The following is a 144,179-nucleotide window of genomic DNA, read 5'->3' as shown; positions in this document are numbered from 1 at the left end:
GCTCATCTTCTCAGTTTCTCTCCCATTCTCCCGTATCTTCAGTGTAAGAAGCAGATCACATACTATAATCCTGCTAAGCATCTACAGCTGTTTAAACTGATGGAAAAACACTGGTTTGCTTCTCATGTTTATCCCATCTTATCCCATCCGCATCTGTAAATAAAAAAACAGAATAATACATTTTATTTATACAGCATTTAATACATATCAACAAGGATTTAGATTTACACTAAGGTAAAAATATATATGTTAATAAGATTTTTACATGTCTCTTATGCTCAGCAAGGCTGCATTTATTTGATAAAAAATACAGTAAAAACAGTAATATTGTGTGTTATTGTTAAAGGACAAGTTCGGTATTTTACACTTAAAGCCCTGTTTACAGATCGTATCTGATGAAATAGAACGGTTAAGATAAAAATTTGGACACATGCTCCTGTCCCGAGAATTTTAGGTTTATTTAGCTTTTGTGGACCTATTTTGCCAAACGCGTCACACCCGTGATTCTTCCGTTGAGAGCTTGAATAATAGAGTCCAGCCCAGTTGGTGGCGATAATGCACCTTTGCCAATTGCAAGCAAACCACGGGCATATACACAGAAGAAGCAGAAGATCGCTGCCTTCATTGAAAGCATTACAAACATACAGCTAATAATGTGGCGAATTTGTGCAGTTCCGAATTGCGGGAAGATTCGTGGCAAAAGGAACACCACCAAGTGCCTGTAAGCCTTGAGACAGCAGCAGCTTCGGCAACAGGCGTAACACTGGACTCCGTTGTCAACTGCAGTTCAAACTCTGCCTTTCTTTGCAGAAATTCCTCCTCTGAATATTCAGGCTCAAACCTATAACCCTGTCCATCAAAATCGATCTCAAAACCGTCATCCTCCCATATAAATGTCTCGGAATCCATTTCTAAGTTGACACAGATAGCTTCGATCTTTTAAAAATGTTTAGATAGCTTAGCCTACGATACCACGTCCGCGACTGCATAAGACTACAAAAAGCATACAAACAACCCCATTTCCGTTTCCCGCGGCGGAGTAATACCGTAACGTTACCTCACACAGCGAATCCAATACAACTTAATGGAGTTGGACAAAAACTACGATAAAACCTGTTGGAATGCATCTTTTTCAGCGATTTTTGAGTGCACATACCAGTGAACACCCCTGACCACTCGGTGAGTTTCACGTCTTTGTAAACGAAAGTTTAATGTGTTTTAGGAAGGAATCTTCCAGTGCACATAGACAACCATTGTGGGGGTGTGGGGGGAGGCGAACTAAACCTAAAATTCTCGGGACAGGAGCATCTGTCCAAATTTTTATCTTAACCGTTCTATTTCATCAGATACGATCTGTAAACAGGGCTTTAAGTGTAAAATACCGAACTTACCCTTTAAAGGCTATGTTGCAGGTTAGAGTACCCAGTGAGCCAATGTATAGAAAAATAATGTAGGAACTATATTTAAATATGAACATATACTTAAAAAACGCTATTTAGGCTTCTGGAGTCGTTTTTGTGAGAAAATTTTACTTCCGCGTTTGAAAACCGCCAAACCGGAAGTGACGTAACATGAGGCAGAGCGGTCAAAGTAAACAATAGGAAAGCAATGGATCGCAATGACAGATCGGACGCTGAGGAAATTGTAGCTTAAATGTTTAATCGTATGATGGACCTCAGCCATATAATTATGTGCCTATATGAAGCCAAGAGAGTAGACAGGTCAGGATTAGACAAAACAACGGTCAGAGGAGACACATTGAGCTGTGGTGTGAGGAGAACAGGGCAGGGGTCTCGATGAGAGAACAGTGTTACTAGCTTATAGATTTATTCACGTTAGCCGACGATATGTATAACACTATGCTCAGATCACAATATTGTACAGATTATCATCATGTATCAGGCAAAAGTAAAGCTATTATTTAGACCCTTACTGCATGTGTTGTGTATGTCAGCCATTAGGAGACTTTATAAACTTTGAATAGCCCCATTTGGTGACAATGAATACAAAAATAATCACAATCACAACTGTCTTACTGTATAAAAACTTTATATGTATAGAAGCAGCCAACACAAACATTAAAATTCGGAGTAGGCTACAGATTGGAAATGAACTTAATATATTATATTTATAATAAGTGTCGGCTGCAGACTAATAACAAACACATAAATGCATTAGGCTACATTACAAGTTTATGTAGGATATGTTAATTAAATTAAGACAAGGCACATTAAGACAGGTAGGCTACATGTAGCCTATGCATTTTGTAAAACAGAAGTACAATAAGTGATCTCTGACGGATCCGTGACCGTCATGTTTCCCGCCCGCGGCCGAAACACAATCTGACGGCGGACCGGGCGACCCGATGAAGGAGCCGGGACAGTGTGCACATATCGCCGTCATCAAATAACTCCATGTCGCCGAGATTAAATAAACACAAGATTTTGACGCGTATCCGAGAGTGGAGCGGAGTGTGAGCGCGCACTGCATGGCACGGGCGCGCGGGCGCGAACACTTATCAACAGTGAAACCATTTAAAATACTCTATAATTTCTGGTCATACAGAAAATAATAATACATTATTCGCAACTACTTTTATTTGTGTAAACTCGCAATAACAAGAAAGCGTTGTGCTTTTGTCAAATAAAATAAAACAATCAGGCGCGCTTTCATGATCTCCGTGAACTGGAGCGCGAGAACTGAAACTAAATATATATGTAGGCTAAAGCTTGAAATGTCCACTTTAAAACGAACAAATTCGAATCGAAAGCTAATACCTTCTGATTATGTAATCCGTATGAAAGGTGCATTTCTCTCTTAACAGCGGAGATGGAGATATGTTTATAACCGACACTGATTTAGAAAACAATAGTTTATTAATAAACAATTAAAATGCCTCGTTATTTTTTCAGACACATTTATTATCATTAGCCTATAAATCACCTTTCTGTAGGCTGTGGTTCCAGAGACATATGTGGCTCTTCTCATTCAGCACTGCGGGAATAATATCATTTCCAGGTTCTAATTTTGTCTCAGAAAAATAAATCAACAACAACAAAATCCATATTAATTTGTGAATATTTTAAATGTTTAATTAAGGGGCAACAAGTAGCCTAATAAACAAAAATTCGTCAATATTAATTTTTTTGCGCAGCATTTGGTGTAGCCTAGCCTACAGTTCAAATTAAAATTTTGCCTTTTAAAAATACAACCGTTTTTGTTTTGTAATTAGAAAAAATATTTTTTTCTCTCCGTTTTGTAAATTAGTAAACTTTATAGATTTCAACCATATTATTCCTTCTTGAGTCTTTTTAACAAGAATTTAGATTAATGTATGAATTGAATAGTGATTGTGTGACCTATGATGAGGGAACAACCAGTGATACCCTTGGTAGTACCATCAAATGATAGCCTATAGCGATGTCATCAGGATACACATACAGCGGTAGGCAGTGGCCCACCTTACCGGGTGACCACGTCGTGGTTCACCAGAATTTAAAGTTTACCCACCTCTTTTTTTTACCACTACACCTCTGACCACGACGATGATTAATTGAAATACAATAACCACCGAAAACACACTGAATCACGACCGCTCCAACTAAATACCAACCTACTCTGCACTGAGCGAACGCACAACGCAGAGCCCGGCGGCAAACGACTACCTCATGTGACGTAATATGACGCGATGGTGAAAAAAAGCGGTTTTTCAACACGGTCAAGGAAACGGTCACGTTTTCTACTAAATTTGTGCCCTTATGTCTTGCAAAACGATTTTAAATCCTGCATTTACTTTTCATATGGTATTTTCATACAAGGTTATATATTAATTTTGAAGAGAAAAAAACCCTGCAAGATGGCCTTTAAGGGATAGTTCACCTAAAAATTTAAATTCTGTCATAATTTTCTTACCCTCAAGTTGTTCCAAACCTGTATAAATGTGTTTCTTCAGTTGAACACAAAAGAATATATTTGTCTCTTTAAGAACAATTATCCTGCACTTTAGACAGTTGACGGTAGCCATTGACTACCATAGTATTTTTTTCTTCTTCTTCTAATACAGAAATCAATTGCTAAAACTGTATGGTTACCAAGATTCTTCAAAATATCTTCTTTTGTGTTCAGCAGAAGAAACTCATGGAGGTTTGGAACAACTTCACACAATGTTCATTGGGTGAACTATCCCTTTAAATTATTATTTTTTTTAATTAAATGCACCGATTACAATTTTTTCTTGGCCGATTCCGATTGTTTTGAAAGTGTGACCCGCCAATACCGATTTTTGCCATTCCGATTTTCTTTCTGAGAATTGACAACATATACACATTAAACTAAAATCTACATTTCTTCAATACAAAATTTTATTTTCATTAAAAAAAAACAAGTAAAAAGTCAGTAATAAAATAAGAACAAATAAATAAATTAAGAGCACAAATTAATGCAGCAGAATAAAGAGAGATATTAAATAAACATGGCTTTTGAGGTGGGTACAGTATATTCTACTGTATACTTAACAGAAATTAAAGTAATCAAATGTAAAATAACTCTGGATAGTCGTCTTTGTAGAAATTAAAGACTTTGCTTACAATTAAAGTTATTCAGTCAAGCAGAGAGTCATTTTCTTTGTCTGTTGTTCTTTGATTAACATGACAGACCGCAGCAGGAATATTAGACTGCTGTCACTTTAAGAGGTTATGTACATCCAATATGTAAGGGTTAATGCCCGACGAGGTGTCCATTGTCAGGTTTTAATGGACGACGGCGAGGTGTGAACCGGCCGACGCGCAGCGGAGGACGGTTGCCTCCGCCGAAGTCCATTAAAACCTGACAATGGACACCTCGAAGGGCATTAACCCGCTTATACCATGCACTTGCCAAATAAAACATTTTTAAAACATTAGTTTATATTTTAATTAGTTTTACAATCGAAATCTAAAGTTACAAGTTACAAACAATAACTTGGTTTCCTTGGTTACGCCTGACGGTTTATTTAGGTGTCCTCTATCACTTTTTAACGGACACCCTGCAGCCAATCAGAATCGAGTATTCACCCAGACTATGGTATAAACTATTATACAATATACGATATATTTCTTACCTATTTATGTTCCAAAACTGATTGTGTTAAACTGAATACTTACCAAGCATTTTACATAATTCTGTGTATTTGAACTAATTTTGTGTATTTGCGATTTACAAGCTGTTTGAGAGGCGGCTATATGTGTGCACGCTTTTAGTGTGAGCGTGAAACCTGCTGAAATTAGTCAAATTATGTGCAATACAAGCACTATTTAACCGTAGCGAATGAGACGAGTGAGTGAGAGGAGGCGGATGTGTGTCTTCGCCGTCAGAGAGAAGAAAGAGAGAGAACTTGCGGCTGATATCAGTGTATACAGTGCTATGCATAAGTTTAGACACCCATGCTAAAGTTGGCATCTTTCGGAAATTGATCTTAATGCCTTAATTAAAAAAATTAGGAAAACTCCAGCCTTTAAGGACACCAGTTTTCTTTGTGAATGAATAATGTATCGTAAATAAATAACTGTTCTTCAATAAAATACAGGGTGCATAAGTCAGGACACCCCTATGTTAAATTCCCATAGAGGCAGGCAGATTTGTATTTTTAAAGGCCAGTTATTTCATGGATCCAGGATACTATGCATCCCGATAAAGTTCCCTTGGCCTTTGGGATTAAAATAGCCCCACATCATCACATACCCTTCACCATACCTAGAGATCGGCATGGGGTACTTTCCATAAGATCATCTCTCAATGCAAATCAAACCAGCTATTAGGCAAACTGAAATAAAACCATGCCAATCTCCAGGTATGGTGAAGGTGTATGTGGTGATGTCTGGCTATTTTAGTTCCAAAGGCCAAGGGATTCCTCTTTTTAGGCATCTTTAGCATGGGTGTCTAAACGTATGCATAGCACTGAAGATACAGCAGAAAAGGTGTATTGGAACCGTTTCAGATATTTCAGCATCGATATCAAAATATCTATATTTTTAACAACACTAGTAGTCTCTAATTAGGTTTGTTGTTCCGAACGACTTGTTTGTGGTGTCGTCCCCTGGTTTACTTTGGCCTTACAAATATTACAAATTTGTTTCTTCACTCACAGTGAATTTCCATTGGTAAAAGGTTCCAGCTTTTGCAGTAATAAAGAGAAACATTAGACATAAAGCTGCACTTTAACACATTAACCTAGAGCAGAACCTGCATCCCATGAACCTACGAGTCTCTCCAGCTCTTGAGTTTAGTGATTGAAACAAACAGGTCATTTCCCCAGTCCCGTGTGAGAACACACTTCATCCATCATGTTCGCATGAACTCAAAGCTGATTTGATGTCTGACAAAGAAAGGCATTGCCTAGTAAACATTGTTCAGATAAATTAGCCCACTGATGGGTTTCTGGCAGCTCGGTCTGGGTGCGGTAGGACGTTTGAGCCATGGGGTGAAGGGTCACATTGAACAACTGGCATGTCTGGGTTCCTGTCCAGGGTGTACCATACATTACTCAGATGTTGGCATCACCGTTCATCTATTCCTGGGACAGTGACAAAACTGACCTCATAACCCTGACCCCGCAATCAGGACCAAATCTGGACAGTCATAGTCTAACACAAGAAGGTCATTGGATATGACATTCATGACGGGCAGATCCAAGAAACAGCTCTGAAACAAGACTGTGATGTTGATCACCGGAGACACGTGAGAGGCTGTGGAGCATTCTGTAGGTTTGTTGTTGTTTGTTGTTGTCGCTTCTATGGTTTTTCGTGATGTTTGAGATTCAGATGTCAGAACTGTTATTATTTATTCCACATGAGTGTGCAACAACTTGTTCTGACAGAATTATTTGAGCTGACACAATGCAAATTAGAAATATCCATCTCTGTCTCGACATGTACAGTAATATGGCTAATGCGCTGATTTATGATGGAGGATATTGAATATGCAGTGAGCTCATAGGTCTTCAGGAGACGCTGGAGAAACACTCTCATGCTGAGGGTGACGTTCATGCTTAACCTACTGCTGAAAAGCGAGGGGTTTCGAAGGATGAGAGCGCTTTCTGCGGGATTACTGTGAGGGTTTTGTTCTCCTGGGACTGAGGAGAACCAGACTGGACCAGCTTTAAGCCAGTGGAAGAGTGACACGTTAAAGCTCAGAGGAAACGGGCTAATGCAGGACACATCACTGCCCGCTCACAGCACGACAGACATGTAATCCTGCCCGTTTTGAGCCCATTACATGAATAGGTGTTTTTCATCAAATAATCAGCGAACCTTTGGAAAATGTTGATAATCAAACATTTATTTTTTCTATAAAATTTTTATGAGGTTTGCCATTTTTACAACCTTGTTATGAACCTTTTGAGCATAAAAATACTAGGGCTACACCCAAAAAACTAATATTTTGACTCAACAATAAATTAACGTTTAGTTTGCATCAATCTTTTTGATGACTTAAATGAGTCACTGGGTTACAAAAGTTGTGTTTCAAAAAGGTATGCTAAATGTAATTGTACTATGCAGTCTTGGTTGGATCATCTTAGATATTAAATGTGTTTAGACTAGCGACCTGTCTTGCTACGTTACACACACACACACACACACACACACACACACATTACAGATCTATATGCACTTGTCTCCGACAGCTGGAGAACGGATCTGTCCTGCCCGTGTTTTCAGTAACTCGTTGGTGATGATGGACGCACTGCTCTACTGTCAGCGAAAGTATCGAACAACATATCAGCAAGTGTTGATGGCTTTTAGAGACAGACCTCGCTCTCAGACAGCTTCTCCTATTTATGAAATCATTGACAAAGGATGAAAAGTGCAAGCTCCAGTTGGCAACCACCCTAAAATCTTCATAGCAATGCTCCAAAAAAACACTCTAAAAACCTTAGCAACTGGCAACACCCATAATACCCTGTGGCAGGGGCAATCAACAGCCAGCCTGTCGCCATTCATTTTGTGGCCAGCGTCATGCTAAATATGAATGTATTTTTATTATTATTTTCACTTAAGTATTTAGAGTGACTTTATGTTTGCATCATTTTAATGCAGTTGACACTTTGAGGCAGAGTCTTGCACCTGGGCGAACCGTTAATATTGAATCAATTGACATGAGTTGACTGCTGGGACAATAGCTAAGACTATTTCGACTCAATTCGGTACACACTGATTGGCAGCGGCTTACAACGATCCTGTGCATATTTTTCTTAATGCTCTAAAGATGTCAAAGATTTATATTTACAACATTTTGCAGCATTGAGAAATATATATAGTCACGCTGAATTGAAGTAATTGAAAGCTTCAGTGATTACTGATATTTTTTTATAGGGATTGCTATTTGCTCAGTTTCTGTATATAATCTATTCACAATTTGAATAAAAGTTGTATTTTTTGCACTGTTAAGAGGACCAACAGTCACATATAGACAGCAGAGTTTCAGGAGACAGATATCTGCATTTTAATGCGGGTCTAGTTCGGGTCGCATTCTTGTCAAATGGGTCGCAAACAGAAATAATTTAGTTTTAATGTTGGATAATGGGTTGAATGTTCTGTTAAGTACTGCGGGTGAGGGTTTTGGGTACTTTCCAGTGTTTAAGTGGTCCATGGTCCCCTTAGCAGCATGAAAAACAAAACATTTATTCAAATTGTGAAGAGATATATTCAATAGCATAGCCGGAGGGACTAGGGAGCCCAGTGGAGCCGTAAGGACGATAGTCCCAGGTGGAGCCAAAGGGAGGGATGAGCCAAGGTGGAGCTGACAGGTCAACAAGCCGAGGTGGAGTGATGTGCTCGGATGCTGGAGGCAGAGTCAGCGGATCCTCTTGACTAGTTGGACTGTGTGGACTTGACTGGTAACCGGAAGACCCGAGGCGCCTCCACGCAGCATAGTGGAGTAAACCAGGGAGGAGCTGAGGACCTGACGGGAACCAGCCGAGGCAGAGCCGATGGACTGGCTGGCTTTGGAAGACTATGTGGAGAGGGTGGCTAGGTGGGATTTCTGGAAAGATAGCAGGGACGGGAGAACCAAGGAAACATCCTCTTCCATATCCTCATAAATATTTGCAGAGGCCAGCTGCAGCTCACCCTCAATGACGGGAATGTGGACAGGGAATGTGTGACGTCCTTCTCGATACACATGGTGAATGCAGACCCGCAGTTCACCAGCACCCACTCCACAAACTCGGCAAATGTCTCTCAAGGACCAACACCGGGTAGGCGTGCCTTGGATTGCTCGTTGAGGCTGGTGTAAAGTCCGTAAGGCATGCCAAATGTAAGTCTCTCGTGTGGTCCTTTAGTGTGCCCTGATTTTGTTCTTAATAGACCAGCTGGATGGCCGGTTAGTCCATTTGTGTCACATTTATGCTGGTCATGCACAATGTAGGAGAAATACTCAAATAGTATTTATTAGACGATCAAAATTCATTCCGAATACAGGAATACATAGGAGATAACACAAACCAGACCAACACGTTTAACTAGAACTGACAACAGGAACCAGGCAACTAGATGAACACAGGTGAACAGAATCTAATAATCAATGATTAACCATAGCAACAAACTAGAGAGTGAATGAGTAACCAAGTTAACTAATTATGATCACAGGCAAACTGGAACAGAGCAAAGAGAGTGAAAACAAAAACAGAACAGAACATAACAGAATATATGTTACATCAAGTTGAAGGCCTCTGAACTTGAGTACCGCTGCCCTATAGCATCCTGGCAGTGCATGATAAAGCATCTTTCACATTTCTTCAGTTGTCGTTCATCAGAGAGCTACGGAAGGCCTAAGGGGCCATGTTTTCTTTTTTTTTCTTTTTTCTTTTTTTTGTGATATCAGCTTATTTTCTCGTGATCTTGACACTAGTGTTTATTTTCTCGTGATCTCAACATAACAAAATAGTTTTCTCATGATCAATTATATTTTTATATAATAATAAAATAATGAATAATAATACAACTAATTATTTTTCATTTTGTTTTGTACAACTTTATATTTCTGTTCTGTTTTCAGAGTTAATCTTTTATTTACCCGTTGTGTTATTTTCGACATGATTTGATGACATCAATTACTGCTTTATTTATTCTCTGTTTGTGTATTTTACTTTTAGTATTTCTTCAGTTCATGCCTTCCTTTGTTTGATTTCCCACCACTCTTTAGTTGCTATGGTCACGTCATTATTAGTTAATTTGTCGTCAGTTTTTGTCTGGTCATGTTCACATTTAGTGGTGTTTGTTGACATCTGTTGCTGAGTATACGTGCTATTAAACTTCGTTGAGAACTTTATTAATCTGTCAACGGGGTTAGGTGTTTATGTCGATACTCAAGATCATGATAAAACAGCTATTTATTAAGTCGAGATCACAAGAAAAAAAAATGTGTTATGTCAAGATCACAAGAAAACGAGAAAGAAAAAACATTATAATGCTTGGCTTTCTTAGTGCTTCCATAGAAAGCAGTGTTGGGTGTTTGTAAGATAGTGCTTGAGCCAATTAAGTCGACTGGTCTATCTCTGGGTGCATCTGATAAAACCGGTTGTCAGAGCTCTAGTGTCCTCTTATGTCAGTCTTCCCAGAAAGTGCTGACTTGGTCCTGTAAACCAATCCGTCCAAACATTGAGTCTTCCTGGGCGTTTTGCCCTGAGTGAGAGAACATGAAGTGAAGACATCCAAAACCAGTATGAATGTCTAATACATTTGAATTGAAACCTGCAATTATCTCCTTAAAGAGCCATTTCTACCTGATTTAACCAATAAAAATGAATGTTGTTGGTATATATTAATGTATTTAGGTTTGTACAGTGATGGTAAATAATTTTTACTTGAATAAAACTAGTTAATTTAGATGTTATCATTTTTAGGTTACTATTTCGGTGTATAGTGACTGGCTGATGTTGTATGTAAACATCCTTTCTGTTGAAACTTGTATGTATAAAAAGAAGAAGAAAAAGAAAAAAGAAAATATATGTATATATATATATATATGTTAGTCTACACATCAAAATAAGTGTACTTTTTTAAAGCACGACGAAAAAATTATTACACAATGATTTAAAATGTATTTTAAAGTAAACCTTTTAATTTGACATTATTACAAAAGTGTTATTTTTAAAGGTGCACTTAAGTGTGTTATGAAACAGTCATGAAATTGTTCTCTTTTTAAGTACACTTAAGTGACCTTTTATAATTTGCTAATACAGTTTTTAAAATATATATATACTTGTAAGAAGTACACAACTAGTACACATTCAATACAATTAAGCGCACTTCATTTTCACAGGAGACCCCTTGAGGCAACACTGAAAATGCAGCATGTACTTTGAGCATGAGTGCATATTTGTAACACAACTGTGTGTTTGTGTGTGTGTGCGTGCGTGCGTGCGTGCGTGCGTGCGTGCGTGCGTGCGTGCGTGCGTGTGTGTGTGTGTGGCTAAACACATTTGCGCTCACATACTCTCATAGAGTAGGTTCTGGGGGTTGGGAGACGCTTGGCTGTCCATGAACACAGCGCTGCCAATATTTGCTGTCTATTCCATCATGATGTCACTTCTCCAACAGGTGTTTCAGGCAAGATTGAGCAGTACTGTTAAAATTATGTTTTACTGGGGGTCTTCTCTGTGTGTCCGTGTTTTTCTACCTCATTAACTGGCCTCTGTAAACACCATTTATTGCCTCACGTTTATCTGATCTCCTGTTTGTTTGGCTTGAACTCTTTGGGTTTACGAGAGGCCAAGGTTAAAAACCTTGCAGACTCGGCACACAATCGCACTGTTGACATGAAGGACACGCATATACGCTATACATTAAACACAACCTGGGGCTAGAACTGAGGCTGTTGGTTTAGCCAGAGATGTAGATTAGCTACTATGCATTTAATTTATGGTGTAAAGAACAAAACACGAGGAACAGGTCAAATGCTCAAAACAGGGAAACCTATAAACCCGGAACAGAACTGAAACACACCAAGAAACTGACGGGATGACACTAGACCCTGAACAAGGGAAACACATGGTCTTAAAAACAGACAGGGATAAAAGGGCAAACAAGCATGACAAGATACACCTGGGATACACAGAGAAAACTACAAACTTACACGCTAAACAGGAACAAAACAGAAACATGAAACAGTCTCAAGCAGGGGTTGTGACAACTTGTAAGTTTAAAACTTGATGTAAACTCATTTAGTACTGTTTTCTATTGTTAAACCTCTTTTTTGTACAGTAGTATACTTTTATAAACAAAAAATATGCCAAATTTAGTCCCAATAATATTTAAAAAGTATGCATACAAGTATAGGTAGAACTTTGATTTTAGTATATATAACACAAAGTATACTTGGAAAATTAATTTGAACTTCACTTAAAGGGGTGGTATAATGCCCCTTTCACAATTATGTAAAATAAGTATTTGATGTCCCCAGAGTGTGTATGTCAAGTTTTAGCACAAAATACTCCACAGATATTTGTATATAGCATGTTAAAGTTCTCACTTTTTGAGAGTTAGCAAAAACGCATAGTTTTTGTGTCTGTCCCTTTAAATGCAAATGAGCTGCTGCTCCCGGCACAGGGGGCGGAGCTACAACAGCTTGTGTCCTTTTACCTCACACACACATGCATTGAAAATTTCAAAATCTTTTAGCCTTTTATGTTCAAACCGGAGTCAGACAATGATGGAGAAACTCAAGAAGTAGAAAGTTGAAAATGTAGAAGCAACAGGACATTTCTGAATGGTTAGGTGAACAATTTATGCGGCTGATGTGGAGTTAACTATCTTCTAGTCATTGATTATAATATTCTGTCTTGATAATCTTTAAATCGCGTTCCAGGGGGCGGGGTTTATGTAAATTCTAGGGTTAGTGATGTCACTAACCCGGGAGAAATGTTGTGTAGTCCCTACCTGCCGTTTGTTGTAGTCCTCTTAAAAAACGATTTCTTTAAAATAAAATATCTCCCTTTGCTTTGAACTTTGTAACTTTGCCGATGTTGTTTATGCTCAAACAGCAACATTACACACTAACTAAAGTTAGGAACCTTCCCTTTAAGTTTAATGAACTTTTGTATCTAATGAATGACATTCCCTGATTTAAAGTCCGAGTGAACCGGAAGTTGCAAACGACTTTTCTCAAGTGTTGTGTGACGCATTTCCGAGTGAAACGGAATATTGAACAGAAGGCAGGGTTTTACTTCAGCGCTCCTCCTCTCCATCTCTCGCCCATAGCAGAGTAACGGTTTGAGGGGAGTGGTTAAGCGTTTAAGCAACCCAAGCGGTCAAACCTATGTCATCAGAAAAAGAACCATTCCAGACCCGGAAGTAACTTTTCAAACTTTGATTAAAGATAACTTCGGCAAACAATTTTTTCCGTGTATTAACTTGCACGGATTAATTGTTCACCACAAGACTAGTAATATCCGTTAACAAAGTAAATAGGGTCAATTTTGATTTCATGCCGACTTTAAAATTCTGTCATCATCCAAAAATCGATATGGTCACGTTGTCACAATCAAGTTAACCAAAAATTTGAGAATATTGTGATATAAATGTTTGTCTCACTGACTTCAGATACATACACTGCTATTACATAAGTAGTCAGTTGTATGTCATCACCTTTATGTAGACAGCATGCACAGACACACTTATGAAGTATTTTAGGGTGCTACATTATTTGATCTTATGTCCTCAGTGCCAGAAGTGTCATGGAGAAGCCATTACATCATGGAAATAGGTGGAGGTTCACATTTAGAGCCTGACATCACTGTGGCTCGAGGTAGAAGCTTAATGTCGTCTTCCTCCACACAGAGCATCTGTCCTTCTGTGATGTTTTGAAATAACGTTGTTCATAACGTAGAATAAAACTGATAGATATTCTAGGACCCCATCGAAAATGAGATGGTTCATCTCAAGGGGTTTATCCTATTCAAACTTATATGATGATATAAGGCAATAATGTAATATAATGTCCCTGTTCGGTCATATTTATGGGACAAATAATTAAAGTCTCCTTTGCCAGACGACTTTCCCCAAAGAGTGCCAACTGTACCGTATGCATTACGGCTGAAGTGGTCGCAAACGGTGAAAGCTGAACCCTGGTGAAATCATAGCTGTGTGAATGTTTAATCCAGCTCATAATTAATAAATTCACACAAGCAGGTTTATGGCAACAGAGGCACAATATTCCCTATGATATATTATTAAGTTCCTTTAATTACTAGAACCGTCCGGCCAAGGCATTGCCAAATTTACCTTTTAAAGTAGGTCAAATGTCTGATTCCACCATATAAATATCATATGTATTTTAAAGAGCAGAAACTGAGGATGTCATACCGTGTTGAACATCTCCAGTGCTCTTTTAAGATGAAAGCAGATCGGGTCACTGGAGCAATTACGTTCATCAGAGCTGTTGCAGCATTCCAGTCAGATGACGCGCTCTGCTATGAGAAATAACGTTTAGGACGGGGGATTTGAGGTTGTTTGGGGAATTCGGGGACAACTGATGAGCTGATGTTTTGACTGGTTGGTTTTGCTGAAAGTCAACAAACCATCCGCTCTTGATAATCAAGGTGTCTCAGTGTTACAACTCGCCTAACCAGAGCTGAGGCTTGTGGGAAAGGACACTGTAGCCACATTCAATGGGTATACGTTCAGAATAGCATACTACCACTCTATATTTCTCTACGTACATAATACCGTATCCCACAACGCAATGCACTCAACCTTTTATTTTTAATGTGATGGAATGAACCGCAGTTTTTATCATCTTCTTTTTGGCCAGTTCTGTTATTGTGAATTAAACTATAATTAACTATAATATAACTAGGGATAAAAACTATAATTTGGGATGTGCTGGAGTAGACTTTACAGAGTGCTTGACTCTTGCATTATCACCATTTGATGGAAATAAATGTTGTGATGTTATTTCCATTAAGAGGTGCTTTAATTTTTGGGATCTTGAGATCTTGTATTGGTAATGCAAGAGTCCAGCACTCTGTGAAGTCTCCTCCAGCACATCCCAAAGACTTTCAGTGAATGTAAGGTCTGGACTTCATAGGTGCCAATTCATGTGTGAAAATGATTCTTTATGCTCCTCACAACCTTTCTTTCACAATCTGAGCCTGATGAATCTGGACTTTGTCATCCTGGAATATGGCCATGGTTGTTTGAGAAATGAAAAGCTACACACTCCATCAATTAGGGTTAGAAGAACTGTTGCCTATTTAAATCCACACTACTTTTTTCATAATGTGTATGATTTGGCATGTTATTTTTTAATCGTAAGTGAGCCATATACAATATTCAGTATAACTGAGCAGCATGTATTATGCAGTACACTAGTACTTAATTGCCTTTGCCTCAGTGGGAAAGGAATGCTCTGGGAAAGCTTGGGTTGAACTCCGCACATGTGATAAATATTAGTGATTCTTTGTATCGACCAAGAACTCTTTCTAGATGTAAAGACCTTATAAAAAGATCTTGTGTGTGCTGTTGTGTACCACAGCTGGAGTGTGGAGGACTGGGGTGTGTGCAGTCGCAGCTGTGGGTCTGGAGAGCAGATCAGACAGGTGCGCTGTCTTCAGAAAACAGGCCCTGATCAGGTGGACACAGTGACTGATGACCGGTGTGCACAACCACCGCTGGCTCGCAGACAGAACTGCAACACACACACATGCCCACCGGTCTGGAGCACTGGACCCTGGTCTCAGGTTAGTGATCACTCACACAACTCTGTGGCAATCAACATTGCATCATGCATCATATAGGCAAAAATCTTCTTATTTAAAGTGACAAATGCTCTACATAACAAAAAAATAGCTAAGCTAATGGTAAATATTGTGTGAAATATTAAAACATTTTCTTCAAATAAAACCTATTATTTTCAGGGTCATTTTGACCCGAAGATATTTTTGAGTTGTCAGAAATACTGGTTAACCTAGGATTTTTTCTTGTAGTTGTGTGACTATTTCTACGGTGTATTTATTACAGTCTCGTATTATCGTTCTCAATAATCTCGATCTGCGTCACGCGTCATATTTGGATTTTACCATACACGCAACCCCTGACAGAACACAAGACCCAAAAGACAATATTTATCGGCGAATATTAACATGGAAATCCCCGCTGTCCACCTCCTCCTGCTGGGACAGAGGGATCACTCCCTTGAGGATTAAAGAGGACTGAGTATGTTGAGTGGATGCTGGTGCAGTGTGACACCTTTTCCCATCAGCCTCGCTGACAAGGAAAACGCCAGACCCATTTGCAACGGAGCCAGAGCCCACCGCTGAATTGAAGCTGAGCCCACCACGAAGACAAGCCAGCCGTTTTCGTCCCAGAACCCGAGCCCAACACGAAGTCTGTACAGGTGTGCAAGCCGTCAACAACGTGCATCACAGAGGGCATTTTAGTGGAGTTTGAGGGAATGAATTGGAGCCCCGCCCACACTCCCAAGCCTTAGGTGCGTACACAATGCTGGGTCTCAGCGGAACTGTTATTTTATAAGCTAGATGAGGTAATCTCTGGTCTTCAGTCACAACTGTTCCCATCCAGTTCCAAGTCGTCTTACTCATCGCTGGATATGGCCAGTTCCAAGTTGTCTTCTTTGTCCAACACCAAGTCTTCGTCTTCCGGGGCTTCTCGGTCATCAGCTCCACCTTGGCCTGTGGATCCCTCATCTCCACCTCTGGCCTCTGGGCCCCAGACTCCACCTCGGCCCTCCGGCCTGTCGGCTCCGCCTTGGTTTCGACGCTCCCTTGTGGACTGCCTTCCCTTGGCTCCCAGGCTCCCTCGTCCCTCTGGCTCCACCTTGGTCCATTGTCACTCTGGCTCCGCCTCAGACTTCCAAGTCAGTAGTTGCACCTCGACCCTCCACCCCTCTGGCTCCGGCGGGCTCTTCCTTGCCTTTCCACCATTGTCATCACTCCCACTGTTTCTGCCCTGGTCTGCCAATCCCATGCCTCCACATTGGTCATGCCCGCCTGCAGCTCCACCGTGGCCCTGTGTCACCCTAGGTCTTCGGCTCTGCCTGGGTCTCCACCTTCACAGTCTCCACCTCAGTCAGTCATCTCCCTGGTTCTGCCCAGCCTGTCTATCAAGGCTCGACTATGGCTCCTCCCTCCATCGGCTCCTCCATGGACCTTCATCCTGTCATGGCTCTGGGTCATCCTCCTGCTCCTCCTGTCTCCGCCCTGGCTCCTCCCACCACCGTCTCCTCTGGCCATCGTCTCCTTGGTGTCTTCCACTGCCTGCTACTCATCCTCCTACAGAGCCCCCTCTCTCCCTCTTAGGCTGGATTATGGTTACAGTGCAAGGGTGCGCCTTCTTGGGGGGGTCTCTTCTTGGTTTTTATTAGTCTCTTAATAAAGTCTTATATTATCATTTATTCTTTGGATTTTTCTATACACACTACCCCTGCCCTGCCACTCTGAAGGTATACACATTTATGCATTTTGCAGATGCTTTTATTAGAAGAATTTTTTTTTTTTTTAAGATCATGCATGTGAATTTTGCTAAGAATCGGACCCATGATTTTGGCATTGCTATCCCCATGCTCTACTATTTCAGCTTCAATAAGTTGTTGGTTTTCCCTCATTTAAAAGTTTTACAAATTAATAAATTAACACCTTTTCAGAGTTTCCAACGCTATCTCACGACCAATTCGTACGAATTTGTACGAGTGATTAAAAGGTGGCTAATTCGTACGAATTTGTACGACCTCACTCATACGAATTTGTACGATTTGTCTAAACCCACGTGATGGGTAGGTTTAGGGGCGGGGTCAGGGGTAGGTCATTCGTGTGAATTCATACGATTTTGGCAAATCGTAAAATATGTACGATTTAGCAAAAAACTTACAAATTCGTACGAGTGAGGTCGTATGAATTGGTACGAATTAGCCACCTCATAAAATTCGTACGAATTGCCGTGAGATCGGGTTGGAGTTTCAGAGTTTTAAATGAAAGACTCATATCAGTAGACTAATTGAAAACATAAAAGTGGGTTACCTCATAAGGGTCAACATGGCTTGCTGTGAATTTTGACAATTGCATCCGTAACTGAACACTTTAACTTTGTGCAATGCTGCATCACAGGCCAGCAGAACATAAAAAAACACCTTTAATTCTACAGTTAAATCTTCACTGAGGAACATTGTCTTACATTACGGGTGAATCTATTTCCCAGTGTTCTCGTAAATGTGGCAAGGGAGTGATGAAGAGAGCGGTGGCGTGTGTGAGCAGTGACTCCAGTTCTTACACCCGCGTGCTGCCGGACGCTTTGTGTGCCGCTCTGCCCAAACCCAGCAGCCAAGAGACCTGCATGATCAAGCGCTGCCACAAACAACGCAAGGCCCAGTGGTTCGTCTCCACCTGGCAAACGGTAAAACCCTCAGCAGGAGACTTGCACTGCATTGTGATGGAGTGGGGTGATGTGGAGTAGTGAAAAAGCCTATAGTTAAAGTAGCAACCAAATGGTTTTGAGTTCAAACCCCAGGGGTGATGCATTATTTTTTACCAGTATGAGGCAGACATTTAAAGGAATAATTCACTCAGTGACATTTTCATTATTTACTCACCCTCATGTCTGGTTTTCTGATATATTGATTAATTATGACATAACATTTTGGGGTGAACTTTTCCTTTAACCCTGCTCTGCTCCAAATATATTGTCTTTGTAATATGAGTACTTTAAGTCCCTTTGGGTAAAAGCATCTGATAACCCTTGTGGAAAAAATACACTTTATCAAACTTTATCAAAAAAGAAAGGTACTTAAACGAAACAATATACTTAAAGGATTACTTAGTGTTAACTGAACGTAATGTTTTCGGAAACTTAAGTGAATATTTATTGCAATCAAATTAATGTTTATTGTTGAAAATGTATATAAAATGTATATTTATTAAAGGGTAAACCTATTTTACAGTGTCTTTGTTACACATCACATGTACTTATAGTGATATAGTAATTTTATTGACCTTAAATCTAACCTTATAATCAGTAAAAAAATATTTTTTTTTATTTTAGTAAACTAAAATATCTTTACTGTGTTTATCAAATTGATTTGTCCAATGTATGTGAAATGACAAAACATAAAACTCAAAAAGCCCGTGAAAAAAATAAACTAAATATTGACAGTGTACATGTTAATTGATAATCATAATTGTATAATCACACTGTAACTTGTTACACTTCATTTTAATGTGTTTCTGCTATAGTGTAATTATACATTTAAGTACTGAGTAATATTAATCAACTACATGTACTTACTATAGGGATAGGGTAGGATTAGGGTTTGGTTTAGGTTTAGTTGCATGTAATTATTCCTAATTTAAAGTTTTTACTATAGTAAATAAATGTAACATGTAACAAGGACACATTACAATAAAGTGTTAACAAAAATGATTTAAGGATGATTTAAAATGTACTTTAAAGTAAAACTTTAAATTTTAAATACTTTTTAATGTACTTAGGCTAAGTGTGTTAAGAAAAAAATGTCATAAAAGTATACACTCTTTAAGTTCATTTAAGTGGCCTTTTATTTTTCATTAATATTATATTATAGTTAAAATTTTTATATATATATATCTAATATTATATAATATTTATGAAAAAATGCCTATATATATTTGTAAGATTTGAAATACACTACAAGTGCACATTCAGTACAATTAAGCACACTTCTTTTACACAAGGAAAAGGACCGGTTTCTGCTTCCGTCTCTTTTATAATGCACAGACGTGTGTTTGGGTTGAATGAGGCCTGTGATATTCTCTCTTTCTCTCTGCAGTGTTCGGTGTCATGTGGAAAGGGGCTTCAGCTGCGTGTCGTGAAGTGCGCAGAGAAGGATGTGGCAGGAAAATATAGAGAACTGTCACCCAAAAAGTGTCAGAATGTGCCCAAACCCTCCATGGAGCTCCAGAGAACCTGCGTCCTGCCAGACTGTCCCGTCCTCTCTCCTCACAGCAGGCCAGACTGGTACTCCTCACCGTGGTCTCAGGCAGGTCTTCAGCCACACGTCATGAGCTCAGCAGGAAGAGTGGGATGCTTGATTTTGATCTTGGCATGCCGTGTTTTGTGTTTGTCTGCAGTGTACGGTGTCGTGTGGTGGAGGGGTTCAGGTGCGCTCAGTGCAGTGTCTCGTTCATGGGCGTCCCTCCTCTGGGTGTGTCCTGCAGATGAAGCCAGTGATGTCCCAGGCCTGTAACACTGCATTCTGCACCCAGCCAGAGAAGAAAGGTCTGTCATGAGCTGTGATATTATCTGAGTTATGCAATAAAAAAATATTTTGAGGAAAAAGTTGTTTAAAAAAATAAAACATTTGTATTATTATGCATAATATTATTATGCAAGTCAGTAATAAATTATAATAATAATTTATTAATATCAGGATATTTTTTGTAGTTAATGTGATTAAAAAATGTTAATTTACTGATATTATACTATATATATATATATATATATATATATATATATATATATATAATATATATATATATATATATATATATATATATATATATATATATATATATATATATATAGTGCTATTTAAGTACTAAAATGACTAAAACTAACATATTAAAAAAATGTAATAAAAAAAAAAAAGACAAACATACTCTCTAAAAAGTGCTGGGTTGTTTTAACCCAAATTTGGGTCAAATATGGACAAACCCAACCGTCTTTTTTAACCATAGACTGTAAAAATATATTTTTAATTTAAAAATGTAACCCAACGGCTGGGTTTGTCCATATTTGACCCAAATTTGGGTTGAAACAACCCAGCATTTTTTAGAGTGGGCTACATAAAATTACTTAAAACTGAAAATTTACAAATGAAAGCTGATTTACAATATTAATAAATAGTATATATAATAGTATATAAATAACACGTTTGCACATATTTGTTGTCTTATTTGTTGAAAAATGTATTATATTAATTAAGGAATATAATAGTATCCAAAACCCTTTATGCTGGGTTTGTGAACGTTTTGACCATTGCATTTCTTATTTGGAAAGAAAGAACGTGAAAAAAAAGACAACTTGTAGTAACTTTATTTTAAGGTGACGTAGTTATAAATCACTACATGTATTTACTATAGCAATAACAGTAAGGTATGCATAATTACAAGCAACTAACCATAACCCTAACCACAACTACTGTACTAGTACTGTACGTATACAGTATGTAGTTAATAAATATTACTCGGTTCTTATTTGATTACCGTAAGTACAATGTAACTACGTCACCTTAAAATAAAGTGTAACCCAACTTTTGTTTTCTGTCGCTTTGTTTAGTTTACCCAAATATTTCAGTTCTGTCATCATTTACTCCTCATGTCGTTATAAGACTTTCGTCACTTTTCATCTTTGAAACACTTATGAAGATCTTTTTGATGAAATCTAAGAACTATCTGTCCCTCCATTGACAGCTACACAACTACCAATTTGATGCAAAAAAAAAGTTCATAAAGAGATTGTAAATCTAATCCATATGAATTGAGCGGTTTAGACCAAATTTTCTGAAGAGACATGATCACTTTATGTGATGAACAGATTAAATTTAGGCTTTTATTCACATAAAAACATTCATCAATGCACAGATCAGATATGATAAACTAAGGCTCAAGCATGTCCAACCTCATAAACCAATGAGGTTTATTCTCACGTGTTAATCACGTTTGAGCTTCCGCAACAATGTTTATGTTCACATATTAATGTTTGTATGTGAATAAAAGCCTAAATTAAATATTTTCATTTAAAGCGATCGAGTCTCTTCAGAAAATGTGGACTAAACTGCTCTGGACTAAAGTCTTAAGGGTTTGAAACAACGAGGGTGGGTAATTGATGATCATTTTTGGGTGAACTAACCCTTTAACAAAGTTTGGCTCGATATCTCCTTTTTACACATTTGGGCGGCCCCTTTCATCTGATTGGTCGGAAAATCTTTTCCTTTGTCGTTCAAATAGAAAATGAAATAGTCAAAATGTACACAAACCTATGGAATTGGCTATTCTGTTTATATATATATATATGTGTGTGTGTGTGTGTGTGTGTGTGTATATATAATTCATTATTAGGCTGAATAAGACATTTATCTTTATCTTTAGCTACATTGTAACATCTATGTCTCCCTGTGCAGATGTGATCTGTAAAGATCATTTCAACTGGTGTTATCTGGTGCCTCAGCACGGCGTTTGCAACCACAAGTTCTATGGGAAGCAATGCTGCAAGTCCTGCTCACACACAAACCCGTGAGAACTTCTGCTCTAGATGTTTGACCGTGACCTTCTGAGCCCTCGCAGGAGCAGAGTGATGCCCGCTCTAGTGCTGTGTTCAACATGTACTGAACAAAGACATTATTAAGGACTCAAAGTGGTTTGTTTGTCTGGGACTTCAGTGGAGAATGACTCGGCCTGCTGATGACGGCGAGACTGCAAGTGTGTCTGCAGGAAATGACATCATCGACAAAGCCCTATGGAGGGGATACCGTGTCAGTGAGGGTGTGAGGACTCCTTTCATTGTGTTTCACACAACTTCAAATGATCAGGAACAAAAAAATATCAGAATGCTTTGCGTCCGGATATAGACTAGACTGATTCCGTGTGGCAAAATACATGGACATGTGTTATGTTTTTTCATGAACATGCTTCATAATCTCATGTGAAACACATAAACTGGCTTAATGCGTTTTATGGTGGCAGCAGAAAGAATATGGCGGCATGTAGTAGAGCTACATTCATTTTTGGTGCTATATGTTGATATTAATGGCAGCCGAGCAGCTGATACATAACAGAGGTTTTAAATTAACATGACAATGAATTAGTGCTTTTGTATGATTGATATTAATTTTCTTATTTATTAACAATACTGAAATATACCAGAATGATATTCTGCTGTAATATTGTCTTATATTGCTTTTATTTGTTTAACTTCTTTGGGTATAGTTGCACAATTGGTATTTTTGTATGTTTTATGGTGCTTTCACAGTACTGTTTCGTATTTGGGGTTTATTATTTTCGAGGGAAACAAAATGCAAATGAAAGTAATGGGCATGAATTTAATGAACTGTAAGAAGTGTCGCATTTAACGAAGTCAGCTCTCTTCGTGGGATGTTTTTAGCATCCACACGACTGCCAAGAACTCTAAATCTGTCTTTGGTCTGATGAAGAGAAATGCACATGAAAGGCTCCGGCATTTCACATATGGGTTTTTGCATCGCACAAATTACTTCCATCATTTACAATATTTGCATTTGTTGTACAACAGCAGTAGATGAATGTAATCGCTCATCCACAATGAATGTTGTTCTGAAGAGTGGACGGAGGATATGTTATAAATGGCAGTCCTTATTAAACGTGGCACGTGTCATATTGCCATCACATTAGAGGCTGTGTTGTCTTTCTCTCTTGGCCGTAGGAAGCAGATATGTAGATCGCTCGTGATCCGGCTTCGCTAACGCTGAGTCAGAGCTTTTTCTTGTTCTTCATATGCACTATTGTTTCCAGATGGAGTCAGACGAGGCCACTGGAGCGCGTTCAGGAACTAATATGACTTGTGAGCTTTTCACCGACTTTTAACGCACAGCTCTGTGAAGACTTTAGCAGAAAACACATACATCACTTCATGTTATTAATGTCTCAAGACATTCGGTAAGACTTAAACCATGTTTTAGTCTTTTGAAAGTTTAGATGAATGTTCAGAACATGGAGCTGCTGAGGGAAGAGCAACTGCTGCTATCGCTCAAGAGCAGGGTTAGTGATCGGCACAAACCATTAACACTGCCTATTGGACATATAAAAGCACACCGTGTGTGCTACAGACACGAGGTGTGCTGTAACTTTTTAAAGCATTCTGAGTTATTAAAGTGATGATGGAAAATTATGGAAAGTCTTTGCAAAAAAACATCTCAGTTTACTTAAAGTGTTGTTAAATAAGTACAATTTAACCACAAGGAACAACTTTCATGATTCCTGATCAGAAAACTTTCACTGCTTTTTGCATACTGTGTAGCAGGGAAGCATGCTCATTTCCAGAAATCAAGCACTCAAAACCCGTTATCTCAGTGGTTAGGTGGTCTTGATTCTTGACAGGATCACTGAAATTAACTTTCAGTTCTTAAAACTTGTGGAATCTTTGATTATAATTGTTTTTCATTTACAGAAACTGGGAATGTCATACCACATAGCAACATGTTAAACACACTGTAGCAACAGCATAGCAACACCCTGGCAGGTTCTGCATGCGCAATCATGTTCACAGTTTCTTCTGTGAATTTAAAATGTAGTTATTGTTTATTATTATTATTATCCCAAAGAAGAAAAGAACACATCAAAACAAATTTCAATAGAGTATGGTATGGGGTCACCCGGTGGCTATTTTTGGTACAGTACTTATCTGACCGTCATCAATTTGTAGCAGTAAATGAAGAGGTATCATATCGATAACAAGTTCAGTATGGTGTTCCACAAGGCTCAGAACTAGGACCGTTGCTTTTCCTCCTGTACATGCTACCCTTGGGGAATATCATTAGGAAACATGGTGTTAGTTTTCACTGTTATGCTGATGATACTCAGCTCTATATTTCTTTGCAGTCTGATGAAACATACCAATTCACAAAACTAACGGAATGCATAGTTGATATAAAAATTTTATGACTAGTAATTTCCTACTACAAAATTCTGACAAACAAGGCTTTCATTATTGGAACAAAAACCTCTGCATGTAATAACCTAGTACTATCCTTAACTCTTGATGGCTGCTCTTCCAAGTCTTCGTCGTCAGTTAGGAGGGTGTGATCTTTGATAGCAGTCTTTCATTTAAATTCTACATTTCTAACATTTGGGAAATCACATTTTTCCATCTTACAAATTTATCTAAATTATGACATGGGCTTTCATTGACAAATGCGGAACAGGTAACTAATGCGTTCATAACCCTAAGGCTAGATTATTTAAATGCTCTACTGGGTGGTTGCCCTGCACACTTAATAAACAAACTCCAGCTGGTCCAAAATGCAGCAGCTCGAGTTCTTACTTGAACCAGAAAGTATGACCATATTAGCCCGGTTCTGTCAACACTGTATTCACTCCCTATTAAACATTTTACATGCGTACATTTTAAAATCTTGCTAATTACTTAAAAAGCCCTGAATGGTTTAGCTCCTCAGCACTTATAGCATTATAGTCCTTCACGCCCACCGTGATTTAAAAATTCTGTCCGGTTGATGATACCTATAATTTCAAAATTGACTGTGGGCATTTGATCCTCTTCCTATTTAGCCTACAAACTCTGGAACAGTCTTCCTAGTGTTGTATGGGATGCAGACACACTCTGTCAGTTTTAATCTAGATTAACAACCCATCTCCTTTACCTGGCATACCCAACACACTTTTACATTTCAATAATTTCAAACCCCTTTAAAGGATTGCTATGCTGCATAAATTAGGTCAGTAGGAACCAGGAACACTTATTCAACTTACAGGAACAGGAACAATATTCAATGTACTTGTTACTACAAGGAATGACATATACGCTATTAGTCTATCTGTATAATTCTTATCAGGTGGTGAATGTGCACCCAGAGACAACCACAACAGCCCTGAATGTCAGCGGAGACCATGACAACCAGATGATCCTTAGAGACAAACAGTCTGGTAAGATTTTGTCAGCTAGAAGCCATGAGAACAAGACAATTCCTCTGACCCTATGGCTAACTTCAACTTCTCCTCCCTCCATATGCTCGTGTGATGTATCACAATCCTCAACCATAAGGAACTGGCTGAAATATTCTGAATGATATCAATACACAATCTGACTTGCGATGCAGCCTGGATTTAAACCACACATGCTTGTTCATGTGACCAGAGAAGAACTGGTCCACTGACTATAGCTTGATTTCTCCCAAGGTTTTTTTCTCCATTTTTTGTCATACGATGGAGTTTGGGTTACTTGCCACCATCATCTTTTGGCGTTCTTAGTTGTGGACACTTAAAGTAGCGTGAACCGGAAGTTGCAAACGACTTTTCTCAAGTGTTGTGACGCATTTCCGAGTGAAACGGAATATTGAACAGAAGGCAGGGTTTTACTTCAGTGCTCCTCCTCTCCATATCTCGCCCATAGCAGAGTAACGGTTTGAGGGGAGTGGTTAAGCGATTAACCAACCCAAGCCGTCAAGCCTATGTCATCAGAAAAAGACCCATTCCAGACCCGGAAGTAACTTTTCAGACTTTGATTAAAGATAACTTCGGCAAACTATTTTTTTCCATGTATTAACTTGCACGGATTAATTGTTCACCACAAGACTAGTAATATCCGCTAACAAAGTAAATAGGGTCAATTTTGATTTCATGCCGACTTTAATATTCAGCAATATTATTGACTTAAAAGCACTGACACTATTGGATAAGAACTGAAATTAGCTCTGAAATTAGAATCACTGTTTTCTCCAGAGCTGCTTTATAGATTCATTTAATTAATTCCATAACTTAACTTTACAGTTATTGAACTGAACTGGTTTCAGTTGAAAAATTATTGTTTACAATTGTCTTTTTAGGGCTGCTTTACAGCAGAATTGAATTCTGTTTGTATCAATGATACATTAAATTAAAACTCTCTGTATTGACTTGTAGTGCCTTAAATTGACTAGCTGTAAACAAGATCTCACAGGAACCTCAATTTTTGTGATATTGATGTCCATTTTGGATCATAACTTGGTTAGACATATGGCTTTGATTTTCTATACATTTTAGAGTCCAGATAAAACATTTTTAAATATGTATTTTGTCTAAAATGAAAATGTTTAGTACATTACTTTTACAATACACTTAAACTTAATCTATAACTTTTGTACACTTTGCATATTCTGATACAAAGATTTATATCCTGATTTGAACGGGTGGCCACTTCTATAACACCAGAGAGAAGGACACTTTGCAGGATTTAGTGAAGGCAGAATAAAAACTGAAAAATAGTCCCAGACCTTTATGCAGTGGCAGAAATGAGGCGATATTTCCCTCCATGCATTGATTTCCACTTCTCCTTCTTTTTCTTTTTGTTACATTTCTAACATTTTTAAATGTATGTGAATGTAAATTCTTACATTTATTTAATTAATGCAATTCGAATAAGAGACTAAAGGGCTGTTAGCCGTCACATGAAATCAATATCAACAAAATCATCTCACTACAGAGGTGCCACAGAAGCTGCATCTGAATTGGCGTTTAGTTGTGTTTACACAGTTTAATGGAGCAAAGAGGTAACATGAATGCAATTGCAATGCAGTTACAATTGCATAGATTATATTATGTTATGAGATTAATGTTTTAAATTTAAAATATATTGAATTTAGAAATATTAAACGTTTGTAAAAAAAAATATTATTTCTTCAATATGAAAGTAAAACCAGCAGGAGGTAGGGGCAAGTCACTTGCTGTGTCCCAATTCACCTACTATTCCCTAAAAGTATGTACTGTTTTTGTTAAGAAAAAGTACATGCTTTGAGTGTGTAGCAGAAAAGTAGGCGAGCTTTGGGACATACTTCGTCATAATTGCATCTTTACAAACTGCTTTGTTGTTTAGTTATGTGCATCCTGTCACTGTTTAAACTGCCCTGTCAATCATCTGTCCCAGTTAAAATCCTCTACATTCAAATTCATTTAATTTCCTACTGTTTTGGAGAGAAGTCGCACATTTATCTGCCAGTCGTGGGTCTTTCACATGGAGACTCTCCTCATGTGTTGCATGAAATGTGATGCAATTAAAAGTTAATGACCAAACATATCTTTACAAAAGTTCACAATGCTGTTGTGGATAACATTTAATAAATATATTTTCATCAGGTTAGAAACGAATTATTAATCATTCATCCCCTTTATCTAAACCGACTTTACCATTGGACTCGCATATCCGTTTGTTTTTTCGAATGAATCGAATCCTCTTCCAACGCGCAATGGTTTGTGGGTAATATTAGCCTTTCGGATCTGCACTTCGGATTCTAAGATAGTAGACCATCCGGTTATCTTTGGAATACTCATTTCAACATACTATGATTTGGGACACACTCATTCTAATTTCGAATACTATTTAGGATGGATAGTATGCTAATTGACCGTTCGTAAAGACCCGCCTGCCTTAGTTACTGTCGCTATGTCCGACAAGCTACGCCGCTCTCACACACACCATGTTCTCATGCAGTGAAAAAATACATCGCAGAGCAGAGAGGACACTGACAACACGCTGACAGACAGGACAGACCAAGTTACTTTTGATATTAAACATATTAAACAAAGTCTCACCTTTCAAATTTGGTCAAGAACATATTTTTTAACATATTAAAAGAAATTTAAACAATAAATACCGTTTTGTGGCTCTTTAATGTGTCGTGACAGATCGCTGTAGAGCCTCAGTTAAAGCTGCTCATGAACCGATCATCCTAGTTCATTTATAGCATCAAATAAACATGAATGAACATAAGAAGGAATGTTGTTTTAACCGCGGAAAGGCGTCAGTACACTCCGTTTTTCAAGTTCAAATCATCCTCCCATGTTAATCTACTAACTTGCCTGACTGCTTTGTCGGACAAAATGGCGGATGGCAAAGTATGATTGGTCAGATTACCTGTCAATCAAGCTGGGTCAATTGGGATGCACCAACTGTCTTAATGAGTGAGACATTGAGTCATTAATTTAAACGATTCATTCAAACGTCAGATTTAGTCAGGAAGGAATCCAGCAACAGTCTTTATGGATCGGTCATTGAATCATTGACTCACCCAATTCGTTAAAAAAATGCAGTGTTGGTCAGAAATACAACAGTTCTGCTGTGACTTTGTTTAGAACTATTTTCGGTGGTGGAGTAGAGCAAAAACAGTCGATTTTGACAAAATTGTCTAAAATATATTAGCCTATTTTTTTCCCTTTAATTTTGTTCTATGGGATAAAGTATAAAATAGTGATGATCTTTAAAGGAGAACAAGTGAGCTCAATGCTGCACCGGTAGGCAGATATGCTAATTCGAACTGCACCTTCTGATCTAAAATGCATACCATATATGCGCTTACTTGAGAGAAATTAGAGCTCAGATAACGGTTCATCCATGAGAATCAGATCCAGAAGTAGAAATGAGCATGGTTACATGACAATCTCACAAACAACACAACAGTTCAGCGAGAATGACATATGAGGAAGTGAATGAGAAACAGAGAGCTGATTTATGGCTGGTCAGCTGTGGCAGTGTGATGTGCTCATTTGGTTCTGCATGTGTTCTTGGTCCTGGTGAAGATGATCTCACCAACCTTTTTGAATCCCTCATCAGACACGGACAATGTCAAATTAGTTTAATCCTGTGGATGTGTTTCCACCATGCATACGTTAGCATGGAACTAAACAACAACATATGGATTGGCAAGAACATTCGGTCCCACTTTATATTAAGTGGCCTTGATACCTGTGAACTTACATGGTAACTAGATCTGTATACATACATAGTATCTACAGCTGTAATATTTGTGTAACTACACATGGTAACAACCTACGAAATGGTAAGTACACATGTGTAACAGGAATTATGTAATTACATTTTGTAACAACAATGTATTTACACAAGTTTACGATACCATGTATTTACCACTGCTAAATGTTAAATTACAACTAGTTTTACCTTGTGATTGCAGTGTACTTACATGGTTACTCCTCAGGAACTGTCCATGCCGTGGGTTGTTACATACTGTATGTGTAGTTAGTTACACAAATATTACAGATACTATGTACAAATGTGTACTTACACTGTAGTTACATACTATATACACATCTAGTTACCATGTAAGTTCAAAGATATTAGGGCCACTTAATATAAAGTGGGACCCAGATAAAAATTTAATCAGTATCCTTTGTCGGTCTAGGAACAACATTTGTATCAATTAGTTTGTAAGGTTATAAGGTTAAGGTCGAAGCTTGAATAAAGTTCTTATCAACCTGTCATTTCCCTGTGATTTTATGGTTAGTTAGGGGTTAGGGTCAGGGTTAGTTCACCCAGCCTCTCTGCTTCCCACCGTCCACCACCATTCAGACACATACTGACACACAAATTGGCATCTTGGCAACCAAAACTGATAGGATATTAAATAGTTAACCCTAATAAAACTCTCGTCATTTACTTACTGGTTGGGAACCGTGAACCGCATCTTATTAAGAAAATAACACATCCATGAATTCCCTGAATACACTAGCCCTACTACTCAATGTGTTATTGAGCCGTTGCTGTCTGTCAACTAACTAGCATTATACTATTTAAAAAAAAATGTAAGGTTATACTTTACAATAAGGTCTCATTTGTTAACATTAGTTTATGTATTAACTAACATGAACTAACAATGAGGAATGTATTTTACAGCGTTTATTAACCTTTGTTAATGTTAGTTAATAAAAACGTTCATGTTCATGTTAGTTCACAGTGCAATAATGTTAACAGATACAATGTTTAATCTTAAATTTTTTTAGTAAATGCTGAGATTAACTATAACTAAGATTAAAAAATGCTGTAGAAGTATTATTCATTGTTAGATCATGTTAACTAATGTAGTTAACTGATGTTAACAAATGAATCCTTATTGTATAATGTTACCCTTTTTATATAAAGGCAATGTCTAAAGCCCGCATGAAAGTTTTTCTTGAAAAAAATATCCTCTTTTTTTGTTGCAATTTTGGTTGGTGAAAAATATATTACCATTAACATCCTTCAATTTCGGTTTTGATCGTAGTGTGATTCTCTATCACAACATCACAGTGTCTGTAATTCTGTCCTAAAGTTGGGTTTGCATGTTTTATGGAGATATTCCATTGACATTATAGTTTTTGTAATGTACAAACTGTAATTCTAACCCTACCCTGCACAGAAAACGTTCTCCATTTTTACATTTTCAAAAAAAACCATCACTTATAAGCTGTTTTCCTCAGGGACTATAAGATTTCGAATATTGCCATCTTTGTGGGGACATTTTGTCCCATAACGTACCTAAATCCCACACACACTTAACCTACTTACACACAGAGACACTTGTTACATATGTACAGATTTGTCCAGGTAATGGACAAATTGCATCTCTGAGAGATGCAAGGCCTGGCATTGGAGGTTCACATGTGCACATGCTCTGTGAAGATGATATTAATATTAATCAAACACATACTGACAACAAAGAGAGGAAACCACTCACAGCTGTTCATTTATTTCTTTGATTTAGAATGTACATGAATAAATACATGAAAAAAAAACTTTATTTTTTTTTTTTTTTTTTTTTTTTAATCATGGCACATCATTGGTATTGGTATTCACTACTGAAAAGTTGGTAAGGTTAGAATACTAACTGAGCCATAGCTTGCATTAGTTTAAACATGTAAAAACATGTAGTTAAGTCCTTGAGAATTGCTTGTTTTTTTCACTGATACCACAAGACGTTTGCTGCCCTCATGTGACTGTCAGAGGAAAACGCAGCATATGTACTACTGGTCAGGTCAATCTCCACAAAAAAAAAGCAATATATATATTCACAATATAAATTTTGAAAACCTCAAAATGATCCATTACTGGTCAATGTGTTTTCAATATCCAACAAGTTCCTTTGTTTGTCAGCGGATTCTTAAAGACATTATAGCTTTTGTTACTAAAAAAAGTTATTTGTTGCCTGTATATTATGTACCAGATTTTATTTTAACTGTATTTACATTTACTCATAGTGTTAAACTGGAGGTAAGGGAAAGACAGTAATTGCATTTGGATATAATTAATACATTAAGAAATAAATAATATAAAATTGTATTTACTCTCCACTGGGGGGGGGGGAATTCAATAGGTCAGCTTATTTCCAGATGGCTCATTTTACCCACTTATCATGGCCAATTTACTGGGGCAAGTTGAGCCAAAAATTACAAAAAATATAAATTAAAACAAATTCTGTTGTTTATGCCATGGATATTCACACCGAGCGGACGACGCTGAAAGAAGTTCCCCTCCTGTGATCCAGTGAAGAAGAAGATGTCACTATGAGGATGCCGCATATGCAGCGGGCCCAACGAGTTGCCAGACATGCATGATGAGTGCCTGCTGTGTCTGGGCCGACCTCATGCCGAGGCAGTGATGGAGAGGACGGATTGCCAGTTCTGTGAAGATCTGACGATCAAGAGTCTTTGCTCAAGTCTTGCTGTAATTTTCAGAAACCCAACCTCAATTGACCCTTCGCAGGGAGTTTGATTGACAGGCGATCTGACCAAACATAATCCGCCATCCCCCATTTTGTCCGACAAAGCAGTCAGGAGAGATAGTATATTTACATTGAAGGATTTGAACTTGAAAAACGGAGTGTACTGACGCCTTTCCACGGTTAAAACAACATTCCTTCTTATGTTCATTCATGTTTATTTGATGCTATAAATTAAACTAGAAGGAAGAGATGATCGGCACGAGCAGCTTTAACTGAGGCTCTATAGCGATCTGTCACGACACATTAAAGAGCCACAAAACAGTATTGTTTAAATTTATTAAAAAAATTACCAAATTTGAAAGTTGAGACTTTGTTTCATATCAAAAGTAACCTGGTCTGTCCTGTCTGTCAGCGCATTGTATTTTTCAATGCGTGAGAACATGGTGTGGTGTGAGAGCGGCGCAGCTTGTCCGACATAGCAACAGTAACTAAAGGGGGCGGTCTTTGCGAACAATCAATTGGGAGGCTCTCTCGATCAGCTGACACTGGCCCAGTGCCCAAGTGCTTTTAGTCCTCCACAGCCCCCAATTTCACATTCGGAGGAAAGCTGTTGTCCTTCCCCTGAAGCGCGGAACCTGGTCTCCTTCAGATCCATGGAGGATGATGTGATGACGACGAACAACTTTAACCGAGCTGCTTGGTCAGAGGCTGCCTTGGATGAGAATGCTTCCCCCGTGACCCCAGTGGTTGAGGAACTCATGAATATCCTCACTGAAGCGGTGGCTGAGATTGGCCTGAAATGGTCAGCCCCAGAACAGCCAAAGAATAAGTAGATGGATGCCAGTCGGCAGCCCCCTCAGAGACCGGCGCCATTTTTCCCCAAGTTGTATGAGGAGCCAACCTAGGCATGGTGCTCCCCTCATTCAACCCAAGACTATGCCCTGGGAACTCACCTCCTGTGGTCGACGGGGCAGTTGAATGTGGGTATGCCTGATCGCATCCTGTCGAAAAGTCCATCGTGGCCCACCGTTGCATGGATGGAAATCCAACATGTCCCTGCCCTCTAAGCCTTTTTTGCACTACAGCCTACATGGCAGAGAAAGACTACATGGCGGTAGGACACGCTGCGTCGGCCCTGCACACTCTCACTGTATTGCAGTTGTTCCAGACCGAACTGCTGAAGTCCCTGAACTAGGAGGGCCTTGACTTATAGTTCTTGCATAAGCTGCATCTGGTGGCAGACCTTGCCCTTTTAGCTGCTAAAAAGGTCGCACAAGGAGTTGGGTGGAACATGGGCAGTCTAGTGGTGCTATACATTTAAATTGTTGTCTCACCTTGACTGACAAGTCGCCGCAGTACGACGCCCCTGTAACCCCTAAAGGCCTTTTTTGAGATGTTGTTGAGGCCTTTTTGGAGAAGTTTTCAGAGGCCCAGAAGCATGTTGCCACATGTGAGTGTTGTAATAAACACTAAACCAAATTTCACTCAATATCAGAGCTCCTTTCCTCCTCAATTTCTATCGCACAGCATAAGCAAAAACCCCATTTCCTTTGCTTCAAGCAGAAATTCAAACTCTCCTACCCAAACAGGCAGTAGATAATATCGCAGATGCAACAAAAATGTGGTCTTTACAGCCACTAATTCCCTTGTTCCCAAAAATGAGGGCTTCTGATTTTGGATATAAGACCGCTAAACCAAGCATTGGCAAACAGATCCAAAACCGATTGGTTTATAGCGATGGATTTGAAAGAAGCGTACTTCATCGCTTGAGCGCTTTCTTAAATTTGCATTCGAATGAGTCGCATATCAGTTTGGGCTGGCTTTGGCATAAATGCGGCGCTTTCCCCTTGAGACTCAGTGGGATGTGCATTTTGAATTACCTCGATGATTGGCTCATCAATGCCCAGTCGCATGAGGTGCTGGAGAGCCACAAACACAAACTTCTCACACACTTAGCTTGCCTTGGCCTGTCTGTGAACATGCAGAAGAGCAAGCTTTGACCCTCTCAGCCCACTACATTCCTAGGAATTATTTAGGATTCTCGTTCAATGATTGCACAGCTGTCTGTGGAACAGGTTCAGACCATTTTCAATGCTCTAACTGCGTTTCGGCAGGGCAGAGCCAATCCCTTGAAATCTTTCCAGAGGATTTTAGGACTGATGGCGGCTGCAGCCTTGGTTTGCCACTTGAGAATGCTGTAGGCCACATTCCACTGAGAGCATAGAGAATGTGTGTTCTGGTAACGCATCTGTGGCGCGATATGCTGTCACCCTGGTTTGACAGGACTATGTAAGATCAGAGGATCAACATGGGCAGGGTGGTCGGATGGAAGGTGATCACCACAGATGCATCACTGAGCATCTGGGAAGCCCTGTGCGATGGCAGAACGACATTTGGAGTTTGGTCGATCACCCAAATGCAGTGGCATATAAACTGCCTGGAAATTAAGGCTGTTGATTTGAACCTACAGGAATTTCTGCTGCTTGTGAGAGGGCATCATGTTATAAATTAAATGGACAACACAGCGGTGGTGGCATTCAATTGTCAGGGAGGTGTGTCTTTACGCACTCTGCAGAGGCTGGCAGAACACTTATTCTCAATGGCAGACCAGTGGCTGCTCTCGATAAAAGCAGTTAATTTAACGGGCACGTTGAACTGCGGGGCAGTTATCCAGACAGGGTTTGTGCATGGAGAGTGGAGGCTGCTTCCTCAGAAGGTGGACCTGGTCCCTTTTTGACGAAGCGGAGATCGACCTCTTCACCACAGAGGAGAATGTCCACTCCCCTCTGTTCTTTTTGAGAATTCCCCTCTGTCGAACAGCCCCTTGGACAGGGACGCATTGTCGAGCAGCTGTCTCATGAAACGGAAATACGCTTTTCCTGCAGTCAAGATATTTCCACTAGTGCTGCATGAAATCAGGGAGGAAATAGAGACCTTGTTACTGGTAGCGCTGAAGTGGTCCAACCAGCTATGGTTGCCCCGAGGTTGATGGTCCAGCTTGTAGCCCCACAATGGCCATTTCCACTTAGGAGAGACCTCCTGTCTCAGGCGAGGGGCACCATCTGTCATCCCAAGCCAAAGCTGTGGGATTTGAATGTGTGGCAGGTAAGCGCAGTGTGAGCCCGCTAGATGTTTTACAGATAGTGCTGAACACGATAGCGGAGGCAAGAGCTCTGTCAGCAAGACAGCTGTATGCTCTCAAGTGGAAAGTGTTCTCTACTTGGTGAGCAACCAAGAACAAGAGCCCTGACACCGGTTCCATACCGGTGATCCTGGATTTTTTGCAGGACCAGCTAAATGCGGAAAACTTGGTGTGATAAGGTTCAATGGTTGGAAGGAAGAAGACCGGTGTGACTGGGACTCGTACGATTTTATTGGTATAACTTCAAAATAACAACAAACAAAAGTCACGCACACAGCGCATTCACCGTAGTCTCGCTACAGCACAGACAGCAGTTCACAGACGGGCTCTGTCTCTCTCTCCAAGTCTCACAGTCTCACCAGTTCGTCCTCAGTCCTTCTCTCTCTCTTAATTTTCTTTCTACAGTGCCTTATATCCGGTCTCTCCATGCCAATTACTGCAACAAGACACAGTTGTTTGTCATTTGCACTTGACCTACTTATGCACCGCAGGTCTCCTTTCTCTCTCTCCCGTTACAGACCTCCCTGAACCACGCTTCCCTCACCACACTCGCCCACAATAAGGAGTTGTCTGCCGGGCTCGAGTCCTCCCCACCCTCGTCTGATGCTAGTCTGGGACCTGTCTTCAGTACTCAGAGCGCTGTCAAGCCCACTCTTCGAACCGCTTCACTCGAACGAGTTGAAAGTGCTCTCATTTAAGACAGCACTGCTAGCATGCGAGAAGCTAGTAGTAGATATGCAAGCTCTCCCTGTTAATAGTGCTTGTATTGAGTTCGGGACAAATTACTGTATAGTAAAGATTATACCTAGGCGTGGTTATACACCCAAAGTGCTCTCAACTCAGGGCACAGGTTATAACACTTTAGGCCAGGGGCCCTGGCCTAAAGTGTTGTAACCTGTGCCCTGAGTTGAGAGCACTTTGGGTGTATAACCACGCCTAGGTATAATCTTCACTATACAGTAACAGGGGTCACCAAACTCGGTCCTGGAGGGTCAACACACCTGCCTGAAAGTTTCTAGTATGCCGAGTGAGACCTTGATTAGCTGGTTCAAGTGTGTTTAATTGGGGTTGGAGCTAAACTCTGCAGGACAGCAGCCCTCCAGGGCCGAGTTTGGTGACCCCTGCTTTAAGCATTTGATTTTCCTGACCCAGCCCCGGAGGGAGAATCGCATGAACGCCCGTTGCTTATGAGGACAGAACTAACTCCTTTCGCAGCTATTCATCTGCTACGTGGAGCAAAAAAAGGTTATCTGGTGTCAAAGCAAAGGCTTTTTGCACTGGATAGTGGAAGCCATCTGCTTAGCTTATGCATGTCAGTAGGCAGACTGTCCTATAAGTGTTCGCGCCCACTCCACTTGGAGTTTGGCTTCATCTTGGGCTTGGTCAAAGGGTATGTCTATTTAGGACATTTGTGTAGCAGCGGGATGTCCTCACAGAATACTTTCGCTATATTCTATAACATCAAAATCCCTTTTTTTGCAGCGCATGTTTTGTCTGAGCTACCATTGGGTGGCTGAGAGGCTTGTCACCTTGCCCCTCCTCAGTGAGTGGTTTTGACTAGGTAGTATAGCTGAGTATCTGTTTGTAAGCACCTGCACCTGCGTTTTGTCTGAGCTACCATTGAATGTTAAAAGGTATGCTAACGAATATAAAAATATTTTAAAAAAAGGTAAATTGTCATTTGTTCATTCAGCCCACGCTCATTTAACAGCCACCAATCAGCGTGTATGTTTTGTCTAGAGTGCGTAAAGCCATTTAAGTACTATTTCAGTTATCCCCGTTGTATAAATTATAATTGCGCTGAAATATGAAGAGACATAGGCCAATGGGGTTTATAAGTAAGCAGACCCGGGACACTAATCCTATAAATGACAACTCTGCTAACCATTCGACTTCTGATGATGCAGTTCATCTGGATGCCACATCTAGCCCAGTTGATCTCCCTCAGCTGTCTCCCAGTCTATCGTCTATTTCTACAACCAGCACAGCCGAAATCCACTGTTCAAGTGAGTGCTGCAGGGATCTTACCAGATCTAATCAATCTATAAATCCTGCTGTACTGACTGAGTCAAACTACAAAGACACAGGGGACCGTTTGTGACCGTTTTTCACAAAAAAAAAAAAAAAAAAAAGGACAGTTCAACCACAGTGGTTCAAATATTTCCCCTGGCTGACCTTATATGAAACTCTAGGAAAAATTTTCTGCATGCAGTGTCGCTTTTGCGTAATCAGTGGACTGGTCCTAAATAATAAAATTTAACCTGCATTTGCCGTGTAAGGTTTCCATAATTGGAAACATGCTTTAATGTCATTCAGGGAACATACAAAGAGCAAAAATCATAGAGAATGTCTGGCTCTTTTTCAGGTTTTTGCCTCACAGCAACCTAGTGTGACAGACAGCACTCCTTTCTGCGAAAAGCAAAGCAGAAAGATGCTAACGAAACAACTAACCTCTCTCTGCTTTCTGATGGGCCAAGACATCGCTATAGATGGTCAGGAAAGCGATAACTTTTACAAGTTAATGTTAAGGTCTGATGACTGCTCAGACATTAAACGCTGGCTCAGTGAGAAGAATTACATGTCCCATGACAATCAATGAGATGATGAATATAATTATAGTCGATGTACCACAGGCGGTCTTGTTTCCCATTCGTGATGTTTTTATGAAAAACTCGCAGATGAAACTAAAGACATTTCCAACAACGAACAACTTGTGACTTTGCTTTGCCGGGTGGACAACATACAAAATTCAAGAGGAGTTCATAGGACTTTTTGATTTGCCAAAACCCGGTGTTCACACAATTTTCAGTGCAATAAATGACATTTTGATCCGCTGCAATATAATGTGTGATTTGTGCAGAGGACAGGCATACGACAGCGCAGAGAACATGTCCGGTCACTTGGCAGGCGTCGCTGCATGCTTTAAAGAGCACAATCCCACGGCTGTCAATGTGCACTGTTTAGCACATTGCTTGAACTTATGCCTTCAAGATGCTGGGAAAAAATGTAAGCTGATACGAGATGCTTGGATATTGTGCAAGAAGTGACTCAAAAACGAAACCATGCATTCGAAGCATTAAAAAATGAAATGAGACCCAACACATAAAACCTAAGAACCCTCTGTCCAACGCGATAGACTACGCACTGCTGCAGTGAAATCAATCATCGTCAACTATAATGTGCTGGTAACCCTAATGACAGAAATCACAGAAGAATCCCATGATGGATGCGGTAGGAAAGCTGTGGGCATTTTGTTCAACCTACAAAGATTTACCACGTATTTCAGTCTGTTTCTTGCTTACATGATTTTCTCTCCAACCGAACAGTTATCCAAGACATTACAAACAACTGACATGACACTAAGATGCTTAAACTGCAGTTGCGATCACACAAAGTTTTATTCAGTGGCAAAGGTCTCATGGTTGGTCTCATCCGTCTCGTCTCTGTAGGCAAGGGCGTGGTAAGCTGGTACCAGCTTTTCCAATAGGAAAATTCAACTGCATAGCCACCGTTCAACCTCAAGAGGGCAGCACTTAGACGTTTTTACACCATATATTGTAGAATTAAAACACTTTATAAGCAAATGTCAAATTTACCTGAATCAATGAACAGCATTAATAAAGCCCCGGTCTTACAGATCATCAACTAAAAAAAGTTGTTTAGGGTTTAGTTACCCTTTAATATGTTTTATTACATTTTTACAAGTGTTGCTTTTGCTGTGATAGATTTGCATGTATATGCCATATGTGTAGTGGGTTACAATTAGGCCCACCCTTTCTTTTGGTACGTTCCGTGAACCATGCCGGCTACATTTTATACGTTGCCCAATGTGTCAGCTATCGGCGTAATGTCGAGAGGCCGATCTCGAAAGGGAACGTTTCGGGTTAGTCAAGAAACTAGGGTCCCCAAAGAACGAGACATTGCGTAAGCTGCAGTGTAAAAACCTTCCAAGTATTTGTTGTATGCCATCGTTCAGTCGAAAGATCCGGGCCTTCCCATGCTTGAGTGCCATTGGCCCAACGTGTCAGCTATCAATGCAATGTCTCATTCGCTCCTCTCAGGGAACCATGGTTATGCGTTGCGAGTAACACGAGATGTTTTCTGAACACTGTCAGTAGCACAATGGAGGGAATGCACTGACGTCACCTTCCTGCCGGAACACACTCTCTCAGCCGGACTGAGTGGCAGAAGAGCTGTGACTGGATTTAATATATGAAACTGCGAAAACGAGAAAAAAAAACTGCAAAAATTAGTTAAACGAACGATTATTCAAGGTTGGACTCGAAAGATTCAGTGATCCATGGATGTTGACATAAGCAGATCACTTATACTTTTCCACAGCTCATGTTGTCTTGAGTTTTGTTTGTCCACTGAAGTTTCATCAACAGAATAATCCAAAAACACTTTAAAAACAGTACAATGTACTAAAAAGATGAACTGTATGTCTATCCCTCACAGCCTCGCTTTCATTTCCGTTAAAAATCAAAGATGGTTCTGTGAATGAGGTCTGTTGCAAGACCATGCAACTTGGCATAAACATTTATTAGAAAAAATAATAAGCAATATTTAGCTTACCCAATCTTTCCTAAGACCTAAGTCATTCTTAAGACCGGGCGACAGTGGCTAAGTGGTTCATATAGGTTGTCTACAAACCGGAAGGTTGGTGGTTCAATCCCCGGTTCCACTTGACCAAGTGTTGAGGTGTCCATGAGCAAGACACTTATATTAACCCCAGCTGCTCCCGACGAGCCGGATGGCGCCTTGTATGGCTGACACTGCCGTCGGTGTATGAATGGGTGAATGAGGTGCAATGTGTGAAGCGCTTTGGTGGCCATTGGGTCTGTGAAAGCGCTATATAAATGCATTTAAAATCTTGAATGAAATGTATCCATCAAATTGCTTTTTACATGAGAGATTTCACTGGGAAAACAATTCATATTTGTGTGAAAGAAATTGAAACATGTTTTTATCCAATGCGAATTTGTACATGAATTTTGGCTTTCATTTCTGAGTCGGATACAATTCTAAAGATATATATCGCTACACCATTTTTAATGTGATCTCAATTAAAGTTGTTATGTCAAAAATCTGAGTGTTTCTGAATGATAATTTGCGATAATAAACAATCTGATTGTTTTAGTTTTTTTTATAGATTAAACCCAATTTCAATTAATCCCCACTTCTTTCTGCTGGACTTGTTTATGTTAGAATAAGACTCTCATCCAATTTGTATTATTCTTTCTTTTAAATGCTGTATCAACAAGGAAACATGAGCATGATTATATTGAAGTAGGCCTATGCCATAAATGTTAGTAGCTACTTGAGTTATGTTCAAGAAAACATAATTTAAATATATAATGCTTTTTAACAATGTTGCTGGTGGTTTGTAAATGTGCAGCAGCGCCCTCTGCTGGTACAGCGGGGTTAATCGTGATTAAACCCTCCATGCGGCTCTGATTGCACTGGCAGTGAAGGGAAGATGGCGGCTGGACCCGGAGCGGCCAGCACTGGTCACAGCGGTGGCCGCGGCTCGTCTGGCGCGTTAGAGTCATCGCTGGATCGGCGATTTCAAGGAGTCACCAACACGATGGAGTCCATCCAGGGATTGTCCTCGTGGTGCATCGAGAATAAGAAACACCACAGCCTCGTCGTGCGCTGCTGGATGAAGTGGCTGAAGAGATGTGAGTTGCTAATGTTGCTAATGAACGCACACAAGCACAACACTTAACTTACGAGATCTGAATGCAAACCTTGTCCCGATGACAGTGCATTTTGTGTTTCGATGCACTGCGTTTGAGAAATGTCAGTTTGACGTGAACGCGCTGGTGTGTCTCGCGTGCACGCTGAGATGAATGTTGATTTTACACTAAAGCTCAGTGCAGGATCGCTCTGCAGGCCTGGGCATTTGAAACAGAAAGTTGGACACACTTCAGCAGGTTTAAGATACTTTAGAAGCATTGTGCATGAACATATGTGGTGCAAACTCAATAGAGTAACAGATGCGTGAGCCCCACATAGATAAACAAGCGCTGGTCAGGCAGTGTGCAGTTCAGATAGGCTTCAAGATGTCAGTTTGTTTTGGGTTTGAAATTGTAATATTGTGAAGGGACTGGGAGTGTGAATATCTAGTGACTGGTCCTATCAACTTCCCTTGTATTGAACTCCAAAGCTGGCAAAATAATGAATAAATAAATATACGACGAAATGTAAAATATTAAATAGATAGGCTAAATAAATATACAACGAAATGTAAAAAAATAAATGACTATTTATAGCTATATTTCCTTATTTATGTATAGCATAACATGTTGCCTATATCATTAGTAAACAGACAAATACATGTAGAAATAAATGAATGAATGAAGGAATAAATGACATACATATACAAATACATGTAAATAAATAGGCCTAAATGTGGAAAAGGTACAATTATATAAATAAGGATATACAAGTATTAATACAATTTTTTATATTTTTTTTACATTTCTTTGTATATTTATTTAGCCTATGTATTTATTTTTTTACATTTCTTTCTTTCTTTCTTCCTTTATTATTTTGTCAGCTTAGGATTTCCATACCCTTGCGATTCTTCCTACTGTTGCATGCTTGTCATTGACTCATCTCTTAGGGTTGCAACCTTTTTCAAATAACAAGAGGTCATATTTGATTTGAATCACTAGCTGTCCTAGTTCACTGCCCTGCAGTCAGTGTTTGCACAGAACGTTTAAATAATCCTGAAGTTATGTTTTATAAGTTGACCCAGAGCACTCCAAAAATGTTATGCTTTTGAAGTGAGATTATGATTTCGTGATTCCAAACGCTTTATAACAAGGTTGCATGCATTATTTATATTATACATTCAACATACACAACTAGCCTACTAAATTCTGTATTGTGACTTTATGAATATCTTTTTTCACACATTTGTTCATCTTGGTTAATGTTAACTTAAATAAACATACTTTAATCCATTGTTAGATCATGTTAGTTCTTTCTTAATGGTGTTACACCACTTTATTTCATTATAAAAATGAATTGGTAGGCTATATGTAGAAATTGGAGGTCCACCAATAGTGTTTTTTTGTTACCGTTAGCCCACTCTGGCCGAAACGTTTTTAAGATGGATACTGAATGAAAGCAAACATAACATAAAATGGTGCTGAACTTTATTGCAAAAAATTTAAGAACAGTACTGAACAATGAAAATGTACTGTAGGCTTTTTTTTTTTTAAATAAAAAATAGTCATAGTGTATTAACTAATGTTAAGAGACACAACGTAACTTAACTTTGTAAATGTTAAAATTGACAATACTTTTTTTTTTAACCTTAGTTAATGTTACAAATGGAATCTCATTGTAAAGTGTAACCATTTAAAATAACACCAAACAGTCGTGCTTAAAGATGGCCGTATTTAAATATTTACATAAAGGCCATTGAAATTAGACAAATGTAGCCTATATTGTATGTATAGTTCTACTATCTCACACTTTATTTGCTTCTATTTTATAAGTAAGGAATAATTGACGACAGGCCGTTGAATTATTAGAAAAATAATGCACACCCGAGGTGGTAATGCGGTCACGACGCGAAGCGGAGTGGCCGTTACACCTCGGGTGTGCATTATTTTTATAATAATTCAACGGCCTGAAGTCAATTATTCCGCTTATACTACAGTTACCACACCTCAAAATATTGTTCAGATGATGTATTTCAAGACGTTTGTAAAGTTTTTGTTATTAAAACGCTCTTGTATGTAGGACTAATTCCTTGCGCATCTAAACCCCATGCTCCGTTGCTAATTCCAAAACGTCATTTTAGAGTTAGTAACGGAGGTTTGAGCCGCTGATAGCAGAGTAATGCTGGACACATACTAACCACTAGAAACATTCTCTGACTGTGAATGCAGCAGATTTTAAACACCGCTGTGAACACAGACTGAACGCGCTGAAAACGCGTGCATATCAGTCATATAGGCTATCAAATTACATTCATTCTTACAGTAAGTGTGTCCCTGGCGGTATGCAATTAATGCAGTTATGAGAGAAGCATGAGCGTCCATATTATTATTTATTTATTCAATTCGTTTTAATTACTTCGTTGATTCTTTTTTTTTCTGACAGTAGACTAGCCTAATAAATGAAACACAAAGCCCTTTTAACAAGTATAGGCCTATCAATAATTATTTATTTGTTATATTATCTGCAGCAGGACTATCAATTTGTTGAAATATTCAGTTTAATTTTCTATTGATTATATATAGGACTATATATACTTTATTTATAAAAATTAAACTGCATATTTCCATTGATTGTGAAGTTAGACACTGAAAATTGCAGATCGAGCGCATGGGACTGGATGTTTTTTTTTTGTTATGAATTGTATCCTCTTTTCCGTTATTACAGTTAAGTACGCGCAGTGGTATAGAACTGTAATATGGTTAAGACCTGCCGGAACTACTTTAGCCGTGCGGTTCCCTGAATATAATTGCACACCTCAGAACGTTTGTCAACCAATCAGATTCAAGCATTCAACGGCCCTGTAGTATAACACTTGATTATCTAATCAAAATAACAAAATATGTATTCGTGACGATAAAAAAATAAAAAACATTTCTGAATTTTTTACATGTTTTTGTCAGCTGCATGACCATACAGTTTGCTTTCTCATCATGACTAGCTTTAAATTTACAACTTTGCTGTATAAAAAATGCATAAAAGTGGCCAGCTGGATATAAACTAATGCAAATAGATTGTAACAACCATGATAGTAAACATTTAGGTCTGACTTGCATGTATTGCATTTTTTTACCGCTTAAGGTATTACTATAGTTAGCAGCCTCAATGGCAAAGCTACTGCTGTACTTTAATATTGCAGCATCTAGTCAAAAAATGTATTACTTTGTAATGATATGACGGCATGTACGGTAGTGTACTTTATAACATAGGCTACCATTTTGTTGTCTAATGTCCCGTGTAACATCTGAAGTGGCCCGCTCTCGTAATACCAGCTGACCCGTCTCAGCGCTCTCGTACTGTATAATACCAGCTGACCCGTCTCAGCGCTCTCGTACTGTATAATACCAGCTGACCCGTCTCAGCGCTCTCGTACTGTATAACACCAGCTGACCCGTCTCAGCGCTCTCGTACTGTATAATACCAGCTGACCCGTCTCAGCGCTCTCGTACTGTATAATGCCAGCTGACCTGTCTCAGCGCTCTCGTACTGTATAACACCAGCTGACCCGTCTCAGCGCTCTCGTACTGTATAATACCAGCTGACCCGTCTCAGCGCTCTCGTACTGTATAATGCCAGCTGACCCGTCTCAGCGCTCTCGTACTGTATAATACCAGCTGACCCGTCTCAGCGCTCTCGTACTGTATAATGCCAGCTGACCCGTCTCAGCGCTCTCGTACTGTATAATACCAGCTGACCCGTCTCAGCGCTCTCGTACTGTATAACACCAGCTGACCCGTCTCAGCGCTCTCGTACTGTATAATGCCAGCTGACCCGTCTCAGCGCTCTCGTACTGTATAATGCCAGCTGACCTGTCTCAGCGCTCTCGTACTGTATAATACCAGCTGACCCGTCTCAGCGCTCTCGTACTGTATAATACCAGCTGACCCGTCTCAGCGCTCTCGTACTGTATAATGCCAGCTGACCCGTCTCAGCGCTCTCGTACTGTATAACACCAGCTGACCCGTCTCGGCGCTCTCGTACTGTATAACACCAGCTGACCCGTCTCAGCGCTCTCGTACTGTATAACACCAGCTGACCCGTCTCAGCGCTCTCGTACTGTATAACACCAGCTGACCCGTCTCAGCGCTCTCGTACTGTATAACACCAGCTGACCCGTCTCAGCGCTCTCGTACTGTATAACACCAGCTGACCCGTCTCAGCGCTCTCGTACTGTATAACACCAGCTGACCCGTCTCAGCGCTCTCGTACTGTATAACACCAGCTGACCCGTCTCAGCGCTCTCGTACTGTATAATACCAGCTGACCCGTCTCAGCGCTCTCGTACTGTATAACACCAGCTGACCCGTCTCAGCGCTCTCGTACTGTATAACACCAGCTGACCCGTCTCAGCGCTCTCGTACTGTATAACGCCAGCTGACCCGTCTCAGCGCTCTCGTACTGTATAACGCCAGCTGACCCGTCTCAGCGCTCTCGTACTGTATAACACCAGCTGACCCGTCTCAGCGCTCTCGTACTGTATAACACCAGCTGACCCGTCTCAGCGCTCTCGTACTGTATAACACCAGCTGACCCGTCTCAGCGCTCTCGTACTGTATAACACCAGCTGACCCGTCTCAGCGCTCTCGTACTGTATAACACCAGCTGACCCGTCTCAGCGCTCTCGTATTGTATAACGCCAGCTGACCCGTCTCAGCGCTCTCGTACTGTATAACGCCAGCTGACCCGTCTCAGCGCTCTCGTACTGTATAACACCAGCTGACCGTCTCAGCGCTCTCGTACTGTATAATACCAGCTGACCCGTCTCAGCGCTCTCGTACTGTATAACACCAGCTGACCCGTCTCAGCGCTCTCGTACTGTATAACACCAGCTGACCCGTCTCAGCGCTCTCGTACTGTATAACACCAGCTGACCGTCTCAGCGCTCTCGTACTGTATAATACCAGCTGACCCGTCTCAGCGCTCTCGTACTGTATAACACCAGCTGACCCGTCTCAGCGCTCTCGTACTGTATAACACCAGCTGACCCGTCTCAGCGCTCTCGTACTGTATAACACCAGCTGACCCGTCTCAGCGCTCTCGTACTGTATAACACCAGCTGACCCGTCTCAGCGCTCTCGTACTGTATAACACCAGCTGACCGTCTCAGCGCTCTCGTACTGTATAATACCAGCTGACCGTCTCAGCGCTCTCGTACTGTATAACACCAGCTGACCCGTCTCAGCGCTCTCGTACTGTATAACACCAGCTGACCCGTCTCAGCGCTCTCGTACTGTATAATGCCAGCTGACCCGTCTCAGCGCTCTCGTACTGTATAACACCAGCTGACCCGTCTCAGCGCTCTCGTACTGTATAACACCAGCTGACCCGTCTCAGCGCTCTCGTACTGTATAACACCAGCTGACCCGTCTCAGCGCTCTCGTACTGTATAACACCAGCTGACCCGTCTCAGCGCTCTCGTACTGTATAACACCAGCTGACCCGTCTCAGCGCTCTCGTACTGTATAACACCAGCTGACCCGTCTCAGCGCTCTCGTACTGTATAACACCAGCTGACCCGTCTCAGCGCTCTCGTACTGTATAACACCAGCTGACCCGTCTCAGCGCTCTCGTACTGTATAATGCCAGCTGACCCGTCTCAGCGCTCTCGTACTGTATAACGCCAGCTGACCCGTCTCAGCGCTCTCGTACTGTATAACACCAGCTGACCCGTCTCAGCGCTCTCGTACTGTATAACACCAGCTGACCCGTCTCAGCGCTCTCGTACTGTATAACACCAGCTGACCCGTCTCAGCGCTCTCGTACTGTATAACACCAGCTGACCCGTCTCAGCGCTCTCGTACTGTATAACACCAGCTGACCCGTCTCAGCGCTCTCGTACTGTATAACACCAGCTGACCCGTCTCAGCGCTCTCGTACTGTATAACACCAGCTGACCCGTCTCAGCGCTTTCGTACTGTATAACACCAGCTGACCCGTCTCAGCGCTCTCGTACTGTATAACACCAGCTGACCCGTCTCAGCGCTCTCGTACTGTATAACACCAGCTGACCCGTCTCAGCGCTCTCGTACTATATAACACCAGCTGACCCGTCTCAGCGCTCTCGTACTATATAACGCCAGCTGACCCGTCTCAGCGCTCTCGTACTGTATAACGCCAGCTGACCCGTCTCAGCGCTCTCGTACTGTATAACACCAGCTGACCCGTCTCAGCGCTCTCGTACTGTATAATACCAGCTGACCCGTCTCAGCGCTCTCGTACTGTATAACACCAGCTGACCCGTCTCAGCGCTCTCGTACTATATAACACCAGCTGACCCGTCTCAGCGCTCTCGTACTGTATAACGCCAGCTGACCCGTCTCGGCGCTCTCGTACTATATAACACCAGCTGACCCGTCTCAGCGCTCTCGTACTGTATAACGCCAGCTGACCCGTCTCGGCGCTCTCGTACTGTATAACACCAGCTGACCCGTCTCAGCGCTCTCGTACTGTATTACGCCAGCAGACCATGTCAAGTTTAAGCTTACAGCAAAGGTTACACCATTCATATCCTCCTATAATTTCACTCTGATTGCAGTGAGAAGTTATGGATTGGGATAGGTTTAGTATAGGGATAGTGCTAGGACTATGTTTTTGGACAGGAATATTGTTCCAGGATCATGTCTGTCTTGGCAAAATTACGATGACCATCTTTGTAGTTATCGTTTTTGGTCTGAGTGGACCTTTATGCTGTAATGATATTTATATACCGTAATACCGGTTTATGTGTCCCTTTAACAACGATCTGCGCGACACTGTTTGAGAGGGTCTCTTTCACTGTTGCACTGTTGCTCTGTGACGGTGAAGATGGATGGGTTAAACTATAATTGATAGCTTGTCAAATTATTTTACAGTGTTTATCATACATTGGTTCACAATATCAACACAGCCTTTTGGAAAATATATTTGTGGTTGGCATTGACATCGTTGAATAAACATGAGCACTGCACGTTTCAAAGTCAAAACGCGGCTCTGGTGTTTTTATATTAATGTATCTGAACTAGTGAACTGACGGTCTTTAGAAAAGTTTTGATGTTAATTATTTCGATTGAATCTTTCTTTATCTTTCCTGATAAAGCAGCGTTTCTGAGCTCTGCTTTGTGTACAGCCGTTACCGGGGAAACCGCTATTTCTGCCACTCCTAAAGCGATATGAATATGAATGCTTTTTTTCTTTCTACAATATTCACTCATGACAGTAAAATAGGGCATTCTAACTCAATCTACTGCAGTATTTCCTCTCTCACTCAGTAGAGAATGTGGTTAACACGCATTATTTGAAAAAATAAAAATACGTCATATACCGTGAAAACCAGTATAATTTTGAAAAATACAGTGATACAGATTTGCGCAAAACTTTTGTTTTTTTTTCTTAATGTGGACAAAAAACTAGGCAATTGCAAAATTACGCCGTTTCCATTAACCGATGTTGTGCGACTAAACTGTAGCCTAATTTTTTCCCAGTTGGTATTTCTCCCTCATATCTGCTTCGAGGTCTTGATTGTGGCATTTCTTTGAGGTTTAGAATCCAGTATTCCTGTAATTCTTTTGTCTTTTATGAGTTTAATAAAGAACTACGTCTCGTATTATGTCCAAACATACGATACCACATCATCTACGTCAGGTGACCTGTGAATGCGCAAAAACTGTTTCCTTTGCAGTTTTGCAAAATCTTTATTTTTCGAATTGCCTGAAAAGCCTCATGCGAGCGTGTAATTTTTTTTCCCGATAAATGGGAGTTTTTGCAAAATGTACGTGTTTCCAATTTGCGCGATTTGAAGGGTAATGGAAACCCGAGTGAAATGTGAAATGCTGTAAGGACATGATAAAATTATGCAGATGTACTGTATTTCCATTAGTTCCTGATAATGGTTATAAGCTGAGCTGACTTCTGAACAAATATGTTGTTAATAGAATTGTGACATGAACATTGTAACCCTATCCTATGATGCATGTAATCTTAAATCAAAATGTCATATAATTTATAATAGCCTAATATTCAAGAATATTAGGGATGCACAATATCATCGGCATTAGCCCAATAAAGGCTTAAAATGCTCCATTGGCATCGGCTCGATATGGAAAATTATTCTGATATGCCTTGCTGATAAGATGATGTGTTGATTATGCGCCTGCGACGACTCACGTGTGCAAGGAGTGCTAGCAATGAGATCACATCAGCTGTGGTCATTCTTGAACTTTTGCATGTATGGTGATTGATTCACTATTTTGGATTTGTGCCTGTGTTTAAACTTGTAAATGTGAGTACAGAAGGATGTGTCTGGTTTGCTTTAACCATCAACAGTCATTTGAAACACAAACGTGTATTTGACGCACAAACAGTGCATCTCAATGTTTACGTGTTAAAATACACATACAGGCTATTTGAACTACCTGTCCTTCCATACAGTAACTCTCAGTAGCACTTGCGCTTCAACCCTGCTCCCAGACACCCTCTGTCCTGCAGAGTTTAGTTCAAACCCTAATCAAACACCTAAACCAGCTGATCAAGCTCTTCAGGATCTCTTGTCTGCATCCCTCATTACTACAAACCAGGCACCTGCATGTTACACCTATTAGTAGTATTGCGATATGCGATTGCGATATAATAAACAAATGGTTTCATGAGTCATCTTGATGGTTCCCACACACACACACACAATTTTAAACATTAATTATAGCATTAATTATAGCCATTCAACATTATAGTGTTTCTGTCATTACAATTAAAAGCTATACATTTTTTTTATTAGGCTTCAAAAAATATAACAACTTTAAATTTAAGTGACCTTAACAAATCCTCACATAAACCCATTAAAAAAAATGAACACTGGCATATCATATTTACATGTGCCCTTCCTGTCCAGGTAGGAAATTGAATAAAGTTATCAAACAGTCTGCGCTGCATAAATTTGAAGTTATAGACTAATCCTTAATAAAGTTACAAAAGTTATTTAGTCAAAAGCAGTGAGTGTTTTTCACTGTTCTTTGATTAACTTTAAAGGTAGGGTAGGTCAGAATTGTTTAAAAAAACTTTTATTCAAATTTGTTTAAACTGTCTTTATATACCAATACATAATTAAAATGCAAGTACTCTGAAATGGAGAGTATAAAAAACTGAGTGACTCTAGTGTATTTAATCTTCAATAAACACAGCTCATTAATTCCATTCACTCCCACCTAAAGACGGGTCCGCGAGTGCGTGCACGTGGGCAGAGCCAGTAATAGCGGCGGTAGTCATGGCGACGGAGAGTGACAGTCGCGCAAGCCAATCACTTGTTTCGTCCCGTTAGGAATTAATGAGCTGTGTTTTTTGAAGATTAAATACACTATAGTCACTCAATTTTTATACTCTCTTTTTCAAAGTACTTACATTTTAATTATGTATTGGTATATAAAGACAGTTTAAGCCAATTTGAAAAAAAGTTATTTAGACAATTCTTACCTACACAACCTTTAACGACAGAGATAATTAGTGGCTACTGGCTACTGTCGCTTTAAGAGCAGCAGCCGCTGCTGACAGACGCGGATCTCACACGCGCGCCTTATTCTCTCACGAGTCACAACTCTTTACGTTCATCATAAGACTGCTCTTAGATACTCGACAAAAAGACATTTTGGTATAATTGTGTGTGTTCTTGTTCATTCAAGCGCTGCGCGAAAGAGAACTTTTTTTTTTTTTTTTTTTTTTACTTGTCGCGCATGAATGGTTTAAAAGCATTTGCATAAGTGCGGGATCACACTAGCCAAAGGACGACGAAAATTAACAGATGCTGTGTTAATTGCGTTAACAGCCCTAATTTGTTTATTTCATATAAAATCGCAGCATTTTGCGTCATATAAGTAATCGCGTAGCTTGACATCGCGATTTCGATTTGATTGATCGTGCAGAACTAGTAAATATCAATAACTAAAACATTATTTTGAAGTAATTTTTGTTATGAAAGGTTTGTAATAAGGCTAACTTGTATTGCTTTCGAACAGGGTGGGAAATTAACTTTTTTGTCCACCAGCCACAGTGGCTGGTGGATGCCCAATTTTACCAGCCACTTATATTTTTTACCAGCCACTTCTTCCGGAATTCAAATTGCAAGAAAGAAATTGCTTCAATACGTTTTTTATTTATTTCAGGGTACCCCCAGGATCCTCCAGCTTAAATTCAAGGCTTTTTAAGACCTTTTTAATACCATTTCAAATGAAATTCAATGCCAACTTCGTACCCATTCCAACATAAGTATGAGGGGAAAATGTCAAATCTGTATAAATTTTAAACCCTGGAAAATAATTATGTAGGCTACTATGTAGGCTACTTGAATTAAATAAAACATTTTATTTAAATGATCAGTCATATTTAATACATACGCAACAGCGTTGTAGTGCGCTTGGTGTGTGTAGGCCAGTGTTAATTTTGGCAACCATTTTTGATTCAGTCTTAGTCTTCATCTTCAGATGAAAATGCTTATGAATGGAAACTTTTAGTCATTACTTTTAGTAAACTGCAGTTACTTTAGGTAGCTATTTTATAGTCTTTAGACAGAAAATGTCATAATTATTCTCTCTAGGCCATTCAATTAAGCTTATGATGATAAATTATTTACATTGCACTCTTTAGCAGTAGCACTTGTGCAATTCTACATATCCCTTTTCCTAAGTTCCTCTCTTCCACTTAGACTGCAGTCACACCTTTTTCATTAAGGGACAATATTCGCCTCCTTTAATACATTTTTTCATTTAATTTTTAACCTTTATAATACCTTTTAAAAATAAATAATGCTTTAAATAAAACAATGTTCAATAAATATGCAATGTTAAAAAACGTTTTTAATATTAATAAAAAATATTATATTAAAATAGCCAGTAGGTGGCGGTCATCGAGTCATTCATTCATTGAATCTCACGATTCGTTCAAAGCCACAGATTTCGTTGCAAAATAGAGCAATAAGCCTGACTATACTGTTTTAAATGCAGTACATCACTTAAATGTTACCCTTTTTTTTTTTACTGTTGTATAAAATCAATGTCACATTTGAAATCGTGTGGATATTCGGGAAACATTGCATTCTTGCTCATATATGATCAACATTAAAAACACTGCTGGATATCAGCCTGCATTTTGATCGCAGATTTAGTCGCACAAACAGCGCAAGCGGCTCGCGACAGAACACAGACCGACTGAATGACACTTTAATTTAAGTAGAAAATCTCAAATAAAGATCGCCAGCTTGTCTGTGTTTTCAGATCATCCGCGCTTCAGCGGTGTAGAGAGCGCGCGCGCATGGTTAAAAATAATTTCTCTTTCTTCTGCACCAGCTCAGCTATATATATATACACTTTTTATTTTATTTTTATTCTCAGCTTAGCTATGTGTATAAGTTATACAGTATAACGGTCTCTTCAGCGCCGTGACACAGCGCTGAAAACCAATCAAAAGAGTTACTCGACAAAAGTGTATAATTGTTACTTAGCAACCGCATTCTTTGACAAAGGCTGTCCAATCCGTACAATGAAATCACTCGCAGCATGTGTTTATTGGTTACTACTTAATACATTCAATGTTAAGTCAATGTAAAGACGCGTTTATGCGCGTCTGGTGGTCCTGTCCTGGTCCCTCGGTGGATGCGAATTTTTGCGAACTGTATTCGCTTTTGGTGCGAACGCAGCATTATTATAATCCACCCGCCACTGTGGCTGGTATACACGGCAAAGTGACCCGCCACTTTGAAAAAGTACCCGCCCTCGGCGGGTGGCGGGTGCTAATTTCCCACCCTGCTTTCGAATCTTGTGAAGTAGGAAATAACAGCTAGCCTATTGGTATTAGGCTACATACATATATATTATAGCCTACAATCAAATTAATACAGACTCATGGTAATTATAGTTAAAAACCTTTGTTTTAAATAAATGTTTGTTGACTTTTGTATGTTCATGTTAACAAATGAAAGTTTATTATAAACTGTTACCAAATTAACAAATTAATTGAATGTTTTTTCCAAGGTAAATGTAACAACAGGCTACTGATATTTCTTATAGTGGAAACCTGGCTAAAGTTAGGAGTCACTTCTCCGCTCTCTGAACTTTTGCCTGAAGGTTAGTCTTGTGTGAACTCTCCTCTGCCGTTTGGTGGATTCATTTATATCTACACAAAGAATTTTCAATGTTCAACTGTTTCAAATTGAAGCTTTAAACCCTGTTGCAGTCGCTTTAGTGTTATCGGCCCCCTGAAACCAAACATAGACTTGGTCCAGGACATTTCTGATCTTTTGAGTGAAATGTCTACAAAATATGAATGCTTTTTACTTTTTGGTTATTTTCAAACTCGTTTGATTTAAAACAATGGTTAAGGTTGAACGCCCTACCCATAAACTGGGCCACATGTCTTAACTCGTAATCTGCAAATTGATGATACAAAAGTTTGTGAGACTAATTTTTCTGATCACATGCATATCTTTTTTAAGACTTCTACTTCCATCCAACCTGTACTGTGTGACTCCATTGGCTGGTCAAGGAGTCTTAAGTGCTATGACCAATGTGGCATTTTCTGCGCTGTTTAAAACAAATTGTGATTATTTGATGTTGGAAATTTCTTTGCATCTTTGTGCATCTCGCGTGGAACTCAAGTAATTGACAGCTTCGGTGATTATAATGGCAGCAATCTTTGCTTACTTTCTGTTCAAAAACACATTGCAAAGTTTCTGGATTGACAACCTTATTTAAATACGCAAATTAATTCGATTGGACAGAACAAAACAATATGATATTGTATGTCAAATGATCTGTGCATTAGCCTAAGTCTTGGAGTGTATGTAAAATAATAGACCTGACACTTTTTCAATGTAATGTTATGTTCATTTTATTACTGACTTTCGATTTACAGATTTTTCGAAGTTACACTTTTTTTATGATCTGTCCTAACAGTGAATTTAATATATAAGTTAATATTACAAGCTGTTTATTTACATTTATTTGGGATTTATTGTCAGTAATGGGCTTGCAGTTCACATGCTGTCACAACTTTGTACTGTGTGTGTGGATAACCGTGTTCGTCCGCCACAACCAAAGCCCATTTTTGATCCAGGAAAACCCCCGCTTTAATGCTGTGAAAAGTAATATTTATATAATTATTTATAATATAATTTATTTTCAATACAGTACAGTACAGTCTGATTAAACCCACAGACCTTCATTTTGGATGAAGGGAGTCCTTTGACTATTTTTGTGTGCTTCAGAACAGTACTTATTTATATTCTTTACTTCCAGCCAATTCCTGACTCTCTCCACACCAGACAAGGAGACATTAAATCACTCATTTGTTGGCATTTCTTTTAGTGCTTAAATTTCTCATATTTGGATGGCAAGATGTGATGGAAATTTAAACTGCACAGTTCTTTTCTCACAGTGACAGTTAAATAATAAACCTGATATAATCAAATATACAAGCACAAAAATATAATAGCATTTTCAATTTAAAAAAATTTCTAGAGGCCAACAAGTAGGCTTAGACAAAATATGTATAAATTATACCTTTTTTTATTTTTAGCAAGTAAAGGGTATTTTAGTATCATTGTAAGAACATCCTCCTTCAGGTTGTGGTTTGCGTGTCTTTTTGCTGTGAAGTAAATCTAAGAATAACTTTTTTATTCTTAATAATATTGAACACTGAAGCAACAAATGTTTTAGTTGATTATCCATACATACTTTTTTTTTGGGCGGGGGGGAAACAAAAAACAATGTTTAACAATTAAATAACATCTTAAGACATATTATTGGGAGATGAAAGCTGATATTTATTAGGGATGAGTCGCGATTTTCGATTAGTTGATTTAATTCTAGAATAGGTAGTGATTATTGTCTAAAGAAAGAAACAAAACATATTTTTGGTGGTGATGCGTTCATGTTACCAGAGAGTGACACTCTCAATAACGCACCTTTCTGAAGATGCCGCTTCGCTCGCTCAAACCAGAATGCACTTTGGTGACAAACTGGTTTGAAAATACGTGAAATAAGGGGCTGCCACCGACTAAAGTTTTTTTCTAGTCGACTAGTAGTTGTTCATTTAAGCCATTAGTCGACTTATCACATATTTATATTAATTTAATTACTTAAATATATTTTGGAGAGAATACTAAACAATGAGCGGTTATGTAATATAGCCAATTCCGCACTCAAACGCACACATAAAGCTTGCCACAAAAAAAACGGTAAAAGTAATGATTATGAATATGTCAGATATAGCAAGGAGACATTTTAATTGTTTATTAAGAAACAAAATGTTTCCTGTGTCAGTGTCGGCTGCAAAGATGAAGTTGCAATGCTGCTAACACCATCTTCGCAGTATTGAACAGTATAGAGAGAAATGCACATTTCATATGCATTACATAAGCAGACATTTGTCTGTTTCTTTTCATTTTTGAATTATGTTGAAAAGTAGAAATTTCAAGCTTTCTATTTATATATTTCTCATGTCTGTGAGGCAAGTAGCTTATACGCTGAGTTTCGGTTAATTTATGAGACGAGCTTCAGTTCACGTGCAATGCAAGTGATCGTGCCGGCGCCTCCATGTCCTGATTAAATTGTCTACTATATTTGCTTCTTATTTATTAAATCCAGGCAATTGTTTGATGAAACATTGATTAGAATTAAGATACAATTTATACAAAATGAAATTTTACTTTAAAGAAAAGCTTTCTACAAAACAAAACTTAATAAAGTGCTCAAAATCATGTCTGACCCACTGCATATGTATCCCGATATCTTGCTCATCTCATGCAGTTCCTTTTTCATATAATCAACATAGATGAAATTTAAAAAATATTTTTTTATTATTTAAAACATTATTTAAACATAAATATGCCCATCCCTAATATTTATCAGATAGCCTATTTATGAAAGTAGTCTGCTACATTGTAATAAGGATCTCATTGATTTACATAATATAAACACTGATGTCTAAACAATGTATAAAGCAAAACTTTAAATGTTACGTTACAAATTTTAAATCAAAAATTGTAAATTGTAAATGACTAGTAGCCTATTTCCAAGTTGACTTGCAGCTGCAGTAGGCTATCATTTAATCACATCCATAATTTGAAGTCATATCCATAACCGTCTTGAAACGAAGGTTCAATGGTATTTTCTTCCCTATTGTGACGTATCCAAATGGGAAACTGCTTCTGGAACAAGAAAAAATGTAGGGTGGTGGAACTTGATTTTGTCCCTGAGGAATTGATTGGTTTGGTTGGTTGTAGTTTGCTATTGGTGGATCTCAAGTGAGTGACAGGTTGTCCAAAATAAGTTATTTTGATTAAAGATTATGAGTGGACATGAATAAAAAAAAAACTAACCCTATGAATAAATAATTTATAATAAACTCCACATTATTCCATAAAAAATTGTAATTGTCCATTTTGATTTCATGGTGACTTTAATGAATAAACTTTTTTAAAGGAAGTTTCATTTTGGGTTTTTTCCAAAGCTTGGTAACCTATAGAGAGCCTAAGTCCCGCCCCTTCCGGTGCACCACCATGGGACCTTATTTCGGAAAAATATTGTATGGTAGTCAATGGCAAGAGACAACAAATATTTTGATCTCGTTTGAATTGTGCCCTGAATTACACATGATGTTTGTCAATTTAAAAGATACATTTTAAAGTCAAGAAAGTCACAGTTTGATGTAAAACTGTTGAGGTATAAGACTGTGAAAATACGTAATTACAAAGACTACGAATCCAAAAGGCGCACATGTGACGTCATACCTTTTCTCTCAATGAATGAAGCTAACTTTACTGAAGCTAACTTTACTGAAGCTAACTTTACTGAAGCTAACTTTACTGAAGCTAACGTTTGTCATTTTGTCTATAGTCTTATAATCGTAACGTTACGCCGTGATGCCGGAGTGTTTTGTACCAGACTGCACACACACGAGCAACGGTGACGTATAGTGCGAGACGAGAGATGTAGTTCAATGAGCGATTTTCACATAAAACTAAACGTTACTCTTCTGTTTTATGACAAACTGCGACTTTCTTGACTTTCATAATTCTTTTTCAAATTGACAAACATCATATGTGTAATTCAGGGCACAGTTCGGACGGAATAAAAAGATAAGTTGTCTCTCGCCATTGACCACCATACATATTTTTTTCCGAAAATAAGGTCCCATGCGCCGGAAGCGGAGGGGCGGGACTTAGGCGGGACACCGACTATTGCGGTGGATTTTATTATTATTTTTTTTTCTATGAGTTGGGTTGAACCGAGTGTCCCTGACACCTGAAAATATTGTACTCAGTTGAGTTCACCTCTGACCGCACGGGTTGCAATCAAACCCTGCCTAAGAGTCTCACAAAGAGTCGAACGACGTCTCGTTCCGTTTGAACACGATCACTCGGAAATAACAAATAAGGTCTTTAGTGTTCTTAACCGCTCCACACTATCTCTTGGGAATAGAAGTAAGATCTCTAGTGTTTCGCTAAATAACTTGATCCACTAACTAACTTGCTGCGCAGCAATAATAATAACCGACAGACTTTAGACAATGCCTTTGAATATGCTTTAATCACGGCCGGAGGATCTGTCAAATATCAGGGAGAATCCCACCATCAAACAGAATACAACTGTTTTTATAGAATAGGAGCATGGCAAAAATGACATGATGCATTTCATAATTTCCCTACAATTTGATTGGTTCTTCATATGCAAACCCTTCTGTTACTAGGTAGCTTGAAGCAACTTGGATCTCAAATCATAAAACAAAAATGGAAACGGTTAGAAGTTCAGCTGATTAGGCTACTCAATATGTCATGAGACTATTCTTATATATTATATATTGTCTAGTCAGCATCTCAGAATTTCCCACTGGTTTCGACACGATCTTCAGAGTATCTACATTTTGTTCAAGTGTTAGAATGTTAGGCCTAAAGGAGAAGTAAGGTTAGATGTTAGAATAATGATTAGTTTGATATACAGTTTACTATTATATTAATTTTAAAAATCCATCACACTATCATTAACCGTTAATCGACAAGATTGTTAAATTACATTTAAATTTAAATTGATAAGCATCTGAGACCCGTTAAAAATCAATGTTTTCCAGGGGTTAAATTTTACATGCTCAAATAGCAGCATAAACAACAGAACATGAGGATTCACACATCATCACATCACACACCTGCAGCGTTTCTGTGAATGAAAAACTCTATACAGTCAAACCAAAGTTTATTCAGACAGCTTCAACATTCCTCACATTTTCACAGTTTATTCGCTATAGTTTAGAAAATGGTAATAAAATATGACAAGAACTCTGAGTTATGAGATCAGTTGATATTTCACTGGTTTTGGCCATCCTTCAGACTGTCTCACAAATGAATTCGGTTGAATAGCTGTCATCTGTTAAATTGAACTACACAATTAGATACTAATACCAATTTAGGTCATCCAATTACCAAGCAATGCTTATTTTTGATCCGTCTGTGGTGTAAAAGGGTTGCATTAGCAATTAAAGAAAAAAAAAAAAAAACTTAAGCAAAACAGGTCCCAAATTTGTATTAATTTTTCTGGTAGTCCACTGTATGAAGAATTTTTGGGTATAATGTCAGTTTACTTTATTTTGCCATCCTCACTTACATGAATGAACTATAGTATCCTGCACACACTAGTAAAGAAAATATCAAAAATGATATCTGGTGTCTGAATGTACTGTATAAAAGTAATAAATAAGCAAAAAGCACACCGTTTTATTTTTGAGTGTACACAAATAGAAGTAAACCCTATACAGTTTCTAATGATGTCTTACTCTTAACTTTATGACCATAAAGGAGTGTTTTAAGTTGTTTCCACTGTTATAAGGGAAAAAGTTCAAGTGATCGCACCTTTTTAGCATTGCAGCCTGTTTATTATCAAAATAAAATAATTAACTTACCGGTAATTAACTTAATTTTTTTAAATAAAATAAATCACGACCCACTGTGGTGTTATGCCAAACACATGTGACGAATGATGTTTTACGTGGATCTTGGAACGCCAGTGAGGTACAAAGCATAGTTTACTAAGGTTAGTTTACCTAGTTTACTTTAAGTTTCGTATTCAAATCCATCGAGAATATGGAAACATTTGTATTCGTGCTGAATGACCGAGGAAGGCTTCGTGAGCTTTTCTCTTTCAGTTTCGTTTTAAATTCATTTGGTTTTGCTTGACGTTTATATAACTAGCCCTACTTTTTCATTTTTCATTCGTGCTCTGTTCTGAGTACCATAATTTTTTTTAAATTATTTGTTGTGAGGAGTGAGGGTAAATAAAAGAGCATATAGCTATGTTTATAGTGTTAATAATGTTTGTAAACATTTTACTTTTGGTATTTTACATTTAATATAATAATAAAATGCAACTTAAACGTGACACTTTTTTTCAATCAATTTTTTTAAATTTTATGTGTAGTGTATTTAACAATGCAGCAAACGTTTCCAACATATCTTTAAATAACTTTAAAATTTACTTGAATTACTTTTTAAACCGATAATATTAATCTGTCAAATTGTTTTACTGCAAGTTAACCAGTTAATTGTGAGCATTCCTAGTTTTAATAGTCTATCCAGTGATTTCATCTCCCACATTGTTGTGATGTCTTTTAACTTATTTTCATAAATTTTCTACTTAATCGGCTTAACGTAATGAATTAAATTAGGCCTACATTTGTAATAGAAATTTGATTGACAGTAGTAGTAAAAACATCTTTAAAGGCCCTAACAGTAACGATAACTACATTGGCATCCACATGACCGCACAATATCGTTGTGTTTAATATAAGTGTGAGCTGCAGTTTTGTCGTCTGCTGCATTAAATGCTTGAACTCTATCAGCAGGATTGATTCTGATTGGCTGATTCTGATCAACAGGAAATAATAATTTTGAAATTGATTCCAACAATATTGTTCACTCTGTCATTATCGTTATAGTTATGGTGTGTGGACTTTGCTATTCTTTTGAATTTAGATTATTTATTTATTTTTTTCAATTTCTTTATCATTGTCATAGTAATCGTCCTTGGTGTTTTTGGTAGTTACATTAAATAAGACTGTTATACATTTGTGATGCTTCACAACCAATGTTTCAATTAGTCCATTAATGAAAAACAACGACTGTTATACATGTACAGAATGAACATAAAATATACATGCATAGTGTTACATTTACAAGAAACAACTTAGTGACAGATCTTCATTCATCCCATTGGGAATACATGTGTTTAAAGGGATAGTTCACTTTGAAATAAATTTTTGATATGTTTTAGCTTACCTCAAGGGCATCCAAGATGTAGGTGTCTTTGTTTCCACAGTATTTTCAATTTTGATATTTTTAGGTCAAACCGTTGTTGTCTGACAGTCATATCATGCAGGTCTATGGTCACTGTCTCAAAGAGCATGCACAGAGTCCAAATTCAACAATTCCCCATTGTCCAAATTAAACAATTCCCCATCGTAAGTACAGATTGATGGCCTAAGACACGAAACGAGCGGTTTGTGTGAGAAAACGAATGGTATTTATATAGTTTTTACCTCTTGTAACACAGCCACGTCCATCTGATCTGAGGGCGCGGGCGCTTCCTTCTGTGTGACGTGTACGCAGACTGGTGCATAGAAGTATACACTAGATGTCGCCTTGGTGGAAGGCGACATCTAGTAAATACTGTGGAAACAAAGACACCTACAGTACATCTTGGATGCCCTTGAGGTAAGCTAAAACATATAAAAAAATTATTTCAAAGTGAACTATCCCTTTAAGCTAAAAATGTACCACGCCTCTCGCTGAAGGAGGCGGTTCTCACGGTCTCCCCCTCTTGGAACTCCAAGCCCATAAATTTGAGCATATTAACATCATGTCCCGCAGAGTTAAAATGCCTCGCGACTGATGATTTGTCATAATTTTTTTCTGATAGCACATTTGTGCTCAAAAATTCGAGTTTTTAGTTGTTGCTTCGTTTTACCCACATAGAACAACCCACAAGGACACGTCAGTAAATACACAATAAAAGTGGATAAACATGTGATTCTGCCCTTTACTTTGTATGTTCTGCCTGTTTTTGGATGTGTAAACATATTATCTGTGAGCATAAAATTACATGCCGCACAGTTCCAACACTTAACCCTTGTGTTATGTTGGATTTCTGTGTACACCCCTTATGGTTTGGGTCAAATTGACCCTAATTGGATTCAATACAATTCCTCAAAAATGACGCTATGAAAAACAACAAAGATTCAGGTACAAATTGTAAACTTTTAATATAAACATTTGTCAAACATTACAACAACAAAAAATATATGAACATATGATTTATGAAAATGTTTTTTAACCATTTTTTAAAACTGTTTTGTTTTGACAAAATTGTATTATTATTGATTAACAGTATACTGTTTTTTTTTACGTTTTCATTTTTTTTTTTTTTACATTTTATGCTTAGAACATCATAACTGATAAATTAAATGTAGCTGTATAATGAAAATAATGTTTACTTTTCCTAAGTTGGCTCAACTTTTGTTTTGTAGACTCATTTCATAAAGTCAAGAAGTTACTTCTGACATGATGAGCATGCACACAGCAAGTGTGTGTTTTCTGCATATGAATTTCTTGCACTTCACACACGGTGCTGGTTTTGCTCTCGCACTTGGCTGGGCACACCTCACATCACAAGTGCCCTGCCATACATAACATACATGTTTTTATTTTGTGTCTGTACAGTTTCTTTTGAATAGCTGTCTATGAGGGTCAAATTGACACTATTAGTAATAATATGAACGTATATTAATTTTGCTTGTATATGTCAAAACTAGGGCTGTCCGTTAAACGCGTTATTAACGGCGTCAATTTTTTTATCAAAGAGTGGACGAGAAGCGCAGAGCCGAGCCGCGTCTAGGACAACTGAGCGCGTCTAGCATATCGGACGCGCACTTTCTCAGTTTATGGCCAGCAATAAAAACGCTGAATGGCGCCGCCGGTGTGTGTACACTCATAGAGAATAATGTGTTAAAATTTTAAATACGAGCCGCGGCGCTTCTCGTCTGAACGTTTTGAGTGGATGAATGATGAGCGCGAGACGCCGAAATGGAGGCCAATAAAGATTCTGAATGGAAATTTTACTTTTAAAAAGTTGCCAAATGGTTCAATTGACAAGACCAAAGTAATCTGTGTGTTTTGTCGTTGTGAACTGAGCTATCATCGCAGCACGTCCAGTCTGAAATACCACTTGATAGTCAAGCACACACACAGCTGATGCGTTTCTACGCCCACTCGTCAATATCAGTAACGTTACCTCGTCAGTATTTCTGTCACCCTTTTATTGATGGACAGTGTTACATTGTGTGAGAGATTATTTGCTCCAAGTGAGAATGTTAGTGTGAAATTGAACACATATGCCAATGTTGTTTTCAATAATAATAAAAAACATTTGCACAAAGCAAGCCGATCCACTTTTCCATGTTGATAAGAGCATTAAAATGAGAAAAAAATAATGGGACAAAAAGAAATCAAGAGACATTTAGAATAGATAAAAATGTGCGATTAATCGCGAGTTAACTATGACATTAATGCGATTAATCGCGATTAAATATTTTAATCGTTTGACAGCCCTAGTCAAAACACATCAGGATGTTGAAACTTTGCATGCATGTTCATGATGATAAATGAGAAAAAGTCACAAAATATCAAAAAAAAAACCGAAGGTTTAATTTTATTTCAGGTAGCTTGAAAAAATAAATTATAGCTAATTTTTACAACCTGGCTGACAAAATATTTTTCTGTATTGAAATAAGTATGGACAAGCTAATTTTTTAGCTTCATAAGGTAGTAAAAAGCCACAATAACAAAATATAACCAATAAATGTTATTATTTTGGGTCGGTACAGTTGCCTTAGAGCGTTAAAATATGCGGGTCAAATTGACCCGCGAACATCACAAACGTAATAGTAATTTTGTTTGTATATGTCAAAACACATCAGCATGTTGAAACTTTGCATGCATGTTCATGATGATAAATGAGAAAAAGTCACAAAATATCAAGAAAAAAAACATAGGTTAACCAGTATTTCCAACAACTAGAAAATCGAAACGGGTCAAATTGACCCGCAACATAACACAAGGGTTAAAATTACCGTGTGGAATTTTAAAAGGGAAAAGACGACTGGGTAGATGCAGGGTGGTGCGAACGCACTAATCGATCTCTAAGATTGGGTGCTCGTTTAAAACAATTACGCGGCAGATCTTGGAAAGTGTGCCCTATGTACGGGTCGCTACTGAGAATGTGCCAATGGCGTTGCACAATGTTCTTTAAACTATTTGAAATCTGACCATAAGTCGATACAAAAGTAACTGAAGTGTTGTTAGAACTTTTCTGATCGATACGTTTGGTCATCAAATCAGCGCGCTGAAGACTGCGCCCACGCTCTAGACAATCACGCACTGTTACATGTATAACCCCAATATTTTAAATATTCTAATTATTCTGGCCAGCACTCTTAAAGTTTACGTTTAATCATTGAGTGAAGCCCGCTCCTATTCCCATTTTTAAAAAAAACAAGTCCAATTACATTATTTTGCGTGCATGAGGTGTTTTTAGAGCATTTTACGTTGTGAGAGGCGAATTACGACTAATTCAGAGAACCCAGAACAATAGGAACTAACAGAGACGTAAGTGTACGCTGAAATAAAGTCTCTCTCCTCAGAAAAATTAACTTTACTGTCCTGTCAATCTTTATAGTGCGCTGTATATCGCTTCACTATATAAAGCGCAAAAGAAACTACGAGCACGCAACGTCGTTTCGTTGTAAATTAGTAAATCACGAAATAAGTCAAATACCAATAAATGGTATCTAGTGTGTTACTGAGAAGGATTTGCATGCAGGTTTAATGTTCATTCTCTTCGCCAGGAGCAGTTTCAATGTTTCATTTTGTTAGTATTTTGTATTCAAGTGGTTCACATGGTAACTGTATTTTCCATAACCCCACTTTATTTTCACTTTGTGTTGTTTTGTATATTCTTATATGACTGTGGTGGCTCATAACATTGTTTTAACAAAAATTAGTTTGGGACTGCTACAGGCCTGCTGTTTAGTTATCATTACTCATGTTCTTACAATGTATGTGTATGTTAAGTAAAGAAGGGACAGTACTTGTGTGTGTCTCACAACAATTTTTGTATTATATAAAAAAATGTTATTGTAAAATATGTATTATAATAGGTATATATAATACCATGACCATAGGAAAATGTGGGTCCCATGGCCAGAACCACTGGTATAAAGCAATTTAAAACATAATTCAATGTAAATTGTGATAATCGTAATTAATAATCGCAATTACAATTTCAAGGGAATAATCGACAATTATGATTTTTGGCATAATCGTGCAGCCCTACTTCTGTCCACAAATATTTGAGTCATATCTGTTTATTAGAGTGAAATCCACTTGTCTTTAAAGTGTGTTGATATTAGCACTGGGCAGGTGGTATAGTTTGACACAGTGTTGTATAGTGCCTATTTCTCTTCTGTAGATTCCCAGGCAGAAACCCTCCATAACTCTCAGCCATAGACAAGGTCCATTTAGGATTATGTGCCTAAAGCCCAACATATACATATGCTTTACTTTTTAGTCTGTGTACTGATTTTTCATGCTGCTAAGTACACTGCAAAGTTTCTGGATTGACAACAGTATCCTGTGTGGTATCGGTTGTATCGGAGCAGTACGAGTACATTGGTATCGGTGCATCCCTGTTGGAATACTTTGTGTTTATTTGCCTGGGTTGTAGCACATCAGTTTACTGGTGTTCATTCATTCAAACGTTCTCCTCCTTTCGAGTGAAGTAAAAACATATGGCCCAGAGCTATATTGATACCACAACCAGTGAGCACAAGCCGAGCAGACAGTGAGCCTATTTTACAGAAGGACATGTTAGGGATCAGATTACACGCAGCATGAGTTATCAAATAGCATGCCTTTGACTAAAGGCTTCATTAGTGTCAGATGACTTCCCCTTCACAACTGTTTGTCCTTTATCATAAAGTGTAAGACTTTTCTAACGAGAGTTAAGCTCAGCTTTCCACACCAAATAGCATGGGCTTCTCCAGGGCCAGACTCTCAGGACAGAACTATAACACTGACTCTTTGTAAAGTTTAACTACATTTGGTTTCTTCCCTTAATGGTTGATTTAAAAAAATGCTACTGAGTATTAAGGCCCCGATTTAGCAAAAGTTATTATTCGTTCTTCGATTGGTGGTAAAAAGAAGTTTGAACTACAGTCAAGTCACGTCATATTTATGTACAGTCAAAAACTGCTAAGGGGTTATTAAATGTAACAAATCATGTCTTTTATTGGAAAATCAAACTGATCATTTTCCTAATCTTTTAGGAGTGTGGGTTTTCTACTTCTCGTAAATGCTACGGTATATTGTGCATGTTATTTGATCTAATGCACAGATCATTACATTTATTCCCCTACTGTTTATGGTCAATTAAGTCATAACTGACTGTTTAAGCGAATACTCATTCGATATTTCCAAACAGATTAATTGTTTTAAAAGGGTGTGCACATTTATGCAACCAGGTAATTAGGGCGGTTTAATTTTTTTCTTAAAAGTCTGTTTGTCATTCATTTTGTTGGTTTCAGTATAGACTTGATTTTCTTTATTTTTACATCTCAAAAAGTTGTAACAGTGGTGTGTAGACATTTTATTCCCACTGTATTTGTTTTTGCAGGGTCCCCGCGGATCCTTAAAAAGTATTAAAAAGTCTTAAATTCGATATTTAAAATTTAAGGCCTTAAAAAGTCTTAAATTCTTATTTTTACTTATGAAAAGTCTTATTTTTACCTATGAAAGGTCTTAAATTTTAGATGACACTTTGACGACGTATCTAAATGCTTTCCAAATGAAAACTATCTAATTAGCGTAGGCTACGTATTATTTTTATTATTCTATCTTTGTGGATTTGCTTGTTCACGTGACAATTCGCGTCATTTACGGCAGCGTATTAGCCTGCGTCTGTCTCCTGCACGCGAGAGGAGAGGATAAGAGAACGAGTAAATGTCAGTTCAATAGTAAGTTCATTCTTTGTGCTTAGGATTGTCTATGAACTATGATGATATTGTAATCATTGTTTTAACTAGCCTACGCACGAGGCATCGCAAGTTCGAGCCGACATCGCGTTTGTCTCTCATGCTTGCTTTCACTGCGTGATGTGTCAGTGCAGTTATGTCCCCAAATGAGTTTTTGTCTTATTATATTTATATCATGTTATGTTGTTATATTAGAATATCACGAGCAAGAGTGCCGTTTTCCTGTGCACAATTGCAAATGTGCGATTTATTTTATACAACAGTTAAATTAACAATGTGTGTTACTTTTTATATTGTCAATACTGTTTGTTTCCCCATTTATTTCGCCGACGAGAACTTCATAATGAAACTGTAGTCCAACAGACAGCGATTCTATTTTAAAAACTGAAATCCGCGTTTTGAACGAATCATTTGATTCAATGAATGAATCGGCCGTTTGAACAAATTGGTTGAATAAAACTCCAACAACTCGCTTATTAAGACAGTGACTTGCCGCCACCTACTGGCGGGTTTAGTTGCATATTTAAAGTACCCTTTAATTAAAATGTTAAAATTATAAATAATTTCATATTTAAATATTGAATAGCTTTATTTATGCAATTGCAAATTAAGTGTAAATATAGTAATGCCAGTTCGGATGCCGCTTTTCTGTGTCACCTCTGCACTGCAAGGATGATTTTGGTACGGTCTTATTCTAATAGAATTGAATTTGACATAAAAGGTGATGCATACCTCTAAATACGTTTAGAAATAATTTCCATATTTAGGTGAAAATGGCCCTGGAAATCAATTTAAGGTGGCAAATATTGCCCCTTAATAATTTTTTTTATTTCAGTCACTACTGTGAACTGACCACTGCATAGATAGAATATGTTAAATATGAATATCTTTTTGAGTCTGCTGTCAACAACAGGCCTAAACCAGCCATGGTACCAGTACAAAATCAGTAAAATATCATTGAATTATTATCAACAAAACTTTTAAAATATCTAGATATATTTTTGTTAATATTGCAAACCCCTAATGTACGGTATTAATTTTGATTTCTTCAGGTCTTAAAAAGGTCTTAAAAAGCCTTAAATTTGACTTTAAAAAATGTGCAGATACCCTGTTTTGTTGTGAAAATTTAATTTTGTGTTGGATTCACTGCTAGTTTTCATTTTCATTAACAATTAGGGCCCCACAATATATCGCTTTAGCATTTAACCGGATGTGCGATGTCAATTATAGGGATCGTAGTTGTTCCGTGATCCGTACTGGCCAGCTGCCAGTATTATGCCTGTATATTTAATTTATACAGTGAAGACAGTGTTTTTTTACATTGGAAAAATAAAAAATAAAACATTTTTTTACATTTCTCTGTACCTGAATACAGTTAAATTTACCTGAAAAACAACGCACTGTTTATTTAATTTCTATCTTTTTTCTATTGTATTTATCTCTGCTTGTAATTTGTTTGTTTTCTGTGCGGATGCCCTTCCCTACAAAATCACCCCAGATAGAGCTATTTATTGAAAATATGCAATATTTAGTTTTTTTCCAATATTGTGCAGCCCTTTTAACAATCATAATCCTGTTGCATAACTGTGAACAAAAGCCTTCACCAAATACTTTTATGTATATCACAATGTTACTGAACTATTGTCCTGGTCTGGAAAACATCTCTGGTCAGTTTCATAATGAATGTTGTTATAAATGATCAAAATAGTTGTTTATTAGATGTCCATAAGGTGATCAGCCAGGGCTGCTGCTGTTTAATGCAACTTGTTGGATTAATTGAAAATATTATTCATGTCTAATATCCTGACCTGTGTCATGTATCAAGTAAAAGTGACCATATATAAGCTTGTGTACCATAAGACTACTTGTTCTTTTATTTACAAATTACAATTGCATATTTTGAGAGAAATTATCTCTTTCTCAGCAAATGCACATTTGTCAACATCGTGATGTCTGTCAGCCATCGTCCCAACACTATTCTGAACAAACAACTAAACAATCTGTAATTAATTTGACGCAGTTCAAATGAGTAGCGCGGGTTCGTTCAACTTTTGATGCATATCAAACATTTATTGAACTCGTGTTATCAAGGAAAATTATATATTGTTTTATCGCCGACCCTAGCCCAGTGCTTTAAGTTTTTCAGGTGGGCTGACATTAAATCTATTTAACAGTACCATTCAAGAAAGAAACAGTACAGAAACTGAATAATCAAATGTAAAACTAATACTCTGCATAGTTTCACATGAATTACATCTACATTGATTCATATTAAAGGTACAAAAGTTATTCTGTCAACATCGGTGAGTTATTTTTATCTTTTTCTTTAGTTTTTTGAAAGACAGCAGCAGGTTTACTGTATTAGGCTGCTATCACTTTAAGACCTAATGCACATATCCTATTGACACACATTTGATTTATTTCCCAACTGTTTACATTCACTTAAGACAAAAAACTGCCTGTGTTTACATGAATACTCACCAAGACAGGCATTTTGACATCGCACACTGTCTGAAAGGCGGCTTTCTGAGCATGCGCTTCAAGTGTGTCAGACAGCACGAGTCGCAATGAGTTTTTTCCTGCAGCTTATTGCGCTTAAAGGAACACTCCACTTTTTTTGGAAATAGGCTCATTTTCCAACTCCCCTAGAGTTAAACAGTTGAGTTTTACCGTTTTCGAATCCATTCAGCCGATCTCCGGGTCTGGCGGCAGCACATTTAGCATAGCTTAGCATAGATCATTGAATCTGATTAGACCGTTAGCATCTCTCTCAAAAACATGACCAAAGAGTTTCGATATTTTTCCTATTTAAAACTTGACTCTTCTGTAGTTACATCGTGTACTAAGACTGACAGAAAATTAAGTTGCGATTTTCTAGGCCAATATGACTAGGAACTACACTCTCATTCATGTGTAATAATCAAGGAACTGCTGCCGTACCAGCAGCGCAATGATATTACAAACTTAGTGCCGGTCATGTTGGAAGTTACCTAGCTGGGGACAATTTTCAGGCGCTGTGTAATATCATTGTTATTCACTCCGTCTAGTGTGTTATGGAAAAAGCATCATTCACAACATGACTTTCTTACATTCTGACTAGCATGTAACTTAGGTCAGGTTAACGTGTCATTTTTGCCTAGATGTTATGTTTATGTTGTGTATTTGTGATTAATCTCGTATGTAGGCCTATATGCTTTTGGTTGAACAAAGCATGTTATTTTACTGGTTCATTCACTGCTCCGTGTCCGTTCATGTAGCTCAAGTGGTTCAGTTCTGAGTCTGACTAACTATTTTAGATTGACTTATATGAAACATTTAAAAAGTTTCTTCTTCAAAAAGCATTTAGTTCATTGGTAATATCGTGCAGTGTTGTTTTTTAAAGCATATTTTTTTCAATTGTGGATTGTAACTTATCCAGTTACCGAAACCCATGTGTTTTGATGGCGCATAAAATGCGAGACCACTCCAACATTGGTTGTTATCTTCATTATTGAATGGATTCTCAGCACTTGTGAAACTATGAAACTTATTGTTTAACAGTCAAAAAGACTGATATTTGATATTTGGATCCAGGCATACGTACGACATATTCACTTAGAGTAGCAGCTCGGGCACTGTGTGACACTGGTGCATTTGTCTTATTCAGGGCAGATTCACTTCAGCTGCTCTCTTTCGGCACCATATACAGAAACAGGATAAATATGGCTGTAGTAGAGATGTTGTTGAAATTTTGGTTGCACTTAGTTTGTAAAAAGTATACAGTAGCAAAGTACTTGCAAATAATTTGCAATCTATTAGTTTATAGTTAAGTCTCATCAGAAAATTTGGACTAAACTGCTCAATTCATATGGATTCGTTTTACGATCTAAAGTGTTTACACTTTAGTGGTTGTTGCGTAGCTGTCAACGGAGGGACAGAAAGCGCAGATTTCATTAAAAAAGATCTTCATTTTTATTTCAGAAGATTAACGAAAGTCTTACGGGTTTGAAACGTCATAAAGGTTGAGTAATGAAAGAGTTTTCTCTTTAACGAAGCTCTTTACATATGAGCTAATTAATTCAACAATAATAATTGTGTTAATTACAGTGACAATGAATGAAGAACTCACTATTTGTTATAGCCTATACATATATTAACAATGTAGAGACTACAATATATAAACTATTAATTAACTATAAACTAATATTTTGCAAATGATTTATGAGTATTTACTGTATACTGTTACAAATTTTTTTGTTAATTTCTTACATATACTCCTCCTTTCTCTTTCTATTATGTTAGTGTTGCAGACTAATAACAAATATTTTCTCCATTTTCCTTTTGTTCTTTCTGCAGCGGATGCCAGTCACAGGCTAAATCTCTTCTACGTGGCTAATGATGTCATTCAGAACTGCAAAAGGAAGAACGCTATCATTTACCGAACCTCCTTCGCTGACGTGCTGCCGGACGCTGCCCTGCTGGTCAAGTTAGTAAATCGTGTGTTTGTGTGTTTTTGAGTGTGATTCGTACAGAAGCACGTTCTCTGCTGACTCGATGTGTGCTTGTAGGGACGCTAAAGTGTGTAAGTCAGTGGACAGGATCTTCACTATTTGGCAAGAGAGGAACGTTTATCCTGAGGAGCTGATCACTGAGCTGAAAGCCAGTCTGCAGAAGAAAGAAAAGGACAAAGAGAAAGAAAAGGAAAAAGAGAAAGAGAAAGAAAAGGAAAAAGAAAAGGAAAAGGAAAAGGAAAAGGAGAAAGTGAAAGAGCAACCCCCTCCTCCTGGTAAGTTTTTGAGCTGTTTGCATCAAGTTTCGATGCTGGACTGAAGTCTAGTGCAGAGGTTTTTAACCTTCTTAAGCCGCGTTTCCACCGAAATTACCCGGAACAATTTGTCCCAGGAACTTTTTTCCCAGGAACTTTTTTTGCCCCAGACCGGTTGCTTTCTGCGTTTACACCGCGGTCTAAAGTACCGGGAAGATTATAAACTGCGCGCGTCTGCTCCTCCCAGTCTGCGACGCACAGTAATCAGTTTTGAGCGCCACATTTATAATAAGTATGGAGGAGATTAAAATTGTGCTGCAGTTGTGTTTGTGATGTATTGCGGACATGAATATGAGATGGCTGGGATGAACGCGCAGAAAATTTCCTGTTACACAAATACGTAACCTCGTCGTCGGTCCAGCTGTGTTTTAAAAAAAAAAAAATTAAATTCCATATTTGCAGACAGACAACTCTCGCGCATGAAGCCACGAACCGCAATAGATTTTTTAAAATGCCGGTTAAAATAGAATGCTGCGTGGAGTCATCCAGTCAAAATGCGGCGTGAACACAACCAATCAGCATGTTCAGCGCACAAGTACCACCCCCGAAAGTTCCTGAACTTTGAAAAAGTACTACCTCGCCAGCAGGGACTTTCTGAGGGGGAAATATTTACCCGGAACTTCATTTAGACCCTGGTTCCTGCGGTGTAAACACACCGAGTACCACCCCAAAGTTCCTAGTTCCTGGGGAAAGTTCCCGCGGTGGAAACGCGGCTTTAGAGACCCCAAATATAATTATCCTCTTGAGGGGACCCTCTTTCTAAAAAGAATAAAGACAACTTAATTATAAAATTTGGGTTGTCAATAGATAAAACATTTTAATTGTGATTAATCGCACACTTATTGTGAAATTAGGCACACCATAAATATATATCATATATCAAGAACAAGAAGTAGCAGCAATAACAATATCAAAGTAATAAATACAAATAATGTCAATAAACCAAAAAAGAGGAAAGCATGTACAAACATGACTACTGTAAAAATAATAAGAAAAAAAATGCTAGAATTAAATGCAGACAGTAATCATGAAGGATACGCTATTCTGAATAAGTGGGTTTTGAGTTTGACTTTAAATTGACCCTTCGCAGGGAGCTTGATTGACAGGTGATCTGACCAATCATACTTCGCCATCCGCCATTTTGTCCGACAAAGCAGTCAGGAGAGTTAGTAGATTAAATGAACTAGATGCTATAAATGAACTAGAAGGAAGAGATGATCGGTTCACAAGCAGCTTTAACCCTCAGGGGTCTGAGGTGTTTTCTGGGTCCTGGAGGTGTTCTGACATGCTCTAACATTTGTGCTTATTTCTGTTACTTGTGACATTTTCATGACTAAAGTATTATTACACTGCATTCAGCACAAACTCTGCTACAATAATATGTCAGCAGCATGTATGTAAAAGTTTGTAGTTTTGAGATAATAACATTTATGCGTGGTTTGTGAAAATGACCAAAAAAAAAGTCACTGAAATAATGTCATGAAAGACAAACTAATTATTTCGTCGCAAGGCTTTTGAAAATTGTATCACGTAGCCTAGAATATTTGCTCCAAAACTATGTGAAAATCATCCTGAATACTCATTCAGATAAGACAATATATTGATTTAAAATTTGTATGACATGTTTTGTGTAAGAAAGCTTTATGCGAGGAGGCGTTAACCACCATGAATATTGAGTGTTTCACACCTGAGAGAGACAAAGAGCCTCCCATAATGGCCCTATTAGGAGCTCTCAGGCACTATCATTACATTACCTTGCACAAAGAATGAGGAGATTTAAAAAAAAATGGCTTTTTGATTGTTTGAATTTATTTACAACACAACATCATCCAAAGATACACAACAAATGGCAAAAAGCACATTATTTAACACACTGAACTAAAGACAGAGACTTAACCAGTCACACACCTTTCCTTTCCTGAAACATAGTGCATACCTGTCATTTCCAAGGTGTTTGATTTTTCACTTTACCTCCTCATGCTCATGTTGAAGTCAGCAGGACGGGTAGCTACCTAAAAAATATATATATATATAAAAAAGCTGTGAGCATGCTGATATCAAGAAGAAACCAGGGCTGCATGATTGTGGGAATACATTTTAGATTTCTGGTGAAAATTCCTTTTTAAAATTTACAAAATACACACACACACACACACACACACACACATATATATATATATATATATATATATATATACACATATATATATATTTGTTGTGCCTTGTAGGCATATACCTGCACTGCAAAAAATGATTTTCTTACTTAGTATTTTTGTTTTGTTTCCAGTCCAAATATCTAAAAATTATTAAATCAAGAAGCATTTACTAGAGAAGTAAAATGACATAAGAAATTCTATTTTGTTTTAAGATAAAAATAAAGTAATTTAAGTAATTTTTGCTTAAAACGAGCAAAATTATCTGCCAATGGGGTAAGCAAAAAAATCTGAATTCGAATAGAAAACAAGAAAAAAAATCTTAATTCAAATGGAAACCAAGAATTTTTTGCTTACCCCATTGGCAGATAATTTTGCTCGTTTTAAGCAAAAATTACTTAAATTACTTTCTTTTTATCTTAAAACAAAATAGAATTTCTTATGTCATTTTACTTCTCTAGTAAACACTTATTGGTTTAAGAATTTTTAGATATTTGGACTGGAAACAAAACAAAAATACTAACTAAGAAAGTATTTTTTGCAGCAGGGCTGAATCAAATAATAAGAACAGTATAGCAGGCATAGTTAAAAAGGAACACTTCAGTAACACTACACTAGAGAAAAACATATTGATTATCATATGTTACTTCAAATGTTTACATCGATATGACGTTATGAAATGAGATTGGAGTAAAATCATGGTTTGCTTTTCAAACGCACGTCGCGCGACTGCGTTTTCAAACTCTCACAGCGCGTGCAGGGGACATTCACTGAAGCATCGAGCAACAGTTCAATGGCAATATGAAGTTTATGCAACAATAACACTAACTAATATAATTCAGGATTATTTCTTACCTTAAAATCGTTCTTGTCTTCAAATCGCGATCTTCTTCTTCAGATGTAAACCCTATAATCTCACAGCATGTCTTCCAAACTCGACGACTGCAGAGGACTGATAAAGTTTGCCGCTTTGTTGTTGAGGTAATGGGGGCGTTCGCGCGACACATGGACGATTTGCATCTCTATATGTTTTGCGCGTGTGGGTGTGGTCACATTAAAACTAATGAGGAAGGGTTAGAGAAACTGAATATCTTGTTGGTTTTATACAAATTACTTAAACAGAGAATATTTGTTTTCGTTTTGAATCAGATAATTTAAAACTACACACTTAAATGATTATAAATATATAGAGCTCACAAATGTGTGACAAGTATTCGCTGAGTTTTTTTAAATGTTTAGAGACGTGCTCAAGAAAAAAAAGTTCACGAGACGGAGAGGCAGAAAGCACACCCTGTTTAATTTCTTTATTTTACAAAAGCACAACGTTTTGTTTTGATTGTAAGTGGACACATACAAAAGTAGACATCTCACAGATTCTTTTTTCATTTTTATTAAGTCTGTATGACCACAAATGACGGAGTATTTTAAGTTTATTCAGCTGCTATGTGAAAAAAAACGCGCAAATCACGCCGGCGTGATTGCCGACCCCAGGGGGTTAACTGAGGCTCTACAGCGATCTATCAGACACATTAAAGAGCCACAAAACGGTATTTATTTAAATTGCTTTAAAAAAATGACCAAATTTGAAAGGTGGGACTTTGTAATATGTTTAATATCAAAAGTAACCTGGTCTGTCCTGTCTGTCAGCGTGTTGTCAGTCTCCTCTCTGCTCCGTGATGTATTTTTCACTGCGTGAGAGCGGCGTAGCTTGTCGGACATAGCAAAAGTAAAAAAAGGCCCTAAACCAACCGCCTGGACCCGACTGCATATGCCTTCTACATTACATGGATTCAATCAGAATTGCTAAACACAGTAACATACACATGACAAATCAAAACATTATCCTGAATGTGTGTGGAAACAATGTACTGAATTGTCTGTGCATAAATACAATGTGCGTTCAGTGCGTCGAGAGAGCACATGCACTGTATCCGTAGATCAATATTACGGACTTAAGGACTCATCTCTGACTTAGCGCTATTTTGAATTGATTGTTTGAATTAATTTGCTTACTGGATAATTGGATATCATCCAGTGGGTGAAAACATTCCCAGATTTTAGTGGCTTAAAATAACCAGATTTTGCTTCTCTGTTTGTGATCAGATCAAAGGGTTAGAATAGAAATTTACGCCTACCAGGTTTACCTGCTTCAAAAATGTATTTGCATTAAATTATTTTAATGCTTTAAGGAATATTAATTAATCGAATGCGTTAACGCTAACGTTGACAGCCTTATATATATATATATATATATAATATTTATATATATATATAAATTTTTTTGAAATTTCTGTCCTGTATTAAGTTGAAATCTTGTATAGTTCTGTAAATTGTATATCTTGTATTGTTTACCTTGTGTATAATAATAAAACTTTATTTTATTAAACATATATATATAATTGGTCTGTATTTGTCATTGTCCTAAATCCATAAATGACTAAAATTACCTTCAGTATTTGACATTAAAACATTTTTTTTTTATGGAAATTAATTTAACAAATGTACTTACTGCAATATTCTCAAACACTGATTGCAATATGTTTGTGGAGAAAACTTTGTGGCTGAATATAAATGAAGAGTGCATACATTAACAAATAGCTATCCAATGATTCAGAATGAAAGTGTTAAAAATATATAATTTTTTTTTAAATAACTTGACCATGTGTTTTCCCCCCTTTCTGCAGCCCCAGTCAACGCCAAAACTGCTCTGAAATCTAAAATTGTTGCAGAGTTTGTAGTAAGTCATGATCTGTCTTTAAGTTTATTAGAACTTTTCCTGCCTCTTTATCTGTTTAATTATTAGAACTAATAATTAATGTATTTTTCTCTTTGTCAGCCGCATGATTTTGTAGAGCGGTTAATGTCATACAAGCGCACTCTGGACGAGAGTGATTTGAGAGAGAAGCAGTTAACTGCTCTCAGAGTGGACGTCTGCAGCACTGAGGCCCTCAAGAGGTTAAAAGGTAATGAAATGCTTCCCAAAAACTGCACTATATAACTGGAAAAATAGGCTTTTCAAATTCTCTCTCTCCTTACATCCTCAGATAAAGCAGGAGGGAATAAATTCTCAAAGGACTTTGAGGAGGGAGGTACAAAGCTGCAGGAATTTGTGACATTCCTGGAGGGCCAGATGAAGGCAGGACCCCCGCTGCTGGAGGCTCTGGGAAATGCAGACATTTTTTATGAGATGCAGTACAAAGAGGTCAAAATTGTTGCCAATGTGAGTCGACAACTCTATATTAGATTTGTTTACATTCGTGTGGACACGCTTGCTTTGGCAAACACCACTTATTACTAGGGTTGGGAATCGTAAGAATTTTTCCGGTTCCGTCTATTAATATTACCAACTATTACTATAGTTGTTTAATTAAAATTATTAAACAACTATAGTAATAGTATTAAGAAAAAAATGCACAATACTCAACTCAAACAAGCCTTTTTGTATTTATTTCTTATACTTGTCAAATGAGTTTAACAGACTGGTAATGTGAACAAATTCAACATATTATTTAGCAATTTTTGCAAAAATAGTAAATTTTTCTGAAGGATAAATCAACATTTCTGAAATCACTGGGAGAATTTGCAACCTCTCCTGCCTTATTGCATCTCCAGCAGTGGAAAACCCACAGAAATATTGGTAACTGTGAAAGTGAAGCTTAATACCTATATTGACAACTGCTCTCTCTAGGTTGGTGACAGCGCAAACAGATTTGAATATTCTGGTGTGGTTGTTTTCAATGTTTTTGTCATTTAGGAATAAGATTGCGTGGGTGTTTGAATCGAGATTTTTTTCAAGATTAATCGTGCAGCTCTACTGTCTTATGCTCTCTCTCTGCATTGATATCTGAAGCGCCAGGGCTTTTCAGTGCACAAATCGCACCAGAACCGTTTTCGGAAACCGAAACTTAGGAATTTCGCACGGTTCCTGTATTTCTCAAAAAACACTACCGGTTCTGGATAAGACCCTACTTATTACCCAAATATATTTGAGAAGAATTGAATGTGCTCTCTGAAGTTCTGCTCATCAACCAAGGGGGCATGGCTAGTGCCTGATGCCAGTGACAAAATGCCAAATATTGGCCTATTGATGTACCAACAAACAATTTATATCATGTATCCTCATATTGTGCTTTTCTTAAACCCCTCACCACTTCTTATAGGCTTATGAAGCTTTTGCCAATCGCGTGTGTAGTCTGAAGCGGAAGCTGGATGCTCTGAAGGCCACACTGCCCTGTCTGGATGACTCTCCCATCCCGTCCCCCTCTGAGGATGCCCCGTCCCCCACTGGCTCAGAGTCGCCCTTCCATGGCATGAGTTCCAGGAAGAATACAGGCACTGGGGATGGAAATGGGGGAAGAGGATTGGAGCAACAGAAGGACAACAGAGATATTGAGGACATGGACATGTCTGAGGAAGAGGAAACAACAGCAAATTCTGGAATCGTTGGTGAGAGAAAGCAGAGATGAGGGGAACACAGTAATGTTAGTATGCTATGTAACATCACAAATGTACTGTTTAACTGATATAGTTGTGCTTTGTCCTCTAGTTGATGAGAGGAAAGAAAAGTCAAGTCTTCCATCTGTGTCCAAGATGACAAATGCCTCTGCAACAAAAGGCTCCCAGATCACTGCTTCTAAACCATCCCAGATATTACCAACTCCCACAAAGACAGTGTCTGTGTCATCAACCAATCAAACACCTCCTGCAAACACCTCACCCTTGACCACCACACCTGTAGCAGCCCCTATCGTTAGCCCCTCCCCCCTGCCGGTGAACTTGGCCAATGTGGATCTGGGCAAGATCAGCTCCATTCTGAGCTCTCTCTCTAATGCAATGAAAACCACTGGTGAGTTTTCCTTTTGCAGGACAGGCTCCAGAAGTAAAAATTTATAAAACTGAAAGAGTTTGAGAAGACTTTGTTCATTATAGCTCCTTTCATGACAGTGTTTTCTTCTTTCTCAACACCCAGGTGTCAGTCCTGTGTCCCGTCCTTCCCCTGGCACACCTACCACACCATCCAGCCACGCCTCCTCCTCCAAACCCCCTCCTTTAACCCCTGGCAGCCTTCCCTCATCCAATCCTCTGGCCAACATCCTGTCCAAAGTAGATTTCTCCCCTGAGAGCATCCTGAATGTACTCACCAAAACACAGACTCACAGTCCCAAGCTGCAGGGTAGGACACAATACACCATTTATTTCTAATCTGTTTAGTGAAAGTGTTTGGGAAACCTGTTTGAACCAGTAACTATTTTTATATTTATTAAATCTATATCTTGCAGGTTTGTCATCTCTCCTTTCATCAGCTCGTTCGGGCACTCTCACCACTCCAGATCCTGGTCCATCTTCATCTGCCTCTACATCCTCTTCAGCTGCCACCAAAGCTGCAGCGACCTCCACCACAACCACCCCAACAACACCGAAGACCCTAAAGCCCACAGGCAACAGTTTCAAGCAAGAGTCCGAGCAAGAGAAAGGGAAAGAGTGGGAGAAGGTGAAGGAAAGGGAAAAAGAAAAAGAAAGGGAACGAGAAAAAAAGAAGGAGAAAGAGGCAGAAAGTGAAAGCGAGGCTGTGGCAGTGCCCAGCTTGGAGTCTAAGATCAACAGTTTCCTTCAAGGGAATCCTGGTTTCAGCGCTCTCGGACTTGGCCTGGACGACGCGGGCAGCAATAGCCCTCTCCTAGTTGTTGGGGAAAACCTGGACGGCACCCCTGTCCGAGATGAAAGTGGTAGCACACCCACTCAAGACGAAATCATGGACTCACCCCATGACCCCCAGAGTGCAGGTCTGTCTGGAGGGCATAACCTTTCACCTACAGCCTATCATAGTGACCCCTGGGATGCAGTGATCACTCCACGAGAGGCTCTGGGAGAAAATGAGCGGAAAGACCGGGATTACCGCACCCCACCACCCTCGAGGCTTGCTGCCTTTAGCCCAAGTGCGACTAAATCGGTCAAGGCTATGACCAAAACCAATGATGATGAAGGGCTGAAGAGAAAAGGAGTGGGTTTGAACGTTCCATCAGCGGCCATGCTGCAGGATCAGAGAATAAAATCAAAGATGGACGGAGAGATAAAGAAAAGTGCAGCCTCTCGCAAGTCAAGTGGAGGATCTGAAGATGGGATGAAAGACAAGGAGAGGAAAGCTTCGGCTGACAATGGAGACCACTACCATCGCATTGAGACTCTTGTTTCTGCATCCTCCAATGAGGGAGTTGCAATCGAAACCCTCGATTACGGCAACCGCATTCAGACGGTGGAAAGCATCCGCTTGGTTGGAAGAGGTCCAAGAAGGGGAAGCAATGCTAGTTCAAGAGTTGGTGGGGCCTGGTATGAAGAAGAGGAGTTTATGGAATCCCCACCCCCACATCGCCCTCGTAGTCACGGCCATGAGAATTCTGAAGAATTGGGATTGGTCCCTTCTCTTCCTCCTCCTCTCCCTTCTCATCCTCCGCCCCCTTTGCAGTACCCACCTCCACCCTACGCGAATGAGGACCATACACGGCCTTCTCATGGCATTCCTCAGCACCATCATCCCCCTCCTTTTTTTCCCTCTTCTATTCCTCGTGTCCCACCACCACTTCCACCCATCCCTCAAACCCCACCCCCTCCTAGGGACCACCTTTCCCCAACCTCCACTGTTATGGTTGGTGGTGTCCTTGTATCCATAGATCGAGTCCTACCCTACCCACCTGTCAATCTCCGTCCCGATGGAACGGGACTTGGAGGTAGCGGTGGTAGTGCCCCTCCAAGAGGCGGCAAACCCCAACTCCCTTCCTTGTTAGGTGAACCCCCACGGCCAGGCACTGTGAAAGAGCAATTTGCCTTGCGCCACGCCCCACCTCTTCATCGCCCTGGCACCCCTGGAGTTCCCCCACCCCTCCTGGGCAGAATTCGAGAGGGCCCTAGTCCCACACCACCCTCTACCCCAACCACACCTCCATCCCCAGTAGGTGAACCTCGTACTCACATGTCCATCCCCAACCGCCTACCCTTCAACTCCCCAAATAAGAGACCCCGCCGCCCTTCCTCCCCTCTGTCCCTCCTCCACTTACCAAACCAGCATCATGCGCTCCGTTCTCCACAGTTTCCCAGAGGTTCCCTGCCCCCCTCCCTTAACCGTGAACCCCTCCTGCCTGGGACAAAACGTCCCGCTGGCAGTTTCAGCGGTGGGCCTTTCAACCAACCCAAAAGACCATTCTTGCCCCCTCGATATTAGTATCTTAGAATGAGTGCTAAAGGCTCTGCACAACCTGAAATAGGCAGTGTAGCAAGCTAGCATCACCTGTGAATCGCAGCGTGAGACTTATACTGCATGTAAATACACATGCACTGACACGCCCTGCCCTAGAGCAGCAATGTTACAGCACTACTCTTCATAGAGGAAGAGAAGTTTTCAGATATCCTAGGGATGAACTAGGAGGAGGAGAATGTGGAGATCCAGAAACATCCATATGAAGGAATGCAAAAGGTGGTTATCCTGTTCAGTTTGTGTAATATAAGAGAGTGCTTGTGGAGAGTGTATGAGTGTGTATTGTGGATGACTAGTAGATACGCTGACTATCTCTTTCCTTCAATTAACTTCCTTCACTTCCCCACCCTATAACACTTGTTTTTCTATTGTTTCTCATGTAAAATACATGTTTCTGCTGTTTACAGGTTACAGATAACTGTTTTCTGTCTGTTAACCTCTGTTACTCTCTCACTTCGAGCATAGAGCCAGTGGATTTCGACTTTGCTTTATTTTCGAGTGATTAAATTATTGTCATAGACATAATGGTGGGCAACCATGATTGCTTGTAGTGGTCTTTAAGCTTCATGATGCTAAAATACAGCCACTTTATCAACCTTCACCACGATGTGAAGATTTTGGCTCACACTACATACAGTATAAGCTAACCAAGTGTTCAAGGCATAACTACTCTGTAGTTTTTGAGTGCTTTTCAAGAGTTCCCTTGCATTTTTTTTTTTTTTTTTTTTGCTCCCCCTTCAGTTTCAATAGATCTTACATGTATTCTGATAAATAAAAGCATTGTGATGAGAAATATTATTGAAAGGAAGGAGACTTTTCTTTACAGGTGGTCTCATACTTTGTTCATGATCAAATGTACCTGGATTTTTTTTCTGCCTTTTTTTATGTTTTACTTAACAGCAATTCTGTTATCCTGTTAGTCTTATAATGTAATGTAATGTCCAACATGTTTTCAGAAATGTGCAGAGCTAAAATACACAGCTCTGAACATTCGTTTCAAATGAAAGTTGAGGAAAGAATTAGTTTGGTTTAATTATTTCCAATTTCCTATTGTATCTGAAATGTCAGTTCTTTGTCTCTAGAATTGAAAGATTATGACACTTAGATTAACCCTTTATTATGTACACATGACTGAAATTGTCTGTGTTCATTACAAGCCACACTTCCATGCTTTGCATTTTAAAAATGTCTTGCATGCATTGTTCGTTAAACTAAAGCAAAATAGTACATTGTTTCACAACACACTGCTTTTCAACAAAATGATGTTTGATAACTTAAATGTGAATATAACCTGTACATTGTTGGAGTTTTCATCCATTGTGTAAGAAAAAAAGTTGTAATCTTTTTTTTTTTTTAAGTGCTGAAAAGTTGATTATTTGAGGGGCATGTTTTAGTGTCTTCTTTTGGACAACATTTGAATTCATTGTAGAGTGTTTTCCACGAGTAGCATTTCAGAGAACCCACAGACTTATTTTAAAATATTTGTAATAGCATGCTGATATGCAACAAAGCTGCTATGTACAAACAGAATGCAATTTATTAAGAATCTGCCAGATGATTTAATGTAACAAGTCTTCAGTTGTGGCAGAAATGTGAGTCATTTCTTCAGTTGGGGCCACATCTATACATTTTGTACCAGCTGCACCACAGGTTTACTGCTCAATTCTGTCAGACTAAAATGTGGATCCTTTCAGTCATGTCAAATGTACAGATAGCTGTCTGAGTGGACTAGTTGATTAAACTGATATGCAGTACTGTTATCAGAAAACAACAGCAAAACCTGCATCATTGCTCTGCAACTATCTTTAAACGCCCAACGCCATCATGACTCCTCACATGATTTAAATCAAATTTTGTTTGCAATACTATTTGTTCTATTGGTAACTGCAGACTTGAATGTTGTCGCCTTGCAGTAATGACACTGATGACTGATGACTGATGGTAAGCAGTGTTAAGACACTGAACAAACAGAACATTTTAACTACTGTTAACACCCCAAGTTCTACTTTTTATTATTTTCTTTTTTTGCATTTATATTCATGTCGCATACTTACAGAGATTTGGGACAACAGAATAGACTACTAACATCTTTACACCATTTGAACCATGTATTGTGGTTATTGTGGATTCTTATTTAAAGGGAATGTGTCAGACACAAAAACAACATCTGCACACATATATCCAACTAAACATCTTTGAGCTTAATGTCAATTGGAGCACACACCCCTTTCTCACATTGACAACCCTAATGGTCACTGATCTTATGCAACCAGTGTCACCATATGATGAAAATCAGTGATTACTTGATGGCATTCTTCATATCTGAAACATTGTGCACTTGTAAACTTGTTGAATTTGGTTTAGTTTTGTAAACTTGCCAATCATTTTGCAGTAAGGGATGACACATTTTCCCTTTCTTGTTACCCTTCTCAGTGACCAATAGATCATGCAAATAAACACTCACAGTACCTTGACGTTTACACTGTGTTTGCTCTGAACTTCAGTAGTTTAAAGTTAATGGTGAGGAAGTGTGGTTTAATTTACTGCAATCAGACCAGGCAGAATCAGATTTACACATTGCTTACTTGAAACTAAGCTAGAGCTATGTCTGAAACGCATTCATAATGTTCTTTAACTGTTTAATTTAGGCAGATTAATTACATTTTGCAGTAATTTTCTTTTCTTTTTTGTTTCTCTTTCTTTTTTACTTGCCTGTAGAGCTGTAGTAACAAGTCTGCTTGCTTATCTATAGGTAGGTAATGCTTATATAAACGCTTTGGAACAATGTTCTTACATAGGCTCCCTTAGAAGACAGCTGCACTCACTAGTAAAGTGCACCAGTTTGTTGACATTGTAAGACGTTTATTAATTAGTGCTTCAATCTTATGATTTTGGATTTCGTCTCTAGGATCCTGTAGAAATAACAGGGTGTTTTGAGTGCAGGTTTTTTTTTTACCTCGTATAAAGTAAGATCAGGCTATTGGAGGCAGAAGTGATGGAGCATTAACTTGAGCTTGCTTTTTTAATATATTGTCATACTTTGGTTCGAAATATTTTAGTGTTCAGTTCATAAACCTTCACTGTTGTCTCTTCAGTCCTCCGTAAAATCCGTTTATTTGAATGTGTTGTGTTTATATGCAGGAGAATCCGGAGCGTTTAGCTGTCAGTGATTGTATTTACTTGCGCACTGAGTGGACGCTCATGACGCACCTCTGGCTTCGCTTCTCATTGGTTGTTTCTCACACAGAGCCCGCCCTCATTCGATTGCTCTCGGCGAATCGGGTTTCTTGCTCGGTGACGATGTAGTAGTTCCTGTAAAATGGCGGCCCGCTGAGAGAGGGCAGCATTTGATGTTAATAGGGGAAATCATGGAGCCGTAGCTTTGAGTTTGAGTGTAACATGTTTGTAGCCGTGTTCTCGAGGTGGCCCGCCTGTCAGGCGGCAGTGAGAGCAGCGGTCCGGAGCAGCAGATACTACGGGAAGGTGTGCAGGATTCTGTGCGTTGTGACTGATGAGATCTGACAGACATGTCATACAGTGACACATTGTGCTTAGTAACGTTAGACCTGTTTGAAGTGGAATTAGAATAGCGTGTATGTGTGTGTATAAAGTAATAATGAAAGGTTTGGATTCAGACACTTTAAATGTGCTACCTTTTATTTATGCACTTAATATATATATATATTTATATTCAAATTAAGGTTCAGTTAAAACTACTAATATGAAAAAGTATATATAAATGAAGATTACTGTAACATAGCATAGATAGCAGTACTACAGTGGGGACCAAAAGTATGAGACCACACTAAAACTGCTTTATTTATTAAATATGTTCCCAAAAAAACACTTCATATAAATGTTATGATGAAAAATAAAAGATTCTGCTTTTTTCTTAAAGTTAACATTGGCCATGTGACTTTTTGTACAGATAATCTGATGCTCTTCAGTTGGTGCTCTTTAGATAATCTCAAATCATGCTGGAGAATATCATCATGTTTAGTTCATGTTGCTCCAGTCATTAAAGCAAAATATACACCAAATACTGAGATATTCTCACATTCATGTTAATATTTTTAATGAAACTTTATTTAAATTATAATGCTCAGGTAAAAAATACACATTTTCATTAGTGGTCACTTGTCTCAGAATGTTGGGCCTCATTGTATATAGTTATAAATGTAATGTAATGACTGTATATGGTTAGTCTGATATAATTACCATGTCCTTGATGCCAAGTAATTCACTCCGACGACTTTGAAGTTTTACTTTCATCCGTGTGATGTAATGTTTTTTTCTAGTTTGTGAGATTATATTTGTTTTGTTCTTTATTTTCATCTTCAAATTATACCGCTCCCTCATATTTACTAATAATATTAAACCTTCCCCATAGTATCATTTACTGATAGTCTCTGTTATTTTTTGCACAGTGACTGATGTGTCATCTCTGTATCCCGGACTCACACACTCTTCTCTGTTTCAGCTGCAGCCGTCTGCCAGTCAGGCCGAGCGCTTGCGGATATTTGAGTCTCTGCGTGATCGGCATGTCCCGGTGACTGGAGATGCATCAGGACAAAATCTGACCATCCGATTGGCTGATGGCAGAACATTGAACGCTTCTGCTGGTGTGACTGCACCAATACAGATCGCCCAGAATGAACGGTAAATATATGCCACAGACTGTGTCATGTCGTATAAATTTGTACCTCTCAATTTCATCATAATTGAGATGCAAGTTACTAAACACTGCTGATATATATCTGTGAAACCCACTGTCGTCTTCATATCCGGTGACCTTCAGTAATTATTGATCTAGGCAAAATATTTAAAACCTGGAAAACTTTGAATGTGTAATGTAATTTTTGTTTTCATGTTTATATGAGCAATATCACACTAATAGCCGTGCGATGTCACTCTGGGCGTGTGCCTGTGGCCGAATCACAGCACATACACGTGTAACTGATGGTGTCAAGCCAGCGACTTCTTTGCATTCTTTGAGTCCCCTTCTTCTCGTTCCACTGACCATCCCCAACATTGCAGATTTCTCTAGTGAGTTTGCACACATAACATGGAGTTAAACCAAAATAAGACAGTCGTAGTCTACGCTATTTGTTTTCCTGGTTGTCCATGGCATTTGTAACATTTTCCCCCGGCACCACATCAAATGCATAATTTTCCTTCTATCGAACTTACTTAATATACAACTCTCGCACCCGTACAATGCTATGGGAAAAATGATGGTTCTGATTAATCTGCACTTGGTGGTGCGACTGATGTTTTTGCACTTCCAGATCTTATTCATACCAACTATTGCAGTATGACCCATTGCGGGTGGATTTTCCATCTCTGTACATTTTTGATCCGAGGAACTGATTAAATTTCTTTGTCATTTGATTTTAAACTTCACTTCTCCGCTAGCCGCTCCCTTCATGATCTTTGCCTTTTAATGTTTTTTTGTTTTTTTTCACTTTCTTTCTTGAGTTTCAAAATTAAATGGATCAGGGGCACATTACAGAAAGATCCTAATTTTAGAATCCTATCTTATCTTTTTGGTAACCATGGTAATTTCAGTAAGGACCTCATTTCAAAACAAAAGTGCATATTCTTATCTTAACTACAGATAGGAAAATGTTTTTACAGAAGCATCCTAAACTTCAAAATTATTTGAAAGCCAACTATAAAAATCACACAATAATAGCCCTGTCTGAGAATGACGTCACATTTTTTAACGATACAAGATGAAGAACAGCGATGTTTGATGGTGGAAAGTCTTTGTGAACTCACAAATGATGTGCTGCACTTTGACAACAAAACTGACAAATAATTAGACTCCTATAAAATCAAAAGGATTAGGCTTTGCCTTTTCTACCAAGCTTATCAAAACCGTACTTGATGAAAAGCACCACTTATTTTGTTTCTCCATTTTAATCTCAGTTATTTCTATTATCTGAGTTTTCCCGTTTTACTTCACAGCAGCTGTTTGTGTGTAGTTGGTTGCTTGGTAACAGACCCGAGAGTTGATTACCGAACTCGATGGAGGAGTTTAAGATTTCCTAACTACAGATAAGATGAGATTTTGTAAAATATAAGAATCTTAAATCAACATAAGATTTGCTTCTGTAATACAAATTTGTGAAAAATCCTAAATTAACTTGTCAGATCTTAACTTGATCAGTGGAGCTTAATCTTTTTTTTTTTTTTTTGTAATACGCCCCCTGGTCCTCTTCCCTTTCAGCCAGCGAGGTTGCATCGTCCGCATATCTCAAACTGTTGATGGTTCTTCCCCTGATGCTCACTCCAATATCCAAATAAATTTCAGCATAGAGGTCCTATGTCTCTGTCTCTTGCTCTTGCTGATCCTGAACCAATCTGCATCACCGTAAAGTGTTGCACTCTTTCCTGATTGGTGCACAGCGATTTAATAAGCTTGGTCAAACTGTGGTCACGCAGAGCCACCCAGAGCTTATGTTCAACACAGTCGAAAGCTTTGCTGTAGTCGATCAAACACATTTACAGATCTTTCTGGTACTCAAGGCTCTTTTTAATGATCCTTCTGATATTGGGAATATGACCTAGTATCTCTACCCTTCCTGAAGCCAGCTTGGACATCAGGCAGCTCCTGATCAACGATCTGCTGTCGCCGCTGTTGGAAACCTTCAATAGGATCTGACTGGCGTTGAGTAATCAGTGCTGTTGTGCCATAGTTGGAACAATCTTGGGCATCCCCGTTCTTGGTAATGGGATAAACACAGGACTTGTCCAGGCCAGACACAACGCTTTGATGACACTGATTGGTGCTGGTTTTAAAAGTTCTGCAGGTATCCCATTGATTCTTGGGTTTCTTGCAGATTCTTGCAGTTTCTTCTTCCAAAATGTTGGGTTACCTATCTGGCCATTTTCTTCATGGTTTTCAGTCTGACTGGCGTACAGCTCTTCTGTATATTCTCTCGTCCTGTTCTTGATCTCTCATTGGTCATTCAGTTAATTCCCATCCCTAACCGTTCCTTTTCGGGCAGAAAATCTAGATTGCATCATCTTCATTGCAGCAAACATGGATCTGGTGTAACCCTTCCTATTTGCCTCTTCCAGATGTTGACATTGTTCGTCCAACTGTCTTTCCTTGTACTTCCTCCTTAGCTTTGGAGCTCTGCACTCAGCTTTTTAACCTTGTCCTTATTGCCCCTATATTTTGCCACTCTTCGCTGATCTGCTATATTAATGGTGTTGACGGATAGCCACCTACTTGTTGTCTTAGGCTTTTGGTTTGAAGCATATTTCTCAGCAATTTAGATGATAGTATCTCTGATCTCTCGCCATTGCTCATCTGGATCTTTCCCTTCTAGACTGAGTAGGTCAAACCTTTTTCTTTACTTCCATAGCATACATTCTTGATATGTTATCAATGTTGAGTTTCTTCTGAGTTAATGTTATTTAAAAAAAATGTACAAAAACAATGTTTTTTAGTGCTGTTTAGTGGATAGAATGTAAAGTTTGTACAGCATAAAAATAGTCTATGGAGACTCCTAATAACATGCAGAAACCCAACCTGTGTGTGTGCATGTTTACAGTTTTAAAGGTGCAGTGGTGAGCAGAGTAAATGGGGATTTGTGGGATCTACGTCGCCCTCTTGTGGAGGACTGTGAACTGCAGCTGCTGGGATTTGACTCAGTGGAGGGGAAACAGGTATTCAAGCTTTTTTGTATTTCAAGACTTTTGTCTTAAATGGTGAAACTCACAAAAAAAACTGTCAGAAACATGTCTGTGTAATATAATTTACCTTAAAATTGAAAGAATAAAATGTATTTTAATTCTCGTACTACCTTTAAGTGATGCTGATTTTGAATTGTATAATTGTTATTTGTTTATAGATTTGAAATTTTATTGATTTATCTTTTATAGGAAACAAATGACCAAACGGAAGAAATATTTATTAAGGGTCAAAAACAAAAAAGAAATATGATTTCTTTAAATTATGTATTTAAATCATGTATTTTTATGTTAAATATTATTTATTCTTTGTATTAATAATAACATATTCATTTGAATCACTTTAAGTCACAATATTAGTTTGTTTTTTTGTATAACTGTTTTTTACCTATTTTATTGAGTTATCTTTTAGGGAAACAAATAAACAAAAAGAAAAAATATTTACTAAGGGTCAAATAGCAAATAAATATGATTTATTTGTATTATGTATTTTAATAATGTAATTTAAAAATGAATTTTGTCTGCTGTAGGTGGTGTGGCGCACGGGAGCGTGTGTGTTAGGGAGTGTGATGGAGAATCTCTTCAGTGCTCTTGTGTGTCGAGAGGGAGTGTCTGACACGGGCCTGTACTGCGATTATCAGCTACAAAACAAGTAAACACTGTTCTCTTTAAAGCTCATGATAGAAGTCAATAGTCTTATGTACTTGTGTACAGTTGTTTTTTACGCATTGAACTAAAAATTTTAATGTAACTAAGTTGTGGTGCTGTGTCTATCGTAGCTCTCTCTCTCTGTTGGAGGTGGAGCAGAGGTGTAAGCAGACGGCAGCCGGGAAGATGCCCATCATCAAGCTTGAGATCACCGTACAGGAACTGAAAGAGCTCTTCCAGGTCAGCTTTACCTCTTGAGCTTTACAGTGTTCTTGTTCTTTTTGTAATTGAGTTTTCCTTAAGTTTACTCATTTAGATGTGAAAATGTTTTGACAAAAACTCACTGGGTCCCAATTATTAAAATGTTCGTAAATAAATGAGTAATTTGTGTGTAAAACAAGCCTTCCTAAAAACTGTCCTTTGGATTTTATCACATCAGATTTGTAAAGGCTGGGCCACAAAAAAAAAAAAAATGCAGACAACAAACATGACGATAAAAAAATCGTAGATTTAACAGTGCGCGTTTGTCCTCGGGATTTCCACCGCACAACCACACTTCCGACTCAACATGTTGAATGTTTATGATTTGAGCTTCAGCTGAGATGCTTTGGTTGCAATGCTACAGAATATCAGTGGAAGTAATGTGTTAGATTTGATTTTGCAGATTTGTTTTATCAACAATTGACCCTTCGCTATGCCGCGCCCGAAAACCGCCACTGGCCAATCGTGGCTTAGCAACCGTAACTAAGCGCGGGGGGTCTGGCAAGCTTTCGAGCGAGGGAAACATGCCGAAACGTTGTGCGTATGGATTGTGCAAATCTGATACCCGGTATCCTAAATGTTTGGACGGTGGGGTGGAATTTTTTTTCCTTCCCGAAACCTAAAAGCCAAGAGGAGAAATGCTGGCGTGGATCAAGCAGTGTGGGACGCCCCATTCACAACTAAATGTCGACAGGATTTACAAAAACACCTATTGCTTGGAATTAATGACGGTTCTTTGTTCATAATGCATACATTTTAATGTAAAATAAGAAGATTAAAGGCATAGTTTAAAATATATTTCAGCATTTTGTTAATCGACGGCCTGCCCCTGAGTAACTCTACCCCAATCCGATCGCGGCTCTCCCGGTGTTAGTGTTATTCCACAAGATTTATGGATAAGCTGTTTGATTTATAATTATTAGATTATTTTCAAATTCCACTTACCCTGCTATGCATGAACAGCTGTTCCTCAATTTGTGTGTTTCCCATTTGAATGGTCGGCTGCTGCTTGCGCTGGGATCTATAGGCTATAGCTTCAATTTTGATTAAATTATTCTCTAATCAGTTGCATGTTATTATGTTGTGGATATATCCCTCAAATGCACACTGCAGTCCCTTTTGTCTTGCTCTCTCAGATATTTCACCTGTTTGCTAAAGATTAGACGTGCCAGGCGCGAAAGCTTGTCAGGCGTAGCAACAGTAACTAAGGAGGGTGGGCTTAGCGAAGGATCAATTAGCAAATATAAAAAGGAAATTTTAACATTGTTCAACTCTCGGTAACCAGAAAAAATGACAAGCACCCATCCATATCTTCCAAGCACTAGCAGTCCCTGGAGGAACATCAGAACTAGAGCTGAAGCCGCTTCCTCGAGTCCCTCCCCTGCGGATGGCAACCTCAATAGTTAAAGATTGCCTAGCTATATGGGCAAACAAACTTGTGAAATATTATTGTTACACAGTGCATGAGTTGTCATCAGTTTACCTAAAAGAACACAAAACAGTCTAAGGTTTTAAGTAACGTTTACGGGAACGTGCACATTTTTCGTACCAACTAACATTGTGAAAATACGAACACTTTCATGAATCCGCAAATTTTCTTCAGAACGGCTTTATGAATGATTTGCACAATTCGTTCTTCTAGTGTTTCATGAATGGGACTGTAATCTGGGGCTGCACGATTTTGGAAAAAAATATTTGTCTGATTAAAAATGTGACTTCAAATGTATTTTTTTTATTAAATCAAAGTTTGCTGTGCTTTTTTTATAGGGCTGATAATAATAATAACAACACACAATTACTAAACAAAAAATCTAAATTACTACATCAAAACAAAATAAGAAATGCTATTGCATATTGTTTTGTAATATTGTATTGCTATTTGTAATATTTCACTGTAAAATAAAATGAGTATTTAAGGAAGATAATCTAATCATTTTATTTTTTAGTACAACTATAAAAGTTCAAAACTAATATTTATGGTTTATGGTTACTGTCTTAATTGCTTCATTTTTATGGAAAACCACAGCAAGCCCTTAACTCTTCAGTGAAACGACACTTAATGAAATGAAGACGACTAAACTAGATAACCATGGAGGAGCTGGAGTAGAAAGTTTACAGACGTGGTCTTCAAACAAATGCTGAAGCTGTTCATAGAGGATTTCTAGAAGTAAAAAGTAAAAAAACAGATATAGTCATTTAAATTTGTGGTCAATTTGATACATCATAGGTTAATAAAAATGTAAATTTAAATCAAAATGAGTAATTCACAGTGATCGGATTCATCGGATGTGTTAGTTAAGGTGGTGGGGTTTGTCAGAAATGTTTTTTTTTCTTTTTTTTTTCTGTACCTCCATGAAATACCTTTAAGTTAGCCTACATGTTGCCACCATACACATCAGCATAAATGCTCCTGATACAATTTTTAAAATAAACAAAATAATACATTTGTTATTAAAGCATTAACATTCACAAACCACTGTTAATTTAACATATAAGCAAGCAGGCTGCGTGCATGGTTTGCCAGACTGAATGCGAGCAAAGTGTAATAATTCCTAAAAAGCTGACATCGCAATCTCATGCATCTCTGTTATTATCATTGATGACTGCACAATGAATCTTTCATAATGTCTACACTTTGTTTGTTATAATCAGAGGATTTGCCAGCATGAAGAATTCAGCACTGAACAAAAAGTCTGTTTTGAGCGGTGAGGGGATTCTATCTTAAATGTTTCTGATTGGCCATTGCGTTCCAGAAATCAACACATATGTCTGTGATTGGCTACATCGCTCAACGCTGCAAACATGTTACAAATAGAAATTCTGGCCTGTAAATCGTGTCTATTTTGTTTTAGTTGTTCTTGATGTATAACAATTTATTCGTTTTTATGTTTTATTCGTAGATATTTATATTTAATCGTTTTATTCTCGCACAGCCCGCACACACAGAGTGAGTGCATTACCGCCCGCGCTCGCACTCTGTCATCAAATCTAGTCCCGCACCACACGTCTCTAGATCACGGGCCGGCCCGAGTATAGCGGAGAATCTAAGCTCTAAACAGGACAGAGTAACACGGCGGATATCGCTCATATACATTGTTTAGACGATGTAGTTAGGGGGCAGGCATGTGTTGCTTAGGCGGCCACCTTTAGCACAGCACAGAGAAGGCAAATAAACAAAGTGGCGAAATCAGAATTAAATATAAACAATATATCGATATATACGATATGTCAAAATCCATATCGTGTTTAAAAAATATCTCGATATATTTTAAATATCGATTCGAGATATCGCCCACCCCTAGGCCAAATGTCCTCACTTATATAATCCAGTATCATTTATTTATATAGGACTTTATACAAAACACTAACAGTTCGTTTCAAAACAGCTTTACAGTGATAACAGACTGTTGTTCAGCTGAAGTCAGTTCAGTGTTGATTCAGTTCTGTAAATAATAAAAGATCATCAATTATTATTATTTATTAAGTTCTACATTTTTGCACACAAAAAAAGTAATTCTTCATCTCAGTTTAGATCTCATTCAACAGCGTCAGTACAGTCACATCAATAATACTGTGAAATATGACGACTGACTACTGAGTTGACTGTTTTACTAGTCCTCACTAGTCATTATATCTATGGAATGTCTACATAAAACATGAAACCCAATGTGTCTGTGTAGGATGATGCTGTCAGACTGCAGCTGGCTGAAGAGCAGATAATGGGAAACACAGTCAGCGTCTACAGGTCTGAAGTCACTCTCACTGTCCCGCTTGTGCGTGTGTGTGTGTGTGTGTGTGGCGTCTGATGTCTTTCTGTCTCTTTGTCAGGTGTGGAGACAGTGTGGGTGTGTGTTCAGGTGTTCTTCTGCCACACACAGGCTTCCTGAAGGCCTTCAAGATGCTCCAGGTAACTCAGTTTTTGCTGACCGTCCTCCACTGTTAGTGTGTTTGTTGTGATGTTGCTACTTGAATGGCTGTTGTCATAGTGTTTACCTTGTTGTTGTATGGTTAACTTCCTGTTTATTGCATTAATATCTATGGCACTTCCTGTTTCACAGTCTCCCTTCCCTTTTCCCAGGCTGTCGTTCTCTCTTTTGGGTCATGACATGGCACTTAATTTCATTAATGGAACATTTTGTTTTTCTTCCACATTTTGTTGCGTTTGTTTAAATGAAAGTTTAGCCCAGTCTTCATGTTGAGGCATTCGTACATTAATGTGATTAAAATTTAAATCATGCTTTTAATAAACAACGGCATTCTTCATTTAGTTTGTAAACTAGAATGAATAATCTTCATGCAGCTTCTTTTTATATAATGACATTTTGTGTGACTACGACTCTCACGCTCCAAAATGGACAAAAAAATACTATAAATGTATCAAAAATACACTCGGGTTCAAAAGTTAGAGTTTTTGTTTTGTTTTTTAGTCTCTTCTGCTCGGTGGGGCTGCATTTATCAGATAAAAATACAGTAAACACTGTAATATTGTCAAATATTATTTTACATTTAAAACAATTGTTTTCTATTGTAATATACTTTTAAAAGTAATTTATTCCTTTGATGCAGAGCTGAATTTTTAGTCTTCAGGGTCACATGATCTTTCAGAAATCTAATATGCGGATTTTTCTGCCCAAGAAACATTTCTGATTATTATCAATGTTAAGAACAGTTTTGCTGCTTCATATTTTTGTGGAAAATATGATACAGGTTTTTCAGGATTCTTTGACGAATACAATGTTTAAAAGAACAGCGTTTGAAATTGAAATCTTTTGTAACATTATAAATGTCTTTACTGTCTCTCTTTATCAGTTTATTGCATTCTTGCTGAATAAAAAGAAATTCTGACCCCAAAATGTTTTAATAGTAGTTTTTATGATAGTCTCTTCATCTACTGAAGCTCACATTGTGTCCACATCACATTTAAAAATATGCCTTTTGACTCTAGTTAATTTTCTTACTCATATCTTTTTCCCTCTCAGGTGTCTCCTGTAACTTTTTCCGGTTCAACAGAAACTTCAGGTATCCTCAGGATGATTGGAGTTGCTTTTCCAGGAGAAAGAGAACGAGAGGAATGGGAGAGAGAACAGGAGGAGGCCAGAAAGAGAGACCACAGGAGAATCGGGAAGGTGAGTGTTGTTAGTCGTGCCGCTACAGTAGTAACTCAGCTGTTTAGACGCACACTTTTCATGTCAGGTGGTACAACCACAGTATATACAAGCAACTATTTGGTCGTACCGCCGACATAAAAAGTGTCAAAAAAATGAATGTAAACACTTTGAAATGTTAATTTAACAACTGAACACTTTTTAAAACACATTGTTCATAACTCAAAAAAATGCATTACATCAGTTTTGAAAAGATAAACATTAAGCTTTATTTGTCAATGGCCCAAATACCGTATCGTGGCTCTTGTTACAGATCGCTGTAGCACCTCAGTTCAAGCTGCATGTGAACAGATCATCTCTTCATCTTTACTACTAGTTATATAATGAAATAAACATGAATGAACTTCATAAGTATGTTGTTTCAACTGCAGAAAGACATCTGTACACACTCTTTTTTTTAAAGTGTAAGTCCACCGACTTTAATGCTGTCTGGTTTGTTTGTCGGACAAAATGGTTATGATTGGTCAGATAGCATGTCAGTCAGCTAGAAAAAAATAACACTATAGAGGAGCAATTTGTTAAATATATGCACTATATTACATATTTAATATATTTTTCTAAGCCTGTTCTTCAATATTTAATATATGTTTGAATAAATATGTCATGAAAACAAGTTTTTGACCGCTGCGGCTTAAATTTTAGTCTAAATTTAAAAAAAAATTGAGTAGAAACATAATTATGTCATTGATTTAAATTGCACATAAGGTAGGTTTTTTTTATAACAATACTTGTATGTATGAATTGGTATGTGTGTGTATTAACTGGTGAATCTGTATTTGGGATTGATGAAATGCCAAGCCATGACTGCTAGTAGAGCATTTCTACAATGTCGTCGTCAGTAACTGAAAGCCTTTGCTTTGGTATAAAGCTTTATTCATGTCACTAGGTGTCAGAATAAGCCCAAGACGAGTGTCGGCCAGAGCAACGTAATCTCGAACAATGTTTTGTTTATTTGTAATATTGTCCAGCTGGCTCTGATGTTCTGTTTTTGACGTGTCACAGGCGCAGGAGTTGTTCTTCTTTCATGATGTCAGTCCTGGCAGCTGTTTCTTCATGCCTAAAGGAGCTCATATATACAATACGCTCACTGACTTTATAAAGGTACAAACTCGTTTCACCCTTGCACTTGCATATGCTTGCAACATCCATTTCTCACATTCTGCAATAGTATATCATGGTGCACTACTTTGTAAGACAATAAGCACACATATAATGTACATTATTGAGTGGATATGCTACTACAGTATGTCCTGCTCATTGTAGGGCTGTTGAAGTGAGCATAAGTGTAGGTCATTATACACTATTCAGTGACCAAAGACGCACTGCACCCCTTAAAAGTTGAAGCCTTAAATTGTTTCTCATAATCTTAACCCTATTTGATATATTTGAAACACACATTTCTAAGGCCACTAGATGATCATCTTCTAGTATAATTGTAATAACGTCCACTTTCAGGTCCTGGTTCACTTGGTCTTTTTGCTGTGAATTTTTTACTGAATAACTTTATATAATATATCAAGGTGAACACTTACTAGAATAAAGCAACTTAGGTTTACTTGATAATTCGTACTTTTTTTTTTTTTTTTTTTTTAAACTTATGCTAAAATGTGTCAAATATGATCCCTCAGGCTTTTGAAGAAAGTTTATTTGTTCTTCTCTCTCAATCATCAGTGTATTGCATTGCGTCATATGTTTTGAAACTACAGAGCTTTGATCATAAAACTAAGCATTTAATTATCATCTTATTAAGACTATTTGCTATACTGTTCTGAAGATCTCATTGATTTACAAAACAACAAGCTATCATAATTTCATCTTGCTTTTTGGCCATATAAATATCAGCATCTGCAACAAATTTCATAACTTTATTCAGAGGCACAAACTGAGCAAAAATTTGTTTGTTTTTTTCCTCGAGTATGAGCTCCATGTCCTCACTATGTCATACTATATGAGACATACAAGCCTGATGTATCAAATATGACATTTAACAAAAACGTACACAAAGCTTGTTTCTTTTATATTTTGTCTTAAGGTTTAATAAACTGTTCCGATTTTTAAAAAAAGATGAATTTTTTCGGACTATTTCATATATTATTTTTATATATATATATATATAAATATATCATTATTATTTATAATCATTTGATTTCAAGGCTTCAGAGCATCTGCATACATATGCATGCATATTTTTTTTAACCCTTCATGTATCACCTCCTTCGCAGAGTCCTTCAAAGCCACAGAAAAAAAATGTGGACACTGCTCCTCATGGCATATCTTAATGTAACTTGTTCCTCTTCCTGTCAGAGTGAGTACAGGAGGCGGGGCTTCAGTGAGGTTGTGACCCCAACCCTGTACAGCACATCTCTGTGGGAGAGATCAGGTCACTGGGAGCATTACAGTGAGAACATGTTCACGGTGACCTGTGAGCCGCACACCTTCGCTCTCAAACCCATGAACTGCCCCGCTCACTGGTGAGTCCACCACAGTTGAAATCTTGAATCTTCAGTTTTTGGCAATTAAGCTATTCATACCGTTGACAAATTTCATAATTCTTTTTTTTTTAAACATTCAAAAGATTAAAAATTTCAAAACGTGCACGTCATGGTATGAATAGTTCTACTCATCTAATTTATTCATACACTACCGGTCAAAAGGTTGTTTTTGTTTTTTGAAAATGAACATTTTGAGTCAGCAAGGATACATTAAATTGATCAAAACTGACAGTAATTATTATTGTTACAAAAGATTACTCTTTCAAATAAATTCAGTTCTTAGAATGATTTCTGTATGATCATTTGACACTGAAGACTGGAGTAAGGATGCTGAAAATCACTGTCTATTTTTAAATGTAATTTATTTCTGTGATGCAAAGTTATTTTAAATTGAAATTTCAATTTTTATCAAATAAAGGCAGCTTTGGTGAGCAGAAGAGACTTCTTTCATAAACAATAAAAAAAAAAATCTTACCAACCCCACACTTTTGAACGGTAGTGTATGTTAGAAAGTAAGTCAATTTAATTTACATTTATTTTTTTCAAATCATAAGAAATTTTTTGCATTATTTTATCTCTTTTTGAATTGAATGAAGAATCCTCCACCTGTTCAGTCCAGTAACTGTGTCCTCCGTGCAGTTTGATGTACGAGCAGAGGTTGCGTTCTTGGCGTGAGCTTCCCATCCGCTGGGCAGATTTTGGAGCGTTGCACCGTAATGAACACTCAGGGGCGCTGGGGGGTTTAACCAGAGTCCGACGCTTCTGCCAGGACGACGCGCACATCTTCTGCACCCCAGAACAGGTACAATTTCAATGTATTTTTTTATTTATTGTTGCAAAAGCATCAATTATATCAAACAAAGTGGGTATCAGACGGGTTTAGCAACCATTATAAGAGGATGTGTGTCTCTCCAAGTTTGTCCCCAATGTTTTAGAAGATATTAATTATACACTATATTGGCAAAAGTATTGGGACACCCCTCCAAATCATTGAATTTAGGTGGTCAATGCACCTAGGCATGCAGACTGCTTCTGCAAACATTTGTAAAAGAATGGGTCGCTCTCAGGAGCTCAGTGAATTCAAGTGTGGTACAAAGTGGAAGCAATAGGGAACAACAGCAACTCCGCCACGAAGTGGTAGGCCACATAAAATACAGAGCGGGATCAGTGCATGCTGAGGCGCACAGAATCGCCATCTTTCTGCAGAGCCAATAGCTACAGACCCACAAACTTTGTGTGGCCTTCAGATTAGCTCAAGAACTGTTCGTAAAATCTCATGGAATAGGTTTCCATGGCCGAGCAGCTGCATCCAAGCTAGTGTTGTCAAAAGTACCGACTTCGGTACCAAGTCGGTACTGAAATTAAAAAAATGTGACGCTTTGAGCGCTGTTGAGCGTAATCATAAACACTTCTGATTGGCCATTGTGTTCAGGAGCTCATCGGATATGTCTGTGATTGGCTACAATGATCAACGCACGGGAGCGTTTGAGAGCACACGGAAGTGTTTGAAAGTGTTTTGAAAGCAAAAGCAGGCGTCTATCAGCGCCAGTGGATCGATCCGCTGATAGACGCCTGCTTTCAAACGCTCCCATGTGTATCTGTGTAATCGCTCGCTAAAGAGCGTTATTGATGTATATTTACAACATGTTTTTGAAGCGCTGATCATTGTAGCCAATCACAGACATATTTGATGAGCACGTGACAATGGCCGGCCATTCCGAGGTGTTAACGATTCCGCTCAACAGCGCTCAAAGCGTCACATTTTTAAAATTTCAGTACCGACTTGGTACCGAAGTCGGTACTTTTGACAACACTAATCCAAGCCTTACATCACCAAGTGCAATGCAAAGCGTCGGATGCAATGGTGTAAAGCCACCGCCAATGGACTCTGGACCAGTCGAGACATGTTCTCTGGAGTGACCAATCACGCTTACCAGTTTGGCAATCCGATGGACGAGTCTGGGTTTGGTGGTTGCCAGGAGACCGGTACTTACCTGACTGCATTGTGCCAGGTATAAAGTTTGGTGGAGGGGGGTTTTGGTGTGTGGCTGTTTTTCAGGGGTTGGCCCCTTAGTTCCAGTGAAAGGAACTCTTAATGCTTCAGCATACCAAGACATTTTGGACAATTTCATGCTCCCAACTTTGTGGGAACAGTTTGGGGATGTTCTTGTTCCAACATGACTGCACACCAGTGCACAAAGCAAGGTCCATAAAGACATGGATGAGCTTGTTTGGTGTGGAGGAACTTGACTGACCTGCACAGAGTCTAACCTCAACCCGATAGAACACCTTTGGGAGGAATTAGAGCGGAGACTGCGATCCAAGCCTTCTCATCCAACATCAGTGCCTGACCTCACAAATGCGCTTATAGAAGAATGGTCAAAAATTCCCATTAACACACTCCTACACCTTGTGGAAAGCCTTCCCAGAAGAGTTGGAGCTGTTATAGCTGCAAAGGGTGGGCCAACTCCATATTAAACCCTACGGGATTAAGAATGGGATGTCATTAAAGTTCATGTGCATGTGTAAAACTTTTGGCAATATAGTACATTTTATGGAGTTATTTTTTTATAATTTTATATATATATATATATATATATATATATATAAATTGTAGCTGCCTGCCTGTAGAGGACTTTTAGACCAAGCAGAAGTATCAAGCAGATTCAGCAGTTGACTGCACAAGAGGTGGCAGTAAGTACACTATTAATGTGCACATCGTGAGGCTCAATGTCTTACCAGTTTTTGCAAATTAGTTGTAATTTATTTGGTAGTTACTTGCGTGTGAAAAGGCACGATTTAGTTATGTGAACGATATTTATAGCAGACAGTCACTTTTGGATATAAACTACCGTGGATATAAACTACTAACTATATAGCAACACAGTTTTGGACTATTCATTCAACTTTAAATTTCCGCTAGAGTTATTAAGGGCGGCGTGAATCTGCGGACAATCTGCGTAAGTGCTCGGCGCCACCGTCAAGACTGCCGCAGAACATTCATGTTCGGTGTGGAATCGCGTCCAGTGTGAAAGGGCCTTGTCTAGATAAAATCTCGGACCATGTCTACACTGTTGCTGATGCAACCCCGTCCCCCACCTGGGACTGTCTGACCATCTCTCTTTGTTCCTACTCACCGAGTATAGCCAGGTCATCAAGCGAGATGACCCACGCTGAAAACCATCAAGATCTGGTCAGAGGTTGCTGATTCTGCTCTCCAGCACCAATTCCAACACACAGACTGGAGTGTGTTTGCTGCACATGCCACCACAGATCACTTCAGCAAGATTTGATGATTTTCCTAGCCAGAAGCTTTGAATTAACTGGGGGGTTTGCTTTTTGTTCACAGCCAGAGATGCAGCTTTTACCAGGGAGCTTATAGCTCAGCCAGGGTCAACCACATGAGGGGCATCATCAAGGCTAAATATGCTTACAAAAAGCGGATTCAGCCGCACTTCGACTCCTCAGACCCCCGATGTATGTGGAAAGGCATTCGGACTATTGCAGATTTCGAGACATCCAGTTCTCTCTTCCCGACGAGCTTAGCCACTTCTATGCTCGCTTTGACCAGGGTAATAAGGAGATAACCTGGCAAATTGCATCTCTCACTCTCCTCCACTGAGTTTTACCTTGAGAAGGGTGGATGTAAGGTGGCCCAGAGGGAATGGACGAGTTTTCAGAGTCTGTGCGGGGCAGTTGGGTGGGGTCTTGATGGGCATTTCCAATCTGCCCCTGGCTTTTGAAGTTGTCCCCAACCGCTTTAAGACTGCCACAATTGTGCCAGTGCCAAAGCATTCCACTGCTTCCGCCTTGAACGACTTCCGCCTAGTGGTACTCACTCCCATAAAGTGCTTCAAGAGGCTGGTCTTACCACATCTGAAAGCCAGTCTTCCCACTGCCCTGGACCCTCACCAATTTGCCTTTCGCACAAATTGGTGTACAGAGGATGCCATCTCTACATCACTCCATTCTGCCTTGACCAAGCTGGATAGTCCCAACTATTTGAATATTAAGTGTCCCCAACCAAGCAAGCCAGTGGCAAGGAACGCAAACTCCATCATGTGACAGAAAATGGAGAAAAAATACCTTGGGAGAAACCAGGCTCAGTCGGCGGGGCTTCAAAATTCAAGCTGCATCACAAGTCAGAACTTAGATTGTGGATCGATAGCATTCAAAAATTAATCCAGTTCCTTTTGCTTGAAGATTGGATTCATCTCGCCAGTATAGAGACAAAGCTGGCCATAGGTCTACGGAAAGTAGTTTTTTTTTCCTGAAAGAGGTTTCATCATCTGAACAATCGGTATGTGTAATCCATTGAATGCACTATCTGCGTATTCATTCCTGCCAAAAATGAAATGTGATGCTACCCTGATTAAAGTCTATAATTGGCTTCCTTACGGTTGAAGTTATTACAGTTAGCTGAACTTAATTACCACATGGTACTTTTTTTAAGGAGTTTTAAAATAATGAATGCTTCGAATCACAAAATGATCGCCAGTGACCCCATATAAATGGTCGTCTAAACAAAAGCTGTGTCTTAATCCATTAAAAAAACCTTCATTTTGTACCCTATTTATTTGACTTTCCTTGTTTTCCATCTGTATTTCTGAAAGTAAAGCATGTAATTCTCTCTCTTGAGGAAGCCCAGCAATTATGTTATGTAGCACATGATTCGTCATAAAAAAAAAAGAGTGTTTTTGTGTCTGTGTGTTTGTGCAGCTCTTGCTTTGGTCTTCTGTGTTAAGGAATGCGTCTCGCTCGCTTGTATTTGGACTGACGTATGATTTATCTTTTATAATGTCAGTGTTTATACTGTCTCTCATACACGCCCTTCACTTGTTTATTCGTTGCTGCGTCTCTTTTCTCTTCAGCTGGAGGAGGAGATCACGGCGTGTTTGGACTTTGTGAGGAGCGTATATCGCGTCTTCGGTTTCTCCTTTCACTGTCTCCTCTCCACGCGACCCACGCCCTGTCTGGGAGAGCCCGCCCTCTGGGACTGTGCTGAACAGGTACGCCTGTCAATTGATCGCCACCCACCACAGTGTTATTTTAGTATTATTCATATACTATTATAGTACTTCTTTATATTTCAATTAGCTTATTTTTATATTTTTATTTTAAGTTTTAATTAGTTTGCTTTTCTTTTTCTTTTTTGTAAGGTTTCTGTTTAGCATTCATTTATTTTTATTTTAGTACTTCAACTTTTTTTATTTCTGTTAGTTGCGGGGGCAACATTTCTAATAAAAAATAACCTAATATTTATATTTTATTTTTATGTTATATTAAGTTTTTATGAGCTTTTATCATTTTTATTTGATTTTTAAAAATATTTCTGTTTTGCATTAATTTATAATTGTATTTTGGTTTTTGTAATTTTAGTTCTTCAACTTTTTTTCTGTTAGTTGCCAAGGCATGAATTTAACTTTAAATTGTAATTTATATTATATTTTAATTCAACATCATATTTACTTTTCATTTGAAGTTATGTGCTTTTTGTAAATATATATATTTCTATTCAGCATTAATTTATAATTTTATTTCAGTTTTAGTCATTTTAGTACTTACCTTAATCATATTTATTTAGTCATATCATATTAGGCAGTGTTTCTAATTTAAAATAATTTAATATTAACCTTATTTCAATGGGCTTTATGCACAGCTGCACTACTTCCTGAACTTTAGCCAGCTCCTTTGTTTCCTGTCTGCCATTATTGGACAAACTGATTAATCCAGGTGTGTCTGATTATTGTTGTTGGTCAGGCACACCTGGATTTATCAGTTTGTCCAAAAATGGCAGACAGGAAACAAAGGAGTTGGCTAAAGTTCAGGAAGTAGTGCAGCTGTGCATAAAGCCCATTGCTGAGCAGTTTTTAGTAGTTTTAGTTAACACCACCAGGCGTGACGCAGAAGGCTGTTTGTGTTCCTGCATCTGGTGTCAGGATTATAAGATCCTGTCCGTACATGTACCAACATATGCGGTGAGAAATAACGGAAACACGCGGAGTAAGTGTAGGGCAGGTCCAAACAGACGGGTTACGTGACAGGGATTCATTAATGTTGATCATCAGGGTCACCGTGTGGAATGAGGCGAATAGGTCATGTGTCAGAGGAGGGAAACAAACAGCCAATGTGTGAAGAGAATCAGTGAGCCAATCAGAGCTGAGCGTGACGTGCATAAGGCTGTCAGTGTTAAGCGCACTGCACGAGGCATTTGCTTTATAAGGATGGATGTGGTTTCCAGGCAGGGTTGTCTGATTTTGGGGGGGGGGTTAAACAAGGAAACACTAATATATCTCCTAGCGCTCTCTTCCTCAAACTAATGCTGTTTTCAGCTCCGCATGTTTTGGGATTATTGAATTCGATGTTTACAGAAGGTTCTGTTATTAGTGCTTCCAGGGCCAAACTTGTACACTGACACATTCCAGATTTCCCTCTGAAATGACTCTCCCTCTTGTATTTGTCCCGGAGCAGCAGTTGGAGAGCAGTCTCAAGCAGTTTGAGGAGCACTGGGAGTTAAACCCCGGAGATGGGGCGTTTTATGGACCCAAGGTGAGGCCGGCAGAGGGAGACACTGTGCTGGACACTGCATGGGGATAGAAATGTACCAGTGAAACAAAACGGTGAAAAAGGGATATTCACTTTCCCTCACACATTTTTAACTTTGATGTTGATAGTCTATTATCATGTTATGCATCAGTTACACATATCTTACTAACCCCCAAATGTAATGTTTTTGAGTTCTTTTATTTATTTGATCAAAATACAGTAAAAACAGTAATATTGTGAAATTATTACAATTTAAAATAACTGTTTTCTATTGTAGTGTAATTTATTCCTGTGATCAAAGCTGAATGTTCAGCATCATTACTCCAGTCTTCAGTGTCACATGATCCTTCAGAAATTATTCTGATATTCTGATTTGAGCTCAATAAATATTACTTAATATCACAGACAGTTCAAAAGAACAGCATTGATTTGAAATAGAAATCGTTTGTAACATAATAAATGTGTTGGCTGTCAATTTTGATCAGTTTATTGTATCCTTGCGGCATAAAAGTAATAATTTCTTAACTTTTAGATACGCATTTAGTTACGCAGAACTGAGTTTTCCTGGCTGGAGGGTCGATGTTTTTAAACGCACATCAGATTCATTCGCTCACACTGCTTATCACACTCTTATATATAAATGTTCTTGACTTCCTCAGTTTCTGAGCAGTAAAGCTTGTAGCTCAGTAGCTCGTCCATTGTTAGATGGCTTTGATAGAGAAATGCGGTGTTCAGCTGGCACTTCATTTTGTTCTTTTACAATCTGTTCAGATCGACATCCAGATACGGGATGCCCTGGGCCGACAGCACCAGTGTGCCACTATTCAGCTGGACTTCCAGCTGCCCATCAGATTTAACCTGCAGTATATCGGGTAAGATTTGTAGGTCACTTTTACCCTAAATCTGAATAAAATATGAACAATTATGTGAAATTATATTTTACATGAAGAAAGTGATGTCTTTTTTAAGACCATTCAAATTTTCTACAATGGGAAATTATTTTCATAAACATTAAGCACATTTCCCCACAATTGTGCATCGTGGCGTGTTACTTGTAAGTTTCTAGTAATTCAGAGAGAGAGAGAGAGAGAGAGAGAGAGAGACAAAGGCAGAGCCTCTGTCTCAAGACCACCTCAGCATCCAAAGCAAAGAGACCAGAAGAACATTTCCAATCCTGTTTTGTCATCTCCTCCGACCATGTAACTAACACCTAGGTGTGAGATATTCAAACTGACCAATCAGACCATCACCATTTCCCCCATTGTCCAAAAGCTTTGGCCTAATTAGGCCGACATCAGTCTTAGCACTGCTGTACTGGAAATGTCTGAGAGAAAAGCGTCTTGTGTCTTTGTTGCGTTGAAATAATCTTGGATTATTTCCAACCTTACACTATTTTAGTGCATCATGCTCAACTAAATGAAAATGAGAAATGTTGCTTTGGCAACTAGATGAAATAAGTTTGTTGGGTAAATCTTTGTTTCCTTGTTACACATTACATGTAGTAACTATAGTAATAACTATAAATAATGCATAATTACAACCAATTAACCCTAAACCAAGCTTTCAGAATGGCTTACATTCTGAAAAATATGGAAAATCAAAGGCGGTACAATAAATACTGTCTGAATATCATGTTAATGGCTATAATCGTTAGAATATGTTAAACGCCTTCTTCTCCTTATTCTATTTCAGAGTCTGTAAGTTGGTGTCATGTGATTTCTGTTTCTCAGGGCTGATGGACAGATGCACAGGCCGATCATGATACACCGGGCAGTGCTGGGGTCCTTGGAGAGGATGATCGCTATCCTGGCCGAAAACTTTGGAGGGAAATGGTGTGTGCGCATGTTTGTGTGTGAGTTCAGTGATGTTTGGAATTGGTAAAGTTCTCACTTTTCTTTCTTCCTCAGGCCTTTCTGGCTGTCTCCAGCACAGGTGATGGTTGTGCCGGTAGGGGGCGACAGTGAGACGTATGGGCGAGAGGTCAGAAGAAACAACTCTCTGGACTAACTTCATTTATATATAAACATTTTATGGATAGTTGTGGGTGTTTGATGCATTGTGCTCTGGGTTTAAGGTGGTCTGCAGCCTGAGGGAAGCGGGATTCATGGCTGATATTGATGATGATCGTGGAAACACCTTAAATAAGAAAATCCGCTCTGCGCAGCTCGCACAGTACAATTATATATTCGGTAAGGATTTATTCTGGGATGTTGCCATATTTAAAGTCAAGTCACCTTTATTTCTATAGAGCTTTATACAACACAGATTGTTTCAAAGCAGCCAAAACTGGGTAATGAAGCAAACATCATTTAAAATATAAGACAAATTAAAATTCTGCTGTAAACAGCTCTAAAAAGACTATTCAGCTCAATTTAGTTCAGTGTTGATTCAATTCGGTTCAAATGTTGCAAAAGTTAATTAATTCAGTAATATGACTGTATATTAAGTGTTTTTTAAACCCTGATCGAAACACAGAAATGCTTTCTTTTATCGCACATATGATTCCTGCAGTTCTGTGTAGTGCAGAAATGACACGCTTCAACTGTTCCCATCCAGAAAACACATGTGTAAAGAATGAGTGTTCTGGGGCCCATTAAGAAAAGGTCAGATAAAGCAAGCCTTGCTCTGTTTGTCGCGCAGTGGTCGGAGAGAAAGAGCGTGAAAGCGGGAGCGTGAGCGTGCGGACGAGAGGAGGGAAGCAGCTCGGCCAGAAACCACTGGAGGATGTGATGAGGTCACTGACTGAACTCGGACAGAGACGCAGCGGTCAGGAGGAGCTTTAAATGCGAGCGAGAGATACGACAGAAGCAGAGCCCTGCATGCGGACTAACACGCCAGACGCTGAGAGATTTCTATTACATTCATTCATTTCGCCAGTGGATCGCTCTGTTTTTTATTTCATTTTTTATTTATAAGAAGATAATAAATTACTTTTTAATATTCAGTCTCTCTGTTTCTTAATTAAGATTTAATATTTACGTTGTGTAGGACATTTTCATCAAATAGGGAAAACTAATAACTTTCATTTTGTCATTAATGCTTAACAGGTCAGTAATTCATAAATGCATATGAAAGTGCATAAATCAGGGATTTTCAAACTGGGGTTTGTTGGAAATTTCATAGAAAAAAGTTTTTAAATTATTTGACCTAAATAATATGTATTGTGAAAAATAATTTTTTATAATAATTTTTAATTTATAATAATTTGACAACCGGACCCCGCACCTGCGCGGGACATACGCTAGGAAGAAGATTTTTAATTTATAATAATCTTAATGTATTTTGCCTTTAGTATAATAATAACATAAATGCCAAACACAGTTAATCAGATAAAAAAATGGGAGAATTCCAAATTTAGCCCTACACACATTGTTTACATCCGTGCTAGTAATACATGCAATGCAGTCACAGTGTGTCTATAGGAGTGTTTAGCTAATGTGGGGTAATGTAAAGTAGTCTGCGATATGATTTATGCTTTTCTGGAGCCAGGATATGGTTACAACTCATTTTCTTATATGGTCTATGGACCCCCTGAAGTAGCCCTGGCCACCAGATGTCTAAAACTCTAGTTCCGCCACTGCAACTATGACAAAGTTTTCGAACAGTTTTCCATTTGTGTCCATGTATAAATAGCACCTGCATCATCAGTGTATGAAATGGACTGATGTGTTTCAAGCTGGAGAGTTGGACTAAAATAGGAATTCATAGAAAGGGGTGTGTTGATGATGAAACAGGATAAAGCAGCACAGGTCAGGGACGACCGAGACCCGCGTGTGTTTTTGCCTTATTAGAAGAAAGGCATCAGAATGGAGGGGACGTGACTCATGTGGGCGGAGGTCATGGCTGAAACACACACACCAAAAAAAAATTTATACCGGATCCACAAAGGGCACCAAAAAAGACTTTCCAGACATTTTATCTGATCCACGTATGAAAGAGTGTGGCAGGGGGTTATGGGACTTTGGCTCCTAGCGGACTGAAACCAAGTAAGAGAGAGAAAGACACGTAAAGATGTGAAAAGGGTGAGACTTGGTTCTGCTTGAGGACTCGTGGTGCTCATGGGAACTCTTACCACAGCGTTAAACTTTCGTTGGATCTGAAAGAAGATTGGTTTGTAAAAAAAATTAAAAAAATATGTTCACCAAGTCTGCCGTTTTCTATGTGAATATATTTTAAAGGGGTGGTATAATGCCCTTTTCACAGGATGTAAAATAAGTCTTTGATGTCCCCAGAGTGTGTATGTGACATTTTAGCTCAAAATACCCTACAGATAGTTTTGTATTCATGTTAAAGTTGTCACTTTTTGAGGGTGAGCAAAAACACACTGTTTTTGTGTCTGTCCCTTTAAATGCAAATGAGCTGCTGCTCCCGGCACAGGGGGCGGAGCTTCAACAGCTCGTGTCCTTTTACCTCAGACAGACATGCACTGGAAATTTCAAAAACTTTTAGCCTTTTATGTTCAAACCGAAGTCAGACAATGATGGAGAGACTCAAGAAGAAGTGACAACATTTCTGAATGGTTAGTTGGTGAATTTATGTAGCTTATGTTTATGTAGTTATTTATGTAGTTATCTTCTAGTCATTGATTAGCATATTCTGTCTTGATAATCTATAAATCATGTTCCTGGGGGAGGGGTTTATGTACATTTTGAAATGATTAGAAAGTTCAGCATTTATTTCAATTATTTTACATTATAAATGTCTCTACTGTCACTTTCAATCAATTTAATGTCCTTGTCCTTGTCCTTGCCCAACAAAAGTATTAATTTTGTTCAAGAAAAGAATCATGCTGACCCCACACATTTGATCCCAAGTTTATGATTAAGAACTGTTACACAGAAGTGAAGCTTAATGGCAAAATCTCCTTTCTTGCATACAAATGTCTAATTTCTTTCTTTTTTATTTTTTTCCTGTTTGAGTATGAGAGAGAGAAAAAATAAACCTATTATAATGCAACAAAGTTATATGGCATCTCAACCATGATGTACATGTAGATTTTTTTTTTATTTTTTTTATTTTTATGGAATTTTATAATTCTACATCATGCTAGAGATGTGTTCCTCTGTTGTCTCACACCCAAACACTGCTGGACAAGGTCATTCTTCATTCAGTGGGCAGCGTCGCATGACTTATTTTAGGCCTGCAGTGCTATAGGAGCGTTTATAGCTCTGTGTGAATGAGCCGGCCCGTGTTTGATCGTATATGAGTACGAGCACAGGTTTGATAATAGTGTCAGGGCTGCATATAGACGTGTAAAACCCTCCTTTGAAAGTGCGGTGACACTGACATGAACGGAGGGAAACTGGAGGCCTTCCTGCGTTGTTCTGAGAAGTTGTTCTATCAGTGGGTATATGTTAAGCAGGAATGATTAAGGGACATGCTAAAAATATCCAATCGTGAGCTCTGCTCCCTCCCTCTGATGAAAATAAACCTGTACGGTTCACGGCCACTGAAACAAAAACAGGAGGTAATTTCCTAATTTGTCATTTACGATTCAACGTGACTTACAGTACACTTGCAACAAGTTCCATCCTCCTACAGTAACCTTACGATAAGTGTCGCGATCACAATGAACATGATACGTCGGTTTGAACCTACATCCTTTTGGTTAGCAGCCCAGAGCTTTAACCTCTAGACTACTACACCCTAGGAGGTGGAGATCAGTAGGACGTGTTCTTGAATCAACATCCTTTTGTCTGATTGATAGTTTCGAATTTTCTAGCAAGTAAAAGGCATTTTAGTACAATTGTAAAAGCTGTGGTTCACTTGTCCTTTTGCTGTGAAATCTTTACTGATTTTTAAAGTAAAAATAGCTTTTATATTGTTTGTAATATTTCAAGGTGAACACGTACTGGACTAAAGCGACTTAGGTTTTTAGAAAAATCATGTTAAAATGTCATTATTAAATATGATCCATCAGGATTTTGAGGAATGTTTATTTGCTCATCTCTTAATCATCTTTGTATTGCATTGCATTATATGTTTTAAAACTGCAGAGCTTTGATCATAAAACTAAGCATTTACATTTAATCAATAAGCAGACACTTTTATCCAAAGCAACTTACAAATGAGGAGAACAAGAAGCAATCAAACCAACAATAGGGCAACAATATGCAAATGCTGTGGTTAGTTGTATAGATTTTTTATAGACATATAGAATAGTAAGTGTTAGTGTTAAAGGGTCAAGTGTTGATGAAAAAGATGCATCTTCAGCCATTTATTGAAAATGGCTAAAGACTCAGTAGCTCAGGTTGAGTTAGGCAGGTCATTCCACCAGCAGGGACCAGTCCAGGTAAAGTGATTAAAAGTTAAGTGATTTTGTACCTCTTTAGGATGGCACCACAAGGGGCTGTTCACTTGCAGCTTCTGGAGGGCACATAGGTCTGTAGTGAGTTAGGTATAGGGGTGCAGAGCCAGTGTTTGTTCTATAGGGAAACATCAGTGCCTTGAATTTGAATCTGGAAGGCCTGTCAAGAGAGCATTACAATAGTCCAATCTGGATAGAACAAGAGCTTTGACAAGGAGATGTGTAGCATGCTCCAATAGGAAAGGCCGGATTCTCCTAATGTTGTATAAGGCAAATCTGCAGGACTAGGCAGTTTTAGCAATGTGGTCTGTGAAGTTTAACTGATCATTAATCACAACTCCAAGGTTCCTGGCTGTCCTGGATCGAGTTATGGTTGACGAATCTAGCTGAATGGAGAAGTTGAAATGAAGTGTTGGCTGAGACCACAAGCAGTTCTGTCTAAGAAATGTCTGTCAGACAGGCAGAGATGCGAGCAGCTACCATCGGATCATCTGGCTGGAATGAGGGGTAGAGTTGTGTGTCATCAGCATAGCAGTGATAGGAAAAAACATGTTTATGAAAGACAGATCCTAGTGATGACATGTTGATGGAGAAGAGAAGTGGTCCAAGCACTGAGCCCTGATGCACCCCAGTAGCCGGATGTTGCCACTTAGACACCTCACCCCTCCACGACACCCTGAAGGACCTACCTGAGAGGTGAGACTTAAACCATTAGAGAGTGATAATATTATTGGGAGCATGATTATATTATTATATACAGAGTGCTGGCTGATATGTATATGTATTATATGTAAGTAGTCTGATATACTGTTATACAATCTTAGAATTTATATCTAAGCTATCAGATAAAGCTATCAGAATTTCATCATACTTTTAGTCATGTAAATATAATCTTCACCAAATTGCATATTTTTTCTCAGTTTGAGCCTCTAAATAAAATTTATGTTTTTTTTAGTTTTTCTCAAGTATGAGCTCCATATTATATGAGCCAACAATCCTGATGTATCACATCAACACACCATATTGTTCTGTGCTGCAGTTTTGTCCTCTGTTGCTTTAAATTGTCTCATTATCGTTATAGTTGTGGTGTGGACTCTGCTGTTCTTTTACATTTAGAACCATTTTTAAAACTATTTCTTTACCATTATAGTTATTGTCCTTGTTGGGACATTTGTTGAAAAAAAGGCCAAGGGCATCAAGTTTAGCTCCAATCCTAGTCAAACACACCTGAGCCTGCCAAGGTCTTCAGGATCACTGGATCTGAAACTCCCAGGCAGGTGTGTTTGGGCAAGTTGGAGCTAAACTCTGCAGGACATTGACCAAAGATTGGACAACCTTGGAATATGCTGTGGACCAGATTCTATGTTTATAGTCTGACAACTTTGAAGCCTTTTTAGACAGGCTTATGACTCTGTATTTGGGTAGCATCCCCATACTCTACAGCTTAGAAGACTGTTTTCTCAGCCTTGGGCTCAATAAAGTTCATTCATGTTGATGTAGAGGAAGGAGAGATAAACAGTAATAAAGAGACCAGGCAGGAATCAGCTTAATCGCTTGGCTTGTAAGTGCCAGTCGACTCAACATCCTCTTTTACCTAGAACTTTCCATTTTAACCGCATTCAGAGCCTCCTCGGAGAGTCCCTGTTATTTTCAGGATATATTTGCAGGACAATTACAGCTCTTGCCTGGACGACATCGATGCTGACCCTTCAGTGCTCCGTAATGCATAACAGGCCCTAACAGAGTGGCTCAGTTCAGCTCCTGGCGGCCGTCCACTGTAAACCATTCATGCAACTCCGCTCACACAAGATGACCTCAATCCAAACCCTTTTCATTTCTACACAGTTGAGGCTGGCACTGCATCGTTTATGTTTCATCACAGAGAGACTTCTAGACAAATATTAACTCCGCATGAACAGGTACAGACACAGACCGTCAGACATTGGGAAAACACTGAGCTTTCATTTCTTGTCAATCAAAAGATGCTGAGACAGTTTAATGTTCTCTCCCGACATGAGAAATTCTAAGATTGAAAACACTCACTATACCCTATTTGAGGTGTCAGTTTTCAAATGTTATACTGTCCTAGTAAACAGTTTTGTTTTAGTTTGTTAACACTGCCAGTGCACTGATTCACATTCATAGCCCTATCACCATGTAGTCCAATACTGGTTGCCCACTGAAGCTAAGCAGGGTTGAGCATGGTCAGTACCTGGATGGGAGACCTCCTGGGAAAGCTAGGTTGCTGCTGGAGGAGGTGTTAGTGAGGCCAGCAGGGCCCCTATGTGTGGGTCCTAACACCCCAGTATAGTGATGGGACACCCCCTGGATCCTGACTCTATGTGGTCATTAACAATCCCATGCTCTGTTTACACCTGGTATTAAGATGCATGTTGGTCGATCGGATCACAAGTAGACGAGGGAGACGCATACCTGTTTACACCTGGTGTTTTAATCAGTTTCTTTTGTCCACTTTCAACCACTTCTGTCCTGATTTCTTCGAGGGGAGGGTCTATGGGCTGGTAAATGTATATGTTTGTTTTGTTTTTTATATCTTTCGATCTAATGGTCAAAATAAGCTTTCACAATTTACATATGAATGCGCCCGGAGACGACGGAAAAACATACGAAGAGCCGCAGCTTTCGTTTCTGCTCTGAGAGCCGCAAGATCATGCCGAACGCTGTGAGTGTGCGTTAGAAATCACTAATGGTGAAAGAACATTGTGCTTGGCACGTTTTTCGTCTTCAAACCAAACTTGGGACTTCAGCCGACAAGATTGTCATGAGCGTTTACACTAGGAAGGCAATCCGGTCAAATGCGTTTTCGACAACCCTTGGAAGTGGTTGAAAGTGGACAAGCTCAAAACATTTTAGACCCCGTTTACACCGGTACTAAGTGTCGTCCACTTGTGATCCGATCAACCAAAAAGCATTTTAATACCAGGTGTAAACAGGGCTCCATGGTACTTCTCTTAAATAGTAGGGGTGTAACCCTGGTGTTCTGGCCAAATTCCCACCATTGGCCCTTTTAAATCATGGCCTTCTAATAATCCCCATCAACTGAATTGGCTCTATCACTCTCTCTCCTCTCCAACTATAGCTGGTGTGTGGTGAGCATGAGTGCATTGGATACGTTGTACTGTGGCTACTGTCACATCATTCAGGTGGATGAATGAACGAATGAGGCATTTATATAGCGCTTTTGTATGTACTACTGTACAGCCAAAACGCTTTACAATCATGTCAGGGTCTCTCCTCAACCACCACCAGTGTGTAACATCCACTTGGCTGATGCGACGGCTGCCACAGTACAACGGCGCCAGTGTGCTCACCACACACCAGATACAGGTGGAGAGAGTGATGGACAATTCAGTGGATGGGGATTATTAGGAGGCCATGATTGACCAGGGCCAATGGGTGGAATGTGGCCAGGACACTGGGGTTACACTAGCCTGGTTCTACCAGACTCTCGTACATTTAATTTGTACAGAGAGTCTGGCCTCTCTCCATTGACAAGCGTTAACTTCCTTGAAGGCGGGTTCTCTGTTGAAGCTTAAAATGATTGGATCTGCCCAGAGTCACTCTGGATCTGCCATAACCAATCGCTAACGTTTGGTCGTGACGTATGACGACTAGCGCACGACCTCAACGTCATCGTTCTCAACCACTCCCTCTGTTCGCTGATTGGACCTGTAAAAAAATTGATCGGAGAAAACCCAAGATTATACTACAATCCCAGACCTAGTACTGAAGGAAAATGAAAATTGAGTGGAAGTACGTAGGAGGGCGGTGCCAGGCTAGGGTTACACCCCTACTCTTTACGAGAAGTGCCATGGAATTTTTAATGGCCACAGAGAGTCAGGACCTCGGTTTTACGTCTCATCCGAAGGATTCAGGTGGATGCTGTACTCTGGTGCTGGTTGAGGAGGAGACAACCTGACATGATTGAAAAGCACATGGGTGTACAGTGGGACATAAGAAAAGCTAAAAAATATCAGCAAAACAACTAAGTTACAAATCAAAACAAACCTATAAAACATACAGTTTTACATACGTATCAGCTCAAGCACAGTACTAGTTTCCATGTTGCTAGGTAGTTGTTGTTGTATGTATTCTACTGGACTGCTAAGTGGTTTCTTCCTGTCTGACTGAAAAGTGTCTTGCACCCTCAGGTAGTGCTTGAAGTGTGGAGAAAAAGTGGCGGTACCCCTGGTTGGTAGGTTAGGGAGTGTATGTGTTAGTGTTGGATGTGATGCGTGTGTGTCCCTCGGTTGAAATCACGCCTGTATATTAAAATGTAGAAGTTCTGGCACACTTCAAACACTGCCCTCAGGTCTTTGTGATCTGGTCTCTAGACATGGCTCGAGTCCCTCCTTCAATGTGTGTCTTTGGGATTTTTCATCTGTTTTATGGTCCAGTTTATGAACACGCACAGACTGAACTTTAACAGTGTTAAGAGATTCAAAAGATTTAAAAGTATGTGCTCATAATAAACTGTTGATAGTACGTTTAACTGTTTACAAGTGCATTAAACACACCAAACAATCATGAACTACAGAGTTTGTTGAATCACCATAACATCCTTAAGGTCATGAAAATGATACAATTATTTATATTTAGCGCGTAACAGATAGCCTTTGTTTAGATCCTGTTACTGACGTAGGTTAGCGCTGACTAAAAATTGTGTGTATGATGGAAAATAAATGTTTGTGTAAGGAAACTCTCTAAGTTCTGTTCCCGACTTTTTGATGATCTGGTTTGAGAGTTTCTTCTGCTTCAGGCTCATCTTAGAGTATGAAATCATTTCTAGATTTTTTTAGAAGCAGGGGAGCTGCATGAATGTTTACCTCAGAAATTTCTTCTTACTGTTTAAAAATGTTTACTCATCTCCTGCTGTTGGTCTTACGGTCATGTTTATAACAGTGCCATGCTCTGATTCCACAGCACTGGAAGAGAAAACGCGTCTCTGGTGCTGGATTACTTCATCTCTGTGTGCTCGAGGAATAGGCCTGTAGCCACGAGTTCAATAGAGCATCAGTAGTACCATGTTCATATTCTTACCCGTGAGAAAGTTCTTCACACAAGCAATACTTAGTCACTGCAAATGACCGCTCTTGACCCATCGTGTTAAGGTCTGTATGATGACAATTAGATACAGCCACGCTGAAGGCTTCAGTAAAAAGCGTGATGGCACAGCTATCGCATCGATTGTGACCGCAGTTTCTGAAACTGTCATGCAAAGAGTCTTAGAAGAGCTCCCACAGATCAGACGCTGCCCTCCCCCTCATGTGAGCGCAGTCTCAGAACGTACGGGATTCGCCAGAGAGCGTTGTGAGGTGATGAGGAACAGCTGTAGGATTAGGACAGTGGGATTAACAGTTGGCTCATTCTGAAGCCAAAAATGTTTGATATGTGATGCAGCCCGTGTCTGTAAAATGACACAGATATTCGTCATTCGACTGACGCTTTTTGTACAGATGCAGGATGGTCCCTCTGGTGCACTTTAAGTGCTTTACTCAGAGGAACACTGGCTACGTTTAGAATAGCCACTTCCAAAGTCCTCATACTGTACGACTTCTGCTGTATATGTTGTACAGCTCATTTTAAATGCAATTTGCTGAACTGTACACTCAAAAAAAAATGTATGATCAATAAGTTATAACAACCTATGTTTTTGGTAGGTTTGATAATACATTTTATTTAATCATTTGTATTTTTAGGGAATTTTATTGTACTAAATTATATTTATGCAGTATTTATAATCCATTTAAACACTTTTTGAGCATGGACCTGAAAATGAAATTTCCATCTTAAACGGTAATACATCTTTAATTTTTTTTTTTAAGACAATACTTGGCAGATTTGGTGAAGTGAAAGAAATTTTAAAAAGCGAACTTAAAAAAAAGTTACATTTATTGTTATGAAAAAATCTGAAAAATACCATTTAAAATTTGTATATGAAATATATATTTTACAAAACGCATTTTATTCTAAAACTGGAAATAAAAATTAAATGTGTGTCCCATTAATTTCCAATGCGGTCATGTTCGCGAACAATTCAAGTGTGCCAATTTTTTTTCAGGACCATCTAACCTTTTTGAACCATGATTTTTTTTTTTTTTTTTTTTTCACACAGCAAGTGCCAAAAGCCAAAGTTTCACACCATTCCGATTAGTAAAAAATTCTATATATAAAAAAAAGGTAAAATTTTTCAATAAAAAATAAGCCATTAGCATCAGAGCGTTATGTACATCTTTAAATGTAGCCTACATAATTACTTCTATTGTCTTTGAAATAAAGTGTACTGCCTACTGACAGGCATTATGGTAAACTAAAATGTACTTTAATGCCATTTCTATTGAAACTTTTATGTATTTGTCATGTATTTAAATATTTGTAATTACACATTTGTTAAGATGAAGTTGCAATTGAGTATTAAAATGTACTAACTTTAAATGTAATATTAGATACAACACAATACAGTTAAAATTATAATCAAGTGCTTTACATGTTATGTTAGTCAACACATAAAAATGTGTGTACTTCATTTAAAAACATTTAATCTGACATTATTACAAAGTGCATATTTAAAGGTGTACTTAAACACACACACACGCAGATTTTTTTTTTACGTAAGTGTGTTAAGAAACATATAAGAACACTATAAGTGCCCATTCAATACAATTAAGTGCACTTGTCTTTACAGCAGTGAAAGTGACATCAACCACCGTTTCTTTCATTAGGCTGCATATTTTTTTAATAAAAATTATTAAAATAATAATCCGCTCTCCTCTCACTGAATTAAGAATGGAAATATCATGAGGTCATGTGATAACAATGTAGCCTATTTAAAACCTTGTTGCATTCTGGGTAATATTTCACATATAGGTTCAGGATACTTTTTTTATATATTTTTTTATTAATAGAAGCCAGTATACAGTAAGCAATATGTTAGTATTTCATTAAGAACGAGTGTTTTCAATTGAGTTTTTTGGCCAACTCATTCATAGTCTAGACTAGAGGACAGGAAGTGATGGTGGAAATGTAAGCAAGATTTGAGTTTGCATCGTCCACATGTGCTCCATGGCTCAATGTGTTGGATCATGTGCGCTAACCCTAGGCCACGGCTCTAACTGTGCATTACTTCACATTAAAAGAAAAGCATCTGCAAAATGAAAAATAACCTACATTTCAATGGCATTAAGCTGTCACGGGTGATGGAGCGCTTCCTGGGTTACGATGATGCACTGAAGCTCTTATGAGGTCTTTATTGCCATTTCAATTGCTGTTAGTTTCCGTCTTAACTTTCCCAGAAATATTTTGGTGTATGGATGTGTGCTAAGCATTTCCTGTCGCAGACCCAACGCCGTCAGGATGAATGAAGACTCTGAGCATCCTGTTAAACACATTACACCAGCATGAGGCATTTGGACTGGCAGTATAAAGCCATCTGTCATGAACTAACGTGACCGCCTTGATGAGTGTCATGTTTGCGCACACTGTTGAGCACTGTCACACTTCACTGTCGTTGCCACAGCGCAACGCATGCATCAATGTTTTAAGACCAAGAGATTAAGATCAGTAGAGGTATGAAATAATGGATCTGCAAATGTGTCCATGTGAAGTCCTTAAGACCGTTTTAAGGTGCACTCTAAAAAAAATGGTGGTTGTTTTAACCCAACTTGTGGTAAAATATGGACAAACCCAAACGTTGGGTTAGTCCATATTTGACCCAAAGTTGGGTTGAAACACCCCAATATTTTTTAGAGTATGACTACACACTATTACAATGAGGCATGTGTACGAATGTTGAAGAAAAAAGCAAAGGTTTCTGAAAATTCAAGCTAAAGTTAAGGAAATTTCATCCTTGACCCTTGTGAAAAAGAAGTATGTTGTAGCACTCTTTTAAAAAGAGTAGCCTACTTATTATAGGAATAATATACTTATGGAAATATTAGTGTGAATTAAATGTAATGATTTCAGACACTTAATTTAATGCTAATTGCAACTAAATTAAAATGTATTATAGTTTCTATTAACATCAAATGCAGTTATCTGAACTTCAGAAAGCTTTTTTGGCCCACTTAAATAGGATTTGAGTTCATCTTCATATATCATTTTATATATAACTTTTATTGTCTTTGAATATGGTGCTGAAACTGACAAGCAGGGTTCACTTTTATTGCATTTCTATTGAAACTTCAATGTGATATATTTAAATATTTGTAATGATGACATTGCAATTTAGAACATTTGAAAGATATGAACTTTAAATGTAATATTGAATAACACCGTACATCAAAATAAGTGATAATTTATTTAAAGCATAAAAATACCAAAACAAGGATTTAAAATGTGCTTTAAAGTAAAACTTGACACTACAAAGTGCTGATTTGCACTTAAGTGGACTAAATTGTGTTAAGAAACAGTCATACTGTATATGTGTGTTCACTCTTTAAGTGCACTTAAGTGGTATTTTATTTATTTCATTATTATTATATTATCTGTGTTTAAATATATAGGCTACTTAAGATTTGAGTTCCAGCTTGTAGAAATCTGACTCTATTCCTGTTCACATTTCTATCCACGTCATTACGCATTATCAAATCTTTCAAACTAGTCTTTCAAGCAAAATACTGGCATCAGATGAAGAAAAAAAGATATTTCAGAATGACACTCACATGCTAACTCAATTATGGGACTCAGCTCTGAATGAGTGTCAATGGTCAACAGCAGAATCTTTGCTCTAGATCTGCTCTGTGTTGTGTGGTCAGACATGTTCTGTCCCGTCTGTTTGTTGTTATAATGTGTCCATGTGCCGCTGAATAGCAGACGGTGACCCTCTTTTTGTGCTGATAATTGGAATAACATCACTGGACGTCTTTGTCAGCCAATTAACATCCATTCCTCCTGGCCTCGGTGACCCCTGAAGCGGCCCGTCCCGGTGGGTGTCCCCTTAACTGGCCCCTTGTGCATCTTGTCTCCTCGCTTCAAGGATGGAAATTAGTGGACTGACTGTTTCCTTCTTTCTTTCTCTCTTTTTACAAGAGCACACAGTCTTTTCTTTGATCTCCAAGGCCATAATATCACTGGAATGAGGCAAATATTGACTCCATCTGACCCAAACCAATCATTCCTGTCTCCGTCTCTCCCTCTCGCTTGCTTTTTCTGTTTGCTGAATGTAGATTATTTTTACTGCAAAGGTTTCCTTAGCTTCTGAAAAGTGTTTTCTTAGTAGGCATGTGTCTTTTCTTCTCTCTTTACCTTCTTTCCTCCCTTGAGTCTTCTTTAGCCAGTGTCCCAAACCAAGCACATTGATCCCCTCCACTTATCAGTGGTTTAGAGCTATTATTATTATTATTATTAAGCTATTAGTATTAGGAACAACTTGCTTAGTGTTAGAGATGTGAATCACAGAACTCAGGTATGACATAAGAAAATAGAAACATTTAGAAACTACAAATAAAGTCCCACTTAAACGGGTCAAAACGCACACAATTCTTTTAATACAATTTTAACTCTAATATTTTTTTTTCATTAAACGTTTTCCCGTTTTCATTATTCATTAACATAATTCAGTGCCCGAAAACTTACCTTTAGTTCACACTTAAAGTCCCCATGAAATCAAAAGCGAAGTTTTTGGGCTTTTAGTAATATTTAATCTCATTGTTAAAAGCTATAGTGTGCACTAAAACAATTCCAAAATTCTAGAGGACATAAGCATTCAAATCTTCCACCAAGATGGATCAACTATTTTGATGACATCACTCTGCACTTCAGCTTCTCATCGGATTTTCTGTCCAATCAAATGCTCTCTAGAATCTGAAGCCCCGCCCCCTACGTTATAAGCGCTGAAGCTGCGGCTGAAATCGGTCAGTTGTTCACACATTTACTATTTTCTACATGGATAATGGCACATAGTGCACTATATAGGGCAGGGATAGGCAACTCCGGTCCTGGAGGGCCACTGTCCTGCAGAGTTTTTTTTTTTTCTCCAACCCTAATTAAACACACCTGAACAAGGCAATCAATGTGCCTCCAGGACCGCAGTTGCCTATCCCTGATATAGGGGAAAGGGAATGATTCAGGCAGTGTAAATGCTTTCCACTGGGGCATATTACGTTCAAGTTTAGTTTCGTTTCATGTTAGTGTCACACAAACTGCCTGAGTCGTATGTAGAGTCGGAGCATTCAAGAAAAAGTATTTTGAAGTGATATGGAGGAGATTAGGAGGATAAATGGTTAGAGATTAGGAGGAAACTGTGGCTTTACCGAGCTCAACGGCTCTCGCCGAGCTGTGACATAAACTAAATGCTATTGGCTATTTAAAAAAAGGGGAGGAGCTGTTTGATATGTCCCGCCCCGTCTTCCTGTTTCAGTGGAAATTATGTCAACACGTTGAATAAATTTGACCGTTTCAAGGCACTTCTGTGGGCCTTTAAGTATAATCTTTTAAATGTTTTCCTGTAATAAGTACTCTTTTTAAAGTTTACTCTTATGCTAAAGTGTGCTTTTTCATAAACCTTTTGTCTCGTTAGGCTGCAGGGACACAAGATATTCTGTGAAATAAACTGAATTTAATAATATAACAACAGAGAATATGCAGGAGAACACCATAACACCATGAAACATTGACTGAACAAAGAACTGAGGAAACTGGGCTTTAAAACACAGGGAATAATAAGGGAAGAAATGACCGACAGGTGAATGTTAGGAACTAAGGGAACAAACTAGGGAACACGGGCAGACAGAAAACCAGGGAAATCAAAACACCATGACAATGAAACAATTCATACACGACGTTACACCTTTTGCTTGAACATGATTTGCTTGCTAGTTTATTTTGTGAACGTTCAGGATTGCACCAGCACTTGTGCGTTAATTATGGATAACACTTTAATTCTGATCTCATGGGCTTTTAAAAAGCAAATATTTCAAATGCTTTGTTTTTTTGTCTGCTGTAACATGAGATGGGGTTAATGTCAGTAGTTAAACCCTCTGGAGGATGGGATAGGTCATTTAAAGGATGGTGTCGGGTCTCACTGTGCTAGGGTGAGATTACACTAATTTAAGATTAAGTTACAGATACTAACACACAAGTATGCATGTTCGTCAATAATGCATGTCGAAACATAACAGTCCACAGCATTAAAGTCAATGCATTTGTCTATTAAGGCTCTCAATCACACACAAAAACATTACTTTACTGTACATTACTGTTTTTTTTTTTTTTTTTATTCTACTTTTATTAAGAAACTATGCATTAAATTGATCCAAAGTGTTAATAAAACACATGTATAATGTTAAAAAATATTTAAAATACTTTTATTTTGAACTTTTAATTCATTCAGAATCCTGGAAAAAAGGTATCACCGTTTCTGTAAAAATATGAAGCAGCACAACTGTTTTTATTAAGATGAATAATAATGATCAGAAATGTTTGTTGAGCAGCAAATCATCATATTACACTGATTTCTGAAGGATCATGTGACACTGAAGACTGGAGTAATGATGCTGAAAATTCAGCTTTGAAAACAGGAATAAATTACATTTTAACGTATATTCAAATTGATGTTATTATAAATGGTAATAATAATATTTCATACTTTTACTATTTTTACTGTATTTTGATCTAAATTTAATTGCAACATTGGTGAGCAAAAGAGATTCCAAAAAAAAAAATTAAATCCTCAAACTTTTGGCCGGTAAGAATTTTAAGATCCCTTTGCATAAAATTTCAACATGAATTTTGTCTTTCTTTTCAGCTATTATTCTTCTCATTAATCCTTGTGTGCGTTTAGCTACTTTCCTCTCTGCTTTCCTCCGATTTGCCATTATATCTCGAGGATATGATTCAATCTTAGGTCAGAATACCCACAGAAACAGACATGAACTTTATCCAGTGTATACGCGCTGAAGCGCAGCGGTCACTCAACATTTCTCTCAGCGTGATTACCATATGCTATCTTGTTTGTTAGATACACAAATTATCTTTGTTCTGCTATATTGGTATAATTACAGGCTTTGAACGGTTCTTATGTAGTTTCCTTTCACCTCTCACAACACTTAGTTAATGCTGCACGTCCGGACTCATGCAGTAGCTCTGCATTCAGTGATTTATAAATATAGTTTTCCTCTGATCTGTGGCACTCATGCATGATCCATCAGTGTATCTCGACATGCTTGACTGGCCCTGTTCTCAGTGTTTTAGAATCTGTCCATTCCTCCCTTAACAATAAACAAACTGTCAGTTTCACGCCACCAAGATTTTTATCCTCTTTTAAAGACTTCTGTGCAGCTGAGACCACTCAGGACTGGCCAAGTCTTTTTTCGTTGATAAATATCTGATCATTTTGAGGTCTGAATATAAATATCCAGTCATTAAGAATCATTATGTTGATCTCTCTTGAGCTTTATTGAGAGTGTTGTTTTAAGCATTCATTGACATTGGTATAGATTTGATTTTCAGTCTTAAAATATGAATGTGGTCTTAAAATCTCCTTGTCCATTTATGTTCGCGATTGTGCTGCATCCACTCACAAAAATAAATGTTGGAAATTTACTAAATATCTTAACTTAATATCCTAATGATTTTTGGCATAAAAGAAAAATCGATAATTTTGACCCATACAATTGTTGGCTATTGCCACAAATATACCTGTGCGACTTGCTGTATGACTGGTTTTGTGATCCAGGTTCACATATGTTCTCAGTGACTGCAATATTTTGAGTAAAATCCACTATATTTCAGTCATGAAGCAGGCCGGTATGGTCCTTTACATGCAATCTGCAAGCAATCATCATTACATGGCACAAGCTGGCCTCTGCTGATCCTGCAGCCAATGAGATTGCTTGTTCAGTGTTTGCTGTAAGCTAGTCCTCCAGCACGCTATATCAGAGTTCCTCTGAACTCCTCCACCTCCCCCAGCTCCACCTGCCTAGATCTGCTATGAGATATATGTATCTATTCATGCAGCATATCATGCTCACTCGCATCTATTAGCAGTAGTCCATACTTGCTTTGCAGAAGAAGCAATAATGGAAAGCAGCAGCGTTTAAAATATCATAATTAGTCATAACAATTATAAACATAGTGCGGCAAGTGGAAGTTGTTACAATTGAGTCTGCCATTAAAAAGTCTATTATAGAATTTTCAGCTAAATTTAAATAGTAAAACGATTCTGAAACGGTTCTCAATTCAAAAATACTGTTTATTAACATGAATATAAAATATTTTTGTTTATAAATATATTTATATTTTTGTTTATTTTTTTCCATAATTGTTTTATATTACTTATGAATTATTTCATATTTCACTAGTTTCATGAATTAACATTTACTTCAAATATTAATATATTTTCCCGTTATTATTTTACTGTTTAAATGTTTCCATTAAGTTTCCACTATTCCATCATATGGAGTGACAGCATTCCCCATTATTGGTCAAAAGGTCAGTGTGTGTACAAACATTGATGTTCAGTAATAAACTCAGCCTGAGAAATAGGGTAAAAAGAGCAACATCTAATAGTATCCGCTATGTGGTGATATTAAAAGTAAACATTATGCTCTATTAATTGTGCTGTGTTATCTGTGATGTGAAAACTTCATACTGAGAGAGAGAGAGAGGGGGGGGGGGGGGGGGGGGCATATTGTCAGTGTGGCCCCTACAGGCCCCTGAGCTGTCCAGCGTCACACCAGCTTTACACAAGGACAAAAAAAGTTGTAGGGTGAGCGACAGAAAGAAAAAAGAAAAACTACACCCCTCCCTCTCTTACCCGAGGGGAGTGTGTGAGAGAGTGTGTAACAGAATAGAGAACGAGTCTGAAGAAACGAGGCAAAGTTCGCCAAGCAACTCCGTGGATCTTGTGTTTGTCCCTGTCGTCCTTTCTCAAACTTGACGCAGAACGGATCAGTACGCGCGACGGACGCCAGTGTGAGGAGTTCACGCGCAGGAGGAGAGCATGAGGACTGGATCTGTGAACAGGTAGGCTAACACACACACACACACGCACGCACTCAACATCGCGCGGAATGACAGCACGCCACACTGACGCGCGGGTTTGGGACTTTAGTATCAGATGGAGAGACAGTAAGTGTCCATGGCTCCGGGCGCAAGGGGACGGGGGAGGAATTCTGTCCCGGGTTCGAGTCGGACTCGATCACAACCGCAAGAATGAACTAGACTGTCCTTGACCAGAGCAGACGCCTGGACTGGGCGGCAGTGTAGCCTATATGTAATCGCATGGACGGCGGTTCAAAATAAATAACTGCGAATCGTATCGCAGCGATGCTATAGGCTACTTTTTTCTTTTTTCTTTTAGTTAACAGTTATCAACAGAACCTTTTATCATAGTGTGAAGAACATTTTAAAAATTGAAGGAACTTTTTGTTTCACAATAAAGAACATTTTGTGGAATGGATGTTGAAGGTTCTTTATGGAACCATGCCAATAAAGAACCTTTTTAAAGAATGAAATAGATCCTAATGGGCTTAAAGAATAACCAATTAATCTCTTTCGGTTTTAGAGGGATGCAGTCTGATCCACAAACATTCCTTCAGGATTATTTGGCGCGTTTAAAGAGTTGAAGCAGAGCACTTGTGTAGTTAAGGACGCAGGCATTGTGGCGGGTTTCTCCTATAGACTCCAGCGGTGTGGTGAGAAACGTGGCCGGAGGCGGGGGGTCGTTACTGCGGCTTGAGTGACCCTGTTCCGCGCGCTGGGTCTCTGTAGTTCTGGCCCGATGGTCCCTGAGGTTTCCGTGGTGCGCCGCTTTAACCCACGTCTATGATTACGGGTCTGCGGCTGCACTCAAAATGTCATGCATCATTTTACACTGTTCTGAAATACTAATAGACAACCTCAGATTATGTGGAAACTTATTAAGCAGACAAACATTATTGGTACAAAAACAACCGTCATGTTCTCTTGAGACAGATTGCCAAGTGATTTGTGTCCCAGACCCTGCAGGTGCTGTAGGCAGGGGCGCCGCTAGAAATTTTAGGCCCTATGAAAGAATATGAGGTTGGGCCCCCCACCGCACCTATTCCATTAATAAAATCAATCTCTGGGGGCCCCAAAAGTGCGTGGGCCCTTAGAATCGTCCTAACTTTTCCCCCCTTAGCGGCGCCCCTGGCTGTAGGCCTATTCTAAAACAATGCTGGGTTATTTCAACCCATGTTGGGTCAAATATGGACAAACTCAATTGTGAATCCAATGGTTAAAAATTGAATCAATGATGGGTTTGTCCGTATTTGACCACCCAAACATGGATTGAAACAACCCAGCATTTTTTAGAGTATAGCAGGAATTTTTGACTTTTTGACTAAGGCTATTAACTTATTACCTTCACTTCGTGTAGCCTAAACAATTTCCCTCCTATCCTTCCTAGCCTATACAGGCAGATAGCTATGGCTTTAAGCCTCTGCCTCTGTTGTACCATAAACTTATCATGCACTTTCAGACTTGATTCCTAAGAGAGTAGCCTAACATGGTTTCTGGGTTGATTTCATCACAAGAATATGAAAAATACAAACACACTTGCTATTCTGTATTTATTCTGACTGTGTACCTAAATGTCATAGTTGCTATAATCAGATTGAACCAATATTCAGATTTCTGGAAATCTTAATAAAACAGCTGAAATATGTATAAACAGTACTGTATATCCATAAGTGAACATTAATTTATATCTGCACATGTCCAATACAAATTGTAAACAGAATAATTGGAAAATGATGTGCATGTAAACCTGTAAATTAATCACATTAATCCCATAATAAATAACACTGTCTTGTCATAAACCATGGTCAATGCGTTTGCTGTCACTGTCCCTCGTATGTTGATCCTAACCAGTAACGGGTTTTTAATGGGTTAACTTTATAATGGGTCTTAGCAAGAGCTCGCTGTAACATACTGACACTGCATTGTGTCACATGTATATCTTTGGACCCACAATTCAGGGTTACCAGTGTTTTACCTTGCTTCATTAACCAGGGTTAAAAGCTGTGTGAAAAGTGGTCCTTACCCCAAGTTAAGTAAAGTTACTAGAATATACATCGTGAAACCCTGTTTAATTGCTAATACGGGGCAAAGAAGATAATCTACAGGGTTTAACCCCGGGTTATCGTCATTCAAAACCCCTCTTTTAACCCCAGGCAAAGGAACGTTTTGTCTTGTAATTTAGAAGCAGGGTTAGCACTGCTTTTTACCCGGGGTTATGGAGGCAGGGTTAGCACTGCTTTTTACCCGGGGTTATGGAGGCAGGGTTAGCACTGCTTTTTCTGTGTTAACCCCATATTAACATGTGCAGTGTGAAACAAAGCGGTGTTCAAATGTTATGGCTAAATGTTTAGCAACCGACAGCCAATCGCATGCTTCATATTCATGTGCTTTGTACAGTCAAGGAAACACTGCACGCTGTATAAACATTTGTTTCAGCGTTTGAGAGGATAAACGTCAAATGGTGACTCACAATGCAACAATTGGAGTGAAGAAGATTTCATTCTTACCTTTATAGTCCGAAAAGTCCATTCAGGATAAAATTGATAGTACAGTCAGCAGTGTATAATATGAGGATGCGCAATGTAAACAGGTCGTGTGCTGCATTCATCCAATCAGACACTGACACCGCAAATATGCAAATATGGACGTTAACCCAGTCTAGGAATTTTGATATGTGAAGTGTGAAACGGCAGCTTAATACCCAGGTTTAATTGTTAACCCTTGTAAATTATGAGCAATGCGAAACGTTAAGCAAGATTACCCAGGATTCCATTTACAGTGTTTCAAGTGTGAAAAACCCTTACGGTTACTTTTGCCCGCAGGGTTAAAAAACACTGAGTTTTATAACAGGGGCCTGAAAATAAGTAATCTATCATTTTCAGTGATAATTTTTCTTGAAGGACATTCGAAACAGTCATTGTTATTTTGAAACGACTTGCAATTTTGTTTAATCAGTTTTTATAAAATGAGGGTTAAAGGCGTTTTGTTATGAAACGGCAGCATGAATGTGGTTGATATGAGAATGTTTTGAGGATAAGTCATATCCAGAGGACACTGCCAATAGGAGACGGGCAGGGTGGAGAATCGTCTGTCAGAAGGAATTCTGGGAAAGCCTTTGAGAAGTATTGGAACTCATCGGCTTGTTAACACATTTTCCTAATTGTCCAGAGATTAATCTAATCCTAACCCTAAACACTATCATATACTGTGCTAATCATGTGTTCACATGTGTCACAGTATCATTTAACATCACAACATGAATTAAGTGAACTATTATTACTTCTAAATACTAAATACATTTCTCCTCTTCCTCACAGATTGTGTGCGTTTTGGTGTTGTGTATTGACTCTGCTGCCCTTAACAACAGCCGATGAAGCAGAAAAGCCGGTGAGTGATGAAGATGATGATGATTTTATATTTGACAGGAGAACTGAGGGAACATGTCTAAAGAAACATTGCATCATTTGCATGCTTGGCTTTTACAGAGAAGTGGTTGACGGTGTTGCTATCCAGTTGTTAAGGTGTTGCTAGGGTTTTCTGAGTCCAGTTTTATTATGGTGTCCTTCAGTGCAAGTCTGTTTTGTTTTTTTTTCTACTGTTGGTTGAGGGAAAAAGATTTGCACAATATATTTGTGGAGGTCTCATCTGACCAGCTGAAGCTGAATGAGTCTTCTGTGGCTCTGAGAGGAGCGCAGATAAACTCTGTCTGCCCCTGCGGTCAGTGCTGCATCTGACCATTAAATAAGGCCATAATCGTGACATGATCTTTCCATTGTTTGGTCATCTGGCCTCTAATGTGGGATTGTCCTATGGGAGCATGTGAGTTGGGCGTTGGTGTGAAAAATCACATGAGCTTTAATGCACGTGTTCAGTGTAAGTGACACACACGCGCACGCGTACACACACACACACACACACACACACACACACACACACACACACACACAGAGGACACAGGACCACCAGAGTTACAGCAGTGATGCAGTGGCAGACTCCCGCTGGGGTTTGATGTGTGTGTGTAGTTTGTACAGCACACACTGTTATGCTCTATTGCAGTTAGAACAACAACGGTTTATTGTAGAAATACTCAGAGACAAATGCCATAGAAAACTAGAAATGAGTTTGTTGTTTTTCCTTGCATTTCAAACAGCGCTGCATGCTAGATGTTATAACAGGCAGGGAATCACACACACACACACACACACACACACACACACACACACACACACACACACACACACACACACACACACACACACACACACACACACACACACACACACACACACACACAGATTACACTGGCTACAGCTCCAAAAACTAACTAACTAACTAACTAACTATCTATCTATCTATCTATCTATCTATCTATCTATCTATCTATCTATCTATCTATCTATCTATCTATCTATCTATCTATCTATCTATCTATCTATCTATCTATCTATCTATCTATCTATCTATCTATCTATCTATCTATCTATCTATCTATCTATCTATCTGTCTGTCTGTCTGTCTGTCTGTCTGTCTGTCTGTCTGTCTGTCTGTCTGTCTGTCTGTCACACACACACACACACACACACGCACACACACACACACAGGCTTGGCGTTGTGTGCCCTTGATGGCAGTTTGAACAGGATCAGAGGTGCATTACAGGCCTTGTTCGCTTGTTTTCCCCCCTAGTTTTGTGAACTCAATGGATTCTTTTGTTTGTTGGACTCTTCGCTTCTACCTCTGCCTGCCCTGCAGACGCTCAAATTCTTCACTCCTGATTGATGAAATGAGGTTATATAAGTAACTGGAATTAGATGGAATCTGCGTCCAGCATTGTAAAGAATGTCACTGCACTGGGCTGGAGTCCAGAGTCCAGCCTCCTTCTGCATGCAGCACACGCCATTAGTTTAATTACGCTTCTTGTCTTAGTCATAATGTCAGGAGGACTGAGTGCTATGGATCAGGACATGTGCTTCAACTTGCTTGTTGTTTGGGTGTGGTTTGGGGGAATTATTCTGTCTTTTTCAAAATAATTGTTCATGCCGTTCTTGTTAAATCTTGTGATTTGAATTGCATTACACTATGTTATTTAATATCGATCAGACTCCTTAAATATTCCTAATTACAGCTGGTTATTAGATTTCAGTTTTAGCGGCCAGGATGTAGAGAGAGTGTGTGTGTGTGTGTGTGTGTGTGTGTGTGTGTGTGTGTGTGTGTGTGTGTGTGTGTGTGTGTGTGTGTGTGTGTGTGTGTGTGTGTGTGTGTGTGTGTGTGTGTGTGTGTGTGTGTGTGTGTGTGTGTGTGTGTGTGTGTGTGTGTGTGTGTGTGTGTGTGTGTGTGTGTGTGTGTGTGTGTGTGTGTGTGTGTGTGTGTGTGTGTGTGTGTGTGTGTGTGTGTGTGTGTGTGTGTGTGTGCTCTAGTTTATGTGATTTATGAGGACACAAATTTGTATAATGACGTGTATTACACTGGTATTACAACTTAAACGTGGTTTATGAGGATATTTCATGAGTCCTCATTATTCAAATAGCTTAAAAAAACATTAACAACAATGTTTTATTAAAAATGTAGAATGTTTCATGTGATGCGTAGGTTTGGGGATAGAATATACAGTTTGTACAGTATAAAAACCATTACGCCTATGGAGAGTCCTCATAATGTAGTTGCACCAAACCTGATGATCATGTTTTTCTCATGAGTTGAGAGAGAACCTCCAAAAAGCTTACGCTTCAAATGAAATGAGATTTTGCATTCAGTGGGCCCTATTTAAACAATCTAAGTGCATCGTCTAAAGCGCACGGCACAAGTGCACTCAGGGTCGTGTCTGAATCCACTTTTGCTACTTTAATGACGGGAAAAATGGTCTGCGTTCCCGGCGCATGGTCTAAAAGGGTTGTGAGTAATGGGTGTGTTTTGGGCGTAACGTGCAATAAACCAATCAGAGTCTCATCTCCCATTCCCTTTAAAAGCCAGTTGTGCTCGCGCCATGGCAGATTCGCTATTTACATGACGGAAATTGCAAGCGTAAAGACTGAACGCTTCTCTAGCGAGGAAACGAATCAGCTTGTGCGCAAGGTGTAACAATGCGCCTGAACACACCCCATGGGTGAACAGATGGGCGCAAATACATTTGCTATTTAAACAACGTGGCGCAGGACGTGAAAATGATAACTGCGTCGGGCTGAAACTAGCAAAAAACACTTGCGTTGCGCCGCATTGAGCCAGGTGTATGATAGGGCCCAGTGTGGTTTCAGACATGTTTACCCTACTGTATATTTTGCATATACTGCATGTTGCATATTTTGCACAGATTTACGACTTATATAATTATGAGTTCTTCCTTTGACAGGCGCCAGGACGACAGTCTCGTCAGGCAGAGGAGGAGGGGCTTGAAGGGGTGTGGGGTCCATGGAGTAAGTGGGAGGAGTGTTCTCAGAGCTGTGGAGTGGGCGTGTCTGAGAGGAGGAGACAGTGCATGTCGCCGCCCCAAACCCCGCCTCTTGTGTGGAACAGACCAGCTTATCTTCCACCGGGTGTCCCGAACAACACTCCGGTGATCTCTGCAGTCAGACCCTACTACAACTCCTTGTATCCCATCAACGAGCCGCCTCCATATGGAGCAGGGGGCGCTGAGAGGCCTCCGTTCTTTTCCCCACCTCTCCCAGCCAATCAGAATCCTGGGATACCGCTCTACCGAAATGAAGCCGGCGGCGCTGGGCCAGTGCAGTTCGGCCCTCCCAATCAGGAGCCGGTTTCAGTCTACCGATCACCTTCCTCCTCCTCCTCTTCTCTTCCCTACGGGAGAGTTCCCGGACGGCCGTCCAGTCAAGGAAGAGCTGTAGGCAGTGGAAGCAGGAGGTCAGTTTCCACCAATAGGGATCCAGCATCTGTACGAAGGTGAGCAGGTTTGGTCGTCGTTAGTGGGGACCTTCCTGTTTACATGAGCATAGCTCATTCCTAGATAGGGCTCCACGATTGAAACAAAATCAAAATTGCAATGTGACCAACAAAAGGTTGTGATTTAAATAAAAAATATAAGGCCAGATTTACTAACAGTTTGTGCCAGCGCAAACTGTCTTTTGGTGTTAAAAAACTACTGTCAGTATTTACTAAAGAAACGCAGTGAAAAAAAATAGCGCTAAAAAGGCGTGGGCACACAGTTATTTTTGCGGCTGACCTTATTGCACATGCATTTTTAGGAGTTTCGCTTTCAGATGCAAAATTTATGAGTATTTAAATTAATCTTGTAAGGTGATTTACTAAGGTTTGCGCTAGTCAATTAACTGGTATTTGCACCATTATTTACCGCCCAAAAAAAGCTTAAACCAGACGCTAATTTGCGCTTCTCTTGGTAGATTGTGTTGGTCATTATGGAAATGATCCGGCTGCGTCTGTGTTCTTTAAAGCAACACTAAGGAAGATTTTTTACCTTAAAATAATGTTTCCAAAATCGTATCAGTGGTTCATCAAGTCGTAACAGAAAGGCACTTCTGGATTCACTTTGCGGTCCTTTATCTGCTATAACCACACTAAGTAAGTTTGCCAGATCGGGTCGCGTTTCTGTAGTTCTAATGAGACATAAGAAAACTACAAATTTGACTTGCTTTATGTCAAGTGTTACAATAGTCATTATTTAGTTTATCTTTGTTTCTGATGTCGCAATACATCATACTTTCATGAAATCATGCAACATACTCTACCTTGTCTGTGGACATCGTTCATTCCAAAGCTGGTGCTGGATAAACAGCGAGCGTGTGTGCGACAGTAGCGGCGGTAGGCTAAATTATTTACGACAGCGGTAATGGACAATTCCGCTTCCAACCTGTAGGGCGACCGAACAGGAAAAGCTCCTTGGTGTTGCTTTAAATTGCGCGTCGTCAGTAGATCAGCGCAGGATTTTCCACTCCCGTCTGCACTTTTCTGGATTTTACGCTCTCGTGCTAATTTGTCATTTAGTAAATCTGGCCCATAGTCTGAATCTGCTGCAGGCTTTTGAGTCAAGGAATGGGCGAAGCTTTGTCGTTTACTACACCTACTCAAGTGCATGTGAAGCTCATGATACAGGGCTTTCGGTGGCCAGTTTAGGGTTATATTGTGCTTTATGAATGAATATATTCACTTCTTTCACATTCACACAATTTCAAACATTTCTACGATACTGCTACAATATTGTATATATACAGTATATATATATATATATAAATATATATATAGTTATTGTAAAAATATATATATAATAAAATCTCCAGTATATATTATTAATAATTCAGTATATCACTGCTGTTCTAAAGTTTGGCAAGATTTAATGTTTTTGAAAGAAGTCTCTTATGCTCACCAAGTCTAAATAAGTCAAAAATACAGTAAAAACAGTAATATTGGGAAATATTATTACAATTTAAAATAACTGTTTCCTATTAGAAAATGTATATAAAAATTATAAATAATAAAATGTATTCCTGTTATACGAACTGCAGCATCGTTACTCCAGTCTTCAGTGTCACATGACATTTCATTCTTTTAGCTTTGATCTCTTGATGTCTAACATGTTTATATTAGCTCAGTTAAAATCCCTAATGCTATATTTGTCATGCAGACCTGTTTCTAGCATACTCACGGCATGCTTTGTCTGTCCCTGTCACACCAGGTCTAGTTCTTCGATTCGCCCGGGACAGTTTGGGTACGGCAGAGTGCCATTCTCTCTTCCTCTACACAGACAAAATCGGCATGCGCGCCACACGCATCACCACAACACCACCACCACCGCAGAAAGTCTCGATGCTCTCAGTGTGAACTCCAGCTCACATGTGGACAAAACACAGGGAGAAGTAGAAAAAGCTATTACAGATGTGGCCCATGTTAACAGAGAACGAAAAGAGAAAGACCAGGCTGAAACGGAGGCGGTTTCCGCAACAGTGAAAGTGGAGAGTGAAGCTGCAGCCGATGGAGAGCCGCACAGACGAGCAGAGAGAGTGCGGGAACGCGATCGAATCGCGCATTCACGGTCCCTGTCCCAGAGGCAGGCGGCCCGCGACAGACGCATCGACGGCCGCGCTTCTCGCCAAGTCCCACACTCCTACACGCACACTATCCACCGAGCGCACTCTCCCAGAGACCCTCCTCCCTACGGCGTCCAGACACCCGCGAACCCGAACCCTGAGCCCTGGGTCCTGCCGAACGCTGCCCAGCCCTCCAGAAACGAAGCCGAGAGGGACTGGAGGCCTCCAGCGTCGGCCCGCAACTACAGATGCGCTGGCGGGGACAGAGAGCATCGCAGGTGCAGTCTACAGGTGAGAAACTGGACATATGTAACACATGGGATTTTGATTTCTGTTGTTGGTGTTTCTTTTTTAACATCATGCTTTAGATTTAAAACTTTAAAGAGACCAAATCATGGAAAATGTTCTCTTTTGAACACTTGTGGAAACTTTAGCATACTTTTAAAAAGAGTAGGCTGCTTATTTCTTGATACACTTGTGTGAACAATGTGATATTATCAATCATTTAATTGCAATTAACATTAATGAACATGTATTGGAGTTTGAATTTGTATTAAAGGTAGGGTAGGCAACTTCAGAGAGGCTATCTTTGAAAGAATAAGACCCCACCCTCCCTTCAGATCGCTCTTCGAAGTCACCGCTTCAAAACACATGTACGCGCATATCCTGAGCAGAGTATGCAAAGCTTTACGAGAGAAGCCGTTAAAAAAAAACATGTCTCAAAGCACATAACTTTAAACCGAGGTCCTGACTCTCTGTGGTCACAAAAAATCCCAGGATGACTTTCGAAAGAGTAGGGGTGTAACCCCGGCATCCTGGCCAAATTTGCCCAGTGGCCTCTGTCCATCATGGCCTCCTAATCATCCCCATATATATACAAATTGGCTTCATCACTGTCTCCTCTCCACCAGTAAGCTGGTGTGTGGTGGGCGTTCTGGTGCAATATGGCTGCCGTCGCATTATCCAGGTGATGCTGCACATTGGTGGTGGTTGAGGAGATTCCCCCCCTTCTATGTAAAGCGATTTGAGTGTCGAGAAAAGCGCTATATAAATGTAATGAATTATTATTATTATTATTATTATAACATTACAATAGTAATGATCGTAAACAACTTAAAGAGCTCTCACTTGTACCACCTGACTGCTGCAGATTAATTTCGCTGTTGATAATGTTGACATAGAAACGCATAACTCTTAGGACGTGAACAGCTCTGAGTATAACCTCACAGGCGTGAAAGCAGCGTAAGCTCCTTGTTTTGATTCAGGAGGAACCGTAAAGACACCTGGTGTCTGTCTACAACTCAGCCTCATGAAATATGCTTGTGATGTCTGCGCGAGCAGGTGCGTGAAGGTATGGAAATACATATGTTGACAGGCAGGTAGGACATCCTATTATTGCATTCGGACCGAATCCGCAGAAGATATTGTCACGCGTCTTAGAATCCAGAGAGACTTGTAACAGGAAATCTTGCTAAATAGTCCTTTAATAGGAAACTCGAATACTCAGGAAGGTAAGCAGGTAACATAAACACAACTGTGAAGATGACCGACACTGAACTGAACCAAACAGGAAATATTTATTCACCAGGGAAATTAGCTAATTAAATAACAACAGGTGAGCAAAATGACTAATCAAATGAACTGAGAAACTAGGTCAAGAACAAAGAAAACTGATGAAAACAAACTGAATGTCCATAAACAGATAATTAATATTTAAACTCTTATTATTGATTGCAATCAGGATGTGAAAAGAGTTTCAACCAGTATATTGCAGTATAAAATATTGACTAGTACCCTACCTTTAAATGCAATGCAACTGAAATTTATGGTGATTGTTTTGAGTAGGACTTAAGTATATCTTTACTTGTAATTTCATGATTACTTATATTGTCTTTGAAATATGGTTAAAGTGCACTGCCGAAAACTGACAAGCATTTTTTTTTACACATTTATAATCAAAGAATAAAGTAAAGAAAGGGTACTCTCTTTAAGTTTATATATATATATATATATATATATATATATATATATATATATATATATATATATATATATAGGGCTGTCAAAAGATTAATCACATCCAAAATAAAAGTTTGTATTTACATAATATATGTGTGTGTACTGTGTATAATTATTTAGATATATAAAAAAAAACACAATCATGTATATATTTAAGAAAAATCGGTTATATTTATATATAAAATATTTATATATAATATAAGTTATATAAATGTATATACAGTATATAAATGCAATTATTCCTTAAATATATACATGAATGTGTGTGTATTTATACATAATAATTCTACAGTACACACACATATATTATGTAAACACAAACTTTTATTTTGGATGTGATTAATCAAGATTAATCTTTTGACAGCCCTAATATATATATATATATATATATATATATATATACTACAAGTGAACCATCATTATAATTAAATGCACTTCTTTTCCATAAGGTTAATAAAACAGTTTGATGTAAAAAAAAAAAAAAAAAAAAAAAAAAAAAAAAACTCTAACCCTAACTTTCAGAACTCAAAGCTCCCACAGACTCTGTTGAAACTAAGCCACAAAAATGGCTCATTAAGAAATCATTATGATTGCAATGTCTTGATTAACATATGACAGTCATAATTGCATATGAGTGTCTATTCAGTTTTTATTTATATGCTTGGCTCTCTTGGCTGACGTTGGAACTTTGTTGGGACACGGATGTTAGCCAGTCATAAGAGCGGTCATTTGTCAAATGCAGCATGATTCATTTTATGGGTCAGAAAGAGCTTGGGAAGTTCTCAAATTTAAAAAATAAATAAATAAATTGTGCCTATTTTCAAAAATGAAATGCTACAAAAGTATGGGTCCTTTAAGTAGCTTTAGAAATGGGCTAATCTGAGGTTAATCTGATTCAGGCTTTCTAATACCAAATATGTACCATTCATATAATGACTTCAGCTGCTGAAATGAAGTTTGCATGTGTTTATGAATGATGTCAGACTATCCACTCAGCCAGCAATGTTGGCTCAACCAATGGTATTATATTGCAGCAGGGCCAACTGACCAGTGAGGAGACTCTTGATTTTTGCCATTCTGTTTGGTTATATAACAGCTTTAAATGTTAGATTTTATCCTGTTTGGTCTAGTGTGACACTGTTTCACTTGCACTAATTATGGTAAAAATGTTCCCATTGGAAAGTCCCATGTTATCACTCAAGACGCTGTTTTGCTCAACATCAACCTCCCAGATTTAACCACAGTTTGGTGAAAGTTCGTCATCTGACATAAATGAAGCCAGTAGTAATTACCGCTGTTTTTCTGCAAGATTTCATCAAACACTTTTTAGCCCAAAGTGCGTTCATCACGTCAAACGATTGGATTTCCCCTCTTCCAGGAGCCGCTTCTCCATCTATCTCTTCATCTCTCAGAACCTTTTTCTTCAACTTTCCTTCCAGATTGACCCGGTTCATTTGAGCTGAGTCTCGTTCTCACTCCCCTGTCGAACTTTCACTAGAGCCAGATTCTTTGCAAATCATAAATCACCCAGTTCCCTTTAATCCAACTTTCCAGGATCAGCCTGGGCGGTAGTTATATTATACATCTCTGAGCCATTCCAGCGGCCCAGGGCAGCATGTCAGCTCTCGAAACCAGAGTTAGTCATTTTTGAACTGTGGTCAAGTTGATGTGGTAAAGCAGTTTCCTGCTGTTGGTGGCGGGATACACACACCAGACGTGAGTGACACTTTTAGAAGGATTACTTCAGATACATCCAAACAATGTTTGTGTTACCGGGACACGTCTCTCTTTTGCGCCGTGAACAAGTGCTGAAATCTGAACAAGATCTCTGGGTGCAGGTTTGCTTCAGTTTTCCATGTTTTTCTAGTCTGGTTGTGTGAAAATGGAAGAATTCACCCAAATATGACATCTTTGTCGTCATTTACTCGCCCTCATGTCAGCCAACTATGTCATATGAGCTGCTTTCATGGTGCTTTTTGGAGCTTGGCAGTATAAATTACTATTCCTCACTTTCACTGTATGGAAAAGAGCAGCTCTGACATTCTGCTCAGCATCTTCTTTTGTGTTTCATGGAGGAAAGACAGACTGGAGGAAAGAAAATGTAATTTCTTAATTGTTTTTAAGTGTTTTTAACGTGCACTTGGAGTGTACTTCAAATCTTAAAAGTATATTGTTTAAAAAATGAACTTGCAGATATTATTATTGAAATAAAAGCCATAACTCCTTATATTGGCATACACAGCCATTACATATTTAAGACAGTAATATCCTATACTAAACCTAAACTAATCTTGACAAACTATATAGGCTATCATTTGAAAGCTTACAATCTCTAGTTTACATATTTGGTGATTTTGGGTCAGAGGAGCCGTAATTTATCAATTTGCAACAAGAATATTTTCATACTCCTAAGGCGTGTTCAGACCTTTATTTTGAAATAGTTATGAACATGAAAAATCATGAAAGAAGGGTATAAACTTCAGTTTGTTTTCATGCCAAGAGTTCAAAAGATAGCATCCATTCAAATCTTTTAGAAAAAAAGGTCTGAAAATGTTTTAAATATAAAGAAAAAGATAATAGATTCACCATTTGTGATGTGGCAGCGAGCTATAATGCACATACGGGATCTTTTTGTGTTTCTTAGAGGTTGAATTCATTTCAAAATCTGTCAAACTTCCAATAGTACTTCTGAATAGGATTTCTACTTCATAAATTGTATGAAAATTTTGAAAATAATGGTTCAGAGATCATTCAAACAACATATGGAAATGGAGGCGCCCTTATATGGGCAGTAATGTCAACTAGTGAAAAAGTGTGGTACTGCGCCCAAACACAATCTCACTAAAAGCTTATTTTTTGAGATATCAACCTTAAATTTGAAACACAACTTGTTCAGATTTTTGCCATTGATTTTTTTTTTTTTTTTTGCATTTTTAGAGTCCTCCAAGTTTTGAAAATATATATTTTATATAAAATATGAATAATTACATTTTTAACATTGTACATTTTCATAAACTCAAACTTCTATAACTTTTTTCTGTTTAACTTTCTTAATTTCTTTCACTTCTACAAAAATCTGCCAAATGTCTTCTTTAAAAGAATCTTACATCTATATTCCAAAGCACTCTTGAATTACAACCATTTAAGTTTGGAATGTGCATTTTCATGTCTATTAAAAAAAAGGGGGTGCCGCTTAAGGGGTTAATACATTTAAGAGTCCTTTTTTAAAAATGTAAAAGTAAAAAAATATACTTTTTTCAATAATCATGTCATGCTTCAAAGAAGTACGCTTTTTTTTATTACACATAAATATGTACTTAAGTCCTTCTTAAGGTGGTCAAAATAGCACTCTAAAGTTCACCTAATTGCATGTAATATAAACTATAGGATGTTTTATTTTAACTGCAATTAATTGCAATCAACATGCATTTAATTTCACAAGGGATTCATGTCTTTAAGTAGTTGGACGTGAGAGCCTAAAATCCCTGAGGCAAGGGGTTTCTTCAGACACATTACAACATCTTATCTATTGCACTTACCTAAGCGTTTATGCTAACTATTTCACAATAGTTTCTGTGACAGCACAGAATTAGATATGTGTTATTGTCATAGTTACAACATCTCCCTTGTGATCACTGCAACTCAACAAAACTAGATTTGAACTGTTGTGCCTGCAGGGTCAGGGTTTTTTTGCCAGCAGTATACATCCCAACTGACCAGTCATAAGGATGTACAGTAATGTACTGCTCAAGTAATTGGTACTCAGTCAGCCATTCCCTTAGAATTGTACTAATTCCTTTAAGTGTAACTTCACCGATTTTCAACCCACTTTGTATTGTTACAATGTCGGTAGTATATGTTAATGAACAATGTTTACTCTTTCTCCGTCTGTCTTTCTCTTGACAGAGAACTTCACATTTATTTGTCAGCTTTAGTTTTTGACAGCTCCAAGGCTTTCATGAAAACTACAGATTACTTCCTCATTCTTATATTTCCGCCCACAGATAGTCGGATCGACAAAGGGTTATTAAAGGGGTCATGACATGAGAAACCAAATTTGCCTTGATCTTTTGGTATATAAGAGGTCTTTGTGTCATTAAAACGTCCTGCAAGTTTCATAGCTTAAGACGTCCTCCCCATTATAAACGAATCATTTATTTAATCAAGCTCTAAATACTGCTCGTTCTGGATCCATGGTAAGAAGTGACGTCACGGTACGAAGTGACGTACCAGCGTTTGCATATAGACCGCCTCCAGCACAAGACAACTACGCTTAAAGCGCAAGACAACTATGCTCATTTCGTATCATTGTCGCGCCCGCGCGCCTCACAAGTGTTCAGTCGACGGACAGCGAGTGGGTCTGTGTACAGGGAAATTACGATGCCGCAGATGTGCTGTTCCTGGCTGTGGACAAACAACATCTTTGAATACGCTGCGAAAGATCCAGTCGTCAGGGAAAAATGGATGCACTTTATTTTTTGCGGACGTCTCATTCACGGCAGTGTTAATTTAAGTGTTTGTTCTATACATTTGAAGGATGATTGTTTTGAGAACAAATCCCAAAATGATGCTGGCTTTGCCAGAAAACTGTTGCTCAAAGATAAGTCCGTGCCGACTATTCTGGGCTCAACAACGACGACGCAAACTGTAAGTAATGTATTTAAAACTTTAAACTACTTTTTAAATACGCTGAATCCGCAAATGTTCTGGCTGGGGGCGTTAATAATTGATGCATAGGCAGTGACGTTAGCCAATCATAACAGTGGGCGTTAACACTGAACTCTTAAAGGGGAAACACCCCCAAAACAGACTGTTTGAATCAGAGGATGAGAAACAGGGTGGGAAAAGGTCATAAATCACTACATTTTAAAAGTTTTTTGAAGAAAAACTATATTAATACTATAATTGCACCTAAGGGAACATAATAATAAAATAAAAAAACCCATGTCATGACCCCTTTAACAAAATGTATTATTCCAAGAGTGTTTATCACTGAAAACTGTATCGTACTTTTTCTGCTCATTAGACAGCATTATGGTAAAAATGGAACACCATGGCAACAGCTTTCGTTCCTGTTCGCGACGGCGTTTTGCTTCGATTTTCTGTTGCGGTAATCTACGATTTACGATTCTTTGCAGCCTTTAGCTAGTGCCTACAACACGTTGTCAGGGTTCTGTCACTTCGCTAGTTTGTTCTTGTTTGGTAACAGCGCAGTCTTGTCATTGTGAGCGTGCGGTTCCGAATTCGCTCGGGCTGTACGCTCTTTTGTCTGCGTGATACGTTTGCCGTGTTGCCAAGTCTGCGTTTCTTTCTGAGGAATTACACTGTTTCCGTGTGTTGTTAAAGCAAACACTGCCCCCTGCCCAGGAACTCGACTTTTAACCCCCAGAACGAGATTGTTACTGGCTAACCCCCCGGAACCCCACTGGGCTAGTTTTGGCAATTGCAATTGACCGTTCGCAAAAGCCACGCCCCTTAGTTATTGTTACTACGCCCGTCAAACAATTGAGAACCATAGCCATGGCTGGGTTGAGCTCGATACATTAAGTGATTGGTTTTGGAGTAATGCAGCAGACATATCCTCCAGGGCACGACAGAAAGTATAGACAGAATAGCGCGCGCGGGAGCACATGCACAAAACAGTTTTGTAAAATTATATATCAATCATTTTTATTTGATCATATATCATTTTACAAAACTGTTTAGCGCATGTGCTCCCGCGCGCGCTATTTCAGTCACAACACTGCAATCAGAGGACGCGCTGAAACCATCAACTCTCGATGCGGTTCTCTTCATTCATAACTCGTAGCCGACTGAGAAGGATATATTTGTGTAAATAGTTGTGCAACTGCGCAAACTTTGTTTTGAAGTTTAATGTTTGAGTTCCAGAGGAATTTGTGACTGTTCATGTTCAACCACATCAAAGTTTCGTAATTAGTAAGTCCGTGCTTTTTTTTTTCTCTTGTTTGCTGACTGATGAGGGGGACACAGTGCCGTAGTGGAACTGTGTTTGTACATGTTGCCTATTTTTTAATTATAGTTGCAAGCAATCATAAAATACAGCATATGAAAATTCAAAAAAAAATTAAAAAGGTGAGAAACGGACCTCGGGTCGGGCTTAAAATATAACCGTAATGTTCGGGTCGGGTCGGGTCAGGTTAAATTATTTCGGGTACGGGCCGGGTTCGGGCTTAAGTTTTAAGCCCGTACAGACCTCACTGCCATAGGCGTATCGTTTCACTATCTTGCTGAAATCGCAATGTTTGACGGAGGTCCTTCTCCTTAGTTACAGTTGCTGAGCTAGGATTGGACGAGAACCGTTCGAGGGTGGGGTTTTGCGAACGGTCAATTGTGCTGGTTTTGTTACACAAACCTGGCAACCCTTGTTGTATGTGCGGAGTGTGGTGGTCGGATGCCATGGACGGCAACATGCCCAGTGCATTATGGGTGTTGAAGTTTTCTACCTATTTGACAAAAGGGAAGACTGCATAGGCAGCCAAGTTCTTTTGAAAGCCCATTCAAGCAGTCAGCAGTGAGGCACCTCTTAATTTTGTTCAGTGAAATGGTTGCTAAGACCCTTTTAACAACTGAACACTTGGGTTGTAACCGGGCTCTGAAACTCCACATGGAGGTGCAACCCAGGAAAAATATGTATCTATTGGCCCCTCTGAGGTCTGTTTGGCTATACATAGCTGTGTGTGTGTGTGTGTGTGTGTGTGTGTGTGTGTGTGTGTGTGTGTGTGTGTGTGTGTGTGTGTGTGTGTGTGTGTGTGTGTGTGTGTGTGTGTGTGTGTGTGTGTGTGTGTGTGTGTGTGTGTGTGTGTGTGTGTGTGTGTGTGTGTGCGTGTGTGTGTGTGTATGTGCGTGTGTGAGTGTGTGTGTGTGTGTGTGTGTGTGTGTGTGTATGTGTGTGTGTGTGTGTGTGTGTGTGTGTGTTTATCTCAGTCTGGAGTGTGTGTTGAGGGAACTGTGAGATTACTGGGCATAGAAAGACATACTCGCATGTTTTGACTGGATGTGGAGCTTTTAAACACTTGAGAGAACTTGACCATCTGTGTGTCTGTCTCTCTCTCTCTCTCTCTCTCTCTCTCTCTCTCTCTCTCTCTCTCTCTCTCTCTCTCTCTCTCTCTCTCTCTCTCTCTCTCTCTCTCTCTCTCTCTCTCTCTCTCACTCTCTCACTGTTGTTTTACTTTCCTTAATATTAGATAAAATACATATTTAAGTTATGTCCTGAAAGAAGGAATAGGTTTGTTTTAAAAATACAAACCTCTATTATCTCGTTTATCTGTGTTTTTTGTCAGCACCGTCCGATATTTATGAAAAAAATATTAAAATCATGCAAAATGAAAGTCAGACTTCATCCTGAAGGTCTTTCCATATGCTATGTAAAAAAAACTATTGGGTGTTCAATCATTTTGTTAGGTTATTTCACTTTTATTTTATGTCATAATCATGATATTTTAACACTGTCATACAAAATCTAAAGATATTGTTTAAGGTTTTTTAGTAATTTCCCTCAAGTAGGTATTTTCGCTACAGAGCAATACCAGAAATGCTAAATGCATGTACAAAATATTAGTATTTTGTCTACCTCAAGATTTTCTTCAATAGATGGTCAGTCTGGCTCCGTCCATGTGCGTGTGCGTGTGTGTTTTTATTATGGGTTAGATATCTCAGGAATGCTATTGGGTGTACAACATTCTATTTGGGGGAATACTACATTTTAATTATATGTACTTTATCATCCGTGCGTGTGTACTTTGTGTGTGTGAGCAGTGGGGAACTGAGAGTAGAGGAGGAGAGGAAGTGAAATAGAGGAGTGGAGCGAAGGGGCTTTTGGGGGGTGTGACACAGTTACGCTGTAACCCAGTGAAAGACGGCACTGTTTAAAACACACACACACACACTCCAGAAATAGAGAGGGCAGAAAAACAGATAGAGGGAAAGAGAGTCTGGAGTGAAGCAGAGATGAGGAAAAAAGTTTTTCTGAAAGAGGGAATGGAAAGAAAAAGAGAAAAGAGGAATGGAATGTGTAAAAGAGAAAGAAGATGTAAAGAAAGAAAGAGAAGAGAAAGGTCTTTCTGTGTGAAGTCACTGAGCTAAGGGTGGGCTCAGCACTTGCTAAATAAACATTTACATTGCTGTGTCAAAGGCTAAAGCTCTTCACAATGGCCTTTCAGAAACAAAAGAGAGAACTCATCTCAAATTTACCATATGATTCAAATGCTGACTGAGAAAACTCAGGGATTTGAACACGTGATCTGAAAATATGTGATGGCTGTCCTGCAAAAACAAAAACTCTGACATGTCAACATGTTATTCCGATGTTAAACTAAAGCAATAGTTTGCCCAAAAATGCTAATTCTGTCATCATTTACTCACCATCAGAGATGGCAAAAGTACTCACTTCCCGTACTCAAGTACAGATGTTTGTGTTAAAAAATACTCTGGTAAAAGTAGAAGTACTGATTTAACTTCTTTACTCAAGTAAAAGTAACAATGCCTACATTTTAAATGGATGTCTGCCAACAGACCTAAAACATCACATATATGATTATTGTGACAAAGACTGGGACTGCAGGTTACAGTAATAAGATTCTGACTGAGTTGCAAGATATGAATTCAATTGTGATTCTGTGAGAATTCACAGATCCAGTTTCTCTTTTTTAACCTTCCCCTTACAATTTAAAGGAATCTACACGTATGTGTGTGTGCTCAAATATGGCTTCTGGAAAGAAAAAAGATCAAATTTGAATTACTAAACATGTCTCGCTGCTTGTCTGCCGAATCTCTGGGATCTCCGTTTTCTTCATTTTCAATAATGTCGCCGTCCATACTACTATGTGCTAACGTTACCGCCATCAAGCCGCAATGATTTGCCGAGAATGAATGCCGCTGAATCTGTCGAGTCGTCCTGTAGTGGTGCGCCAAGGTCAACATATATTCCCATTCAATTAGATTGAATTCGGTATTGATGACGCGAAAACGGTAACTCCACTGAAATTATTAGAAACTAAAGTAACGAGACAATTTTGTAAAATATAAGGAGTAGAAAGTACCGATATTCGTGTTAAAATGTAAGGAGTAAAAGTAAAAAGTAGGCACAAAAATAAATAGTAAAGTAAAAATATCTGAAAAATCTACTTGAGTACAGTAATGAAGTATTTGTACTTTGTTACTTCCCATCTCTCCTCACCATTTATTCATTTCAATGGATTCTGGGGCTGTAGTGCTCTAAAAATTATCCAATGAAAAGCATCATAACAGTAGTCCATTCAACTTGTGCACTATATTCATAGTGTGAGAAAAAAAAAATCCAAAATAAATTAACCGGAAAAGAGCAACATCAACATTCTGCTAAAGGTCTCTTTCATACAGTCATACTGGTTTGAAGTGACATGAGGGTGAGTAAATGATGACAGAATTCACATTTTTGGGAGAATTAGTCCTTTTAACAACAGCTTGAATATGACCAGAGGGTCTATTTTATCAAATGCACATCATGTGACGTGTCCGTGTCCAATCATTGTCCTCATGCTGAAGGGATGTTTTCAAATTGAAATACATTACAGATGCTGCTAAATTCCTGTGCTTTAAAGGGTTGGAGAGAGTTTCCTTTGTGGGGATTTAAAGAATTTAGGTCATAATGCTGATATGGGACAATATACCAGGAATT

General features: G+C 38.7%; 4 protein-coding genes across 7 annotated transcripts in view; all 4 read left to right on the top strand.

Moving 5' to 3' along the window:
• adamts16 (ADAM metallopeptidase with thrombospondin type 1 motif, 16) overlaps positions 1-23,387 on the top strand; it is a 99,424-nt gene extending 76,037 nt beyond the window's left edge. Inside the window, exons 19-23 of the mRNA XM_079624959.1 lie at positions 15,511-15,715; positions 18,189-18,383; positions 19,792-20,001; positions 20,093-20,240; positions 22,144-23,387. Coding sequence (XP_079481085.1) covers positions 15,511-15,715; positions 18,189-18,383; positions 19,792-20,001; positions 20,093-20,240; positions 22,144-22,259 — 874 coding nt within the window. The 3' untranslated portion in view covers positions 22,260-23,387. The remainder of the gene's footprint in view (positions 1-15,510; positions 15,716-18,188; positions 18,384-19,791; positions 20,002-20,092; positions 20,241-22,143) is intronic.
• Positions 23,388-40,754: 17,367 nt separating this feature from the next.
• On the top strand, positions 40,755-80,470 carry rprd2b (regulation of nuclear pre-mRNA domain containing 2b). Its single transcript, XM_079624955.1, has 10 exons — positions 40,755-41,019; positions 70,499-70,628; positions 70,711-70,928; positions 75,805-75,857; positions 75,957-76,083; positions 76,165-76,340; positions 77,281-77,566; positions 77,667-77,966; positions 78,090-78,293; positions 78,400-80,470. Exons 1-10 carry the CDS (start codon positions 40,818-40,820, stop codon positions 80,334-80,336), a joined length of 3,633 nt encoding a protein of 1,210 aa, XP_079481081.1. The 5' UTR covers positions 40,755-40,817; the 3' UTR covers positions 80,337-80,470.
• tars2 (threonyl-tRNA synthetase 2, mitochondrial) lies at positions 80,451-106,125 on the top strand. 3 transcript variants are annotated; one of them, XM_079624958.1, is made up of 18 exons: positions 80,451-80,588; positions 84,850-85,028; positions 87,935-88,049; positions 88,604-88,725; positions 88,853-88,961; positions 92,663-92,727; positions 92,811-92,889; positions 93,962-94,108; positions 95,150-95,248; positions 96,452-96,618; positions 97,279-97,441; positions 101,511-101,648; positions 103,111-103,188; positions 103,957-104,057; positions 104,916-105,017; positions 105,093-105,165; positions 105,260-105,374; positions 105,826-106,125. In XM_079624958.1, the coding sequence occupies exons 1-18, from the start codon at positions 80,580-80,582 to the stop codon at positions 105,966-105,968; spliced, it is 2,004 nt and encodes a 667-aa protein (XP_079481084.1). In that variant the 5' UTR covers positions 80,451-80,579; the 3' UTR covers positions 105,969-106,125. The 3 variants fall into 3 exon arrangements, with proteins under 3 accessions (XP_079481084.1, XP_079481083.1, XP_079481082.1); XM_079624957.1 differs by lacking the exon at positions 80,451-80,588 and adding an exon at positions 83,664-83,852 and having other exon boundaries at positions 105,697-105,828; XM_079624956.1 differs by lacking the exon at positions 80,451-80,588 and adding an exon at positions 83,666-83,852.
• Positions 106,126-123,259: 17,134 nt separating this feature from the next.
• adamtsl4 (ADAMTS-like 4) overlaps positions 123,260-144,179 on the top strand; it is a 78,263-nt gene continuing 57,343 nt past the window's right edge. Inside the window, exons 1-4 of one of the 2 annotated variants that reach the window (XM_079624953.1) lie at positions 123,260-123,475; positions 126,811-126,880; positions 129,838-130,385; positions 132,133-132,775. In XM_079624953.1, the coding sequence (XP_079481079.1) occupies positions 123,453-123,475; positions 126,811-126,880; positions 129,838-130,385; positions 132,133-132,775 (1,284 nt within the window). In that variant the 5' untranslated portion in view covers positions 123,260-123,452. The remainder of the gene's footprint in view (positions 123,476-126,810; positions 126,881-129,837; positions 130,386-132,132; positions 132,776-144,179) is intronic. The other variant, XM_079624954.1, reaches the window with a different exon arrangement.

The sequence above is a fragment of the Phoxinus phoxinus genome (assembly GCF_949152265.1).
Source record: "Phoxinus phoxinus genome assembly, chromosome: 10".
Lineage (NCBI taxonomy): Eukaryota > Metazoa > Chordata > Actinopteri > Cypriniformes > Leuciscidae > Phoxinus > Phoxinus phoxinus.
Note: the sequence above shows the minus strand (reverse complement) of the source record. Positions and strands in the feature narration are given on the sequence as shown.

Excerpts from the sequence above, each read along its gene's own strand:
- rprd2b (XM_079624955.1), top strand. The coding sequence starts at position 40,818 with ATGGCGGCTGGACCCGGAGCGGCCAGCACTGGTCACAGCGGTGGCCGC. Across the intron at positions 76,341-77,280 it reads AGGTCAAAATTGTTGCCAAT|GCTTATGAAGCTTTTGCCAA; the intron begins GTGAGTCGACAA and ends CACTTCTTATAG. Across the intron at positions 77,567-77,666 it reads AGCAAATTCTGGAATCGTTG|TTGATGAGAGGAAAGAAAAG; the intron begins GTGAGAGAAAGC and ends TTTGTCCTCTAG.
- tars2 (XM_079624956.1), top strand. The coding sequence starts at position 83,769 with ATGTTTGTAGCCGTGTTCTCGAGGTGGCCCGCCTGTCAGGCGGCAGTG. Across the intron at positions 83,853-84,849 it reads GCAGCAGATACTACGGGAAG|CTGCAGCCGTCTGCCAGTCA; the intron begins GTGTGCAGGATT and ends TCTCTGTTTCAG. Across the intron at positions 88,050-88,603 it reads ACTCAGTGGAGGGGAAACAG|GTGGTGTGGCGCACGGGAGC; the intron begins GTATTCAAGCTT and ends TGTCTGCTGTAG.